The sequence below is a fragment of the Ovis aries genome, chromosome 3 (assembly GCF_016772045.2).
Source record: "Ovis aries strain OAR_USU_Benz2616 breed Rambouillet chromosome 3, ARS-UI_Ramb_v3.0, whole genome shotgun sequence".
NCBI classification, from domain to species: domain Eukaryota; kingdom Metazoa; phylum Chordata; class Mammalia; order Artiodactyla; family Bovidae; genus Ovis; species Ovis aries.
In genome coordinates this window covers 209,376,907-209,505,077 of record NC_056056.1, presented here as the reverse complement: position 1 = coordinate 209,505,077, position 128,171 = coordinate 209,376,907, and the positions used below count along the sequence as shown (strand labels likewise).

The following is a 128,171-nucleotide window of genomic DNA, read 5'->3' as shown; positions in this document are numbered from 1 at the left end:
TCACTCCTCTAGCCCGTTCCTCCGTCCTTCCACTCACATTGTGCTGGCTGCCCTGGTTTCCTTTATTTTTGCTGTTTTGGACCCCCTATGTGCGCCTGACCCGGAGCACTGTCCTTGGCCCTCTGGCTGCAACGCACACACACACACACACACTCTTGGAGCAGCCCTGCCAGTCGAGTCCTCTCCGAGAGGGGGTCTCTCAACCTTTCTGAGTGACATCCTCCACCCCACCCCCATGTTCCGCAGCCAGGGGCGACCTGTCTGTTCCCAGGCATAAGAACACACTGCCACCCAGCGGTCACTGTGTGTCACACACCACCGGAGGTCACAGAGCCGGGGCAGATTAGCGGTGCAGGGACCCTGGACCAGGGGGCTCAGCAGCTGGTGGGCTGGCTCTGTCTCTGTGGCTGCACTGTCCATGGTCTGCACATGAGCGTAACCTGGTAGTGGTCTCCTGCCTTGGGCACCCTCAGGGCACATCACTGGGGCCCCAGGGGAGTCCTGGGGACAAGTCCCCAAGTGGGGAAGAAAAGCAGACACTGGCTGCTGCTAAAGCTTCCGAGGTCAGGAGACCCGGTTTCTGATCCTGGATGAGCTGATGTGACCAGAGCTAGTCTCTGAGTCTCAGTTTCTTCACCTGTTAAATGGGATGATGACGCACCCAAAGGGGTTGTTGCAAACATCAGATGATAAAAGGGCCAAGCATCCATTTGTGAAGGAGAAGACCAGCAAGCCTGCCTGTCCCCCTCCCTCTGTCTTTCTGTTTGTCTGTCTAAGAGAGGAATGTTCCTCTGCGGCTTGAGAGACAGTGCTTTAGCAGAGCACATGCATACACACACGCACACACACACACAGCGGGACTCAGCCCAACCGTACCCAGAGGGACCCAACCCTCCGCCTACAGTGTGTGGGCACCCAGCCTGGACTCAGGCTGAAGGGTCTGTCACTCTGGCTGAAGGGGAAACACAGGTCAAGTGGGCAGGAGTGGTTGTGCAGCAGCGCACGGACGTGGGTTGTTGCAAAGGGACAGCCTGCTGCTGTCCCCTACCCCCACCTCCTGCACTTCCTGACCTGGTGTGCCCTGCTCAGTGACACAGACACAAACCACGCAGCTGAAGACCTGCCCTGTGGAGGCACAATGGTCAGAGACTTTGGGACAGAACTGGGAGAGGGGCCTCTTCATGGCTACAGAGCCCTGGTGGGGAGGGGCATCGGTTTGAGGGCACCTGAGGTCCCCAACCTTAGGATGGTGGTGACCCTTGTCTTGTCACAGGCAGAAGTGCACAAAAGAGGCTCTGGGCTGGCCAGGGATGGTGTCACTGTAAGGAGAGGCCTGAAGTCTCTTTGAGGATCCTGTCAAACACCATCCCCACCCCTTGCTGGGGGGCTGCCAGGAGACCCAAGACCCGCTCTCTGGGCAGGTTTTAAAGGAGCAGGGGTTTCCTGGAAAGTTCTGTGGGTGGCATTTTCCTCTCTGTGGGGTGACACCCTCTTGCCCTTTGGGCTTCTGAGAGGAGTCACTGAGGATTCATGGACTCCGTGCAGGGACTTCCCCGATTTCCTGCACAAAGGGGACAGGGAGGGGACAGAGGCCACCTGCTCCTCCACCCACTGAGGAAGAGAAGAGCAGAGGGAGGAAGGAAGAGCAGGCAGGGGGTGGGGCCAGGGAACAGCAGCTCTCCTTTGGTTAATTCTCCCCTCCCACTGTCTCTGAGGGGTCTCTCCTAGGGGGTCTCACATTCCTCCTCCTGCCCTTCTGGCCCCCAGCCCCACTCCCCAACCAGCAAGATAAGCTTGGACCCTTTTTGTGCCCTCTTAGGGCCTTCCAGGGAGCCAGGTAAATCCACCCTGTATTAGCAAGTTTATCTTCAAACCGATGTTCCAGGCTGGAGGGAGGGGAAGGGGCCACCAGGAGGCAGGGAGCCCATGGGGGCTGTGAGGGGAATCAGCTTAGGTCCTTGTTTAAAAGGAAGGGAGAGGAATTCCCTGGTGACCTAGTGGTTAGGATTCCAGGGTTTCACTGACGGGGCCGGGGTTCAAGCCCTGGTCTGGGAACTGAGATCCCACAAGCTGCGTGACACAGCCAAAAAAAAGAAGGAAGGGAGTGTATTGGTTGTCTACTTCCGTGTCACAAGGGTTTCAGAGGTAACGAATCCGCCTGCAATGCAGGAGTTGCAGGAGATGCAGTTTCCATTCCTCGGTCGGGAAGATCCCCTGGAGGAGGGCATGGCAACCCACTCCAGTACTCTTGCCTGGAGAATCCCATGGACAGAGGAGCCCAGCGGGATACAGTCCATAGCACTGCAAAGAGTTGGACACGACTGAAGCAACTTAGCATGCACGCCCTAGAGTCCATGCTCTGTGATAAGAGAAGCTACCGCTGTGAGAAGCCTGTGCGCTGTGGCTAGAGAGTAGCCCTGGCTCTCCGAAACTAGAGAAAAGCCAAGCAGCAATGAAGACCCAGCACAGCCATAAATAAATTAAAAAAGAATTTTTTTCAATGGTCTACATAAAAAAAAAAATCTTAAAAACAAAAAGGAGGCAGGAATTGTAGGGGCTTTCTTGCACCCTGCCATCCTGGTGAGGAACAATGCCTGAAGGAGAAATAGGCCAAGACAGGGAAGAGGCCTCTATGACTTCCCCATCCCCAGTCCTGCAGGGACCTGCCGGGCCCCCTCCAGGTCTGCCATCCAGAGTTCTGGAGGCCAAAGGAGGTCCAGGGCTTGGCCAAGTCAAGTGTGTCAGCCGAGAGGCCACCCGGTGCTCCTTCAGGTCTGCCAGAGTGTCCCCCACCCTGACCTGGTCTGCTCATCTCCTTCGGACAGGACAGTTCCAGAAAGTTCTCTGCCCCATCTATCTTACCAACCAGAGGTATTGGGGTTCAGGCGCACACAAAGGAGGTGATTTAGGTTTCCCTGGGAGGCCCCACCCCATGACAGGGCTCAGCCTTTGAAGGGAGGGAGGTTGGGGTGGGGGCTGGGCTTTGCCTGCTCCACTCTGCGGCTGACAGTTTCTTCAGGGCCTGCAGCTGCCAGCTGGCTGCGCCCGGGCTGGGCTCAGAAATGTGCCTGCTCACACTGCCTGTGGGGCGGGAGGCCTGGGAGCCACCCTCCCAGAGTTGCATAAAGTCAGGAGGAATGTGGCCAGGGCGGAGGTGGCTCAGCCTTGCCAGACTCTGACTCCCTAGGAACAGCTTCCGTGGTGACCCCTCCCCACCTCCCTCCAGCTCCCAGCCCCCAGCCCTGCCCCACCGCCTTGCAGAGGCTGTGAGTGCAGCTGCAGAGTAACTGGTGGGGAGGTCACCGCAGGACCGCACCTGGGGCTTCCGACCTCTGGGCTCTGAGAGCCGCCCTGTCCCAGCACTATGTCAGCAGCCTGGCCTCCATGTCTTGTTCCCCCACCCTGACTTGGCCTTCCCTACCACCTGGAGGGAGACAAAACACACGCAGTAAAAATAGCTTCGTATCAGGAACTCTATCAGGAGATTTCTGGAAATCCCCAAGCTCCATTCCTACAGTCAGGTGAGGGGGCAGAGAGCTTAACTGTGGCTGCTGCTTCTGTAGAGTGAGGATAGCCCCATTTGCTGAAAAGGTCTGGCGTGTGCTAACAAAGGTGAAAGAGCTGTGAAAGCGGAAGATCTCTCTCCAGGGGTGAGGGATCCTGGTGAGGCTGCCTCAGAAGCCCCAGATGACCTGATGGCCTCACACCCCCTCCACTCCCTTGGCCTCGTCCTGGCCTTTTTTCTTTCTTTCTTTTTTAACATTTATTTGTTTTTTTATTTGGCTGCACTGGGTCTTTTGTTGTGACACTTGGGATCTTCAATCATCATTGTGGCATCCAGAATCTTTAGTTTAGCATACGGGGTCTAGTTCCCTGACCAGGGATCGAACCTGAGCGCCCTGCACTGGGAACAAGGAGTCTTAGCCACTGGACCACCTTTTTTTTTTCATTTGAAGTATTGTTGATTTATAATATTATATTCATCTCAACAACATTGTGATGCAATATTTTTATAGATTATACTTCATTTAAAGTTATTACAACCTACTGTATAGCTCAGGGCACCCCACTCAGTACCCTGTGATGACCTAAATAGGAAGGAAATTCAAAAAGGAGGGAATATATGTATATGTATGGGTTTGATCCCTAATCAGGAAGATCCTCCAGAGGAGAGCATGGCAATCCACTCCAGCATTCTTTCCTGGAGAATCCCATGGCCAGAGGAGCCTGGTGGGCTACAATCCATGGGGTCGCATAGAGTCACACAGAGTCGGACACAACTAAAGTGCCTTAGCACGCGTGCACGCATGTACCGGTATAGCTGATTCACTTTGCTGTGCAGTAGAAACAACAACATTGTAAAGCAACTATATTCCAATAAAAAATGATTTTAAAAATAGTTATTACAAAATGTTGGCTGTATTTCCCTGTGCTGTATGATATGTTCTTGTTCCTTATTTATTTTATACATAGTAGTTTGTGTCTTTTAACCCCACATCCGTATCTTGGAGGCCTCTTTCTTACTGCAGAGGAGAGCTAGTAGGGTGTGGGGGGACCATCCAGGCAGGCAAGTTCAAATCCATCAGCTGTGATTACTAGCTTTGTGACTGCTAGTTCCCTGGTGGCTCAGCAGTAAAGAATCTACCTGCAGTGCAGGAGACACTGGAGACCTGGGTTTGATACTGGAATCAGGAAGATCCCTTGGAGGAGGAACTGGCAACCCATTCAAATATTCTTGCCAGGAAAATCCCAAGGACAGAGGAGCCTGGCAGGCTACAGTCCACGGGGTCGCAAAGAGTTGGACATGACTGAGCGACTGGGCATGAGCAAGTCTCTTAAAATTTCCAAGCCTCAGTTTCCTTATCTGTGTGGTCTGGAAAATAACACTTTTGCCCTATCACTGATATAACAGTTAAATAAAATACACAACTATGGAAATGTTCTAAATGTTCAATACATTGAGAACAAACTTGCTGTCTCTTCCCCTTTTCTTTTCTTGTTTGAAAACCCCAAGGACCAGTGCCTCAAAAGCCAGGTTCTTTGGGCATCGCTTCCTGGGAATGCATCTTCATAGGCAGTCCTGGGCCACAGACCAAGAGCTGGGTGGCATCACACAATCTGTCCAGTCCATCGGTTGCAAACTGGTGGTCCTTGAGCTCCATCCAGCCCTTAGAAGGCTTTGGGTGATTTATTCAGTGTTAGAACAAAACATAAAATTAGTTGCCAACATCAAAATGAAGAGATATTACATAAATGTCTGGTTTTCCACCTTCCCTTGAAATTTTGGCAGAGGCTGGAGACTCTGGGATCACATTCCGGCACAACCTCCACTGTCAGCTCAGCTGGAGCTGTGCGGTTAGTGGCTGCCCTCATTAGCTGAGGCAGGGCCTCCATTTACCTCGGTCCTCACCCCTCTGCTTACTACCAGCTTGCTTTTCTCAGCTATAATACCAGCAGGCTCCTACAGACCTTTAAGTCTGTGACCCTTATTTCAGCCCCTCCGCATTCATTTAGAAAGTATTCAACAGCCCGTGGCTTGGGGAGTGGGAAGCAGAGAGTTAGATTTAAGGGGGACAGAGTTTCAGTAGGGGGAGATAAAAAAGTTTTGGAGATGGATGCCAGTGATGGTTGTATAACAGCATGAAGGTACTTAGTGCCCACAGAAGTGAACATGTGAAAATGTTTAAAATGGTAAACTTAATGGGATGTGTATTTACCCTCATAAATTTAATATTGATCAATATCAATAAAATTTAATACCTAAGAAAGTATTCAAAGGGTGGTGTGGTTAGGACTCCATGCAGGGGATATGGGTTTGATTCCTGGTCGGGGAACTAAGATTCCACATGATGTGTGGAGTGGCAAAAAAAATTATATATATATATATATATATATATATATATATTTGACAAGAATTAACAGTCTACCAGGCCCAAGACACTCTGCTGGGTGCTAAGACAGACAAGGTCCTCCTGCAGCCCCTGAAGTGGACTGAAATGAGGTGAAGTGGAAGTCGCTCAGTCGTGTGTCTGACTCTTTGCAGCCCCATGGACTGTAGCCCACCAGGCTCCTCTGTCCATGGAATTCTACAGGCAAGAATACTGGAGTGGGTTGCCATGTCCTTCTCCAGGGGATCTTCCCCACCCAGGGATCAAACCTGGGTCTCCTGCATTGCAGGTGTCTTTACTGTCTGAGCTATCAGGGAGGAAGCCGGTGCAACAGATAACAAGATGAGAATTTCATAATGATTTCACTTGGGCAGTTGCTTCCATGGGAGAAGCTATATATACAGTGTTCTAGGAGATCTTACCATAAGGGAACCTTCATTCAACTGGGGCACCTTGGCATACTTCTCAGACTATGAGGACGGGTCACGTGGAGGATGAGGGTGTGGAGCAAGATACAAACAGCTGATTCTGCTGCTGGGGTCTATTTACTGCTCCCCACCCCTACCCCTCACCTCTGGATCACCCACCTCCAGGCTTCTTTCAGAGGAGAAATTAATTTCATTCTCATTTCGGCCTCTGTTGTATTGAATTTTCTTTCACTTTTACCAGGGCCCAGATGGTTACTGGGATATGCTTTCTGGAAGCCTTTCTCAACCCCCCAGTTGAAATAAAGCTCCCTGGGACTTCTCTGGTGGTCCAGTGGTTAGGAATCTGCCTTCCAATGCAGAAGTTCTGGGGAACTAGGACCCCACATACTGTAGGGCAACTCCTGAGCCTGCAGGCTCTGGAGCCCCCGTGCCGAAAGAGCTCGCACACTGCATCTAAGACTCGACACAGTCGAATAAATATTTTTTAAAAAAAGAAAGAAAGGTTCCCTATGATAAGCTGCCCTAGCACGCTGTGTGTCTCCCTTTGTAGCCCTTCTCCAGTTGTGATGGAATTATTAACTACGTAGGCTCCATGCCACAGGCTTGAGAGTAATCATGTTTGGTTTATGTAGCATCACATCCCCGGGTTCCTTGGGCTTCCCCTGTGGCTTAGTGGTGAAGAATCTGCCTGCAATGCAGGAGAGGGAGGAGACGTAGAAGACCGAGTTTGATCCCTGGGTGGAAAAGATCCCCTGGAGGAGGGCATGGCAACCCACTCCAGTATTCTTGCCTGGAGAATCCCATGGACGGAGGACCTGGTGGGCTGCAGTCCAAGGGGTCACAAAGAGTTTGACAGGACTGAAGCGACTAAGCACAACAGCATGCCCTGGGTTCCAGCAGATGCCTTGGGCTGGTAAACATGGCATGCTTGTTGAATACACAAATGAATGGAGAGAATTGGGCCGGGTCACGGGTCACAATCTTGAATGCCTACTGGAGCCTGCGAGGCCACATAAATGAGAAAAGCAGGCAGGTGGTGTGTAAGATGGATGTTTGCATTCTTGCCCAAAGGAGGACACCCACACTCCCTTGAGTGACGCACCCTAGAGCTTGCACCTAACCCCTGCACTTACAAACTTATATCCATTAACCAAAACGGAGTCATTCAGGGACTTCCCTGGTTGTCCAGTGGCTGACTCCTCGCTCTCAATGTAGGGGACCCAGATTCAATCCTTGGTCAGGGAACTAGATCCCACATGAAGCAACTAAGAGTTCGCAGGCCTCAACTGAAGACCCTGAGTGTTGCAACAAAGACCAGCCAAGGCAAAAAAAAAAAAAAAAAAAAAGCCTTGAGTCATTTAGCCATACCCAGCTGAAAAGGAGGCTGGGAAATATAACTTAAATGTAACGTAAATCTGGGCAACCGTGAGCTCAGCTAAAAATTGAGGCTTCTATTATCAGGAAGAAGGAGAAAATAGGTTTAGGGGACAACTAAAGGTCTGTGCAGAGAGAAAACTAAGACCTAAAGAGTGGAAACAAAATTTCCAGATTAGTGGGGTTCTCACTGTGTGATCCATGGGGGACCCTGAGACCCTTTCAGGGAGTCTGCCAGATCAAGCCATTTTCATAAAAATAATAGGACATTATTTGTCCTTGTCACTACGTTAACATTGCAGAGATGTTGCAAAAACAATCTAGGTTAGACTGCTGCCTTAGCACAAACCAAGGTGGTGATGCCAAACCATGCTAAGGTCATTGTACTTTCCATTGTCAGGCACTTGTAGCAAAAAAAAAAAAAAAAAAAGAAAAACAACTAATGCCAGTTTTGATTTAGAGTGTTCTTGATGAAGCAGTATATATACTAATGTTATTAACTCTCAATTTTTGGGTACACTGTGTTATGAAAAGAGAAGTAGCAGAAAGCGCTTTAGCTGCAACAAACCACAATGGTTGTCTCAACAGAAACACTTGTATTCGTTGTTGGAGTTGAAAACTGAACTAGCCACTTTTGTTGTCAGTAGGCGAATGCCAGGATGACAGGCGCGTACTGGAGTGATCACTCAGGCTGTTGAGCAGATGACGGTCTGCAGGAAGGCAGGAGAGAGACACCAGGAGACCAGGGGGAGGCAGGAGCTATTGACCAAGTGAAGGATGAAGATGGCACCTTGGACTCGAATGGTGGCGGTGGGGCAGAGTGACTCTGACAGACTTCAGAGCTACTTAGAAGGTGATGTCCCAGGGAACTGGGAAACAAATACTCAGGAGGTGCTGGCTGAGGAACGAGTCAGAGATTACACACAGGGACTTCCCTGGGGGCCCAGGGGTGAAGAATCTGCCTTGCAATGCAGGGGACATGGGTTCAATCCCTAGTTCGGGAATTTAGATTCCACATGTTGCCTGGAGAAGACCCTTGAGAGTCCCTTGGACAGCAAGATCAAACCAGTCAATCTAAAGGAAATCCACCCGAATAGTCATTGGAAGGACTGATGTTGAAGCTGAAGATCCAATCCTTTGGCCACCTGATGCAAAGAACTGACTCACTGAAAGAGACCCTGAGGCTGGGAAAGATGGAACACAAAAGGAAAAGAGGGCAGCAGAGGATGAGATGGTTGGATGGATCACTAACTCAATGGACACGAGTCTGAGCAAACTCTGGAGATGGTTAAGGACCAGGGAGCCTAGTGTACTTAATCCATGGGGTCACAGAGTTGGACATGACTTAGCGACTGAACACCAATGTCATGCGTATGGTAAAAAAAAAAACAAGAACAACAACACAAAAACGCAACCAAACAAACAAACAAACAAAAAAAAAGAGAGCGGGGGTTGGGGGGCTTTCCTGGTGGTCCAGTGGTTAAGAATCCACCTTGCCATGCAGGGGCAGCGGGTTTAATCCCTGGTTGGGGAACTAGGATCCCACAGGCCATGAGGAAACTAGGCCCTCATGCTACAACTACTGAGCTAGAGAACCATAATGAAAGATCCTGCTTACCCCAACTAAGACCTGACACAGTCAAATAAATAAATATTTAAAAAGAGATTACACCCAATTCCTTGGGTTTGAGCAGCTGAGTGGATGGTGGGCCCCTCACTGAGTGGGAAAGTTGAACAAGGAGTAGGTTTGGCGGGTAGTAACATGGAGGTGATGGGTTTGGTTTGGGAAGCTATTTGTTGGGTTTGAGTTTGCTATGTCTGCTGAACGTCCAAACAGAGAGACCCCCATCTGGTGCTCATGAGAGATCTGAAGCAGAGAGAAACATTTGTGGACTGGCCAGAAATGAAGACTCACAGAAAGAAGCCCAGTCTATGGTCACTCTGACTGTCTCAGCTGCCCCTTCTTAGCCCCGGCCCTTTCTGCCACACGGGCCCAACTATGATGCCTTTGGTGAGGGGGCCCTGGAAGCACCTGCTGAACAGATATCCTCTGGCCCTGGAGTTCGATGCTGTGTGTGGCTGACCACAGCCGTTATTTCAGATCCTCTGTCTGCCTCCCACTTAAATTGTTTCCCCGAAGCTCTGGCCAGACTGTAATATCACTGGTCCATCAGTGTTTTTCTTGCTAGCCACCCAAAGCACATTGACGCTTTTTCTTGCCATCCACCGAGAAGCGGGACCACATTCTGGGCTCTGGCCGGGTTCTGCTGAATTTTTTTCCCTTGACTTTGCCATTTTCATTCTGACGTCTTCCCCAAAAGGCAGGGGGTGGGGACCCCAGCCCTAGGTGGTGACGTTGGGGGCTGGCCCAGGCCTGGGGAGTGGAGGAGACTCGCTACCAGGCTTCCTGTCTCTCCCTCTAAGCGTATCTCTGTCTGCAGAAGTAACAGGCACCCTCCCCAGTGGGCTTCTGCTCCCAACCCTCACAGAGACACACCTGCGCTAGAAGCAGAAAGGAAGAGAGACCCAGGCTGGGAGGTAAGAGGCACAGACCAGGCTTCGTTCCTTTCTGAGGGTCAGGGAGGGCAGGGGAGCGAGGCAGGAGATGCGCTGGCGTCACAGGTCTTGCCCAGAGCTCTGGCCACCTTCTCTGGCATTTCCCGAGCCACACTCTCCCCCTGGAAATGTGAGCTTGCAGAAGCCAAGAGACTCTGCCATGCTTCTCTTCACAGCCCCGCTGCACACAGTTCAGTTCCCGGGGCGGAAGGGTGTTGACTCGGATTTGGAGATCAGAGAAGAAATGGGCGTTTGAGGGCCCTGGGCTGAAAAAGGCCACTGGTCATGGGGAGTAGAGGAGATAAAGACAAGGAGAGGGGAAAAGAGGGGAAAAAAAGAGGAAAGAAGAAATGGGAGGGACATAGAAAGAACCCACAAATATTACAGAGGGAGGAGGCCCAGGAAAAAGAAAGGAAAAGAGAAAACAATATAAAAGCAAGAGAAAAAGGAGTAGAACCTGGTCTAGAGACATTTCTCTCCTCAAATTAATTTTCCCAATGACTCGCTCACCAAAAACTCACACCAGAAATCATATTTGCAGCATTTCATAAGCCATATGACTGGTGTAGCCTCCTTCGACTCTCAGTTGATGTTTCTACACTTTTGTTTGCTTTCCGTGCCTTTCTAGTATTTTTGAACAGTGTATCTAAAGACACTTCTACTTTAGCTTTAAAATGATTAATGAGATGATTGAAAGCTAAAATTCTGAGAAAGGGGTGAAACCGAGCTCCTGGGTATGACATGTGGTAAAAGGGAGAGAGACGTATTTTTAGGCCACTATGTCATTAGAAAAATTGGTTCTAAGAAATCAGTGTTAGGTGTCTCAGCTGCTCTAGAAAAGGAGGCTGGTGGGGGGGTTAGAGAAGGACCTGCAGACCCTCCCTGAGCTGGGTGAGGGGTGTGTGGGGGACACACAGGAGGTGATGCCTCTTGAGCAGAATGCTCCGAAGGACCCCAGCCTCCCTCCTCCATGTCCTCAGACCTCTCCTCTCTCCTGAGGCCTCCTTGGCCTCCAGCCCTGTCCCCCAGGGTGTCCACTGTCCTCTCATTCTGGCCGGATTCTGTGTGTGTGTGTGTGGATGGGGGCCTCCTCTCTATAGTCAGATCCCTCAGAAGAGAAAGGCCCCATTGTCACTCACTCAAAAACATTGCGCTCTAGGTGGGACAGCTCTTCCTGAATGTCCTGCCCTTTCGGGGTGGGCTTTTTGGGGTGCAGGGCTAAGAGCAGAGCCTGATGCCGGGGAGGTCCGCGCACTGCGTTTTTGACAATTTCTTGCTGTGTAGAGTCTGGGCTGGAACAAAATGGCCGCCCTCCTCACCGCAGAAGAAGGGGTTCCCAGAGGACTGTGAGATGTCTCCCTCCTTCAGTGTGGGGGCCCTCAGGCAGAAGCCCACCTGAGATAAGACTCTCTCCCATCAACCAGTTCTGGGCAGAAGCCCCATAGCCCTTGGACCCTGATCCTAGCCCTGGCATGGCATCAAGGAGTTGGGTAGACAAGGGCCTGGCCGCTTTAGAGCTTCAGTGAGTCTTGGTTGAGTGACATGCCTTTGATGAGGGTGGGTGTGTGGAGGGGCCAGGCAAGGACTGGGGTTTGTGGGCTCCTTGGCTGAGGTCGGCTCTGCACCTCTCCGGGGATCGTGGAAGGAGAGGGGGCGCTCCGTTCCCCCCCCATGTGGGCGGCGGAGGCAAAGGAGAGGATGGTGGAGGTTTGCAGCCACCGAACCACAAGGGTCCCTTCGAGGGACCATGTCTCTAGGAAGTTACATTCGCACAAAGCTGGAGCTCAGCAGACGGGGCGCGTGCAATAGGGGGCACATCCGCGGCGGGCTGGAGGGGGCTGATGGGGGCTGTGCGGAGGAGATAAAAGTGCCTGCGGGACCACAGACTGTCACTGCGGTGGGGCTGTGCCCTCTTCCCCCCAGCCCCGAGCCTCGCTTCTCAGCCGTGCCCCGGGTAGGGGGCGGCTGGGCTCCGAGGGCAAGCAGCGCAGTTGCCTTCTTGGCTTCTCCTTGCCTCTCTTTCGGTGTCCTGCTCCAGGCCTGTGTCTTGTGTCTCAGAGTCTCCTTCTTTCCCTCCGCCCTACCTCGTTTGTGCTACGCCGGGCCTTGTGTGTGAGGCATTGTGTGTGATCGTGGATTGTGTGAATGTAGCTGCTGCTTTAATGAGCTAATCTGGGTCCCTCCCTGCCTTTCTCTTTCCCTCCCATCCTCCCATCATCCTCCCTTGGGACTTCTGTGTGTTCCTCCGAGGAATCTGTCCTTTTTCTTTGTCCACCCCGCAGCCATCTCCCTGGCATCTATCCTGGGCCCCAGGCTGTAGGGGCCCTTCACACAGGAGTTTGTGGAGACTGCGACCCTCCACCCGGAGGCCAGGATGCTGGTTTCCAGGCCAGGAGGGACGGGAGCTTAGTGGCTGCTGGAGAGAGAAGGGATTCTGAGGGAGAAGAAGCAAGGGGCCCCGCAGGCAAGCCAGGAGAGCTAGAACTGCCTCCTAGCAGAGGAGGAGAGACAGACACAGGGAGCTGAAGGTAGAGGTGAGGGGAAGCACAGACGCGAGCAGAGAAACGGAGAGAGAGAGGAGCCAAGGCCTCGGGGACCAGTGGGCCCTCCCGCCGGCCTCAGGAGCCTGCGGTGTACACTGTACAGGATGCTACTGTACCGGGGCAGAGTGCTTCTGGGGAGGCTGAGGATGTGGGGATCAAAGGCCAGCTCTCTGGGGCGGCAGCGGAAGCCCCAGGCATCAAAGCAAACAGCATCTGGAAACCCAGAACCTCCTCCACCGACCAAGTTGAGCCCTGGGCTGGTGGGTTGGGGCAACACAGGAATCTAGGAGTGGGAAGTGGGCCTTGCACTGAGGCCAGGATCACGGAGTGGGGAGGAAAAGTTGACCACACCTGGGGAGGGACAGGAATGTCCCTAGTCTTGCTCAGGCGTCTAAGCTGACTCTGAACCTCAGGGAAGGGCATCTCACATGGAGACTCCCTCATTCTCTGCTCACCCAGGACACGGTGAGTCTAGGATGGGCGGACAGTGGGACCTACTTTCAGATGTGAGAGTGCCCCGCTCTACTCTCTCACCCCAGCCTCCTGATGTGTGGTCCCAGGACAACTAGTAAACAACTTCACCCGTGACCTAGCCTCCTTCTTCCTTTCCTGGAAACCTCCTCCTTTTTTTTTTTTTTAAAGATTTATTTATTTTTTGGCTGTGGTGTGTCTTTGTTGCCACATGCAGGCTTTCTCGAGCTGCGGTGCGTAGGTTTCTTACTGTGGTGGCTTCTCGTTGCAGAGTTTGGGCTCTAGACGTGGGCTCAGAAGTTGTTGCGCACAGGCTTAGTTGCTCCGCGACACATGGACTCTTTCCGGACCAGGGACCAAACCGTGTCCTGTGCATTGCAAGGCAGATTTTTAACCACTGGACCACCAGGGAAGCCCCCAAAATGTCCTTCTTGACCACTTATCTTCCTATTTCCCTTGTTTTAAAAAAAAAATTCGAGCAAGATCCTACCAGGCATTAGCCCCTGAGTAGTTCCTCTTTCAGGCAGATGAAGCAACATCAGGTTGGCCCTTTCCTCTTCAGGACTCTGCCCGCTGCTTTGGCATCTGGTGCCTCAACACTTCTTGAAGAGGAGGCTTCCCCGGCCCGAACCTCACTAGGAGGGTCAAGCCCTTAGCATGCATTCAAGTGCTGCCTCCTCATCATGGGTCAGTGGCCAATAGGAAATGGAGTCCATTGCAGATGATTCAAGACCACCTGCAGAAAGAGGTGTTGAGGCACCAGATGCCAAAGCAGCGGGCAGAGTCCTGAAGGGAAAAGGGCCAACCTGGTGTTTCTGGAACCCAGTGAGGGCTTGAGTTGCTCTTAGGGGGCCACCTGGAAGGAGCTATGGTCATCATGGGAAGGAAAGGGCAAGGGAGGGAATACAGCTGATGCCAGAAAATATGCCCTGAGCCAGGAGAGAACAAGGATAAAACACCCCAACCTCTCTCCCCAGCCCTCTCATCTCTTGTGGGTGCTCCCCATCGGCCAACCCCAACCAGGAGCTGAAGGGCGAGGGAGCCTGGGTGACACAGTGTATAAGGTGTGCAGTGGGCAGCCTCCTTGTGGAGAGCAGGGCAGAGAGCATGGAGAATGCCTGGGGGTCGGGGGTGTGCGCTTCCCTGCTGGTCAAGTGATTAACACTCTGTGCTTCCAATGCAGGGGGCGCAGGTTTGATCCCTGATCGGGAACTAAGGTCCTACATGCTTCGTGGTGTGGTCAAAAAATTTTAAAAATGAAAGAAGGTGGAGGAAGTGGAAGGGAGGTTCAAGAGGGAGGGGACATATGTATACCTATGGCTGATTCATGTTGATGTATGGCAGAAACCAACACAACACTGTAAAGCTATTATCCTCCAATTAAAAATAAATTAATTTTAAAAGAAAAGAGAATACTTGAGAGGACCTGCACAAGAGTAGGCTGTGTGGATGGGGATGACTTGGCTTCATTCAGGCCAGGTTTGGGTGTGTACAGACACTTTTTAGTAACAGAATTACCATGTTGAGTCCAGAAAAAAGTAATCAGTGATTTCCCCTCTCTGTTCAATTAAATTTGGTTTAAATTAACCAAACACATCCCAAGTCCCTTCTCTGTGCTCCAGAATGGAGCCAGCGGTGGCCAGATGATGGCTGGACCATCATCTCTAGCCTAGAGATCAAGTTGGTGAAGGAAAGTTGTTATTCAGTTGCCCAGTTGTGTCCAACTCTTTGCAACCCCTTGGACTGCAGCATGCCAGGTTTCCCTGTCCCTCATCATCTCCTGGAGTTTGCCCAAGTTCATGTCCATTGGATTGGTGATACCATCCAGCTATCTCATCCTCTGACATCCTCTTCTCCTCCTGCCCTCAATCTTTCCCAGCATCAGGGTCTTTTCCAGTGAGTTGGCTGTTCGCATCAGGTGGCCAAAGTATTGGAGCTTCAGCTTCAACATCAGTCCTTCCGGTGAATATTCAGGTTGATCTCCCTTAAGATTGACGGTTGGTGGAGGAAAGGCAGGAACTGAAACTACAGTAGAAGGTGGGATGTGCCCATAAGGGGGTCAGAGTGGGAGTTCAGAGCAGACAGCTCACTGAAAGGTGGTCCCCAGCAGAGAGAAAGACCAGGCTGGGGTGGGGCTGGGGGGAGAAAAGTAGGTCTGGATACACAAGCTGCGTGCCAGGTGTGTGCTGACAGCCCCCAAGGCTGTCACTGCTCTGAGGCCTGCCCTCAATCTGGGGCCAAATTCAAAGATACTTAAAAAAAAAATTTGAAGTACAGTTGATTTACAGTGTTGTGTTAGTTCCTGGCGTACAGCAAAGTGATTCAGTTATATATACTATACTCTTTTTCATATTCTTTTACATTATGATTTATTACAGGATATTGAATATAGTTCCCTGTGCTATACAGTAGGACCTTGTTGTTTATCCATCCTGTATGTAATAGTTTGCCTCCGCTAGTCTCCCAGACTTCTAGTCCAAGCCTCCACCACCCCCTCAAAGACACTTGAGCCTGGTGCCGCCTGCCTGCGAGGCACTGTCTGGTGGCCTTCCTTTGGCTCTACTTCCTCCGTGTCATCTGGTCCCCTTACCATCTGACTGAGCTTCCTAAAGCTCTCAAAGACCTTGTCACATCTGCTCCAAAATGAGCAGCGGCTCCCAGCACCCTGCAGAGCCAAGCCCTAACTCTCTGGCCTGCCCAGCAAGTTTCAAGATCAGGCTCCACTCCCCAAGACTTCGCTCCACAGCCACATGCCCCCCCATTGCCCCCGACTCTGCAGACTGTGGTGGGGTGCCCTCCCCTTTCCTTTCCAGCTGTCTCGGGGTTGTCAGACTTGAGTGTGCAGCAGTCCCCCAGAGGGCTGTGAACACAGACGGCTGCACCCAACCCCAGCTCCCGATCCTGGAGGTCTAGGGTGGGCCCCAGAGGTTGCCTGTCTCACAAGTTCTCGGGTGATCACACATGGGGAATCACTGCTCCAACCCAGTGGCGCCCATTCCTCCAGGTCCATGCAGAGCCCTTCTGCGACCCTCTCCCCCACGGCCCTGTCTGTCTTCCAAGCCCACAGAAACTCCGGAGTATTGCCTTTTTGCTTGTCCCACTCAGAGGCCTTCTAGGGAATCACCCTCTGCCCTTTCCCTGACTGCATCCCTCATACTGAATCAGACCCCAGGTCCTGGGGGTTTTCTTTCAGAGCTCCTCCCTTAAGTCTGTCTCTCTGAGTTCAGGCCTCATCTTTTCCCACCAGGATTCTTGCAATCCTGCCTCCCATGCTTGACCTCCTCCAGGTCCTCTTCTGCTCAGCAGCTGGAGGGATCCATCCTGTAAGTCTACTCCTGTCCTCTAAGTAAAGCTCCCTCGAGCGCCCAGGGTCACAGCATTGCGGGACCTTCATGACCTGGCCTGACTCCCTAGTCTCAGTTCCTACTAATTTGCCACCTTCTCTGAGAATTCTTTTCTTCTTTTTTAAAAACTTTACTTCATACCAAAAGCTGTTCACTCATTTTATTTTGTAATTCATTGATTGATTAATTAAGTTTTGGTTGTGCTGGGTCTTCGTTGCTGGGCACAGACTTTCTCTAGTTGCAACGAGTGGGGGCTACTCTCTAGCTCCGGTGTGAGGGCTTCTCATTCTGGTGGCTTCTCTTGTTGTGGAGTGCAGGCTGTAGGACACGTGGTCTTCAGTAGCCATAGCATGTGGGCTCAGTGGTTGCAGCTCCCAGGCTCAATAACTGTGGCACAGGGCTTAGTTGCTCCCTGGCATGTGGAATCTTCCTAGACCAAGGATTGAACCCATGTTCCTTGCCTTGGCAGGCGGATTTTTAACCATTGGACCATGAGGGAAGTCTTTTGAGAATCCTTTTCTGATTCCCCCTGGCAAAGAACCCACCCCTGGCCCAGGCACAGCATGCGTGGCATGTAACCCATGGGTGTCTTCTTCAGAGGCCTGCACGTCTAGGTTCCCGCCTGGCTGTCTAGGTCATGAAGGGGACCCAGCCAGATGAACGCCTGCTAACTGCTGACTGGTGTCTCCCCCAGGCCGAAGGCTCAGGTCCTTGCCTGCCTCAGCAAAGCCACAATGGGCCCGGGGACCTCTCTTAGGCACCTGTTCTTGGTGCTGCAACTGGGTGAGTGCTCAGACTTGGGGTCTGGGTGCAGGTGGCTTGGGAGGAGGGGCTGGTTGGGGAATGCCAGGTAGGGGATGGGGCAACCACAGCCTCAAGGCCTGACTCCCCTGTTTTTCCACCTAGTGATGCTCCCGGCTGGCACTCAGGGAAAAGCAGTGGTGCTGGGTAAGGCAGGAGGCCAGGCAGAGCTGCCCTGCCAGGCTTCCCAGAAGAAGAACATAGTCTTCAGCTGGAAAGATTCTTCCCAGTCCAAGATTCTGGGGAGTCATAACTCCTTCTTGCACAAAGGTAGGTGGACCCTGCTCCCTGTTTAGAGAAGAGAGCCCTGGGGAATGAACACCCCGGTGGCAGGGCCCAGCTCCTAGTAAACTCTGGGGTTCTGGAGGGTTCTGCCATCAGCCAGAGTCTCAGGGACTCCCCAAGTCCGGAACCACCCTTTGCCAGCTACTGGCGGGCTGGGGAATGGCTTCTGGTGGTCTACTATAATTTCATTATTTTAATATTGATGACCTTATTTTAATGGATAGTAGAAAAATAGTTATCATACGAAACCCATGATTTCATGAATATTGTTGTTACAGACCAATGATGATACTTTGTTTACTTCCATTAAGAGCAACAGAATGTTTCTCCCTAGCTTTTTCAAAAATAATGTATTTATTTTTGAATGTCCTGGGCCTTCACTGCCACTTGGGCTTTTCTCTAGTTGTGGCGAGCGGGGGCTACTCTCTAGTTCATGCGTGTGGACTTCTCATCTCAGAGGCTTCTCTTGCTGCGAAGCGCAGTCTCTAGGCAAGGGCTTCGTGTGTGGCATGTGGGCTCCTGAGCTCAGGCTCAGCAGTTGTGGCACACGGGCTTAGCTGCTTCTCGGCATGTGGGATCTTTCCCCACCAGGAATTGAGCACATGTCCCTTGCGCTGGCAGGCAGATTCTTATCCACTGCGCCGTCAGGGAAGTCTTTTTCTAGCTTCCAAAGCGGAAAGAATTAAGATTTCAAAACTTCTTAGGAACATTAATTTGCAACCTTATTTTTTCACGTAAATTTTACCCTCATGCTCCTGTTTAAGTAACTCTTCTTTCTTCTGGGTATGGCTTCTAATATTCAATACATTATTGAATGGGAGAAAGTCATAGAGTCAAAAGTAGAAAAATGCCACCGGTGTGAAATGTATTTATTCTTTGTAAGTTTATTTGATTTATTATTGTTTTCATTTCACTGCTTATTTTTTTTAACATTTTCTCTTAATTCAAATGTATATAGAAGTTGAATAAATATATAATGAACCTCTGTGTATCTCTCTCAGGTTTAACAATGATCAATTCATGACCAATGTTGGTTCATATAACTGAATCACTTTGCTGTACACCTGAAACATTGTAAATCAACTATATTTTGATTTAAAAACACATCTATTATATCATCATCAATGCTTTAAAATTAATTCCTTTATGACAAAAATATCCAGTGTTCAAATTTTCCCAAATGCCTCATAATATTATTTTTCCATCTGGTCTATTTGAATCAGAATTCAAATAAAAATTCATGGATGGTATTTTCTTGATATGACCTTTGAATCTCTTTGAATTTATACATTTACTCTCCTTTTTCTGCCCCCTATTGCAACTGATATTTGAAGAAACCAGGCAATTGCCCTATAAGTTTTACATTGTGGTAGCATTCAACATGTTCCTCTGTCCCTTAAATCTCCTAGAAATGGTGATTAGATCTAGAGACATGATCAAGTTTATGTTCATTTTTTCTCTCAGTGACTTATTTAATAGCTGTACTCCATATTACAAGGCATTATAGCCCCATCTTTTTTTAAAATTGAACTATAGCCTCACTTGCGGTGTTGTGTTAGTTGCTGGTGTATAGCAAAGAGATTCAGTTATATCTATGCACTATTCCTCCCCCTTTGGCAACCATAAGTTTGTTTTCTTTGTCTGTGAATCTGTTTCTGTTTTGTAAATAGGTTTATTTGTATCGTATTTTAGATTTCACATATGTGTGATATATGATCGTTGTCTCTCTCTTTCTGACTTACTTTACTTAGTATGACAATCTCTAAGTCCATCCATGTTGCTGCAAATAGCATTATTTCATTCTTTCTTATGGTTGAGTAATATTCCATTATATATACCTTCTCTATCCATTCCTCTGTTGATGGACATTTAGGTTGCTTCCATGTGTTGGCCATTGCAAATAGTGCTGCTATGGACACTGAGGTGCACACGTTTGATCTTTTGACAAGATCGTTTTATAGATGGTGTTTTATATTACCAATTTCATCACATTAGGAGGCATGCAATATTTATTGCTTCTTTTGGACTATTAATACAAAACAATCAGCGGCTCAAGTTTAGTTTATTTATTTGTGCTTCCTAGGTGGCGTTAGTGGTAAAGAATCCACCTGCTAATGCAGGAGACTTGCAGGAGACTTGGGTTCGATTCTTGGGTTGGGAAGACCCCCGAAGTAAGAAAGGCCAACCCACTCCAGTATTCTTGCCTACAGAATCCCATGAACAGAGGAGCCTGGCGGGTTACAGTCTATGGGGTTACAAAGGATTGGACACAACTGAGCAACTAAGTCATTAAGAGATATTAATAAATTGAATTATTAAGAAGCGTTGGCAAGAATACACAGAAGAACTATACAAAAAAGATCTTAATGACCCAGGTCACCACGGTAGTGTAACCACTCACCTAGAGCCAGACATCCTGGAGTGTGAAGTTAAGTGTACCTTAGGAAGCATCACTATGAACAAAGCTAGTGAAGGTGTTGGAATTCCAGCTGAGCTATTTCAAATCCTAAAAGATGATGCTGTGAAAGTGCTGCACTCGATATGCCAGCAAATTTGGAAAACTCAGCAGCGGCCACAGGATTGGAAAAGGTCAGTGTTTATTCCAATCCCAAAGGAAGGCAATGCCAAAGAATGTTCAAACTACAGCATAATTGCATTCATCTCATACACCAGCAAAGTAATTCTCATAATTCTGCAAGTCAGGCTTCAACAGTACATGAACCATGAACTTCCAGATGTTCAAGCTGGATTTAGAAAAGGCAGAGGAACCAGAGATCAAATTGCCAACATCTGTTGGATCATCGAAAATTAAGAAAGTTCCAGAAAAACATCTACTATAGTGTGGTCAATAAAATCAACTTTATTGACTACACTAAAGCCTTTGACTGTGTGGATCACAACAAACTGGAAAATTCTTAAAGAGATAGGAGTATCAGACCACTTTACCTGCCTCCTGAGAAATCTGCATGCAGGTCAAGAAGCAACAATTAGAACTGGACATGGACTGGCTCCAAATTGGGAAAGGAATACACCAAGGCTGTATACTGTCACTCTGTTTATTTAACTTATATGCAGAGTACATCATGTGAAATGCCAGGCTGGATGAAGCACAAGCTGGAATCAAGACTGCCAGGGGAAATATCAATAACCTCAGATATGCAGATGACACCACCTTAAGAAAGTGAAGAAGAACTAAAGAACCTCTTGAGGAAAGTGGAAGAGGAGAGTGAAAAAGTTGGCTTAAACTCAACATTCAAAAAACTAAGATCATGGCATCTGGTCCCAATACTTCATGGCAAATAGAAGAGAAAAAATGGAAACAGTGACAAACATTATTTTCTTGGGCTCCAAAATCATTGCAGATGGTGACTGCAGCCAGGAAGTTAAAAAATGCTCCTTGGAAGAAAAGCTTTGACCAAACTACACAGCATAATAAAAAACAGAGACGTTACTTTGCTGACAAAGGTCCGTCTAATCAGAGTTATGGTTTTTCCAGCATCCATGTATGGATGTGAGAGTTGGACTATAAAGAAAGCTGAGCACGAAAGAATTGATGGTTTTGAACTGTGGTATTGGAGAATACTCCTAAGAGTCCCTTGGACTGCAAGGAGATCAAATCAGTCAATCCTAAGAGAAATCAGTCCTGAATATTCATTGGAAGGACTGATGTTGAAACTGAAACTCCAATACTTTGGCCACCTGATGCGAAGAGCTGACTCATTGGTAAAGATCCTGATTCTGGGAAAGATTGAAGGCAGAAGGAGATGGGGATGACAGAGGATGGGATGGTTGGATGGCATCACTGACTTGATGGACATGAGTTTGAGCAACCTCTGGGAGTTGGTGATGGACAGGGAAGCCTGCTGTGCTGCAGTCTATGGGGCAGCAAAGATTCAGACACAACTAAGAGAATGAACTGAACTGAGCTGAGCTGGATGACACACAGTGACGATAAATCTCCCTCTTACTCCTGATCCCCTGTTACTTGGTTCCCTTCCCCAGAGGCAACTGTTTTCATCAGTTTCTATGTTTCCTTCAGGAGATGAACTAGGATTTAGACTAAGCAGAGTTCTTAGACTAGATACCAATGCACAGTCCATAAAAAGAAAAATGGATATATTGATCTTTTTTTATTTTTATGTTTTGGCGTACTCCACTCGTCTTGCTGGGTCTTAGTTCTCCAACCAGGGATAGAACCAGTGCCCCCTGAGGTGGAAGTGCCAAGTCCTAACCACTGGACTTGCAGGGAATTCCTGACACGTTGGTCTTGACCAAAATAAAAAAAAAACTTTGCTCTGCAAAACACTCTATTGAGAAGAGGAAAATTGTCTTAATTTATAAAATATGAGAAAATATATTCAAACTACATATCCAACAGAGACTAGTATCTAGAAGATGAACACAACTCTCAAAATTCAATACCAAAAACACCCCAAACAATCCAATTAGAAAATAAGCAAAAGACATGAAGAGATATTTCACCAAAGAGGACATAGAGATGGCAAACAAACACATGAAGATGTGTTCATCGTCATTAGTCATCAGGGAAATGCCAATTAAAATCACAGTGAGATATCACCACACACATATCAGAATGGCCAAAATTTAAACAAAAAAAAAAAAAGGTAACATCCAGTGCTGGTGAGGGTGCAGACACTGGTTACTCTTACATTGCTGGTGGGAGTATAAAATGGTACAGCTGCTCTAGAGAACAGTTCAGCAATTTTTAAAAAATTTATTTACTTATTTTTGACTGTGCTGGGTCTTCATTCCTCCTCAGGATTTTCTTTAGTTTCAGGGAGTGAGGGCTACTCTCTAGCTGCAGTGTCTAAGCTTCTCATGGTGGTGGCCTCTCCTGTTGGGTAGCAAGGGCTCTAGGACCTGGGGACTTCAGTAGTTGTGGTTCCTGGTCTCTAGAGCACCGGCTCAGTAGTGGTAGCACACAAGCTTCGTTGCTCCATGGAATGTGGGATCTTCCTGGACCAGGGATCAGACCTGTGTCTCTTGCATTGGCAGGCAGATTCTTTACCACTGAGCTACCAGAGAAGCCCTGGAAATTTCTTTAGAAAGCTTAACCTCCAACAACCTAGCAGTTGTACTCCTAGACATTTACCCCTTAGAGAAAGAAAGACTTATGATCACACAGAAATCTGTGTAAAATTGTTGACAGCAGCTTTATTAGTAGTAGCCAACAACTAGAAATAACCTAGATGTCCTTTAATGGGTGAATGGTTGTATGCATGCTATGGATTGTTTTTCAGCAGTAAAAAGAAAGAATTATAGTTTTGGACCACAACCTAGATGACTCTCCAGAGGATTATGCTGTATGGGAAAAAAAAAAAAAGCCAATCCCACAAAGTAACATACTATATAATTTCATTTATATAACATTCTCAGAATGACAAATTATAGAACTGGAGAACATAGTGATTGCCAGGAGTCAGGGCGAAGGGGTCTGGGAGGGAAGAGGATTTGGCTAGAAAAGGATAACATCTTTATAGTGCTAGAAATGTTCTGCATCTTGAATTGTGTCAATGCCAATATCCTGGCAGCGATACTGTGCTATATAGTTTTGCAAGCTGTTACCTTTGGGGTGAGCTGGGTCAAGGATATTCCAGATATTTCTGCGCTATTTCTTATGGTTGCATGATTTTCTCAGAAGAAAATGTTTAAAGAATCATCAGAGTAAAATGATTAGCTTTCATAATGTCAAAACAAAACAAACAGAATGAAGACGCTCCACACACACACACACACACACACACACACACACTTAGAAGGATGTCAAGCACATTTTGTTAAGTGGAAAGTAAGCAATGTATGCATCAATAATAGAGTCCCATTTTAATTTAAAAATTCAATGTGGGGGCTTCCCTGATGGTCCAGTGGCTAAGACTCAGTGTTCCCAATGCAAGGGGCCTGGGTTTGATCTCTGGTCAGGGAACTAGATCCCCCATATGGCAACTAAGACCCAGTGTAGCCAAATTAATATTAAATAAAAATAGATACCAAAAAAAAGGAAAATTCAATGTGTGTAAATATGTATCCACACAAACAGAAAAAAAAGGCATGAAGAAATCCACACTAAGTTGTTTGCAGTAGTATTGAGGGTGGGCAAGGAAGGAGAGAAATGTTGAGTCCGTAAGTCTGTATAATTTTTGTAGTTCAAATAACTAACTGAAAAAGTAAAGATGATCTTAACACAACTTTAAAAAAGTATATTATGAATATTTTCCATTTCATTGAAAATTATTTATAAATGTCATTTGTAGTGCTTACCTAATAATCATCAAGTTAGTATGCTCTAGTATGCAGCCATTATCTTTTCATCTAATCTTGCACCTTATTAAGAACACTGTAATTATTGTTTTTGTACTTACATTTTGGCTTGAATTTTAAACTTATTAAGGATAAAGTTCTAGAAATGAAATTAAGGATATGAGCTTTAAAAAAAAAAAAAAGCTGGTGTATACAGCCAGACTGCTTCCAGAAAGGTTCTATCCGTTTACAGTAAGTCTAGATAATAGTGCCACTGTGTGTGTCTCTCACTGGAGCCCTTGCTGGCACTGAATACCAATATTTAAAACCTTCTCTCTTTTATTTTTTGCTAATTTTGAGAGTTGAAAAACATATCCTCGTTTTAATTTGCATTTCTATGATCGCCTGTGAGCCTGAAACACTGTGCTCCTTTCTAAAAATTCTCACCTCTTTTGTGTCGATGTCTTTGTTCTGTTCTTCAGATCTGAACTTCTTCCAGAATGGCCTTCCTTCCCAACTTCCTGATCTCTGACAACAGCAGGATCCCTCTCCTGACTGCTCCCAGTTTCTGAACCAGAGTTGATTTTTGGCCCCCTACTTCAATCCCTGATTTCCCCTCAGTCCCTGCCTAGGGCCATTCCTTCCTGTGGAAGTGTTCTTCCGTTTCACCTTCTGTGTTCTCATGGGAACGTCTCATTAGCCAAGGCCACCTACCCCGCCCCTGGGTTACAGTGGGCGCTTCCTGGCAATTCCCTTTGCTGCTGGTCTGCCCTACTTCGCTTCTCTTCCTCCTACTGCCGCGCTGATTCCCAATACAATGCCAGTCACACCCTATTCCACTAGGCTAAGCCTGGAAGAGCCTCTGCCAGAGGTTCATTCCCTCAGTATGGGTCCCCGCAGCTCCTCAGCCGGACACCTCACACCCAGGTATTGTCCTCACTGCTTTGAGGCGGCTGCCTGTGTGACTGTCCTGGAACTTTACCCCCTTCCTAGACATTCTTGCTGCAACACTTTCCTCTAGCTTACTTCTTTTTTTTTTTTAAAGAAAAATATTTATTTATTTGGCTGTACCAGGTCTTAGTTGCAGCATGCAGGATCTTTAGTCTTTGTCTGGCCTGTGGGATCTTGAGTTGAGGCAGGCAGAATCTTACTTTAGTTGAGGCAGGATCTTTAGCTGAGGCATGTGAACTCTTAGTTGTGTCCTGTGGGACCAATTCCCCGACTAGGGATCTAACCCAGGCCCCCAGCACTAGGAGTGTGGAGTCTTAGCCACCAAATCACCAGGGAAGTCCCCTGCCTACTCTTCTTCTAAGGCTTTGTTCTGTACTGGTCTCCTCCAAGAACTGATCCCAGACTCTCTCACAGTCTTAGAACTTTCACAAAGTAGAATCGCTTTTACAAAGTATAGAACAGTCTGGACAAGGGGGTCTTGATTGGACCCAGAAGAGCTTTTAACAGGGAAGCAAGGAGGACAAGTTATTTTAGTGAAAGGGTGTTAGATTGCATTTGTAACCAGCTGAGTTTTGGGGTGATGAACATCCAGATGAAGTCATTCCTTGGGCCATTGGAAACGTGGGCCCAGGAGGAAGGCGAGAGGTCGGGGCTGGGAGTTATCTTCTGAGCGGACAGGGGATGCAGCGGAAGTTTTTTTTTTTTAATATTCATTTTTATTTATTTGTCTGTGCCAGGTCTTAACTGTGGCATGTTGGATCTGGTTCCCTGACCAGGGATTGAACTTCCTGCGTTGGGAGCTCAGAGTCTTAGCCACTGGCCCACCAGAGAAGTTCCTCAACAGACTGAATTTTAATTCTGGCTCCACCACTTACTGGAGTCAAAATTCAATCTTAGAATTGAAAAAGGCATAAACTGAAAAGCTCTCCCACACCTGTCTCATGGGGTTCACGTCCTCTCCCCAGGGACAACAAAGGTGACCATTTCCTTGTGTTCACCTCTACAAATATTTGTTCGTTTATAAGATAGATAGATAGACAGATATTATAGGTAGATAGATGATAAATAACTTTCCCCCTCCTTTTCAAACAGTGGTAGCTTTGAAAATATCTTGCTTTATTCAGTTAACAGTGTTTCTTAGATATTATTCCATCTCAGAATATAAACAGCCTCCTCATTCTTCTCTTATAGCATTCCACTGAAAGGGTGAAGTCTAACTTATTCAACCTCTCCTTTCATGGTGGACATTTTGTTCTGTATGTGCATTTGTAATTCTGGGAGTATTATAAATTACCTTCCAGGGGGATGGATAAATTGGGAGATTGGGATTGACATATACACACTATTATATATAAAACAGATAACTAAGAAGGACCTACTGCATAGCACAGGGAACTCTACTCAACACCCTGTAATGACCTGTATGGAAAAAGAATTTTTAAAAAGAGTGGCTGTATGTATACATATAGCTGAATCACTTTGCTGTACAGCAGAAATTAACATAGCATTTTAAAATCAACTATACTTCAATAAAAACTTGAAAAAATAAGAACAAAACAAATAACTTTCCAAAGAAATTGCACTGGTTTGTGTTCCTGCCAATAATGGGTAAGCAAGAGTTTGGACAACTACTTAATTTCTCTGAACCTCTGTTTCCTTATCTGCAAGATAAGCAAAACGGTACCTATTTCTCAGACTTGTGACAATTACCTGAGATGATGTGTGTAAAGTGTTGGCCTGTAGGAGCTGGTGGAGCTTCCCAGGTGGCTCAGTGGTAAAGAATCCACCTGCCAATGCAGGAGACTCAGGAGACATGGGTTAGATCCCTGGGTAGGAAAGATCTCCTGGAGGACGGAATAGCAACCCACTCCAGTATTCTTGCCTGGAGAATCCCATGGACCTCTAGAGGAGCCTGGTGGGCTACAGTCCATGGAGTCGCAAAGAGTCAAACATGACTGAAGTGACTTAGCGTGCGCACATGTAGAGGCTGATACTCTCTAAGGGAGGTTACGATTTTATTTGGGGTTAGGGAGATGCTGTCCTGGCCAGGTAAAGGAATGTGTTTGGACCTCCTCACCAGTCTAGGGTTCTCAGATAGGACCAGGGCAGATTCTATCAGAGATCAGCAACTCAGATCAGAAGAGTCGTGGGCACCACCCTTGCCAGGGATGCATTGGCTCCAGGGTACCCCAACCTCCTCCATACGGGATCTGCTCCCAGGTAACACTGAACTGAGCCATCGAGTGGAATCCAAAAAAAACCTGTGGGACCAAGGATCCTTTCCTCTGATCATCAAGAACCTCCAAGTAACTGACTCGGGGACTTATACCTGTGAAGTGGATAGCAAGAAGCTCGAGGTGGAACTGAAGGTGTTCGGACGTGAGTGGGGTAGCCTGGGACCTCAGCCAATTTCCCTTCCTCCTTGATTCGCATCCCTGCACCCAAACCAGGGCCTGAGCTGCTGGCATTTCAACAGTCTGAAGACAGATCAGACAGGCCGCTGTGTCTTCTCAGTGCCTCCTCAGGCCTTGGGTCAGGCAAGCAGAGACAGAGACCTGGGGTTGAGCGGGAGGTGCAGGGGTGGCAAGGCAGGAGACAGAGGGAGGAGAGAGAGAGACAAGGAAGAGAGCAGAGTGGGAGGGGAGAGAAAACCCTGCCTTGGGCTGGAGGTGGACAGAAGGGAGATGTTGGAACAAGGGTAACTGCAGATTCTCAGATGGCTCAGTGGTAGAGAATCTGCCTATCAATGCAGGAGACGCAGGTTTGATCCCTGGATCAGAAAGATCCCCTGGAGAAGGAAATGGCAACCCACTCCAGTGTTCTTGCCTGGGAAATCCATGGACAGAGAAGCTTGGCGGGCTACAGTCCATGGGGTCCCAAAGAGTCAGACACAACTTAGCGACTGAAAGAACAAACGGACCACAGAGCAATACCCGAGGCTTCCTGGCTTCTTCTCTTCTCCTTGGGGAGATGGGGTGTGTGTGTGTGTGTGTGTGTGTGTGTGTGTGACACAGTTCGCCTGCTCTCCTCACAGTGACTGCCAGCTCGGACACCCGCGTGCTGCTGGGACAGAGCCTGACCTTGACTTTGGAGAGTCCCTCTGGGAGCAACCCTTCTGTGCAGTGGAAGGGTCCAGGGAATAATAGGAAGGAAGAACTCAAGAGCCTGTCACTGGCCCAGGTGGGGCTGCAGGACAGTGGTACCTGGACGTGCACTATCTCCCAGAGCCAGCAGACACTGGAGATCAAAATACCCATCGTGGTGCTGGGTAAGAGGGGCTCCTCCCTCCCCCGCAGGCACCCCCTGCCTGCCAGACCTTCCTCTGCCCTCACTGCTCTGCTCTGGGGGGTCTGGTTTAGGGGGAAGGGGAGGCTGAAGCCAGGATCCCCTGGAGCAGAAGTCTGCCCTAAGGGACACACTGGCCCTCTCTTCTTCACAAGCCATCCTTGAGGGAGTGGACACGGAAGAAAAAAGGGATGGGGGTGTAAGGATGTCAGGGACCCCAGAGACCCAAGAGGAAGCCCCAGAGGAGGGCTGTCAAGGGCGTCTGTCTTCTTGGTTGCCTCAGCTTCCCCCTCCCACCAAGTTACGAGTCTACTAACTCAGAGATGCTCACAGCAACAAGCCAGCCCTGATGAAACTCCATGTTGCAGGTTCAGAGTCCTGAGTAGGCACTGGGAAGGAAAAAAAAAAAAGCCCAGAGGGCAGGTGCTCCCCCAGACCCTGTGACACACAGGAGGGTAGCATGGTGATGAAGTTCATGGACTCTGTCTGAAATCCTGGCTCTGACTTGACTGTGTGGCCCTGAGCAGGTCACTGGAACTCTCTGTGCCTTGGTTTCTGCATCTGCAAAATGGGAATGAACTAACCTACCTTGTTGTGTCATGAGGACAAGTAACGTATGAAGTGCCCTTAGAACAGCGCCTGGCACGTAGTCAGCCAGTGTCTGCGCTTACCTGGAGAAGGGTGATGAATGTTGTACCCATGTGGTACGGGCCAGATGCCCTCTGTGCTCCGGGATCCTGAGGAAGGAGAGGACCCCTGTGGCTGGGCTGTTCTAGGAGGGCTTCTCCGGGGAGGGGGCGCTGCTGTGGCACCTCCCTGGGGTGCAGAGCAGAGAGAGGAGAGGAGATATAGAATGGAATTGAAGGGCTTGAGTGGCAGCCCAAGTGTTTGGACTCACCTGGCCCCCTTTCCTGCGCCTGCCTCGCCCTGTATGGACCCAGGTTCTCTCCCTCCCCCTCCAGCCTTCCAGAAGGCCCCCGAAACAGTCTATGTGAAGGAGGGGGAGCAGGCGGAGTTTTCCTTCCCACTCACCTTCGAGGATGAAAATCTGAGTGGGGAGCTGACTTGGCAGCAGGCAAACAAGGATTCTTCCTCCCAATCCTGGGTCACCTTCACCCTGAGGAACAGAGAGGTGAAGGTGAACAAGACTCACAAGGACGTCAAGCTCCATATGGGGGAGAGGCTACCGCTGCGTCTCACTCTGCAGCGGACTTTGCCTCAGTACGCGGGTTCTGGAACCCTGACCCTGGATCTCACCAAGGGGAAGCTGCATCAGAAAGTGAACCTCGTGGTGATGACAGGTGAGGAGCTAGGCTGAGACAGCAAGGGTGGGGTCAAGGGCCAAGGGACCTGGCTCAGGGCTCCTCTAAGTCACGACAGACCATTCAAGAGAGTGCCTAGGCCCTGGATGCCTGATGGAGCCCATCAAGGGCCCTCTGGTTTGGGGAAATTTTTTTTAAAAAATGTGGCTCTGCTGGGTTCATTGTGGCACGCAGGGTTTCTCTAATTGAGGCACAAGGACTTCTCTTGCGGAGCATGCGCTCTAGAGCATTGCACGTCAGTCATTGCAGCTCGAAGGGTTTAGTTGCGCTGCCGCATGTGGGATCTTAGTTCCCTGACCAGGGATCCAGCCTGAGTCCCCTGCACTGGGAGGCAGACTCTGAAGTCCCTGGGGGGAAGTCCCTGGGGGTATGCCCCTGGGGGTTGGTTTTGAGCTGAGGTTGGAATCCTCTGTCCCTCCCTGACATCCATGAGCAGGCCTAGGGTGAGCTCCACTAGAACTCCCCAGGGCCTCACTGAGAACCAGGCTGTAGTTCTGCCTGTGCTGGGACCCTCTCAGACCCCGACTAAGCCCCTCCCCTCTGTGGGTCATTTCTGTCCTAAGGAGGATAACAATATCACAGTGATGGTGACAATGTCAGGTGTCATACTGAGTGCTTCCCTCCTTATCTCCTTAATTACCATAATAACATCACCAATAATAATGGCTTAGATTGGGTGTTTCATACATGCCAGGCCCCCATTCAAGAGCTCTATGCGTATCTTTCCATTTAACAATTGTGTGGGGGTCTCTCTGGTGGCCCACGTGGTAAAGAATCTGCGTGCAATGCAGGAGACCTGGGTTTGATCTTGGGTGGGGAAGATCCCCTGGAGAAGGGAATGGCAACCCACTTCAGTATTCTTGCCTGGAGAATCCCATGGACAGAGGAGCCTAGTGGGCTACAGTCCATGGGGTCACAAAAAGTCAGTCACCACTGAGTGACTAACACTTCAGGTTGGTAAGTAGCTTGTTCAGGGACTCACAGATCCTAAGCAGCTGGGCTAGGTTTCAAATCTAAGACTGTTGGACCTCAGAAGCTGTGCTTCCTCCATTATAACTGAATGAGAATGCGCTCTGAGAGGCTAGCAGAGTGGTGCTGATGTAAAGCATCATCGTCATCATCGTCGAATTCCTGGAGGTCCAGGGTCCCAGTCTCAGGCTTTTGTCCCTCTACAGTGACTAAGTCCCCAAATAGTCTGACCTGTGAGGTGCTGGGGCCCAGCCCCCCAAGGCTGACCCTGAACTTGAAGCTGGGGAACCAGAGTATGAAGAGCTCAAATCAGCCAAAGGTGGTGACAGAGCTGGAACCCAAGGCTGGGATGTGGCAGTGTCTGCTGAGTGACCAGGGCAAAGTCCTGCTGGAATCCAAGATCGAGGGTGAGTCAGGGTCCATGTTCCATGGCCTAACCCCGAGCCCCTGCCTCCTCAGCTGGGGGAGCCTCCCAGGGCTGGTGGAGACCTACCCAGCCTCCCAGGTGTTCTGAGATGGGTAGGGTGGTAGGTGAGGTGCCTAGGACACAGGGATGATGAGGTGAAGTGGGGCGTGGCCCTGGGCTCTTGTAGTCCTATAAGTTCCCACTTCCCTGAGGTCTACCACCCAGGAGCGGGGCTCACCTGACCAAGAGCCCCCCTTCCTGGCTCCTCTTCAGACCCAGAGATACATGCACACCCAAACATACAGACATTTGTGAGCATAGCAAGGGTGGGGACTGTTGGTCTAGCTCCCCAGAAAGCAGTAGTATCTAACCTTAAAACCCCTTCCCCAAGGGAGCTTTGGGGTAGAAAGGATACATGTATATCTATAGCTGAGTTCCTTGCTCTTCACCTGAAACTGTCACAACAATGTCTTTTTTAAATTTTATTTTTAAACACTAAAAAATAAAATGTTAAAAAAAAATCCTTCCCCAGCCTTTCCCTTTCAGTCCTGGTGGCCCCTAAGAGGCCCATGTATCCTGCCTGGCTCTCTCATCGAAAGGACCAGACCTAAGTGTGGCTGGGCAGTGAGGCCCTCTCTCCTGGTCCCCCTGGTGTACCCTTGCCCTGACAGTGGGTAGGGAGCTGAGCACGCCTCTCTCTGTCTTGCAGTCTTGCCGTCAGAGTTCATCCAGGCCTGGCCGAAGCTCCTGCCCATGGTGTTGGGGGGAATCGCAGGCCTAGCGCTTCTCACTGGCTCCTGCATCTTCTGTGTTAAATGCTGGCACCGCAGGGTGAGTGAGCCCTCCCTGACGTCCTCGCGCCCCCACGGGGCACTCAAGACCCTGAGGCCTGTCCGCCACGAAGGTGTCCCATGTCTATGACCTGCTTCTCCTCTGGCTCCCTCTGCCCACCGCTCCCTCCCTCACTGCCGGCTGGGCCCCATCCCAGATCCCATGAGGAGGGAGAGAAGGGAAGGCGCAGAGTCAATTCTGGGACAGATGGCCTCCTCAGCCACAGCCCTGGCCTCTCCCCTCCCACCTTTCCCCTCCCCCCCCGCCCCCCCCCCGTGCCTCCCCTCCAAGGGGCAGCTCCCTTTCAGAGGCCCGGGGCCCTCACGACTAGCCTCCTTCTCCCTGGACAGCGCCAGGCAGAACGGATGTCTCAAATCAAGAGGCTCCTCAGTGAGAAGAAGACCTGCCAGTGCCCCCAGTAAGGAACTGGGAGGGTGGAGGAGCGGGAGGGGAGGAGACACAGGCTAGAGGGAGGCGGTGCAGAGGAGAGAAGCGGGTGGGGATGGCCCAGGAGGCAGGAAGCAGGCAGGGGGATGGAGGACCAGGTGAGGGGCAGGGGGCCCAGGGTGGGGCTGGAAGCCGGCCCTGCGCTGGAAGAGAAAAGCAGGCTCTGGGAACCACAGAGGGCCTGGAAAGCAAAGGGCTGGGAGGCACAGACTTGTTCCTCTTATTCTTCATCCCTCCAGCCGGCTCCAGAAGACCCACAGTCTCACCTGAGGCACTGACCAGGAGGAGTTTCTCACCTGCAACCTCCCCACCAGGCTCCGCCGCCCCCCAACCCTACCTCCGCTGCATCTCCTATTGGGCCCCTGGGCCTGGGGACCAGATGAATGTAGCTGGGGCCTGTGGCCACCTCCCGCCCTTCTGGTCGAGGGGGCCTGGGGTCTGCTCTTCCAGATGCTCTCCTCCTCTTCCTCGTTTTCTTTCTACTTCAGCCCTAACCCTTCTCTGACGACTTCTCTCTTGACTCTCTCCCTCACCACTGGCTCGGATCCCGGGCAGCACGAGGGACCAGCCCAGCCTGGCCTGGAGGGTGAGGCTGGGTGTCTGCGGCACGAAGCTCAAGACTGTCACTGTACGGGGAGAGGACCCTGGGACCAGAAAGGGCAGGGACTAGCCCAGGATCACACAGCTAGTCAAGGACAGATTCAGATCCAAAGGTTCCTCCTGACTGCCAGCCAGCAGCATTTTATTCTGCCTGCATCTCACTCTGCCTTGGCAGAACCACAGACTCACATCCTGACCTGGGCACAAACAGGCACCCTGGGCACACTTGTGCCCAGACATGATTCCTTATCACCTCAGCAGCACGGCTGTGTTTACAAACCAGTTCCTTTGTTTGTCTATAGGCTTCCCTGGTGGCTCAGACGCTAGAGAATCTGCTTGCCAGCGCAGGAGACCTCGGTTTGATCCCTGGGTTGGGAAGATCCCCGGAGAAGAAAATGGCAACCCACTCCAGTATTCTTGCCTGGAGAATCCCACAGACAGAGGAGCCTGGCGGGCTACTATCCATGGGGTTGCAAAGAGTCGGACACAACTGACTAATAATGTCTATTTCAGCCTCATGAAAATCCTGCAAGGCTGGGTAGTGACAGGACCGAGACTAGCATCTCCAGTTTATAGACCAGAAACAGAAGGCAGAGAGGGGCAAGATTGCTTAGCTTCATACAGCTAGTATGTGGACTAGCCCAGGTCTCTTGACTGCTAGCTCCACTGCTATCTCTTGAATAGAGGGACAGATACCATGCAGGTCTCTGCAGCTGGCTGGTCACAGATGTCCCTTGTCCCTCCATGGGAGCCTTTCCTGGCAGGGAGTTTGCCTCAGAGAATTCAGGATCAGGCAGGAGGGCCTCCCTGCCTAGAATCCCTCCTTGGTCTCCTGCTGGCTGCAGAATCCTGTTACCAGGGAACAAAACCTGTAGTTCTCCTAATCAGGGCACAGGCCCTGTGGGAGAGAGTGTCCAGTGACCGCAACTCACCTTCTCAGAACCTTCTGGAAAGTGAATTTTGCCCAGGGGGAGTGGTGGGGAGCTGGCTGGAAACTGAACCCTCTGAGGGCAACTCCTGTGAAGGGTGATACCCCTGGGCCTTAGTCTCCCCACCCTGCACCCCCTTCTTCCTTCTTCCAAATGACTCAGGATACAGAAAATCTCAGGGTTACAAGTTTTCTTCTTCTTCCTCTTCTTGATCCATTTCTCTCAGGATCCCCAGCCTTCTCTGCCCCACTCTCCTCCCTTCCCTTTCTCATCACCTCCCGCAATCCCTACCCTTTTCCCTTCTTTTCTTTCCAATTTGCCTCTTTCAGGAAGAACACCCAGCTGTCGCCAGGGGTCCCAAAGGCTTGCTTGTATTCCTGACCTGTCCCCACCCCTGCCTCCCTGAGCTGAGAGAAAAAATACAAGAGACTTAACTTTAAGGAAGATGCTCTTCATTTGTGTGTGTGTGTGTGTGTGTGTGTGTGAGAGAGAGAGAGACAGAGACAGAGAGAGGGGTTGGGGAGACACTGTGTGCCAAGTCTCTTCAGTCATGTCCGACTCTTTGCGACCCCATGGACTGTAGCCCACCAGGCTCCTCTGTCCATGGGATTCTCCAGGCAAGAATACTGGAGTGGGCTGCCATGCCCTCCTCCAGGGGATCTTCCCGACCCAAGGATGGAGGGGGAGGCGGAGTGGACTCTTTCCTGGGGATCTGGAATCTTCTGATCTGTGGGGTCAGACCCAGAGGACAGGTTGCCAAGTTTGCCCCCAAGAAGCAGATCAAGTTTCCCTGGGGAGGGAAATATCCCCTGGAGGTGGTTAGCCGCCTCCCTACTCCGAAGGGCCCTGAGTGTGCGCGTGTATGTGTTCTACTGAAGGGGAGAGACTGCAGGGACCATGTGTGCGTGTGCCACGTGAGAAACTGTGATGTGTGCGTGAGAACTGTGTGTGTCCCCCACACAAGTGTGAGTTTGTGTTCCAGGAGGGGGCAGCAGTGGATTGGGAAGAGGTGCATCCTTCTAGCCCCCTGTCTCACCCACCCCATGTATCCCACAAGCAGCCCCAGCGTAGCCACAGCCCCTCACTCCTGCAGCCTCCAGCACACGCCCGCGTGAGCCTTCATCCTGGGAGCAGCCCTTACAGATACACCGGGGGACACACGCTTCTTCCTCCCCTAGCCATACCAGCGGCCTCTTGGAGCCTGAGTTCTCGGGAAACCGGGTGGGGTGGGGGCAGGACTCGAGCCAGGTCACCAATGAAGCCGGTTCCCTCCCGGCACCTGCCTAGCCCCTCCCCCGCCAGGTCCCCACCGTCCGGTCCCCCGGCCCGCGCTCGCCCCGGCCCCCCCGGGCTGGCCTCCATCCCGACTCGGGGCTGCGGGCAGTGGCGGGACCCCGAGACAGAGGGGCCGGCGGGCATCTAGGGGGCCGAGCCGAGAGGCTGGGACGGGCGGGAGGAGGGAGGCCCCGGGGGGAGGAGGGAGGAGGGCTGAGGGCGGCGAGCTGGAGCCGGCAGGCGGCGGGAGCCCGGCCGAGCCGCGTCGCTCGGGTGTGCGATCTCCATGGCAGTGCTGGGCGCAGCCAGAGGTAAGGCGACCCCGGCCCGCTACCCCGTGGGCCTCTCCCCGCTCTCCCCGCAGCCTCCCCGCCCCCCGCCGCCCACCGGCTCCTTTCCCCTCCGGCCGGCCCCTCCTCCCGGGCCACCTGCTGTCTCTGCCCTGGAGACCGCGGTGGGTGGCAGGCAGGAGGGAGGAGCCGTCTGACCTTACCCCTTCACCCCGAAGGGCGAGGGACCCCTGTCCGCCCCGGAGTCCCTCCGCACGCCCTCCCACCTTCCTCTGATCTCTCTCCGTCCTTCACCTCCTGTCTCTGTCCTTCACATCCTTCCTGCCTGGCTCCCTCTCTGAGTCCCCGCTGTTTCTTCCCGAGCCCACCCTCTGGTCCTGGGTGGGGGTGGGTGGGAAGGGGTCCAAAGCTGTAGCGGAGGGCTGGGGGGGCTCTCCTGACCAATTCCCTCTATCTTCCTCTGGCTGGCCATTGCCATGGCAACTAGGGTGTACTGGGCTCCCAGGGAAGACAAAGGTGGGGGATGGACGAAGGACCTCTGGGGGAGGGGGCAAGAGTCTAAGGGTCTACAGGAAAGAGACCTTCCACTGCTGCACCCCATTTTTATTCCTTTACCCCAAAGCTGCTATGCCCATCTTTCCTGCCTCCACTCTTTCCAGGGTTCCCTCTTAGTCTCCTCGCCGGGGCTCAGTAAGCTCAGAGTCAACATATCCAGAACACCTTCCTTCCCATTAGAGTGAGACGGCTCGGGGAAGGGGAGATGAGTGGGGGTCCATGGGTTGCGGGGAGTGCGAACCTTGTTGAACACCAGGCTTTTCTTCTCAGCCTCCCTCCCCACTGCTCCCTCCCTCCACCCACTCCCGCCTCTCCAGGGGTCTCTCGTTTTCTTCTATTTTCAGATACTATCACTTTGCCCCCTCTTTTTCTCTCTTCTGCTTAAACTCTCCTCCTTCCCCATGGTTCCCCCCTTTCCATTTCTGGATGCTTCTGATGTCAGCGGTTTCCCTGTCTTTGGGTTCCCTAACCACCCCCCCCCCCAGTCCCTGCCTCCTTTCTCCCGTCTTCCCAGATTCCTGGTGAGTGGGAGGGTGATTGTGCAGGCTTGGGGAGATGGGGCTGAGCATCAGGACCCCTGGATCCAGGAGTCTGGAAAGCGGGGGAGGGGCCATACACCCTATCCCAGTTTCCCGTGAGCCCTCGGGAAGAAACAAGTCGTGCCTCGGCCGGCGTGGCTCTGGGGAGAGACTCGGGGATGTGAAGATAGCGGTTGAGTAGTATTGAGCAGAGGACAGAAAGAGGGACCTGGGAGGGAGGAAAAATGGCTGACGATGGATGGGAGATGGGAAGTCAGAATACCTTCTTTCCTGGAGGTCTGGAAGGCAGGGCTCTTATCCGTGTGGGGTGTTGGAGCTCTTATCTGAGTGGGGGTTTAGGGCAGGAGAGTGTTCTGAACGACCTGTGACCCAGAGTAACCAGTTGTTTCTATAATTTCAAGAGAAGGGGGGATTCAGAGCCACTTAGAGACCAGCCCAGGCTCTGCCCCTTCCACACCTCATCTCTCCCTTGCAGTGAGTCCAGGAGGCTGAGCACCACCCCCAGGATCCTTGGGGGCGTCCAGAAGACCCGGAGCGGTCAAGAACCAGAGAAAGAAGGGAGTTGGAAGTCCTGGCATGAGGACCGAGGCTCCCCAGCCAGTTTCCTAGTGGGGGAGCTATCAGCTTGTCTCCCCGTTACAAGGATACTTCTGGAAGGGCCCCACCCAACATGAAGGCTGAGGACCACCTCTACTGACCCTCAGTCTCCTTCCCCGCCATCCCCGCGGGACCTCAGCTGGGTCAGTCACGCAATGCTGAGCAAGAGGGGTGGCCTAGGGGCAGCCCACCTCACTCCGGGGCAAGGACTGTGGGCGTCATGGGGGTGCGTGTGAGCGGGGCTCCTGGGTGAGACCCAGCCCCCACCCCCAGGAGTTCAAGGGGGGTGGGGGGACCGAGGAAGGATGGCTCGGGGCGGGGCGGGGGCAGAGGAGGCCTCCCTCCGCTCGAACGCGCTGTCCTGGCTGGCCTGCGGGCTGCTGGCGCTGCTGGCCAACGCCTGGATCATCCTTAGCATCTCAGCCAAGCAGCAGAAGCACAAGCCACTGGAGCTGCTGCTCTGCTTCCTGGCAGGCACGCACATCCTCATGGCGGCCGTGCCCCTCACCACCTTCGCTGTGGTGCAGCTGCGGCGCCAGGCCTCCTCCGACTATGACTGGAATGAGAGCATCTGCAAGGTCTTTGTGTCCACCTACTACACGCTGGCCCTGGCCACCTGCTTTACTGTGGCCTCCCTCTCCTACCACCGCATGTGGATGGTGCGTTGGCCAGTCAACTACCGCCTCAGCAACGCCAAGAAGCAGGCACTGCACGCCGTCATGGGCATCTGGATGGTCAGCTTCATCCTCTCCACCCTGCCCTCCATCGGCTGGCACAACAATGGCGAGCGCTACTACGCCCGCGGCTGCCAGTTCATTGTCTCCAAGATCGGCCTGGGCTTTGGTGTCTGCTTCAGCCTCCTGCTGCTTGGGGGCATTGTCATGGGGCTGGTCTGTGTGGCCATCACCTTCTACCAGACGCTGTGGGCCCGGCCCCGGAGGGCTAGGCAGGCCCGGAGAGCGGGGGGTGGGGGTGGGGCCAGGGGGGGTGGGCCAGGGGGCTTGGGTACCCGTCCGGCCTTCGAGGTGCCAGCCATCGTGGTGGAGGATGCCCGGGGGAAGCGGCGGTCCTCGCTGGACGGCTCTGAGTCGGCCAAGACATCTCTGCAGGTTACCAACTTGGTCAGCGCCATCGTCTTTCTCTATGACTCCCTCACAGGGGTGCCCATCTTGGTGAGACTGGGGCTCCCCAAACCCACTCTCTCCGATATCCAGACCCCAGCATGATCATCTGACCCCTGACTCCATCAGCCACACAAGCAGCTCCATCATCCATCTTCTCATCTACTCAGCCCCGCTGTGAGCCCTGTCTCCTTGTCCATCTCATCTCCTAGTTCCCACTATCCCCAGCTCAGTAGCGTGTTCTCCAGTGACCAGTACTCAACTCCATCACCTGTGCTCTGTCCATCACCCTGTCCTCTGGCTTCATCGTCTGTCCTGCAGTGCCACTATTCAGCCCTCCACAACTATCAACCCAGCTGTTAGGCTCCTTGCTCCACCCCCGAATTCCCTCTGGATGCAATAGGGTCCTGAGCACTCCTGGTGGCAACCCCATAGAGCTCACCCCACCCAACTCTCAGCTTTCTGCACCCCTGGGTGTGTGTGCTCAGTTGCTCAGTTGTGTCTGACTCTTTGTGACCCCATGGACTGCAGCCCGCCAGGCTTCTCTGTCCATGGGATTCTCCAGGCAAAAATACTGGAGTGGGTTGCCATGCCCTCCTCCAGGGGATCTTCCCCACCCAGGGGTCGAACTCATGTCTTTTACATCTCCTGCATTGGCAGGCGGGTTCTTTACCACTAGTACCACCTGGGAAGCCCTGTGCATCCCCCATCTAGTCCTTATTCCTGAATTTCAACTTGTCTTCAAGTTTCCTATACACGTCTGCTCCTCCTGTCTAGACCCCTGGGCTTTCTCTCTAGAATACTCTCCGGATCTTCCTCCCACTCGGTTCATCCATCTTCACTCCAACTTTGCTATGTGCTCATCCTATGTGATCTGGGCCATCCCTTCCTGACTTCCTACCTCTCCCCTCCCCCAGCTGCACTAGGATGTGGGGTCTGGGGTCGAGGAGGAGCCACCTCGGCTCTGGGCCCTGACCTGGCGCCCTTCCCCCTCCTCCTGCCAGGTGGTGAGCTTCTTCTCCCTGAAGTCGGACTCGGCTCCCCCCTGGATGGTGCTCGCTGTGCTGTGGTGCTCCATGGCACAGACGCTGCTGCTGCCGTCCTTCATCTGGTCCTGTGAGCGCTACCGCGCCGACGTGCGCACGGTGTGGGAGCAGTGCGTGGCTATCATGTCCGAGGAGGACGGCGAGGACGGTCAGAGGAGGGGCTGGGCTTTCGCTTTGCCTAGGCATCGGCTCCCTTTCCTGCCCTTTTCTACCAGCTCATCTCGGGGGTGGGGACAGGCTGCTCTGGAGTGCCCCCTGCTGGACAGAACCTGCGGTTTCCCCTGGATGGACTGATTCCCTCTCCCCAGGCATCTCCCCATGTCCACCCACGGATTCCTCCACTCTACTCCCCCTGGAAGCCCACACTACCCAGCCCTGCCTCCGCCAGGCAAAGAGACTGAGAAACAGTCCAGAGTCCTAACACAGCCATAAAGGAAGGCTGTGGAACCAAGAAGAAGCTAAGCCTCCCTCCCAAGACTTCCCAACTACAGGGAGAGCGCCTGGGGGTGGGTGGGTAACTATTTCAAGTAAGTGTGTCTGTGTGTATGAATCACTAGAGATTCAGCACTGAACGCAACAGACACTAGCCACTCTTGCTTCTTCTTGGAGCTCACAGACTAATGGAAACAGGAGGATTCTCTGGGGAGCTTCTCAGGGAGTGGGAGGTCTTAAAGGGGGTGGGGAGGTGGGCATTCCCTGCCTCGAACCACTCTGCCCCTTTTCTCTTCTAGATGGGGGCTGTGATGACTACGCGGATGGCCGAGTGTGCAAAGTTCGCTTTGATGCCAACGGGGCCACGGGGCCAGGGGGCAGGGACCCCACCCAAGTTAAGTTGCTACCTGGACGGCACATGCTCTTTCCACCTCTCGAGAGGGTCCACTACTTACAGGTATGGGACCCAGCAGTACACGTCCCGTTCTGGGCATCCCCTCACTACTTTTTTCCAGTCTGTTATCCCTCATACCCCTCCCTCATCCCCTTGCCCTGGCCTGCAGGGCATGCACGAGGAGGTGGAAGGAAGGCCTGGTTAGGGCGATTCCCCATCAGTCAGACCACTCTGAACCAGGCTGCCCCTCAGAGGATGTTTTGCAAAGGTTTAGGGAGTAGAGCCACCTTGCAGGGTCCCCACTTTGGTCTCCCTTTTGTCCCTGCAGCGCCTCAGGGTCTATTTGCTCCCCTCCCCAGGTCCCTCTGTCTCGCCGTCTGTCCCATGATGAGACCAACATCTTCTCTACTCCTCGGGCACCAGGCTCCTTCCTGCACAAGTGGTCCTCCTCTGATGACATCCGGGTCCTCCCAGCCCAGAGCCGGGCCCTTGGGGGCCCCCCTGAACACTTGGGACCAAGGCAGAGGCTGGAGGACGAGGAGGATGAGGAGGAGGCTGGAGGCGGGGGGCTGGCCACCCTCCGCCAGTTCCTGGAGGGTGGGGTTCTGGGCTCAGGTGGGGGTCCGCCACGGGGTCCAGGCTTCTTCCGAGAGGAGATCACCACCTTCATTGACGAGACACCTCTGCCTTCTCCAGCCGCCTCGCCGGGGCCCTCTCCTCGCCGGCCCAGGCCTCTGGGGGTCTCACCCCGCCGACTCTCCCTGGGGTCCCCTGATACCCGAGCCATTGGACTTCCTTTGGGGCTCAGTGCAGGGCGACGCTGCTCCCTGACGGGAGGCGAAGGGAGCACAAAAGCTTGGGGAGGATCCTGGGGCCCAGGGAACCCCATCTTCCCCCAGCTGACTCTGTGAGCCCAAGTGGGCCTGCTGGACTCAGAGAAGGGGGCCTGGGTGGGGAACACCTCGTTCCATTCCTGAGCCTCCAGACTCTGGGGAGATGGGCAGGAACCGGGGCCCCGGAACCCCGGCTGGCTCCCATCCCAGTCACCAGACACCTGCCTCACCTGCCATCCTCCCTAACAAGTATTAAAGTCGAAGTGTTACCATGGAAACCTGTGTGTCCAGTGTGCGGTGGTGGCAGAGGGGATGGTCAGAGGCTTTGGTGGGTGGAGTGGCTCATAAAGGACAAAATAGAGCCGGGGCAGTGGATGGAACAGCAGCGGACGGAGGCCCAGAAATACACCCAGAGAGAGACAAGTATGCAGACAATCACAGAGATGGGCTTCTGGGAGCATCTTGGGCTGGGGTGGAGGAGCATGGAGATACACTTGAGTTTGCTGGTGTCAGGTGTAAAGGATCTTTGTTGAGATCTGTGAAGGTGGTTTTAGAGGTTGTCTCTGTCTTCCATGGGCTTTCCTTGTGGCTCAGAACATAAAGAATCTGCCTGCAATGCAGGAGACTCGAGTTTGATCCCTGGGTCGGGAAGATCCCCTGGAGAAGGGAATGGCAACCCACTCCAGTATTCTAGCCTGGAGAATCCCATGGACAGAGGAGCCTGGCGGCCACATTGCATGCCTCAGCTCTCCTCCTTTCCCAAACGTTTGAGCAGACTTGGTGTCAGGCCTGGAGTTTACCCTCCGCCCTGCAGCATTCTAAAGCTCTTTTTCTTCTACAAGTGCGGGTGGGTGTGCGGGAGGCTTCCACTCTCCTTTTCCTGGGCCCAGAGTGGAGGGGAGTCCAGTCCATCATAGCGATTCCCGCACGATGGGCCCCCCGAGGTTGGAGTCAGGGGTCCTAAGAGGCTCCTCAGGCCTGCTCCAGGGCCGGCTTCTGCCCTGTTCTCTCCACCGTCTGTTTCTCGCTGGACGCCACCCAGCTTGTCCTAAAGCCCACGTTCTCCACGTTCTGCCGCCGCCGCGGGCGTCCTCAGACTCCAGTCTCTCTCTCACCCCGGCCTCTCCGGGCTGGGGCTCGGGCGCATCAGCTCCCGGCGGCGCTCCTCCCTCCTCTCCATCCCTCCTTCCTTTCCCCTCCCTCTTCCTTCCCCCTTTTCCTCCCTCTCGCTCTCGGCTCCCTCAGTTCCCTCCTGCAGCCAGCCGGCGGCTCTGGCGCGATGCTCCGGCTCCTCCGGTGGCTGCTGCTCCTGTTGCTCCTGCCTCCCCCGGGATCCCCCGAGCCCCCCGGCCTGGCCCCGCCGTCCCCGGGGGCGCCTCCCCAGGCCCCCGACTTGCTCTACGCGGACGGGCTGCGCGCCTACGCGGCGGGGGCCTGGGCGCCCGCGGTGGCGCTGCTTCGGGAAGCGTTGCGGAGCCGGGCGGCGCTGGGCCGCGCGCGGCTGGACTGCGGAGCGCACTGCGCGGCCGAGCCGGGGGTCTCGCTCCCCGCCGCCCCGGGGCCCGACTCCGGGCCGGGGGCCTGGGAGCCGCTGCTCCTCCGCGCGGCGCTGCGGCGCGCCGAGTGCCTGACCCAGTGCTGGGCGCGGAGGCTGGGCCCCGGGGGCGCGGCGCGGCTCCGCGTGGGGAGCGCGATCCGGGACGCCTTCCGCCGGCGGGAGCCCTACAACTACCTGCAGAGGGCCTACTACCAGGTGCGGGGCCCGGGGGTCCTCCTGCAGCTCCCGGGAAGGGGCGGCGAGCAAACGCCGGGACTCGGGTGGGGCTGTGTGGTCAGGACCTCGCCTTTGGAGTAGGTCCTGGCAAACCGCGACCAGTACCTACAGAGTGGGGCACGGCCTCGGGAGGGTGGCAGCAAAGTTGGAAGGGGGTGGAAGCCGATCGAAGATGGAGGGCAGGGGCCTGGAGTTCTAGGAAGTCTTACTGAGACCTACGTGGAGTGATAGCGCCTCTTCCCAGGAATGAAGTGGGGCGGGGACAGGGGCGGGAGACGCAGCTGGAGAGAGGGAACTGGGGGGCGGGTAGGGGGTGAGCGTGAGCCTCCGCTTGGGGCAGGAGGGAGCTTCGGGAAAGAAAGAGGAGGTGGGCAGGGCTGAGGGCTCCGGTGTCCGGTCGTGGGATCCTGCCCAGCTACTGGTGCGGTAGCTGTTGCCTACTAACGCCTACGTGGCCCGGGAAGGGGGGCGCCGGTCACACACACCTCAGCTCAGGGTCCTAGAGACCTGCGGCTTTTGGTGGCGGCTAGGGTCACCCCTACATCCCCACCTCGCGCGGCCATCACTTCCACCTTGTCTCTCCAGTGAGGTCCCTCTGCCCACACCCCACCCACTCCAGTCTTTGAGACCCCCTTTCGGTGGCTACCAGACTCCTGAGAGTCCCCACTTACTGGGGGTCTGGAGGTTGGGTGGTGGGCAGCTTTCACCTACCAGTCTTCCAGAAGGCTAGGGTGGGGATGCTGGGGAGGGGCAGACTCTGACACCCCTGCCCTGGGGGCTGACTCCCCCATCCCTCCCGTGCCTCAGCTGAAGAAGCTGGACTTGGCAGCAGCCGCTGCGCACACCTTCTTTGTGGCAAACCCAGCACACCTGCAGATGCGGGAGGACATGGCTAAGTACAGACGGATGTCAGGGGTTCGGCCACAGAGCTTCCGGGACCTGGAGACGCCCCCATATTGGGTGAGACCCTCAGCTTGACCCCAGCCCACCCCCCAACCTTTGACTGATGGGATACACAGGCCTCGCCCGGCTGCGCACTGTCTACTGGGCATCAGGAAATCCTGGTGTGTCCTCTGTGCCCCTGACGGGAGGGTCCCTCTCTGGGACCTGGTTTTCCTCCTGAGACTCGAAGTCTCACGTGCTAACAGTCGGATTCTCAGGCTTGCCCTGTATTCCCCAAGGTGACCTGAGACCTGGAGTCCAGGCCCCAGGGAGGCCAACGCCCCTCCCCTTCTTTCTGTCTCCCAATCTATCTTGGCACCCTCCAGCCCCACCCCCAGGATGTCGGGTGACTGACCTTTCCCCTCCCCAACAGGCAGCCTTTGACACCGGCCTAGAGCATCTTGGGCGCCAGGAGGCAGGCCTGGCACTGCCCTGGCTGGAGGAGGCCCTGCAGGAGAGCCTGGCCCAGGTGGAGAGCTGCCGGGCTGGCTGTGAGGGCCCCGAGGAACAGGAGAGGGAGGCAGAGGAGGAGGAGGGGACTGGGAGCCAGGGCGGTCTGTATGAAGCCATCGCAGGTAAGGGGCTGGAGTGCGGGGGGTGGGGATCACGGTGCCGTGGGGTGGGGGGAGGCATATCACTAGCTGAGTGAGTCCCCCTTGTGTCCCCTACAGGGCACTGGACCCGTGTCCTGCAATGCCGGCAGCGCTGCGTGGGGGACGTGGCCACGCGTCCTGGTCGCAGCCTCCCTGTTCCCGACTTCTTTCCCACCCAACTGAGGCGGCTGCACGAGGCCCATGCTCAGGGTCAGTGAGGGGGAAGGGTGAGCCCCGGGTGGGTGGGCTGGGGCTGGAACCCGGAGAGTGAAGGTCTGTCTCTGATGGTACCCAGAGCTCCACCTCTCCATCCTTCCATCTATCTCTGCATCTGAGTAGGTCGAGGCTCCCTGGGGACCATCACCTCAGAGGACTCTGGCTCTCCATTGTGGGATGCTCGGGAGCTGGGTCACAGGGCTCTTTCTGTCCTCGCTGCTTCTCACTTTCCTTTCTTCTCTCCTCTCTTCCTCCCGTCTGAACTCTGCCCGCACAGCCCAGGTATGTTCCAGGAAGCTTTGGAAAGAAGCAATGAATGAGGCTGTCTGCTAGGTGGGATGGTCACTGGGAGACCACCTTCTCTGGCTCTGCCTCTGTCCCCCGGCTCTTGGCCCTGCCCAGGATGACTGGGGTGCTTGGTCTCTGGGCCGCACCCCCAAGCTGTTGCTCTGTCCCCAGTGGGGAATCTGTCTCAGGCTACGGAGAATGTTCTGAGCTTCCTGCTCTTCTACCCGGAGGATGAGGCTGCCAAGACGGCTCTGGACCGGTACCAGGCCCAGCTGGGGGAGCCGAGACCTGGCCTCGGGCCCAGAGAGGTACCCCCTACTCACTTACCCTGTGGATGTGTGTTAAGTTGCTCAGTCGTGTCCGACTCTTTGGGACCCCATGGACTGTAGGCCCACCAGGCTCTTCTGTCCATGGGATTTCCAGGGCAAGAACACTGGAGTAGGTGGCCATTCTCTTCTCCAGCTCACCCGGTGAGGTTGTCCTAAATCAGACAAATACAGTGGAGAAGTCACCTGGACCCGCCCCCCATTCTGGCCAAAGGTGACCCCATGTTCAGCATCTGGCCTTGTGTCCACTCCCTGCTCCCAGGCTGTCTTTCTGTTTTTTTCTAACTTATTTCGGCTGCACTGGGTTTTCATGTGGCCCACAGGCTCATCTCCTTGGCACGTGGGTTTTCTCTAGTTGGTGCACGCCTTCTCTTGTTACAGTGTGTGGGCTTAGTTGCCCTGCGGCTTGAGGGATCTTAGTCCCTGACCAGGGATTGAACCCATGTCCTCTGCATTGGAAGGTGGTTTCTTTTTTTAGCAGAAACATTATTTTACTGACAATGGTTCACATAGTCAAAGTGAAGGGAAAGTGAGTCACTTAGTCGTGTCCCACTCTTTGTGAATCCACTGACTGTACAGTCCATGGAATTCTCCAGGCCAGAATACTGGAGTGATAGCCTTTCCCTTCTCCAGGGGATCTTCCCAATCCAGTGATCGAAACTAGGTCTCCTGCATTGCAGGCGGATTCTTTACCAACTGAGCTATCAGGGAAGCCCTCCCATATAGTCAAAGCTGTGGTTTTTCCAGTAGTCATGTATGGTTTTGAGAGTTGGACCATGAACAAGGCTGAACACCGAAGAATTGATGCTTTCGAACTGTGGTGCTGGAGAAGACTTCTGAGAGTCTGCAAGGAGATCCAACCAGTCAATCCTAAAAGAAGTTAGTCCTGGATATTCATTGGAAGGACTGATGCTGAAGCTGAAGCTCCAATACCTTGGCCACCTGATTTGAAGAACTGACTCACTGGAAAAGACCCTGATGCTGGGAAAGATTGAAGGCAGGAGGAGAAGGGGACGATAGAGGATGAGATGGTTGGATGGCATCACTGACTCAATGGACATGAGCCTGAGCAAGCTCTGGGAGTTGGTGACAGACAAGGAAGCCTGGCGTGCTGCAGTCCACGGGATCACAAAGAGTTGGACATGACTGAGCAACTGAACTGAACTGGGTTGTTTATTTGTTTATTTATTTATTTTGGCTGTGCTGATTGCTGCATGGGCTTTGGATGGAACCTGTGTCTCCTCATTGGCAGGCAGATTTTCTTTGCTGTTGTTAAGATTTTTTTTAATGTGGACCATTTTTTTTTAAGCCTTTATTGAATTTGTTACAGTCTTGTTTCTATTTTATGTTTTTTTTTGCATTTTGGCTGCAAGGCATGTGAGATCTTAGTTTCCCAACTAGGAACTGAATCCTTACTGCTTGTGTCGGAAGGCAAAGTCTTAACTGCTGGACCACCAGGGAAGTCCCCTGGCTCTACTTCTGAGTCCAGGCCAGCTTTCTTCCTTTAAACTCACCCCTGCTTGCCCCAACCTGTGCACAAGTGGGCACGTGTGTATACACACACACATACACACACCCCAGTCTGAGCTCGGAGACCCTGACTGCTGAGGGAGGAGGGTTGACAGAGGGGCAGGACCAGGCTTAGGGAGCCTGTGGGCAGCCCTCCTCTTTTCCAGCCTTAACTCTCCCCCTCCCGCTGTCCGCTCCTACTGTCCCCAGGACATCCAGCACTTCGTCCTTCGATCCCTGGGGGAGAAGAGACAGCTGTACTATGCCGTGGAGCACCTGGGGGCCAGCTTCAAGGATCCCGTGAGTGACCCCGCTTCTCCCCCTGGCCGCCCCCAGGAGGGGGACAGCAGCAGTGCCCTACGGGGTATGCCACGTCCCTCCTCAACAGCACGTCTCATTTCTCCACAACCCCGTGAGGCTTGGAGAGGACTCTGTGCCCCAGGGTCACAAGACACAGGCAGGTGCCTGTGGTCACAGGCAGCTTTGGGATCACGCAGGCCTAGGTGTTGGTCTCTCTGCCACAGACAAGCTCTGGACCTTTGCTGGCTTGGCCTCAGCTTCCCTGTAAAATGGAAACACCATACTTATAGCTCTGTTGAAGTCATGTCACTTGCTACAAAGTACAGGAAAGTCTGATGCTTGTTTTCATACTCTTCTTTCTGTGGTAGTTTTGAGGGGAAACTAAAAGGCAGAGGTTATTTTCGTCAGTGCTCCAGCGTCAGGCAGGCTCCCCCAGCCTTCTCGGCTATCTTGCTGTTTGAAGCCAGTATTTCCTAACTGGGAGAAAAGGGGCTGTCCCTACTCTGCCCAGTAGGTGTCGCTAGCATCCCTGTGTCGTGGCCGTCAGAGATGTTTGCAGACATTGCCCTGTCCCCTAACGGACAAGTCTGTTGGGCACCGTCGCTTAAATCCCAACCCTGTCTTTAGGGGCTGTGTGACCTTGGGCATGTTACTTTATGTTTTTGTGTCTCAGAGCCCTCAGCTGCAAAATGGGCACATTAATACGACCTGTTTGATAAGACTATTGTAAACTTTAAATGATAAACTCCACATCTGTATAGAAAGCTCTTCCCTGGTGGCTCAGATGGTAAAGCATTTGCCTGCAACGCAGGAGACTCGGGTTCCATCTCTGGGTGGGGAGGATCCCCTGGAGAAGGGAGTGGCAACCCACTCCAGTATTCTTGCCTGGAGAATCCCATGGACAGAGGAATCTGGCGGGCTACAGTCCATGGGGTCGCAAAGTCGGACACGACTGAGCGACTAACACACATATAAAGCTCTTTAAAAAGCACCTGGCGAACAGTGCTTTGTAAGTTGTTGTTATTATGATTGCGGTGTTTGGCCCAGTACCCAGGGCTCCTGACAATGAGTCCAGGGCGTCCCCATTTCCACCTTCCCCTCTGGAAGCAGGAGGACTATAGTATGGTAGCCCATGGTCTACCGTCAAGGTCTCAGAGGTGGACTTGGCAGGTGATGGTTCTTTTCCTGACCATCCCAGGACCTATGGACCCCAGCTGCCTTCATCCCCGAGGGCCTTAGAGAAAAGCTCAGGTAGGAGGTGCCTTGTGGTGGGAGGGGCGTGGCCTGGGTGGGAGGGGCGTGGCCTGCGTGGAGGGTAAGGGGAGGAGTCCTGGGAGGCGGGGTTGGAGAGATGGGTCTGGACTGGCCTGTGTTCATTGAGCATGTTTCTCACCCCTGAGAGAGGATCAGGAGAAGAGGCCGTGGGATGATGAGCCTCCACAACCGAAGCCCCTGACTCACTGGAAGGGTGAGTTCCTGGGACAGCAGGAGGCAGGAGCCTGGAAGGGTCTGGCTCTGCCCTCGGGGGACCATCAACCCGCTGCCCTGTCCCTCCCCCGCAGATGTCCTCCTCATGGAGGGAGTAACCCTGACCCAAGACGCGAGGCAGCTGAATGGGTCGGAGCGAGCTGTGCTGGACGGGCTGCTCACCCCGGCGGAGTGTGGGGTGCTGCTGCAGCTGGCCAAGGTGAGAGGACCTGTAAGGAGGTGGCACAGTGCTACTGGGGGACCCTCAGGCACAGCTGCCTGCCCCCTTGCTGTTGGCCTGTCCTCCCCCCGCCCCCGCCACCCTCCCCACTCCTCTGCCCTCTCAGACCCTCCACTGGGGACTGCTGATGTTCTCTCCCTCCTGTGGACAAGTTCCTTTTCCTCTCAACTTAACTGACATGGGGCTTCCCCAGTGACAGCTCAGCGGGTAAAGAATCCATCTGCAATGCAGGAGACACAGGAGGTGCAGGGGCAATCCCTGGAAAAATCCCCTGGAGGAGGAAGTAGCACCCCACTCCAGTATTCTTGTGTGCAGAATCCCATGGACAGAGGAGCCCGGTGGATTACAGTCCAAAGGGTGGCAAAGAGTTGGACATGACTGAGCGACTAAGCTGACATGGCATAGCGGGCATGGGCTGGACATTTTACAGAAGTTTGCTAGAAACTGATGGGAGGAACAAAACAAAAAACGTAAATGCATCAAAAAGGGTGGGTGTGCAGGTGAAGATGCCTTGGTTGGCTGAGAGCTTAGTTATTGGCTCTGCAGGCACACAGGCTGCTTCTCCATCATCACGTCTCTCGGGCTGAATGATCTGTATTCACCAGGTTGAGTCTGCCAATATATGAAACTTCAGTCTCACTCTGGGTTTGTTCTTCTCTGAGTCCCTGGTAATACTGGAAATACCCAGGTTCCAGGGAGAAGCAGATAAACACAGACTGTGCATTTGGGAACTCAGTGTACAGAGAAGGCATCAGGCATGGAGACATAATCACAGCAGGTGGTGAGTTTGATAAAAGACGTACTCATCCAATTAGAAGCACCAAGATGAAAAGTACAGAATTCCTGGAAGGGGTGGCATTTGAGCTTCATCTTAAGCATGAGTTAACCAGACAGCATGAGTTGCCAACATCCATTGGATCATAGAAAAAGCAAGGGAATTCCAGAAAAACATCTACTTCTGCTTCATTGACTATGCTAAAGCCTTTGACCGTGGAGAAACAACAGCACACTGTGGCAAATAAAGAGATGAGAATGCCAGATCACCTTACTTGCCTTCTGAGAAACCTGTATGCAGGTCAAGAAGCAAAATTCAGAATCAGACATGGAATAATGGACTGGTTCAAAATTGGGAAAGGAGTACATCAAGGGTGTATATTGTCACCCTGCTTATTTAACTTCTATGCAGAGTACATCATGTGAAATGGCGGGATGGATGAAGCACAAGCCAGAATCAAGATTGTTGGGAGAAATATCAATAACCTCAGATATGCCAATGACACAACCCTTATGGCAAAAAGCAAAGAGTAACTAAAGAGCCTCTTATGGGGACTTCCGTGGTGGTCCAATGGCTAACACTCTGTGCTCCCGGTACAGGGGGGCCGGGTTCTGTCCCTGCTGCAAATAAAAGTTCACATGCTGCAATGAAAGATCCTGAGTGTCGCAACTAAGACCCGGCTCAGTAAAATAAATAAGTAAATAAAATATTAAAAAAAATAAAGAGCCCCTTATGAAGATGAAAGAGTAGAGTGAAAAAGCTGGCTTAAAACTCAGCATTCAGAAAATGAAGATCATGGCATCTGGTCCCATCACTTCATGGCAAATAGATGGGGAAACAATGGAAACAATGGCAGACTATTTTCTTGGGCTCCAAAATCACTGCAGATGGTAACTGCAGCCATGAAATTAAAAGATGCTCCTTGGAAGAAAAGCTATGGCAAACTTAGGCGGCATATTAAAAAGCTGAGACATTACTTTGCCAGCAAAGGTCGGTCTAGTCAAAACTATGGTTTTTCCAGTAGTCATGTATGGATGTGAGAATTGGACCATAAAGAAGGCTGAGTGAGGCTTGATCACGCTTTTGCATATGCCAAGCCTCCTTCCTGGGGGATATGCCAGGGGCCAGCGTGAGGAACTCTGCCCATGGCAACTGAGAACTGAAGTATTGATACTTTTGAACTGTGGTGCTGGATAAGACTCCTGAGAGTCCCTTGGACTGCAAGGTGAAAGAGTAGAGTGAAAGTGTAGAGTTGATCCAACCAGAAAATCCTAAAAGAAGTTAGTCCTGGGTATTCATTGGAAGGACTGATGCTGAAGCTAAAGCTCCAATACTTTGGCCACTTGATTCTAAGAACTGACTCACTGGAAAAGACCCTGATGCTGGGAAAGATTGAAGGCAGGAGGAGAAGGGGATGACAGAGGACAAGATGGTCAGATGGCATCACTGACTCAATGGACATGAGTTTGAGCAAACTCTGGGAGATAGTGAAGGACAGGGAAGCCTGGCGTGCTGCAGTCCATGGGGTAGCAAATAGTCAGACTGGACTGAACGACTGAACAACAGCAACAACAACCAGATAAAGAAGGGAGGAAAATCAGGCTGCCGGGAAGAAAAATGAGGGGGCGGGGTTTGGGAACTGGAGTGGAGCACAGGAGTTCGGAGCATGGGCGTGCCCAGCAGGAATTACCTGTGTGGCCTTGGGCCATGTATTTCAACATCTGTGAGCCTCGTTTCCTCCTCTACAAAACAGGGCTAAACACGGTGGTTGTGTTGTAAGGCTGTTTATGAGGATTAAATGAGTCAGTACATGGTAAAGCTCTTGGAAGAATGTGCAAATACTCGGTATGAGCTGTTGCTATTATCAGGCTGTGTATTATCCAGGGGCAGGAATGGGGAGGAGGCGCGGGTTGAGAGATGGATGAGGACCTCTGTACCCTGCCAAGGAGTTTGGGCTCTCTTTGTAGATGGTCGACAGTTTACAGAAGGATTTAAGGAGGAGTGGATTTTTGTCTTCTGCAGAACTCCGAAGTGCAGGGTCTGGAGTCTTCGTCCTCTAGGACCGGGAGCGCCCTCTAGTGGCAGCACAGAGAATGCAACGGGACAGGGAAGTAAGGAGGAGCTTAGGGGTGACAGCCCTAGGGTAGGTCTCATTTCAAGGCAATGAAGACGAGGACAGATGAGAAATATTTAGAAACTCAAAGAAAGAGAAGTTAAGAACTAAATCTGTGCATGTGTGTGTGTGGGTGCTCAGTCTTATCCAACCTTTTGGTACCCCATGGAGCCACCAGGCTCCTTTGTCTATGGGGTTGTCCAGGCAAGAATACTGGAGTGGGTTGCCATTTCCTCCTCCAGGGGATCTTCCTGACCCAGGAACTGAACCTACATCTCTTACGTCCCCTGCATTGGCAGGCAGGTTCTTTACCACTAGGGCCTCAGAGGAAATCTATGTGAGTGATGAAGAATGAACTCAAGGGTAACTCCCCAGTATCAGCTATCCCCTAGCCTCTGCCAGGGCGCTTGCAAGGTTGTAACTCTGCTTTAATTTTCCATGTAATACATCACTGTCTGAATTGACCTGGTTTGTTTTTCTCAGAATATAAAGCCTGTAGTAGCAGGGACTTTTCGTGTTCGCAGTTGAGTCCCCAGTGCCCAGAACAGTGCCTGGCACACAGTGCTCAATGCCTACTGAATGATGGATGAATGAATGAGAGCTTGAGTGACTAGGTGGCCTCTCAGAGATGAGGCTTATGTACGGGGTAACTAGATAGTGGTGCTTTGAGCTTCAAAAAGCAGACAATAGAAAAAAGAAAGAAAAAGCAGATTGAAGAGGTGTCAGTAAAGGGTGATGAGAGTTGTGGAGGCAGCTGGAGGATTTGGAGTCAGCATCAAGGGTTCCCACATTCTCCAAGAGTGTGTCAGGTGAGAAGGGATGGGAGAGAGATGTGTCGGCTGGTGCCACGTCCCCACCTCAGGTCTGCGGGGACCTGGCCTAACTGTTGAACCTCCTGCCAGGGTCTTGCTCCAGAGAGACTCCTCTGTTCTCAGCCCGTCAGAAAGAGTGATTGAGCGCGTCCTGCCCCTTTCCCTGCTGTCCTGATCTCCCGGAGCCCCTTCCCCACTGTAGGAAGCCCTCCAGAGTCCTATGCACAGTCCCCTCGGCCAGTGGGGTTCCAGATATTTACCAGGAGTGACCACACAGACGTGGAGTTGGTCATTCTCTGGAAAGGGCAGCAGCTCAGAGAACTGCAGGAGCTTCTAGCCTCTTCCAGGGACTGGCTGGTTGGAGGGAAGGCTGTGTAGTCCTGTGAGGTGGGTGGTAGCCCGGATCTGGGCAGGGTGACCCCATAGCCAACTCCCTCTCTGCTTAGGATGCAGCTGAGGCTGGAGCCAGGTCTGGCTATCGGGGTCGCCGTTCCCCACACACCCCCCACGAACGCTTTGAGGGGCTCACGGTACTCAAGGCCGCGCAGGTGAGGAGACACAGAGCTGGAGAAGAGGGCTGGTCTCTCTGCTTGTGGAGGGCTCTCCTGGGACTCAGGAGTTCTCAGCCCAGGACTGATGGAGGGGGTTCCCCACTGAGGGATCCAGGTTGTTGCCACAGAGATAATGAAAGGAGCGGTCTGGGCTGGGTTGATGGGCAGCTGCGAGCCCCAAACCATGGGTGGATGGCAGTGGAGGTGGGGTAGGGGCTGGGACCAGCCTTACCACATTTCCCCTTCCCCACCCTTTATTCTCTGCCGCAGCTGGCCCGGGCTGGGGCGGTGGGCAGTCAGGGTGCCCAGCTGCTCCTGGAGGTGAGCGAGCGGGTGCGGAGCCTAACCCAGGCCTACTTCTCCCCCGACCGGCCCCTGCACCTCTCCTTCACCCACCTGGTGTGCCGGAGCGCCATAGAAGGTAACCTCCAGGGCCCCCCCCATCGCAGGGCCCTGCACATCCTCAGCATCCCTGCTGTGTGGGTTTCCATCTTCACTGCAGGAGGACTGACGCCCCTGCCCAGTGGGGGCTTGGCTGTGACCCTGGATCTATAGGGTGGGTGTGGGTGGGCGCCCACCAGGCCCTTGGCTTCTCAGGGGAGCAGGCCCAGCGCATGGACCTGAGCCACCCGGTGCACGCCGACAACTGTGTCCTGGATCCTGACACCGGGGAATGTTGGCGGGAGCCCCCAGCCTACACCTACCGAGACTACAGGTCGGTGGCCCTCCAGGGGCTGGGCGGGACACCTGGCTGGGGTCTCACTGCCTGCCTCCTGTCTTCCTCTCTCCCCAGTGGACTCCTCTACCTCAACGATGACTTCCAGGGTGGGGACCTGTTCTTCACAGAGCCCAATGCCCTCACGGTCACGGTAACTGGGGGACCAGGGGGCAGGGAGGGGAGCAGGGAGCCCAGCCATAGGCTGGGGATTCAAAGCAGAGGGTGCCCAGAGGCAAATGCAGCGAGATGGCTGGGGCCGCCTTTGTTGCTGTTGTTTAATCGCCAAGTTGTGTCCGACTCTTTGTGACCCCGTGGACTGCAGCAGGCCAGGCTTCCCTGTCCTTCACTATCTCCCAGAGTTTGCTTAAACTTATGTTTATAGAGTCAACCCTCTCCTTTCCGGCTTCTGCAGCATCTCCCCACTCTTGTCTGTTCAGGGGCTCTCCTAGCTCCTCCCAGGAGACCTCCAAGGGGCCCCTCCAGGCCCTGCCTTCAGTGATCACCTCACTTCCTATAGGAGGGAAGGTGAGGGACTTCCCTGGTTGGTCCTGTGGCTGAGACTCTGTGCCCCAAAGACTCGAAGGCCCAGGTTCGATCCCTGGTTGGGAAACTAGATTCTGCATGCTGCAACTGAAAAATCTTGTGTGTTGTAACTAAAACCCTGTACAGCCAAATAAATAAATAATAAATAACTAAATAAATGATAAAAAACTCAAAAATAAATAAAGGTTGGGCGCTGAAGCACAGGACTCCAAGCCTCTACTCCAGGTAGAAGCTCAGGTCTAGGACCAGCAGAAGGACCGGAGCTGTGATTTTTTATTGTGCATTGCTCTGCCTTATCCATTTAGCTCCTTCTTTGCTCACCACCACCAGCTCCCTGTCATCCAATCCCTCTCTGGGGTGGAAAATGTCCCCAGGACCCTGATGCCCAGAACCCAGAGTCTGGTTGGGCAGAGGGTGGGCAGAAGAAGCAGGGCACAGGGGCGGACAGAGTCCCTTCTCCTTTTGGCTCCAACTCCTCCAGCCTCCAGTCTGGCATTCGGTGCTCCCAGTGGAGGCCTGGTTGCCACTTGCCCCAAGGTAGTCCCTGAACTAAGGAGGGGATGCGGTGGGCAAGAGAGCTCCTGCTGTCTGAGCCCCTACCCCGTCCTGCTCCAGGGAGTCAGGGTCAAGATCTCTGAAGACCTCTCCCTGGAGCTGAATCTGCCATCCACCCCCCCAACCCAGGCACAGGTTCGGCCTCGCTGCGGCCGCCTCGTGGCCTTCAGCTCGGGCGTGGAGAATCCCCACGGCGTATGGGCCGTGACACGGGGGCGGCGCTGTGCCCTGGCACTGTGGCACACCTGGGCCCCTGAGCACAGGGAGCAGGTGAGCAGGTGGTGGGGCTTGGCTGTGTGAGGGGTGGGCACGCTGGCGGGCAAGGGGTGGGGCTGAGGTGACCCAGGGAGAGTCCCGGGGCAGGGCGGATGCTGGTGAGGGGGAAATCAGCCTAGACCCTCCTCCTCACTCCCCAGGAGTGGACGGAAGCCAAAGCCCTGCTGCGGGGGCCGGAGAAGGATGAAGAAGACGTGGCCAGCAGGGACCCCGGCCCAGAACCCCCCAGCCGAAGGCTTCCACGGCTCCAGGACAAGGCTGGGAAGCCGCCTCGCATTCGAGAGGAGTTGTGAGGGGACCGGCCCAGCTTCTCGGGGATATGGCCTCTTGACTTGTGGAGGGTCTGCCTTGATGTCGGGGACCCCTGGGAAGCCCCTGTGTGACCGCTGCAGTACAGTGAGGCCTCCATCCCTGTACCCTGCCATCTTGGGGATCACCAGGGCCACGCAACCCTGGACTTGGAGGACCCTGTACAGACTTAGCCTGGGGACTGGCCTGGGCCCAGCCAGGATGGACCTCTAGGCCTAGGACAGACAGAAGATGGGCAAGGCCGAAGTGGAAAGAACTGGCAGGGGGCAGGGCCAGAGTGGGTGCTGTAAATGAGGAAGATGAGAGAGAGGGTCGCCCCCCCTGCCCTCCCCAGCCTGTCAATAAAGATCCTGACCATCCCTCTGCTGGGGCCAGTCAAGTGTATCGTGGTTTCCATGGTGGCTGGAGGTGGGAGAAGCTGTGGCTGGCCCGGGAGGAGACAGGTATCCTGGGCCTCCCGGAGATGGGCCCCTCCAGTCCGTGATTTGTCAGGGAAATCTCAACCACCTGCCTTCCTCATGCAAATAAACCCTGACCCCTGACAGCTGCTCCCTGGGCCTCTTATTCTAAGCCAGCGTCTTCCCTCTCTGAGCTTGGCCGAGACTTAGGGCAGCCTGATCCCTCTGCTTCTTGGCTTCACGGCCCCAGCAGAGTCCCGCGAGTCGTGAGGGCCCAACACCAGATGCGAGCAGCGGATGGGCTTGCTCTCCACTGCCATCCTCTGCACCCCAAGCTGGGCCAGGCCCGTCCATCCTCTTTGGGTCTCCTGGACCTCCTCCCAACCCCCCAGGATCAGCCCCCGGGGGCAGCTGGTTGGGGTTTGTCCTGAAGAAGGATTATCCAGATCAGTGCCTTCTAATCTCAGCTCCTGCCTGTGCCTCCCCATGGCCACCACAGCCCGCTCCCCCACCACCCTGAGCTCGGGAGCACAACTCGGGGTGTTGACAATGGGCCATCTCTCCTGCTTGCTCTCTGGCTCCTGGGCTATTTGCTAGGTAGGCCCTGATGGTGAAGATCATCACCACGGGATGGGGGGCCAGACCTGTGGGGGCACCCTGGAGCATGGTCGGGCTGCTCCTTTGCACCCTCCCAGACCCAACCCTTAATCCTCACAGCTTTGCTCTAATCCCTTGGGGCCTGATGCTCTGCTCTCTGCCTGGAGAGGGACTGGCCAGGGAAGCACCCCACCCTCCTCCCTCCAGGGCTTGTTGCGGGGTGCGGGGGGGAGGGGCACCCTGCCCTGCTGTAGCCCCACACTCCTGCTCCCACCCTCCCTGGGCTGGGCCTAGGCCCCTCTACAAGCTGCACACCTCCCTCCCCGTCCCCTGGCCCCCCCACCCCACCCCCGCCACCCGCCACCACCCTCCAGCTGATTTCATTTGCCTGACAGTCGTCATTGGCCCTACCCTTCCCTGTCTGCACCCCCCCGCACCCCCCCCAAGCGGGGCCAGGCCAGGCCAGCTCCTCTGGCAGCAGAGCCGGGGCAGGTGACGGGCGGGTGTCGCGGCTGAGGGAGCCAGGAGGCGCCTGGGGACCAGAGCTGGAAGCTTAAAGTCAGAGCCCAAGTAAGAGGGGCTGGCCTGGCTCTGCCCTCTGGGTCTGGGGGCTGTGGGGGGCGCGGGGGAGGCCCGGGACTCCAGATGGCAGGGGAGGCGGTGCAGACCACCCAATCCTAGCCCGATGTGGGGAGGGGGCTCCAGCCCTCCATGAGGAGTCTGGTGTGGGACACGAGGAACACAAACGTGGTCTGGTGGGGGTCCCCCTACACACACCCCGTGTCCCCGGCAGGAGACCAAGGAGCCACCCCTCAAGCCGTCCGCCATGGGGGAGATGGAACAGTTGCGGCAGGAAGCGGAGCAGCTCAAGAAGCAGATCGCAGTAACCCCAGAACCCTCCATCCCACCAGGGGACATGGGGAAACCAGGAACCGAGTGTGGCCCCCGGGGGAAGGGCTGGCTTCACCCTGATTGACATCTCAGAGACCCCTGACCTGGAAGTGCCCAGAGACTTCCTGAACTTGGAGCTCAGATTTGAGATGTGCCCCCTGCCCCTCAAAACCCTAGAGCCCCAAACCCACCCACCTAGACACCCGTGCACACACCCTGCCCCTACCCACGCCCATGTCTGCTTTCCCCCCAGGATGCCAGGAAAGCCTGTGCTGACACTACCCTGGCAGAGGTGAGCCCCCTCCACCCCCGACAGGGCCAGAGGGGAGGGGTGGAGGGGAGGGGATGGCGTGGGAGCCCCCTGACCAGCCACAGCCTGGCTCCCATGCTCCAGTACAGTGTGTCCTTGGAATGAGGAACGACATGAATTAATTCATTCAACATTTTGTGAGGTCTGCTATGGGCCAGGCACTGAGCCGAAGCCTAGGGAGGCAGATGCTGTCCTCATCCACAAAACAAGACGGCCAACCCCTCCTGGCTGGCTGGCCAGGAGGAAGAGGACTAGGGCTGTTAAACCAGAAGCCCTGGGAGACTAGCTGTTGCTGTTTAGTCGCAGTCTTGTCTGATTCTTTTGCGACCCCGTGGACTGTAGCCAGCCAGGCTCCTCTGTCCATGGAACTCTCCAGGCAAGAATACTGGAGTGGGTTGCCGTTCCCTTCTCCAGGGGATCTTCCCGACCCAGGGATCGAACCTGCATCTCCTGTGTGTGCAGGCGGATTCTTTACCACTGAGTCACCTGGAAAGCCCAGACAAGACTCTTAATTACGAGCTGACTGATAGTGCACTTTTTCAGTCCTGGATGCGTTTTTTTTCCCCCACATTTTGACATCCTGGAAATTGAGATGCATCCAACAATGATCCTTACAGTTATAATCGGTAGCACTTTTTCTTAGTGATCCATAAAAGAATGGTGCTTCTTGGAGCTGGTGCCATCTTAGATTGAATTAAATGTTAATAATAAGAGTAAACATTTACTGAACATGAGCCAGGCACTGGGCTAAGTTGCTTAAATACATAATTTCATTTAATTTTCCTGACAACTCCTCAAGTCTGGTGCTAAAAACTTCCTTCATTTTTACAGATGGAAAAGGGGGCTCAGAGAGGTTAAGTAACTTGCCTGAGATAACAAAGCAAATAAATGGCAGGTCAGGTCTTTTGACTCTGGAGCCCCAGTCTAATGTCTAGAAGGCCAAAGGAGCCTCAGGGGCATCGGACCCCAAGTTTCAGGAGAGTGCAGTTCAGTGCCATGGTGCTGCTCTGGATACCCACTTAGCGCTGGCTGAGCAGCAGCTGTGGGTGAGGGCAGGCTCCTAGCGGCTGGGTTCAACCAAACGTGTGCATATCATCCCAAGTCCATGTGTGGTGGACTCATTGGCAGCTTGAATCGGTCAAGGTGGGGGTGTTTACATGATGGAACCCCCCTTCCCCCTCACCTCCACCCAGGAGAGGTGGTGGTTAAACCCTTAACTACACACCCTGGCCTTGCCCATGTCTGTCTCTACACCCGTCTAAGCCACTCCTGGGCAGGGTTGACTTCTCAGCCCTCAGTCAGGCTAGAGGCCCGACTTCGAGCTGGGCATGGAACAGAAGCTCACGCACAATCCTGGCTCAGACGCTGACACATAGGCATGCACCCTGCTCACCCTGATTTCTTTATTTTTATCTGCGCTGTGTGGTGTGTAGGATCCTAGTTCCCCAACCAGGGATTGAACCCATGTGCCTGCATTTGGAGCACAGAGTACTAACCATACACAGGGAGGTCTGCTCCCCCTGACTTCTGACACCCCCTTTCAGAGCTTTCCTGGTGGCTCAGATGGTAAAGAATCCACCTGCAATGCAGGAGACGTGGATTCAGTTCCTGTGTGGGGAAGATCCCCTGGAGAAGGGAATGGCAACCCACTCCGGTATTCTTGCCTGGAGAATTCCATGGACAGGGGAGGGTGGCAGGCTACAGTCCATGGGGTCGCAAACAGTTGGACACAACCGAGCAACTGAGCTAACTAACTTCCTGCAGCTGGTGTCTGGCCTCGAAGTCGTGGGACGTGTGCAGATGCGGACACGGCGGACCTTAAGGGGACACCTGGCCAAGATCTATGCCATGCACTGGGCCACTGACTCTAAGTGAGGCTTAAGAGGCCTGGGCTGGGGGGCAGGAGGGCTAGGGGGAGACAGGCAGGAAAGGAGGGTTGGGAGCCACGTGTGTCTCTCCTCTGCCCAGGCTGTTGGTAAGCGCCTCGCAAGATGGGAAGCTGATCGTGTGGGACACATACACCACCAACAAGGTATCAGCCCAGCCTACGGCCCCGCTGTCAGCTGCCTTCCTGGGGCATCTCACGCCCTTTCTGTGCCCCGACCTGGGAGCTCAGCCCAGGCCCCTGCCATTCCACCCTTGCAGGTCCACGCCATCCCACTGCGCTCCTCCTGGGTCATGACCTGTGCCTACGCCCCGTCAGGGAACTTCGTGGCCTGTGGGGGGCTGGACAACATGTGTTCCATCTACAGCCTCAAATCCCGGGAGGGCAACGTCAAGGTCAGCCGGGAGCTGTCAGCTCACACGGGTGAGTGAGAGGCCGAGGGTACCTGCGGGTTGTGCCCAGCAGCCAGGGCCCTGTCCTAACCGCCTCCACCCCCCCGACCCAGGTTATCTCTCCTGCTGCCGTTTCCTGGATGACAACAACATCGTGACCAGCTCCGGGGACACCACATGGTGAGGCCCGGGCGCCCGTGGGTGCGATGGCTGGGGCGGCGCCTCTGTGCCGGCCTCGCTGGGTGACAGCGTGTCCCCCCGCCCCGCAGCGCCCTGTGGGACATCGAGACTGGGCAGCAGAAGACTGTGTTTGTGGGGCACACAGGGGACTGCATGAGCCTGGCCGTGTCCCCTGACTTCAGACTGTTCATCTCGGGGGCCTGCGACGCCAGCGCCAAGCTCTGGGACGTGCGGGAGGGGACCTGCCGGCAGACTTTCACGGGCCACGAGTCGGACATCAACGCCATCTGCGTAAGCCCCCCTTGCTTCAGTGTCCTCAGGGGACCACCTCCCCACCCCACCGCCCACTCAGCCTTCATCCCGTCCCACGGCCCCCCGCCCCTTTCCTTCTGACTTTTCACTTTGAAATAATTTCACCCACAGAAAAGTTGCAAGAATAACAGCAACAGTTCCTGTCTGCCCTTCACCTGTGGTCACTGTCCCCTTTCTGCCACATACGCTTTTTGGTTCCCTCTCTGCAGAGGGAGGGAGGAGGGATGGATAGACACACACACGCCCATCTAGATGTAGCTATAGATACTCTTGGTTATTAATTTTTTCCCTGGGTTCTTTGACAATACATTGCGGACCTCACGCCCCTCCAGCCCTTGAATACATCAGTGTGTTGGAGAAGGAAATGGCAACCCACTCCAGTATTCTTGCCTGGAGAATCTCATGAACAGAGGAACCTGATGGTTTTTGGTCCCTTGGGTTGCAAAGTGTTGGACACTACTTAAGTGACTTAGCACATACATACTTCAATATATACTTCCTAAAATCAAGGCCATTCTCTTCCATCGTAATAGTCTAATTCTTTTTTTTTAACATTTATAAATTTCTATTATTATGTTGTGATTTTTATTTTTATTTTATTGCCGCGTAACTTGCAGGATTTTAGTTCCCCCATGCCCCCTGCAGTGGAAGAACAGAGTCCTAACGCCCAGACCACTAGGGAATTCCTGGCAGTCTAATTCTTAAAATCAGGAAGTTTAAATTGATGCAATACTATAGTCTACATCTGTATTCCAATTTCACCAGTTATCTCCAAAATAGCAATGTTTTCTCTGTCCGCGAACACGCATCGCATTTCCTTGCCTTGTCTTTTCAGTTTCTTTTAAATTGGAAACCCTTTTTGCCCTTTTCCTGTCTTTGGTGACATTTGACACTTTGGACAAGTACAGGCCAGTTTTCTGTAGACTTTCCCTCCACTGGGTTATGAGACGTTTCCTGAGGATGAGATTCAGGATATGCTTGTATACTTGGCCCTGTGCTGACACGCTGATCCAGGGCCTGGAGATGCTGGCATCTGGGACAGCCTCCACCCTTCTGACCGTGTGACCGTGGGCACGCTGCCCACCCACCCTCAGCCCCATGCTGTCCCCTGCCGTGTGGCAGCACTGTGGACAGGGAGGGTGTAGGGAGCCTGGCTGCGGCTGGCAGGCCACAGAAGGGATGGAGCGGGAGCCAGAGAAGCTGAGGGAACTGGCCTAGAGCAGGGAGAGGGCAGGAGAGGTCGAGTGCTGCCCAGGTCTGAGTCCTGACCCTCATCTTCCCCACCCACCTGTATCTGCAGTTCTTCCCCAATGGAGAGGCCATCTGCACGGGCTCAGACGATGCCTCCTGCCGCCTGTTTGACTTGCGGGCCGACCAGGAGCTGACCACCTACGCCCACGAGAGCATCATCTGCGGCATCACGTCCGTGGCCTTCTCGCTCAGTGGCCGCCTGCTCTTTGCGGGCTACGATGACTTCAACTGCAACGTGTGGGACTCCATGAAGTGCGAGCGTGTGGGTAAGAGCCTGCCCGCCATGGCCACCTGGGCTCCCCTGTGGGTACCCTCTCACTGCTGCTCCCTCATTACTGGCTGACTGAGCTCTGCCCCTAGAGCCAGTCCCCTTGGTTCCCAGTCCAGAACCATCTCCTCTCAAAGCGAAGTTGCTCTAAGCGGCCCTTCACCACGGCCCACTGCTGCAGCTGCTCCCTGCCAGAGGAGCCCCTTCCTGTCACCCCCAGACCTGTGGACCTGGACTGTCCAGTCAGGGCTGGGTTTCAGGGGCCTCCATGGAAGGGAAGGGCCACCGTAGGGATTTTGCAGTGACAAGAGACCAGGGGATGGGATGTGACTTGAGGGCCCTGACCCCAACCCGGGTGCTTCTCTGGGACTGGCCTGGTCTGAAGTTGAATCAGATATTGTGGCTTCCTCTCTTGGGAGAGGCTGGGTTCCCAGGGAAGAGAACACTGGCCAGTCAGGATCCAGACCTTAATTCCACTGCTTACTGTCCGAGTGCCCTTGGCCGAATCACTTGTCTCGGGGCCTCATTTGGAAGCCCTCCTTCCCCGTTTTCCAGGTCAAGGTGCCCTTGCTTTTCTCTCAGCAGCTGACACAATGTCCAACCCTCCCGTCCCTCACCCACCCCAGATCCTGGAGGGGAGACTGGCTTCGAGGGAAACCCCGCCCCTTAGGACTAATCCGCTTTCCTCATTTAGTCCGATGCCCCGCCCCCTAACCTCTAACCCTGGCTCCCTAACACCTGCCAGGCTGACTCCTCTCCCTTTCTCTTAAGGTATCCTCTCTGGTCACGATAACAGGGTCAGCTGCCTGGGGGTCACAGCTGATGGGATGGCTGTGGCCACCGGTTCCTGGGACAGCTTCCTCAAAATCTGGAACTGAGGAGGCTGGACGAGGGGATGTAAAAGGCCACGAAGACACTCACTCAGCTGCCCCTCTCCTGCCCAGTTTAAGGTTTCTTTGAGCTTTTCTCTTCTACACCCCAGCTTTCCCCCTTTGAGGGCAGTGGGGAGTATGGGGAGCGTGCCTTTGGGAGGCAGCATCAGGGACTCATTAGGGGCGGGGGAACTGCCCCATCTCCTCCCAGGCCTCCCCTCTCCCTTCGTGAGTAAGGACAATGGACCCCCACCCATCCCTAACCCTAACCTTGGCAGGCCTAGCAGGCTCTGTGTCTGAGGCCGCAGGCCCTAGGATTCCTCCCCCAGAGCTACCACCTTTGTCTAGACCTGGTTGGCACAGGGTGCTCGGCCCCGTGACTGTGGCTCTGACACAACTAGGGTCCTGGCCCCTTCCCCTTCATGCTTTCTCCTTTGTCTACCTTCTTGCCTCTCCTCAAGCACCTGCAATAAAGAGTAGCGCCTTGTATGTGTGTGATGTTTATCTCTCATCCTCTCCTCTTCTGGAAAGACACAGGTCCCACTTAAGTAACGAAGTATTACAAGTGTGGTGATAGAGGTTGAGTACCAGATAGCTGCAGGCAGAAGGGAGAGTGGAGGTAGAAACTCAAGCCTCAGGACCAAGGCCTGAGATAGGTCAGGAGCAGAAGGTGGCTGAGGTGGGGTGGGATCTGCACGACAGTTCAACACTGCCTGCCTTTGGTGCGTACAAGTGTGTTTGCATGGAAAGGTTATGTTGAGAAGGAATCAGATTACAAAAGGCCTATAGAAAGCTATAGGCAATGGGGAACAACTGAAGAGTTTTGAGCAGAGTGGTAATAATCAGTGATGCTTCTTGGGAACATCGCCCTCATAGCAATGTAGGTGGATGAAATGGAAGAAGGGGGAGCCTGGAGGGAATGGAGGTAAACAAGGTAGGAGGCAGGTGGCAAGAAATGCAGGAGTGGCAGGACAGAGTGGAGAGGGAAGGGACGGGAAAGAGACTAAAGATACGGAATCACCAGGAGGAAGTGAACCAGGGCAACGATATGGGGTATTCAGAGGGGAAGACTTGAGATGGTGGCCAAGGTTAGGGTTTGGCAGCCAGGGGGAGAGTGCTGTCATTCACAGCGTGAGGGGAGGCAGAGTAACCTTAGGGGAAGAGGACACATTCAACTTCAGACAAGTTGACTCTGAAGTGCCTGTGGGGCAGCTGGATGAAGGTGAGGGTTAGGTACAGAGACCTGGGTGTTACCAGAAATCGGGTGAAGGGCAGTTGAAACCCCAGAAGTGGGGGGAAGGGGTGGTGGTGGGATGAATTGGGAGATTGGGATTGACATATATACACTACTGTGTATCGGATCAAACCAGTCAATCCTAAAGGAAATCAACCCTGAATATTCGTTGAAAGGACTGATGCTGAAGTTGAAGCTCCAATACTTTGGCCACCTGATGTGAAGAGCTGACTTACTTTCCCTGATGCTGGGAAAGATTGAAGGTAGGAGGAAAAGGGAACGACAGAGGATGAGATGGCAGAATGGCATCACCGACTCAACGGACATGAGTTTGAGCAAACTCCAGGAGACAGTAAAGGACAGGGAAGCCTGGAGTGCTGCGGTCCATGGGATCGCAAAGGGTCAGACTTGAGTCAGCAACTGAACAACAGCAATGCATAAAATAGATAGCTAATGAGAGCCTCCTGAATAGCACAGGGAACTCCACTCAGTGCTCTGTGGTGACCTAAACTGTAAGAAAATCCAAGGAAGAGGGGATATATGTATATGTATGGCTGATTCACTTTGTTTAAACCACTTGATTTAATATACAGAAATACGTCAGACACAAAGAAAACCAACGAAGCTCTGAGTCCCAGGGTTGGCAGTTTAGGGGGAGTTAAGAGAACGAACCTTTCCAGTCTCCCAGGGCAAGAAGGGGTGGGAGGACCCAGAACATGGCCAGGCCCTGTGATTCAGTTTGTCAGCAGAAACTGACACGGCAGTGTAAAGCAACTATACTCCAATTAAAAAAAAAAAAAAGGCCCCAGAAGTAAACATTCAGGGACAGCAAGAGGAAAGGGCCAAGGACAGCACCCTGGGGAACACTGGGATTTAGGGGAGGTGTGTAGGTGGAGGTGCCAGCATGGGGACAGTTAGGCCAGGGAATGCAAGCCCCCTCCAGGCTTTCTTCAGACAGGAGACCCAGTGCATGGTTTAGGTATAACACTTAAAAATATAACTTAAAATCACTTGCTTTAATATACAGAAATATGTCAGACACAAAGAAAACCAACGAAGCTCTGAGTCCCAAGGTTGGCAGTTTAGGGGGAGTTAAGAGAATGAACCTTTCCAGTCTCCCAGGGCAAGAAGGGGTGGGAGGACCCAGAACACGGCCAGGCCCTTGGGGAGTTTGGTGCTGGAGCCATGCATGTCTAGTTCTCCACCAAAGGGAAGTGCTGATTTTCCTTGTCGTGACCCTGGCCTTGCTCCCATGCTCGTCCTCCAGTTTTCAGAAGTCGTCCAGTTCCCAGAACAGCCCCTTCCTTTAGTTCCCTAAAGTTTTCACTCAGGGAAGGCTGCTTACCCTGCAAAAGGGATTGGGCAAGGTGAGGGAGGGGAGGAGGCTGTTCGGGGAGAGAAGACCGGGTGGGGAAAAGGCCCCCATCATTACTCTGGCTTTCCTAGTAACAGCTTTCACCCGCTTGCCCTTTACCTGTCGTGGGGTCAGAGCCCCGGGGGAGTTGTCATCCTGCAGGATGGTGAGAGGAGACCTCCCTGGCACCTTGCTGTTTGCTTTCCGCCTGCTGCGCTTAGAACCTGTGCAGGAGACACAAGACATGGGTTTGATCTCTGGGTCAGGACGATCCCTTGGAAGAGGTCATGGCAACCCACTCCAGTATCTTGCCTGGAGAATCCCATGGACAGAGGAGCCTAGCAGGCTACAGTCCACAGGGTCGAAAAGAGTCAGACATGACATAAGTGAGTTAACACGCACACACATACACGCACAGGCACACACATACACGCACAGGCACACACACTTAGAACCTCAAGTGAGTAAGGAATTAAAACAAGCAGCCAAAGTTAGGGGCTTTCAGGTTATTCCTCCTCTGTCCATCTGTGGACGTTATCCCAGAGTGTTCTCCCAATTGTTCTTCCCCATCCTGTGCCCTTAGATTCTGTACCTGAAGATCGAGGAGTCTCGGGGTCTCGCAAGGGCTTGTCTGAGCCCTGGCTGGACACAGGCGTTTCTGAGGCATGTCCTGTTTTCTCCTTGGCAAACACCTGCTCGGCAGAGAGCTCAGTCTGGCTCCCAGGAGGCACCTGATCTTCAAGGGAAACCTGGGTGCCCAGAGGCAAGTCCGGTCGAGGAGATGAAGGTGTCTCTAGGGGCAGAATAGCTTCGGGGGGAAGGCTTAATTTGGGGTCTTCGGTCTCAAATACATCACTCAGTTGTTTCACCAGTGGACTTGGGGGCTCTGGAGAGGGGAGAAGTGACATGAGATAGTGACCATCTGTCACAAATCATTCAGCAAGGAGGAAGGGATACATGGGCCTTAGAATTCGCGCCCTGGTCAGTGAGGGATTGGGAGAAGTCATTGGGAGACAGCAAAGTGTTGAAAAAAGAAAGACGTGGGTTCAAAGCAGGAGGATGACAGCATTGGGCCCAACACTTACCTCCGCTCGTCTTCATAGGTGTCCGTGCAATGCCAAGGGTAGGAGAGCGGGGATCTGAGTCCTGGACCAGCTTAGGTCCCTCCACCTGCTCCCCTGCTGGCAGGCTTGGCTGTGGGGAGCTCTCTACCTATCAGGACCAAAGGCTAGAATGAGTCTGGGCCCTCAACTCTCCCTTCCCAGGTTTGTAGCCTTAGATCCATAGTGCAGACAGGAATTGCAAAGGCCCTCAGATATTCAGCCTACTTCACCGGGATTGAGAGTATGGAAAATAAGGACTCAAAGGTGAGGGGTATTCGAGGAAGGGAGAGTTCTCTTAGATTAGGACTCTCTTGCTGCTGCTGCTGCTGCTGCTGCTGAGTCGCTTCAGTCATGTCCGACTCTCTGCGACCCCATAGACAGCAGCTCACCAGGCTACCCTGTCCCTGGGATTCTCCAGGCAAGAATACTGGAGTGGGTTGCCATTTCCTTCTCCAATGCATGAAAGTGAAAAGTGAAAGTGAAGTCGCTTAGTCGTGTCCGACTCTCAGCGACCCCATGGACTGCAGCCCACAGGCTCCTCCGTCCATGGGATTCTCCAGACAAGAGTACTGGAGTGGGACTCTCTTAGCGACTCCGAAACTGAGACAGATTCGCTGCCTCCTCCTTGCCACCCCTGTGTACCTGGATGGGAGTGCGCAGGATGCCGGCGCTGGGTGAACGGGGGTCCGCCACTCGAGCCAGAAGCTTGTTGTGCGGCGGAGGCCGCGCTGGAGTGACTGGGACGCTCTTAGCTGAGCCCATCGTAACCAGCAGAAATAGGATGGGGCAGGGCCCGGCCCGGGAGAGGAGGGGATGCCTGCGAGAAATGACTCAGGTCTCAGCCCTTACGGCGACCACGTTCGACCTTTGATTCCAGACCACCCGATCTCCCCCTCGTTCCCCGCTGAGAAACGGCCTGGCCGCCGGGCCAGAGGTATCTGCGGGGATGATGACTAATACAGTAGACAAGGCAACTCCTTCAGGGCCTGCTGGGCCCTCTAAATTATTCACTAATTTATTCAAATCCCTTACCGGGCCCCAATTCCACCTCTGGGTTCAAAGCGGCTCAATCCTTAACTCCCGAAGCTGAGTTTCAAACTTCCCGCCACGCCCCTGCCCCGACCCTATTGGCTGACTCGATGCCGGCTCCTATAGGCTGTCTCTGTCAGTCCCGCCTCCAATGCAGGAAGCCAATGGGCTGCCTGAACGTCTATCATGGGTCCGTGAGGCCAATAGGCAGCGGCTTGACTCTCCGGGCTGACGCGTCCCCGCTAAGGGGACTTTTGTTCCGTACCGGGCTGCCGGTTGTGAGATTTTGCGGGATGCTAATCTTCGCGTAAGAGACCTTCGGTTTCAAAGTGAAGTGATTTTATTTAAAAATAGAATCATGAGTTAGTACGCCATTATTATTTTCATATCCCGCTGGAGACGGAGTTACGAACATTTTTTTCCTAAGGCCAGAAAGACAGTAATCCTCATTGGTCAACGTAGTTAGCAATCACTCAACACTAGCCCTCTCGAACCCCGCCTCACTGGATAGCCCCTTTTCAAATACCTAGACTACAGCTGCCCTTTAATTTTCCCACTGGACAGGTCTCCCAGGAAAGTTTCTGGGGTTGACTGGTTTAAACAACCATCAGTTCCTGCTCTTCAATAGAAGATACGCGAATGCACTGTAGGGTCCCAGAGTCTCGGCAGCAAAACTCCTGGGCCCACCTCGCTGTTCTACGTGCGCTTTGCCCTGGAGGAGTGGGATTGGCTCTTTCGACCATCGATTGCATTAGAAGTGCTTTTCATTGGCGATGGTCAAGAGGCGGGCAGAGGGCGGAGCACTAGCGGGCAGGCTCGGTCCAACTGCCATTCTCGCGCGTCTTCCCTTCGGCGCATGCACCTAACGAGTGGTGCTCATTGGACGGAAGGGTAGGGGGGGACTAGAAGCGGTGAGAACCGCTGTGTGTGGAGGAGCTGGTGCCGGTGTCATGGCGGAGCTGAGTGAAGAGGCGCTGCTGTCAGTATTACCGACGATCCGGGTCCCCAAGGCTGGAGACCGGGTCCACAAAGACGAGTGCGCCTTCTCCTTCGACACACCGGTAAGCCCATTCCCCACGCCCGCAGCGAGCACGACTTCCATCTCCCTGGTCATTCTGCCGGGGCCTGCAAAGCTTGGGCCACCGCCTCCCTGCGGTGCACCATGGGACTTGTAGTCTTCCACGCTACTCCTGCCGTTGCTTTGAATTCGCGCGAGCTGTCGACTGACTACCACTCCCGAAAGCCATCGCGCCTGCCCCACCCGCTCCTCGTCTCGTGGAGTACTGTGGGGATTGTAGTCGCTCACTCCCCTCATTGACGTTCTAAGCTAGAGGCTCCACCTAGTTGCCGGACTACATCTCCCACGTGGACCCCTGCGAAAGCCTGGGAGTTGGCCTTGCCTGTCGCGCATGGCTCTCCGGGTTTTGTAGTCTCGTGTGGGAGGGATGGGGCGCCCCCCCCCCCCCACCCACCGCTGATCGGAGCCCGGGTTGGGGGTAGTAGGGTGGGGACTGCAGTTCCCAGGCGCCTAGTAGCCTGGAAGTGGCCTTGAAGAAGGCTGTTTCTGAGAAAGACTGAGTTATAGAGCCTCCACCCATGGTTAATATGGTCAGGGGGCGGGGAGGTGGGTCATGGGGAGGGGGTGGGGGGAAGAGGAGAGGAAAGCTGTAGTCGTTTCTCCTTTGAGGTGAATCATGGCCGCAGCCCCCTTTCTTTCTCCCGTCCATCAGAGAGAGCAGAGGGAAACCTTTGGAAAGTATTCCCAGAGAGATGGTTTCTTTCGTGGGGGACACTAAGGCTTCTTTCCCATCCCACTCCCACTCCTGACTAGTTAGACAAAGCCACCACCCACACCGTGCTTCACGTTTGGCAGGCTCCACCCGGTACCTCCCTTCCTGCAGTTCTGCCTTCCTGTGACACCGTCAGGCAGACACAAGCCTCCAGCCAGGCCAGAGCCTGAACTGAGGGCAGCAGCCTGGCTGGGATCCGCCCCCCTCACCACCCCTCCCTCAAACCGCTGTGGGCCCTGCCCAGGGTGTTCAGCCAGACCAGCTCATGGCTGGGAAAACTGCAAGTCAGAGTGGAAAGGCTTCATTAACGCATCGCCAGTGCTGAGTATAGCAGGGTGATCTAAGGCCCATTTCAGGGTCATCACTGTGATTTGTGGGTTGCTTGGTTTGCTAGGCTTTGATCTGGGCCTCAGACAACCATGCTGCTTCTCTGAAGTCTGGCTTTGGCAGAATGTAAAGAGGACAGCTGCTCAGAGTAGAACTCTGGGGTTCCCAGTCCTTGATGGAATCAGCATCTTTTATTGGCAACAGAGGAGTTTAATCACTGCAGAGCTCCCAGAGGCCTCCCAGTTTATCAAGTGTGTGGATGGTGAAGTGCTGTCTTTCTCAGGAAGAAAAGGGTTTTTTTCCTTAATTATCAACAGATGGTAGAAGTCTCCCTTTCTATACTCCTGTCTCTCTCCTTAGTAATGGTTTGAATAATCCAAAAGGGGGTTTGATCTCATTACACTTTTCTTCTCTCTTCCCTGTCAAGAGGTCTCCATTGGTTGACTTTGCTAACCAACTTCCGGCATATTTGATTATCTTTAAATTGGGTTCATGGTAGAAAGAGTTTATGTGACTTCCCTGATGAGAAACGCTCTATTCATAAATTTTGTAACCCGCACAGTTCTCAGGAGTGGTACAGAGCGATCTATGGGATGGAGAACTGCCCTATTTTTAATTCCCAGCAGAGAATTTTTCAAGGCCACTGAGGCTTTAATTCCAGAAAGAAGATGCCTTGTTGCTTGGATCTGAGAGAAGACTGTTGTCTCCAGTTTCCTCCTCCCGCTTCTCCAGCACCCTCTTCACAAGGGCACTAGTAGACTCGCTCATGTTGGGGAAAGCCCATGTCCCCTCCTCTGCTGTGATTTACAGTGGACACTTGTCTTTTCCCTGGTTTCTTCCTGGGCTATGTATTTTAGCTGTCTCAGAAAGTGTTGCTAGATTGTTCCAGAAGGGAAATGGCTTTGAAGTTGGAGGTTGATGGGATTTCTTGGAGATTTGGTTATTGGGGGCAGGAGGGGGGACAAGGTGGAGGAGGCATCCAGGTGGTGGCTGGAGAAGGCTGGGCTTCATGTCCTTGCCAGATGGGGTCCTGGTTCAGCTGTGAGCCCCAAGCAGCACATGAGTTCCTTGGAGCCAGGCTTTAGCAGGAAAAAGGAGATGAAACCAATGTGGGCCAGAGTTTGATCACCTGGTTAGAATGAGGTAAAGGAAAGGTCTGATCTTGCTGGCAAGCCCAGGGGTTAGATGTCATGTTCAGATGCTAGTATGTCTTCTCCTCCAGTCTGGAAGGTTTGCTGAATCTTGGTGCTCAGGTGGGGTTGGTCATGGTGTTGCTGGTTTAGGTTCGGTGTCTGACATGGAGTTCTTCCCAGGTCTGTAGTAGTTGATCCTGACTCACTCTGGATCTCAATCCAGGAAGGAGATCAGGGGAGTTCTTTGCATTGACTGGAGGGCTTCAAAGAAGGAAGAGGAGTGGTGACTGACAGGCACTGCTCAGCCCTGGTGTCCTTGTTGCCCGTTGCCAAAGTCACAGGAGGATGGGGAGACTCTCAGCCATGTACCAGGTCCTGAAAGGCTAATAGGTGACTTGCCAGAGGCCACACAGTGCTTGAGGACAGACCTTGTTTCCGGAAGCCACCCATTTCTAACCCCTGGCCAAGCTTCATCCTGCCTGTGTTTCTGCCCCTGCCTCTTGTCCTGCAGGAGTCTGAGGGTGGCCTCTACATCTGCATGAACACATTCCTGGGCTTTGGAAAACAATATGTGGAGAGACATTTTAACAAGACTGGCCAGCGCGTCTACCTCCACCTCCGGCGGACTCGGCGCCCGGTAGGCAAGACCTGCTGCGCTCAGGCTCATCCTGCTGGGCCACCAGGTTGAATCTGTCTGTCCTGTCCTGACCTCCCAGGGGCCTCATTTCCGCCCCCCACCTGCTTTTTCTGGGGCCATTAAAACTCAGCAGGTGTGATTTTTTTTTTTTTAGCTCCTTTCTCTTCTGAGATTAACCCACTCCATCCCCATCCATCCATTGTCCGTTTGTCCCTTCCCTGGTGCTGGGGCTGATTGTGCCCTTCCTGCCTCACTGTAGAAAGAGGAAGATGCGACCACAGGCACTGGAGATCCTCCCCGCAAGAAACCCACCCGACTGGCCATCGGTGAGCGTCACTGACATCCTGTTCTCTTCCCTGAGCTGGTCTTTCCTGCTCTCAGAGGTGCTAGGAAAACCCCCAAAGGAGGGGCCTGGTCAGTGGCCCTGGGACCCTGGGGGGCAAGGTGAAGCACTGTATCAGAGGAGGGGGGTCCACCTGCAGTGGTCATCCTACTCGCACTCCCTTCCCCATTACCCCACCCCCCCCACCCCAGCTCCTTTCTTGTCTCACCAGGTGTCGAAGGCGGGTTTGACCTCAACGAGGAGAAGTTTGAATACGATGAGGATGTAAAGATCGTCATTCTGCCGGATTACCTGGAAATAGCCCGGGATGGGCTGGGGGGACTGCCCGACATTGTCAGAGATCGGGTATAAACACCTTCCCGCCCTACCGAAGATTCTGGGGCAGGCGGGGTCAGAGCAGCAGTGTGGTGGGCAAGTTCCAGGAAAGCTGAAGACCAAGGGGCGGGTGGGGCTGGGAATTGGGTCCTGCCTCTGACCCTCTGCTTCCCCCAGGTGACCAGTGCGGTGGAGGCCCTCCTGTCGGCTGACTCGGCCTCCCGCAAGCAGGAGGTGCAGGCCTGGGATGGGGAAGTGCGGCAGGTGTCTAAGCATGCCTTCAGCCTCAAGCAGCTGGACAACCCTGCTCGGATCCCTCCCTGGTAAGGCCTGCCCTGCGCCCCCCTCCACTTTGGGGTGTGACCCGCAGAGCAGGAGCGAGCGGTCACCCTCCTGGGAGTCGAGGGAGAGAGGCTCAGGAACAGAATAAGGAGGGAGACTCATGGGGAGCTGGACTCGGCGAGGGGATGTCCCAAGGAGAGGAGATAAGAGAGGCCTCGGACCAGCGGGGAAGCTGCAGAGCCCCGTCTGTCCACCCACCGCTCCCATAAACTGCTGACCGGTACTCGGCTCGTTTTCTTCCCTGGGGTCAGTGGCTGGAAGTGCTCCAAGTGCGACATGCGGGAGAACCTGTGGCTCAACCTCACGGACGGCTCCATCCTGTGTGGCCGGCGCTACTTCGACGGCAGCGGGGGCAACAACCATGCGGTGGAGCACTTCCGGGAGACGGGCTACCCGCTGGCCGTCAAGCTGGGCACCATCACCCCTGACGGAGCTGGTACACCCCGCCCCCTCCACGTGGACATCACTGGGTCTGAACCACTACTCATTTCACATGACACAAACAAGACATGAGTCCAGTCTCCTGATAAACAATGAAAATATTGTAGATGAAACAGAACTTTCAGATAGCCCCCCAAACCCCAGTCCCCTTCCTAGTAGTGACCATCATTCTCTTGTAAGGAAGAGAGTAAGTCTTCTTCAAATTCACTTCACTCTCGAACCTCCTCCTGCTGGGTGGAGACACAACCAGTTCCAGCCCTCGCCCTGTTGACTGCATCTTCTCTGACAGCCAATCCAAGAAGGGCTCGAGGCCTCACTGATGCTTGAGGGAGCCAAGAGCGTTGCCCTCTGGGCTCGTCCAGCTGTCCCACCAAGGCTCTCGGGGCAGGGGGTGAGCTCGGTGGTCGGGTGGGGCCTGAACTGCCCTCCCCCGACTCTGCTCCTGCCTCCCACACTAGACGTGTACTCGTATGACGAGGATGACATGGTCCTGGATCCCAACCTGGCCGAGCACCTGTCCCACTTTGGTATTGACATGCTGAAGATGCAGAAGGTGAGACCGCCCTCCGCTCAGGTTCTCTCGTCCCTGCCCGTCAGGCCCTCCCTCCTTACCCAAGGCGGAGGCTGAGGCGGCAAGGTGGAGGGAGATGCCACGGTGACCCCAGTTCCCAGGGTTCGTGGGCTGCCTGTGAAAAGCCTTGTAGAATCATTTCATCGTCAGCAACTGTTACTGAGCGCCTACTGTGTTCTGGTCCCTCTGAATGAGGCAGAGGTGGTCCTTGGCTTGTCAGCTTCTACCAGATGAGACGCAGGCGTCCACTGTGTGGTTGTGCAGGTCAGGGAGTGACCACAGACTGTGCGCAGAGTGTCTAGCAGGGACCAAGGAAGTGATGCTGGGGTGGGGATCTGAGTGAGAAGGGGTGGCTTCAGGGTGGAGGAACCCTTCAGCTAGGGGATGTCATGTTCATTTCATCCCCTCTTGTGGGTGGAGGCCTGCTGCCTGATGGGCCCCTGGACGGTTGCCTGTGGCCTTCCGGAACTTGCACTGAAGGATGCCCAATGGGCCTCCCACGTCCAGGTTCATAATTCAGCACGTTCCAGGCTCTCTCCAGCTGGCTCTCATCCTAGACTATGTTTTAGAACATAAAAGACACGGGTCTGGGGCTTCCCTGGTGGTCCAGTGGCTAAAAGCCCGTGCTTCCAGTGCAGAGGGCCTGGGTTCAATCCCTGGTCAGGAAAGTAGCTTCCACATGCCTCAGGTAAGACCTGGCGCAGCCAAATTAAAATGAAAAAAAGACGCAGGTCTGAAGTGCCTCCTCCCATGCAGACGGACAAGACGATGACGGAGCTGGAGATAGACATGAACCAGCGTGTCGGCGAGTGGGAGCTGATCCAGGAGTCGGCGGTGCCGCTCAAGCCGCTGTCCGGGCCCGGCTACACCGGCATCCGCAACCTGGGCAACAGCTGCTACCTCAACTCGGTGGTCCAGGTGCTCTTCAGCATCCCCGACTTCCAGAGGAAGTGAGTCCTCCCTCACCCCACTGCCAGCCCCCGCCCCCAGGCCCTCTCTCCACAGCTGGCCCCCTGGCTCTGTGCCCTGACCCCCAGCTCTCTCCCAGTGGCCAGCCCCCGGGCGCCCACCTCTGGTGCCCTCAGGACCTCTGTTCTAGCTCAGTCTTGGTTCTTGGTACCTGATGAGGAGTAGGTTGTAAAGCTGCTTATACATGAGACCACTGGTGGGGCCAGATGCTCAGTCCCAGGGCTCTTCCAGGCCTCCTGATGTACTCAAGGGCCAACAGGTACTCTTTATTTTGGGCCAGTGACATCAGATGAGCACCTGATGGGGGAGAGGGGAGGGCTGGGACATGGAGACAGAAGAAAGGCAAGTTAGGGTTAGGGAAGTGAGCATCCTGTCTAAATAGGAAGGCCTGAGACACACGTGAAAATTTAGAACATATCGACACGTTCTATTCAAAGAACATGAACTGTATTTATCCTCCTGAGTGTCTTCTACCATCCTGTAGCTCCGTCTTGGGGCAGAGGCTTGTGTACCCTGCATGCTCACCTGTTTGGGAAGGGGAGGGAAGGTGAATTGCTGGAAAGACGTGGACCCCAAGTGTCAAACACATGTCTCCCCACTTTGGAGGGACCTGTTCCCTGAACTGGTAGATGAATGCTCCCTTCCCTTTTCCTCTGGGCCTGGCCGCAGCCCCTTCAGTGATCCTTCCCTTGGCTCAGGTACGTGGATAAGCTGGAAAAGATCTTCCAGAACGCCCCAACGGACCCCACCCAGGACTTCAGCACCCAGGTGTACGTAGCCGGGCCTGTGTGCCCTCTTTCTCTTCCATGACCCCCTGAAGTGAGCAACAGTGTAGCCTCTGGCCAGCTAGACACTTTCCAGTTGCTATCTTGCAAGCATGCTGTCTGCCTTGAGTTGGGTTCCCATGGAATCTAAGGTGGTTCACATTTAAGAGAGTTGTCTAAGGGGGTTTGAGCAGGGGTCAAGTTGGGGAGGTAAGGGCTAGATTGGTGGTGTCAGACGGAAGCTAAATGGTTCTCTTGGGTGATGACACAGGGCCAAGCTGGGCCACGGCCTGCTCTCGGGGGAGTATTCCAAGCCAGCACCAGAGTCGGGTGATGGGGAGCAGGTAATGGAGCAGAAGGTGGGTCTGGACCTCCATCCTTCTCAGGCTGTGGAATGGTGGGGAAACTGAGATCCATGTGGGAGGCGTCTAAAGAAGGCCACTTGGTGGCCTCTCGGGCCCCGGCTGAATGGCTGCCCCAACTCTGCCTAGGAAGTCCAAGATGGCATTGCCCCTCGGATGTTCAAGGCCCTCATTGGCAAGGGTCACCCCGAGTTCTCCACCAACCGGCAGCAGGATGCCCAAGAGTTCTTCCTGCACCTTATCAACATGGTGGAGGTGAGGACAGGGAAGGTGGGGGTATTCATTCTCCTCCTGTCTACCTGCACTTCAGTTCACTCCCTTCTTCCCGCTGCTCACCTGTTCCTCCTCCTCTGTCAGCCCCAGCCCAGCCCCACCCCAGTGACCCCAAGCACTGAGCCTTTCCTGAGAGTGGCGTTTGCACTTGAGGACACTTGTTATGCATACAGCCTGATGAAGGATGCTCCCAAAGAAAATGATAGGCGAGTGCTTAGTGCTTAGAAAGAAAGTACAGGGGACTTCCCTGGTGGTTCAGTGGTTGAGACTTCGCCTTCCAGCACAGGCGGGTGCAGTATCAATCCCTGGTTGGGAACCTAGGATCCTCCAGGCCAAGAAACCAGAAACAAGCAATACTGTAACAAATTCAATAAATACCTTTTTTCTTTTTTAATATTTATTGACTTGGCTGTGCTGGTCTTAGTTGCAGCACAGGGGATCTTTGATCTTTCATTGTGGCATGTGAACTCTTATTCGTTTCCACAAGTGGTATCCAGTTCCCCAGCCAGGGATCGAACCTGGGCCCCCTGCATTGGGAATGCTGAGTCTTAGCCACTGGACCACCAGGGAAGTCCCCAATAAAGACTTTTTTTCAAAAGGAGGTCCACATTCAAAAAAGAAAGTACAGGCACTTTCCCACGCAGTCCTGCAGTGCCAGGATGGGCCGGAACTGGCGGGTTGATGAGGGAAGGTTTCTGCTCTGGTCTCCCATCCCTGCACCTCTTTGTGCCCCTCTCCCTTCCACTCCCTTCTCTCCCTGACTCCCCAGTGACTCTTGTAGGCCCCCACCCCAGTGCTTGGCTGTCCAGACCTCCCCACCCTGCCTCTTCCCCATAGAGGAATTGCCGGAGCTCTGAAAATCCTAACGAAGTGTTCCGCTTCCTGGTGGAGGAAAAGATCAAGTGCCTGGCCACAGAGAAGGTGAAGTACACCCAGCGAGTGGACTACATTATGCAGCTGCCCGTGCCCATGGATGCGGCCATGAACAAAGGTGGGTGCTCTGCTACCCTCCCGGGGCCTGGGGTCTGAAGCCTGGCAGCGATGGGGCTTGGGTGCCTTTCAGGAGCAGAGCCCACAGTATCCCTGCTTACCAACCAGGCCAGGGTGTGGGATTAACCTTGCGCACAGCTGGTCAGCTGAGCCGTGCTGAGAAAGAGGCCAGGTTACAGGCAGACGTGTGTCTGGTGGGTTTGGGGAAGCAGAGGAGCTGAGATAGCCGTGGACTCAGAGGCAGTAGGCCAGGGATGAGCGGGGATGTGGCTCGGCCCCTCTGAAGGGTCCACCCACTTGCTTCTGTCACCAGAGGAGCTTCTAGAGTATGAGGAGAAGAAGCGGCAAGCTGAAGAGGAGAAGCTGCCTCTGCCTGAGCTGGTTCGGGCCCAGGTGCCCTTCAGCTCCTGCCTGGAGGCCTACAGCGCCCCCGAGCAGGTGGACGACTTCTGGAGCACAGCCCTGCAGGCCAAGTCAGTCGCTGTCAAGTAAGTCCTATGGGTCCCGGCCTCCGTCAGGGTCCTCCCCGAGATGCTGTCAGCCTCTTTTGCATCCTCTCATCCCTTTGTGGTCAGAACTCAGGCTTCCATCAGCTGAGGCAGGTAACCTGGGGCCTGAGGGGAACCGAGAGGGCCTGGCAGGAGTGGACTTGGATAACTGCTACATGTTACCTTGACCTGCCCCTGCCAGTCTTTTTCCTCTCTTGGGGTGGATGGGGTCACTTTTCAGGAAGCCTCTGTCTGCTCACTTCCCCAGGGCTGGCAGAGCATGGGCACTTAGGAACAGTGGTGGACAGAACTGAGATTTTTAGCACATAGTCTTACTTTTTGCTCACCCGTCACTGGCGTAAACTTGAGATCTGAGAAAGTGCTTTGGTCTCCGAGATTTCAGCCACCTGCCCCTTTGCTGCTCCTGCCCCTAAGAACCCCCATTCCCCTACTTCCTACCTTCTGCTACTGTTCGTCTGCAGACACTCTTGATGCCTGTCCAGGGCAGGAAAGGAATATGAAATTATCTTTAGTGTGGTTAGTTCTTCTACCTATGAGGCTGGACCCGGGTGGGGCTTTCAGGACAGCTTCTCTGGGTACCAGGCCATTCTCTCTTCTCTAGGACCACACGATTTGCCTCATTCCCTGACTACCTGGTCATCCAGATCAAGAAGTTCACCTTTGGCTTGGACTGGGTGCCCAAGAAACTGGGTATGGTTGCCGGGACGAGCAAGGGAGGTTACGCAGAAAATGCTAGAAAAAGAAGGGGCCTTGACATGTAAACTAGTGCTTCTTCAGCTTTCCTCTGAAAGGGGAAACATTATTAAGACTTTGATTTAAAAAAAAATTTTAACTACGTTTTTTAATTGAAGTATCATTGACTTACAACATGGTGTTAATTACTGCTATAGAGCAAAGCTATTCAGTTATATTAAATACATATATATTCCTTTTTAAATTTTTTGTTATGATTTATCATAGGATATTGAGTACAGTGTGCTGTGCTATACAGTAGGACATTGATGTTTAAGACTTCTTTGATTTTATAGTTATGACTTACACAAGCAAAAGTGGTTTTCATAGTTTTATACAGTTGGTAAGATGTTTTCATTCTGATAATCTTGAAATAGTTTGTTTTCACGGGTCTCACAGGCCCCTGACAACTTTGCCAACCCCAGAACTAGCTTCATTTCCTAGAGAAGTTGAGTCCCATGGAAGTATAGAATCGTTCGGTGGCATAGTCAGAGACCCCTCTCTGGCTCGTGGCTCATTAGTGGTAGATCTAAGACTGGAATCCTGTTCACTTGCCCACCCACCCCCCACCCAGCCTGTGGTTATTTTTATCACACTGTGATGGGTCCTGCTCTGCACATCATCTTATTACAGAGCAAGATGAGGGCAGGGGCCTGAGATTCCCAGAGTGCTCTTCCTAGGAGGGCCTCGGGGATCTGCCGAGGTGAACTTTGTCCTGCCGTACACTTTCTAGACGTGTCCATCGAGATGCCCGAGGAGCTAGATATCTCCCAGCTGAGGGGCACAGGGCTGCAGCCTGGAGAGGAGGAGCTGCCCGACATTGCCCCACCCCTGGTCACTCCGGATGAGCCCAAAGGTAGCCTTGGTTTCTATGGCAACGAAGACGAAGACTCCTTCTGCTCCCCTCACTTCTCCTCTCCAACATGTTAGTGACTCTTCTTCCTGCCTGTCTCTTTCCCTTGCTGATGGGGGTCTTCTCTGCCTGCCACCCCTTGACCCTGTCCTTTGTGCTCCTTCTGTCCTCCCTTTCAAATTGTCTCTGCCCTCTTGATGGACGTGAGGACTGAGAGAGCACCCCAGCCAACTGTTCTCTGTATGGGTGGAGCAGCGCTGGCTAATTGCCTCTGTGGGTGTAACCTCGTGGCCTAGGGGCGGGGGCGGGGGCTCATACTCTGGAAACAGCCTGTTGTGGGAGAAAGAACAGGGAAGGGGCTCCCTGGGGCGCCCCTGGCCTTGGTTCTATAGACCTTGAGGATAGTGCTGGCCCCACATGAGGCTGTGTTGCCATTTTAGTTCTGGAATAAGGTGCCAGGCTGTGGAGGAAAAAACGCATGGAACCTGTGGTTGGGAGAGAGCTGGGGAAGGCTCTGGGGGAGGGGCAGGGAGTGGCCCAAGGAGTCAGGCCCCTGTGCCCATGCTTCTCCCCCACAGCGCCCATGCTGGATGAGTCGGTCATCATCCAGCTAGTGGAGATGGGCTTTCCCATGGATGCCTGCCGCAAAGCTGTCTACTACACTGGCAACAGCGGGGCCGAGGCCGCCATGAACTGGGTCATGTCGCACATGGACGACCCGGGTAGGCAGGGCTGGGGAGCTGGAGCCGGGGAGTGGGGTGGTGGGCAGGGCCAGCATCTCCCCCAAACACTTGAACCCCTTCCATCCCCAGATTTTGCAAACCCCCTCATCCTGCCTGGCTCCAGCGGGCCCGGCTCCACGAGTGCAGCCGCTGACCCCCCACCGGAGGACTGTGTGACCACCATCGTCTCCATGGGCTTCTCCCGGGACCAGGCCCTGAAAGCCCTGCGGGCCACGGTATGGGCGCCCCCAGCTGAGGACGGGTCCTCTGGGAAGATGGGGGCGGGAGTGAGGTTCCACCCCTCAGGAGCAAGTGAGGACTCCCCCTGTGGTTTGGCCAGTCGGGCTCCACCCTTGAGTGGCTGTGATGAAGGAGCAGAGGCCTTCGCTGGGGTTTCTCAACCCTGACCTTGCTTTTTAAAAAAGTAACACTTCCCTCCTCCCCAAGAACAACAGTTTGGAACGGGCTGTGGACTGGATCTTCAGTCACATTGACGACCTGGACGCAGAAGCTGCCATGGACATCTCGGAGGGCCGCTCGGCTGCCGACTCCATCTCCGAGTCCATACCAGTGGGACCTAAAGTCCGGGATGGTCCTGGAAGTGAGTGTCGCGGGGAGAATCTAGCCAGTCTGCTCCACTAGGTCTTCACTGCCAGGCGGCTCTGCTTCTCTCAGGAGGGTACAGAGTCAGAAGTTTCTTTCCATGGACGTGACTCCTGAAGCCGGGGTCCTGGGAGGCTGAGATAGACTTGGGCCCTGCCTGTCTGCCATCCCTGAAATCCCACCCTGGTCATGAGCTGCTGGACACATCCCGCTCCCTCACTGTCTGCTCTGCCCTCTCTCCCCTTCCCTAGAGTATCAGCTCTTTGCCTTCATTAGTCACATGGGCACCTCGACCATGTGTGGTCACTACGTCTGCCACATCAAGAAGGAAGGCAGGTGAGGGGCCAGCACGTGCCTTCTGAATGGGGGAGGGAGTGGGGGGAATGGGTAGGGGCATCCTCGAAGACCCTAGAATATTCCTGGGGTGTGGGAGGGAACATAAGGGACTGCCTGGTGCAGGCCACAATTCCCCAGAAATTTATGGAAAGCCTGAGGGGCAGAGATGGGCAAATTAGGGCTCCAGGGCTGAATTGGGCCACTCACTTTTATAAATAGTTTTAACGACCATGGCCACATTCATTTATGTATCATCTGTGGCTATTTTCATGCTGCTGCAGGCAAATTGCATAGCTGCATAGTTGCATAGACCAGGTGGCCTGCAAACCTGAAATAGTTCCTGTCTGGCCTTGACAAAGCTTGCTGACCTCTGCCTTAAAGGAGTAGGTGGGGGTGGGCTGTAAAGATAGCACAGGGGTCCGAAGACACAGAGTAGAAACAACCCTGTGAGATGGGACACTCCCTTCAGATAGGAGGCAGCTGGGCTGAGTTTGGGGGCCCAGGCAGAGAAGGTTGCGAGCCTTTGCCCCCGAACCACCAGGGTCGAGTCCAGGGACCACATCAGAGAGACACACTAGAGGATGCCTGGGTCGTTCACCCTTTTCCCCACCCCCTTCCCCAGGTGGGTGATCTACAACGACCAGAAAGTGTGTGCCTCTGAGAAACCGCCCAAGGACCTAGGCTACATCTACTTCTATCAGAGAGTGGCCAGCTAAGAGCCTGCCCTGAGGGCGCCCCGGGGACAGACTGCCCAGCATGAGGAACGGGGCTGAGGGATGGACGCCTCCCTGCTCGGTACCCCTTTTCTTTTCGTCCCCAGCAGCAGGGAAGAAGCTAGAGGCCAGGAGAGAATGGCTAGGCAAAGCGTGGGGTGGGGGGGCTCCGGGGAGACCTTGGGAATGGAGTCGGAGGGGGCTGGAGGGGCCGGCCGCCTGTCTGTGAGGAGACTGTTGCTTCCCTGCCCTTGACCCCACAGTGCTCTGCTTCTCTGTGATCCCGCCTGCCCGGTGTGGAGCGGGCTTGTTCGTGTGTGTGCGTGGGTGTGGGTGGGCGTGTGTGTGTGTGTGTGTGTGGCGTGGGTGTAGCTTTGTGCCGCCTCCTCCACCAAGGGGGTTTCTGTGCCTCCCCTGCCCCTTTGTGTGTGCTCCCCGTGTGGCGGGGCCAGGAGGGATGTGAGGGAAATGGGAGCCAGCCCCCCTCGCCCTCCCGCCTCAGTCTTTGCCCCACCCTGTCTCTCCCTGTCCTACTCTGGAAAATGCCAAAATACAGGATGTGAATAAAAGTACAGTGGCTCAAGCGTGTCCTGTTTGATATCTCGGGGGAGACTGTCTTTCCTGGGTTAGCAGGAGGGTCAGGTTTTGAGAACTGCGGGCCCTGCTCCTCCATGCCACTCTGCGCCCCCTGCCTGCCCCCCTGGTAGGCAGTTCTATACTTTTTACTGCTCTTGGGAAATTGGGGGCTGAGTGAGGTGCTCACAGGGGCAGGAGGGGGAGCCTGAGGGGTGGGGGCTGTCAGATGCAGGGACATGGAGGAGGGCCACGTGAGAGGGGGCCCAAGTGGGTTCTTCTCGAGTGTCCCCAGGTGCCCAGTGGGGAGCCCTGGGCACCAGGCCTTGCAGTCCCTTGTCTGGCCCTGGCCGCTGGAGCAAAAAGTGAGGTACTCCTAGGGGCAAGGCAGACCTCTGAACTGCCTCTTTAGTCGCTGCGCGGTGTCCAGCCCACGTGGGTCGTCCCTCCGCCTGTGAACCCTGTTACTTGCCCAGTTAACTGTGGGGCTGGGCCGGCCCTGGGTAGGTCAAAGGTGCCTGCTCAGCAGTCAGGGATGTGGCCGCTCCGATGGGGGCAGGGGGGGGTTCCTTCTCCCGGAGTTGGAAAGATGCCCCTCACGGCTCTGAGGCCAAGCCTTGGAGTGGAGTGGAGTGTCCAGGCCTTCAGCCAGCCAGCGAGCGCCCCTGGGGATCCTTCTAGCCCTCTGCGGGGTGGGGGGCTGAAACCGTGAAGCGGGGGTTCTGAGCGCGGGGCGCACAGTTCGCGCCTTCTCCCCAAAGTAAGGCAATTCAAGCTGAAAGCGACCCAAGCGAGCCCGCGACGGCCGTGGAACGTTGCTACAAGAAAGGGGGTAACGTCAGAACCTCGCAACGCCGGCGGCGGGCGGGATCCGGGGCAGGGCTGCGGCGGGCGGCGGGCGGGGCCGGGGGCAGGGCTCCCGCGGACCGGGCCAGCCATGGACGAGGACGCAGAGGGGGCGGGTTTCTGCATCTCCGCGCTCTATATAAGCGGCCAGTGGAAGCGGGGGCGCGCTGCTCCTGACCTTCAGCGTGCCTGCTCCTTAGCCATGGCGCCCTCCAGGAAGTTCTTCGTTGGGGGGAACTGGAAGATGAACGGGAGGAAGAACAATCTGGGGGAACTCATCAACACTCTGAACGCGGCCAAGGTGCCGGCCGACACCGGTGAGCCCTGGCCGGGGAGGACTGGGGTGGGCAGTCGGGCGTGGTCGCCCTCTCCGGAACTCTCTTAGCCCGGGTCCGCGTGGCCCTGCGTGCAGGGCTGGGGTCCAGGACTGTCGGGATCTGGGCCTGAGCTCCGCGGCCGCTGAAGCGGGGGTGTTTCGGCGGGGAAAGGCGGGGCCGCATCTCACGGTGCCCTCTGGCTGTGGGTCCTGGGGAGGAGGGTGGCCCCGGGGCGCAGACGGGGCCTGCACCGGCTGGGACTGAAAGGTGAGCCCAGCCCCTGCGGGCGATCGGGAGAGGCCAGCGGCTGCCCGGTGCGTGGGGGTGGAGGCTGCCTGACGGCTCCGGCTGCCCCCTGGGCGCGGGCTCCGTGCGCCGCCGCACGTAGCCCGCCGGAGACTCCTCCCCGCGCCTTGCCGGGTCGGCAGAGTTCCCCTACCGAGCCGCGTCAGCCTCCTGAGCTATCGCTCCGATTCAGCCCGCTCGGCGGCCTGTAGGACTCCGGCCTTCCGTGGAAAGGGGTAGAGCCATTTGGGAATGAGGCGCGCTCCTACCGTTATCTCCAGCCTAAAAACGGGAAAGCGCAAGGCCTCTAGGAGCTGGTCGACTCGCTGCTACCCACGGCCTGCGTCCTTGTCCCCTCACCCACCTAAGTCACAGAACCTCGGGGCTGATCAAGAGGCATCCCCTTGTGGTTTATTCTCCCAAAGACCTTAGTAAAAACCCCAGGAGTTGGCTCCTTCTGCTTTTGCTGAAAATCCTGGCCTGGCCTGGGGGAGGTGGGGATGGGCTATTTTAGAAGGGAGGCGGGGTTGGCCCCCAGAGAATGCTGAGTCTAAGAGGTGCCCAGGCCCAGAATAGCCTGGGGAAATCAGAGCCACAGCTGCTAAAGAGCAGAGGGCAGGGCAAGGGCCATGGCCTCTCAGGGCTACCTGGGAGGCTCAAAGACTTGGGTACAGGCCCAGCCTGGGCTGCAAAGTGGACAGAGATGATCGTGCTGGGGTGAAAAAGCGCAAAAGCAGAACTAAGAAAGTGGTGAAGGCGAAGGGACTCTGGAGCACGGGATGGGGTCTGGTGAATGAAGATTTCCTTGTGATCTCATCCTGTCTGTCACCATCTCATCCTCAGAGGTAGTTTGCGCACCCCCCACCGCCTACATTGACTTCGCTCGGCAGAAGCTAGATCCCAAGATTGCCGTGGCTGCGCAGAACTGTTACAAAGTGGCCAATGGGGCCTTTACAGGGGAGATCAGGTAAGATGCTAGTGGCAGAGGGGTGGGAGGGGGACCCCCAGCCCTCACTGTCCTTATGGAGGGGACAGCGACAGGGTGGGCTCCTTGCTGAACCACGGCTTTTCTCTTCCTTTAGCCCTGGCATGATCAAAGATCTTGGAGCCACGTGGGTAGTCCTGGGGCACTCTGAGAGAAGGCATGTCTTTGGGGAGTCAGATGAGGTTAGTAACGGGGGAGGGGGGAGGAGATGAGGGCTGGCTTGTTCCTAGACGGGTGCTCACCAAGTCTGTTCCTCAACAGCTGATTGGGCAGAAAGTGGCCCATGCCCTGGCAGAGGGACTTGGAGTGATCGCCTGCATTGGGGAGAAGTTAGATGAGAGGGAAGCTGGCATCACTGAGAAGGTCGTTTTCGAGCAAACCAAGGTCATCGCAGGTATCTCTGGAGAAAGGGGCCTTTGAGCCCAGGGCTATGAGACGCAGAGGGTGGGGTCGGATGCCCTGCAGCCTGAGCCTGTCTGGTGCTGATGCAGGAAAGGGGAGGGTGGGAATCCTGTATCCTTCCTATTACTTCTACTCCTGCCTCTAATGTCACTTTCCCATAGTAGCCACCAGGGGGCAGTAGGCCACCAGCACTCTTATTCTCTAGGAAACAACTGGTTATGTTCTTCCTTGTTTTCACCCTGCCACCTGTGATCTCTGTCCCACAGATAACGTGAAGGATTGGAGCAAGGTTGTCTTGGCCTATGAGCCTGTGTGGGCCATTGGTACTGGCAAGACGGCGACACCCCAACAGGTAACCAAGCCCAGGAGCCCTGTCCTCATCCTCCCCTGTCTTGATAGAACTGGATGGCCACAGCGACCACCTGGGCCAACCCATTTAAAAGACAGGAGAGGGACTTCCCTGGAGGTTAAGCCTCCGCTGCAGGGGGCACTGGTTTGACCCTAGTCAGGGAACTAAGATCTCGAATGCTACATGTCAATCCTGCATGCTACACGTGAAGACTAAATAAATAATAAAAGGAGAAAAGAGAGTTACTTGTCCCAGGATACTCATTCCAGGGCCTGGGTGGGATCGAAGCCCCAGGGTTCTTGCCTGCAAACCACATTGCCTGTCTCCACTGGAGCCCAGTGTTTTTTCCCCAGTGAATGGAGGTCTTAGTCTGACTTCTTGTTCTAGGCCCAGGAAGTACACGAAAAGCTCCGGGGATGGCTTAAGTCCAACGTCTCTGATGCAGTGGCTCAGAGCGCCCGCATCATTTATGGGGGTAAGTGGGTTTGGCTCCAGCCTGAGGTGGGGTGGGCTGAGAACCAGACCGAGCCCTCCTTCAACCTGGAGGCCGGCGTGGAGTACCCCCATCTCATCGCTGACCAGTCCTGCTCTTGTCTCCCTTCCCAGGTTCTGTGACGGGGGCAACCTGCAAGGAGCTGGCAAGCCAGCCTGATGTGGATGGCTTCCTTGTGGGCGGTGCTTCCCTCAAGCCTGAGTTCGTCGACATCATCAATGCCAAACAATAAGCCCTGTCCATCTCCGTTACCCTTCCTGCCGAGCCAGGGACTAGGTAGCTCAGAAGCCCAGTAACTGTACTGCCCCCCGACCTCCACACACGCTTCTTGTGGTGTCGCCTGACCCCTCTCGTGGCCGAATCCAGTGCACCTCTTCGTTTACCGTTCACACCCTACCTTGTTGTGGTTGGGACCAGAACCATCCCGCCTCCACTTACTGTACCCGTTGGAACTAAACCTGTCACCAAGGTGGCTTCTTCTTGGCTGAAAGGTGGGAGGGTGGTTTGCTCGTGGGTCCCCTCAGTCCCCAGTGAAGACAGGAGAGAACTGGTCCTGTCCCGTCTCCCGCCATGAGGCCAAGGGCTGAGAGAAAGCCCTGTCCTCAGCTGAGGCCAGGGCGCTGCTCCCTCCCGCGGTGCCAACGCCTGTGTGTGTTGTGTCTGAGCAGTCCCGCGTGTGGGGGATTAAACACCTGGCACTGAGCCCTGTGGTGTGTTCTTCTTCACTGAACTTGCCCCCATCATCTCTTTGCCTTTCTTGAGGCAGCCGGGGGATCCTTGTGCCCCAAAATACCACAGACCAGTTTCTACAGCAGCACATCTCTTATAATTTTTACTTGCAAAAATGTCTTGCGTACCACGCTGCCACAGCCTTGACTAACAGCTCCGTCCCTTCCACCCTCTGGGTGGTAGCTCTGGAGCGGTGGCACTCAGTCCTGAGGTGGGGGGTGGGGGTGGGACCCAGCCTTGCCTGCCCGCAGCCTCCCTGGTGGTAGGTAGCCATTCTCCGCCAGCAGTGCCTCCTGCCCCCGAGGGGTGAGTCAAGGCATCAGGGCCACATGTGGTTCCCCCGGGTCACTGGTAGAGCAGGTAGCGCTTCAGGGCAGGGGGCAGGGGCAGGACCGAAACGTGGCCTAGCCGTGTGTCCCCCAGGGCGTGGCGCACACTCAGGCGGCTCAGGTGCAGAAGGGAGTGTGGTTCCGCTGGGGAAGAGAAGGAGGGAAGGTGAGTAGGGGTGCGACTCCAGCCAGAAGTCCTCAAAACACAGGGTCCTGCCCAGGTTCCCTGTTCTCCGGCTGCAAGTCCACTCCCACCATGGTTGAGTGGGAGGCCTAAGGTGCCCTTAAGTTCTGCATCTGCTCTGGGGGAGGCATCCCAGATCTCATACGTCCCCAGTCAGAGTTGGGGTGAAGCCCTAAGGCCCTCTAAGCAAGGGGCCAAGGCGGCTCTGACAGGGGGCTGGCCCAGGCTTTGAATCCAGAGAGGCCTTGGCACTGGGGCTGTGCAAAAGGCAGCCCTCTTCACTCTAGAATAGTTCCCATGGGCTATAGTGGGGAGAGGCAGCCACCCTCCGCTGAAGACTCTGTAACTGTAGAAAGACCTGGCTCCCTGGTTCCCCAAGGAGGCCCCTGCCCGCAGCCCCACCTCGAGGCCTGCCTCCTTCACTGCTCTCCTTCCAGATACCCAGCCTCAATGGCTCCTTCCTGGGGTTTGGCTGAAGAAGGAAGTAGGTGTATGTCACAGAGTCAGAGCCCACAGAGCCAAGTACACGCCCTGGGCGCCTGGCACCGCAGGTCCTCTTCCTCCTGGAGTTGGACTCCTAGCCCAGGGCAGATTTAACCCTTTGCACTTCTTGTTCCAGGGGCTGAGCTCTCCTGGGAAGCCCTAATCCCTGGGGTGTGTCCCTCCATTATGAGGACTTACCACCTCCTAACAAGTTGCTTTCCCATCTTGTACTTACTTTTACCTCTAGGACTGTTAGGAAGATGAACTTAGGTAACAGCTGTGAAGTCCCTTAGCCAATCCCGGCACTGAACTGGGTAGGAAACCAGTCAGATGATGGCCCATTCCCTCTGTGGTTGTAAAGCGCTGAGCATCCATCCCAAACCACAGCCACCAGGGGCCGAACACTCGCCCCACACCCGTCCCAGGCCTCACCTCTCCTTTCGCCCAGGTAGTTGATGCGGACCTGGCACTGGCCCCAGACCGCGCTTACTGCTGGATAGAGGGTCCTGCCCTTCAGTCCGCGGAAGGCCGGCCCCAGGTAGGTGCCCCCGACAGCGTAGCCCAGAGTTCCCTCCTCCATGTCCAGTACCACCAGCAGCCTCTCTGGCACCTCCAGCGGCTCACCCTGAGGTCCAGGTGGATACTGGGGGGCCCCAGTCCCCTTGCTCTGATGGTACAGTTTCCCCCGCCCAATGTCCCAGCCCCACGACTCGCTGTTGCTGCCCAGCAGCGCCGCGTAGTGGTCAGCCTGCAGCGGGGCGCGGGCTGTGGCCACGCCCACCACGGCGTGGGTGCCCCTCTGTTCCCGGGGCCAGCTGATCTCCCAGGCGTGCAGGCCCCTCGAGTAGCCCCTCTTCCCCCGGGCCCCATCAGTGCTCTGGGCCACGGGCCGCCGCTCAAAGCACAAGCCCCCTTCCTTGACCTCGATGTTCTCCGAGCAGTCCTTGGGGTTCCAGCCGTGGCGCCTCTGGGCCCCCAGGTCAGGAGGGGGAGCAGACAGCAGCTCCTCCAAGCCCTCGGGACGAGACCGGTCAAGGTACAGGGCCTGTGGGGTGGAGGGGCCGCTGCTGCCCCCTGCCAAGGCCGTCTGGCCCATGGAGGTGAGGAGCTGGACGATTCCCCGAGAGAGGTTTGCTGCGGCGTCTCTCTTCTGAAAGTTGAGCTCCGGGTCGGGATCGACCTAGAGAGGATTTGGGAGAGAAGAGGGTGTGAACCGAGGGATCCTGGAGGGGACTCGTCACTCAGGTTTGCACCCATCCTTGTCCCCAGGTTTGCTCACCGCTCCTCTCTCTTCGTTCCCGTCAAAGCTCCTAGGCCCATCATTACCCTGTCCTCACCCACCTGTCCGGGCCTCTCGAGACTCGTGAGGTCGCCGCCTTTGGGCCTGCCAGGGACAGTCTCCTTCACCCGCTCCGTGCCCCTGTCACCGCCCCCGAACCTCGCCCGGCTTCGCGTGCCGGGAGGTCGCCGGCCCTCCGGAGGAGGCGAGCCGAAAGTTACCGAAGCGCGCAGGGGGCAGGACCCCGGCCGCTTCCGCCTCCGGCCCCGCCCCCAGGCCCCGCCCCGCCCCAAGCCCCGCCCACAAAGCCTTCCAGGGCGGTTAACCCTCTCGCTGCCGCGCCAGGTCGAGTCGCGCCTCAAGGCCACGACCCCGGGGCGGCGGGGGGGCCCTAGAGGGTAGTTAACACTTGGCTGGGGCAGGGGCTTTCGGGGCCCCGTGGTGCGTAGAGGCCACTCACGGGCAGTTAACCTCTGGGTAGCGTGCAGGCCGCCCCCGAGGCGATCTGCCCGGCGCTTAACCCATTCTTGGCCACTAGGGAGTCCACCCCCCGGCAGCCCAAGTTCAGAATTAACCCTTTCGTGGTACCGTCGCTTTGAGGTCCCTGGAGGTCTGTTCTTCAAAAACTTTGAGTCTCCCGGGTAACTAGCTCCTGAGCCCCTCGGGATACAGGACACGAGGTCAAGGAAGGACCTCCATTGTGGTGCCATCTAGTTCCGAGTGCTGCTGATTCTGTCATGTTACTGGGCTGATCTTTTTCTGACCTGGGGTGTGAGTCAGCCGGCTGTAAGCCTGGGGTTCTGAAACCTGAGTTTCTGGCTCTGAGCGGCAGGTGTCAGAGGTCTGCATGCATCACCCTTCACATGAATCCATTGCTGAGCTAGTGGCCTCATCTGGTAGTGCAGTGGTTAAGACCTTGCTTGTGCGTGAAGCTACCGCACTACTTAGCTCTGTGACCTTGGAGAGGTTGCCAAACTTCTCCTGAGCTGTTTTCTCTTATGTGATATGGAAATAATGATGATGCTTACTTCACAGGGTTGCGATAATCCAGGCAAAGTCTGCTAGTAGTACGCACTCAACTAAGCATAGCTATTTCTGTTTCCATAACATTTACTAAGGGCCCATTTTATCTTTTAAAAAATATTTATTTGACTACATCAGGCCTTAGATGCATTATGAGAAAACTTTCATTGCAGTGCACAGATTCTCTAGTTGCATCGCATGGGCTTAGTTGCTCTGAGACATGTGGGATATTAGTTCCCTAACTAGGGATCGGACCTGCGTCCCTTGCATTGCAACGCAGATTCTTAACCACTGGGCAACCAGGGAAATCCCAAGTGCCCATTTTATAGAGATCCAATATCCGTGGCTCAGCAGTAAATAATTTCTCAGTGAGGGAAACTCCGATCTGATCCCTGAATTGGGAAGATTCCCTGCAGGAGGAAACGACAACCCACTCCAGTATTCTTGCCAGGGAAATCCCCATGGACAGAGGCACCTGTGGGGCTACCATCCATGGGATCGAAAAGAGTTGGACACAGCTGAGCGACTCAGCACAATATAAGATAGTGGCAATACCTGCTGTGGAGCCAGGCTGCCTGGATGTGAATGCCTGAAGTCTGGTAGGAAGGGGACCTTGAGCCAATACTAACTTCCTCATGCCTGTTTCTCTCTCTGTAAAATGGAGATACTATTGGTTTATCTACTGCATAGGCTCTAGCGAGGATTCAGTGAGATTATTCAGTAAAGTACTTAGAACAATTTCTGGTTCAAATTTAATCATGTGTGCTGAGCACTAAGGACTAAGCAGTGAATCCTCAAGGAAGTTACAAGAACATTTATAAAACAGTTTATCATGTGTTAGATAAAATTTTGGGTATCTAGAAGGTACTAGGGGAGTAAAAAGGATAGGACTGCTAACCAGGAATCAAGCAGTTCAGAAAGGAAAGTGTCCTGGAGGAGATGACAGTGGATTGAATCTTTAAGAATGACAGGAAGAGACTTCCCTGGCTGTCCAGTGGTTAAGACTTCATGCTTCCACTGCAGGGGGCATAGATTCGATCCCCAGTTAGGGAACTAAGATCCCTCATGGCACACAGTGTGGCCAAAAAAGAAAAAAAAGACAAGAAATTTATCTGACAAGTGGTTCTGCAGGACAGAGATTGGATTAGAGTCACTGCATGAAGCAGACATTCAGTTTATGTGGTCAACATAAAAACAACAACAACAACAAAAATACAGGACTTACCTGGTGGTACAGTACATAAGACTCTCCCTGCCAGTGCAGGGGATATGGCTTCCATCCCAGGTCCTGGAAGATTTCACATGCCATGGAGCAACTTAGCCCGTGTGTCACAACCACGGAGGCCCACGTGCCTAGAGCCTGTGCTCCACAACAAGAGCAGTCACTGCAATGAGGAGCCCGAGCACTGTAATGAAGACCCAGTGCAACGAAAGAAACCAACAGAAGCAGTAGCGCTTGGAAGATTTCAGGGTTTCTGTAGCAAGAACGGAAGCTTGAGACACAAGCCTAGGGAAGTGGGTGTGAGATCAGGAGGCCTAAGAATGAAAACGTTACCTGGTAGGACAGATGGGTAATGGGGAGCCACATAAGAAACTAGGGAGGAACATGGTGGAAAACTCCTTTTAGAAAGATCACCCTGGCAGCAATGGAAAGCAGGCTTCAAGGGAAATAGATGGGAGCAAGAAGATTGGTTCCAGTGACCCAGGTGACAAAGTGTTGAGAGCCTGGAATAGGGCAGTTGAAATAAGGAAGAAAAGAATTCAAGAAACACTGATGAAAAGGCAAGATCTGGTGACTGATTAGATGCTAAGGCCAAGAGGAGGAAAGAGAGAAAGGGAGGTTTCCTTTTTTCATTTTGACCTCACGGGTGGGGCGTCTCTTGTGGAACATCAGCTCTAGAGCTTGTGGGCTCAGTGTTAGGGTCCACAAGGGGCTCATAATAGGGTATAGTTTAAAAATGGCCCATTGTGGTGACCTGACAAACAAGGGATGAAGTCACAGTGGCCACATTGCCCTGGTGGCATCCTATTTTTCCCTTAAAGCGATATCCTGTTTTTCCCTGCTGGTGCCAGGTTCTCAAGACTACATGACCAGCCAGCTGTGAGACCCCTCAGACTACATGATCACAAGACCCCAGCTGTAGGCTAAAGATAAACTAAGGCCCCCTCCCTTCAGGGTACAATTTCCCACCGACGGGGTTTAAGAAGGTTTGGCTGTAAAGGGAGGGCACTGGTTTTTCTCTAAAGCCAGTCATTTTCTCTCTTCTATAATAAATCTTTCCCTGCCTGAATGCCCTGGTCGCTCTCTTTCTCTCCATGCTCTCCTTACACTCAGTAGTTGTTGCGCAAGAATTTTGTTGCCCCGAGGCATGTGGGGTCTTAGTTCCCAGACTAGGGGAACCTGTTTCCCCTTCATTGCAAGATGGATACTTAACCACTACACCACCAGGAAAATCCAAAAGGGGGGTTTCTAGCCGGGAAGACTTTGTTAGAAGGTGGTGCCACAAGTGAAGGTGGAGATGACAGAAAGAGGAACCATCGGGGACTGGGCAGGAGGGTGGGAGAAAGAGATGGTGGGTTCACTTTAGGACGGGTTTTTGAGGTGCCGGAACAACTCAGTGGGACCATCCAGAACATGCTTGACAATGGCAAGTCTGGAAAAGAAAAAGAAAATGGCAGGCCTGGGGATGGGGGGTGGGGTAGTGAGAAGCCTGGACTAGAGATATAAATCTGGGAAGTGTATCAGCCAGGAGTTGAACTCCGAGAATCAAGAGGGGCCCTGGAGAGAGTGTGCAGAGTAAGAAGACAAGGAGGACACAGCACAGCAGACAATTCAAGTCTGATTACATACACAATGTTTTTGGTCATTGGCAGCTTTAGTGAGAGAGCACATGTGTGCTGTAGGAGGTGGGGGTCCAGGCTGAAGGTCCTTCCTGGATGCCAGACACTGTGCTACACGCTTCACATTTTTAGGGGGTAGAGAAAGAAAGGGCCATAGTTAAAATTGCCCTTGAAAATCCCTTACTTACCCCATCTATTAGGTACAGCAGATGTTCAGTCGCTAAGTTGCTAAGTTGTGTCAGACTCTTTGCAGCATATGTTAGCTTCATGTAAAATACAATACAGGACAGTACATATACAATGATGTACAGAATATAATTTTCTTTTCTCTTCTCTTTCTGTCATGCCCCATGTGGGCTCTTAGTTCTCTGACAAGGGATCAAACCCACACCCCCTGCACTGGAAGCATAGAGTCGTCACCACTGCACCGTCAGGAAAGTCCTTTATATTATTATAATTAAAGAGAAAGAACACATATTAAACAGAAAGATCCCACATGATGCCATAGAGATCCAGTATGCTTCAATTAAGATGACGCTGCCAAATATATATTAAAAAAAGAAGAAAAAGAAAAAATTATAAACAGAAAGAAAAAGAAAGATGTGAACCTGAACACTTGTCATCCACTCAACCTGGATATTCTTGCCACTGTGACAACAAAAATAAAGATATGTCTTGGTAGATGGATACCAAGCCTAATCCAAGGCCAAATCTAGCTCAGTTTGAGAAGCTGCACCTGCTCAGCTGTTGGTGGTTTCAATGCTTCTTCACCAATTGTTCCTGCTGACTCTTGAACTGCTCAATTTGCTGGTAATAGGTCAAATATCCCACAATGCTGCGAGTAATTTTAACTTTTTTTTTAAACTGAAATGTAACATATACAAAGTATACTACCCTGAAACTGCTCAGGGAATGTTACATATTTATATATAGCAAAAAGATGAAGAAAATGTCCAGCATTCCAGACAGCTCCTTCTTGCCCTGACACAACACCCCTAAAGGTACCTCCTGCTTGAGCTCTATAGATAGCTTTACCTCTTCCTCGATACTTTGGCCCCCTGATGGGAAGAGCTGACTCATTGGAAAAGACCCTGATGCTGGGAAAGATTGAAGGCAGGAGGAGAAGAGGACGACAGAGGATGAGATGGTTGGATGGCATCACCAACTCAATGGACATGAGTTTGAGTAAGCTCTGGGAGTTGGTGATGGACAGGGAGGCCTGGTGTGCTGCAGTACATGGGGTGACAGAGTCAGACATGACTGAGCAACTGAACTGACTAACTGACTTCATCGATTTCTTGCAAATGAAACAATACAGTATGTATTCTTTGTATTCTTTTGTGTCTGACCTGTTTTTTCCTCAACATTAGGTCTGTGAGAGTCATCCATGTTGTTGCATGAAATGATAGTTGTTTGAATATTCCATTGTAAGCGTGGGCTTCCCTGATGGCTCAGCAAGTAAAGAGTCCATCTGAAATGCAGGAGACACAGGAGACTTGGCCCGGGAAGATCCCCTGGAGGAGGAAACGGCAACCTACTCCAGTAATCTTGCCTGGAAAATGCCATGGACAGAGGAGCCTGGTGGCCTACAGTCCATGGCGTCAGAAAGAGTCAGACAAAACTGAGCCCAGGGCATACGCATGTTGTATGGATATACCACAACTGTTTCCATCTTTAGCTACTGTGTATAGTTATCAGGAGTCTTTTAATGGACCTAGGCAGCTCATTTTTGTTGGGGGCATACTTACGTGCAGAATTGTTGGGTTACAAGGAATTACAATGTATAGATTTAACCACATGTAATTTTCAGGTTTCTCGCCACAGAGGGATTTTGTTCAGAAATGAAATCGTTCAGTTATTTACAGCATGGAACGCTTTAACAAGTTTATGAAAATTTGAGCTGTTCCGTTCTTTCTCTTTATCAGTTCCTCAGCTTTTTATTACTGGTTTTCTGTTCTTCGTGTATTTCAGTTTCTCCCACAGAGCCACCACGATCCACTTGCTAGGCCACTCAGTGAGTTTCACTTGTCAACAGAAAACCCTTAAAGTTCTAAACACATTCTTCCCAACATGCAAGGACTGTCTGAGGTTTGTTTCCATGCCTGCTGAATATAAAAGATGCAACTGGAAATATTGGAGCATCTTCAAATTGTTCAACTCATGACCACATTAAGCCCAGCATCAGCTCTCCCTGGCTCTCAAGGAGGAATCTCAGCCTCATGCATGTGACTTTGAAACAGAACTTCACGCTTACAGCAGAACGAAGGATGGGGTGATGTTAGGGGGAAGAAAACTTCAATGCCTTTATGAGCGCATTCATAAAGCGTGTGGGACTGCAGAGTGGTATTGCTGCCTGTGAGCGGCAATGACAAAGCCAAGGCCTTTCTCTCTGATGTCCAACTTAGCTTCTAGGATGTAGACTGTAAAAGCAAATCAAGAAAAATACTGCAGCTACCCAGGACTTTGCATTTGAAATGCTGGAGTACAGAAGAAAAAAAAAAAATTTTTTTTTTAAGGACACTGGGATTTGTATCTTTGTAGAACTCTCTGGCTTTATTAAACACACTGCTTCACTGCCTCCAGGAAAGGAGGTGGAAGAGGTGGTCACGAGCTCATTTTGTTGTTGTTCAGTCGTGTCTGACTCTTTGAGACCCCGTAGATGATAGCCTTCTTTATCCATGGGATTCCCCAGGCAAGAATACTGGAGCAGGTTGCCATTTCTGTCTCCCGGGAATCTTCCTGACCCAGGGATTGAACCCGACTCTCCTGTGTTGCAGGTGAATTCTTTACTGCTGAGGCACCAGGAAGCCCCCACAAAGTCTTTCCTTACTTTTAAACCAGGGTCTTGAGCTACTAGTTTGGAAACATAAAAGCAGTCGGGCAAGTCCCCCTCAGAAGATACCAACCTTGCTATATTCTGGGGGACAGCGCTTTGGCCAATATTTCTTAGTAGTCCTGGGTAGGTTCCCCCACAGATACAGCCTCATAAACGGTTGGAACATATCTGGTTTCTAAACCTGTTATGCCATCCTTGGCTAGTTGTGAAATTCTTCCATCCCAACGCCCTCTTGTCTGGCCGAAGCGTGAACTATGACAAGGCTAAGTTTTTCTTTTTCCTTTTCTGCCATGTATGGCCATTGTGAGGCACCTATTTCTGCTTCATTTCTTCCAGGAATAAGTTTAGTGTGTTCTCATTCCTGATTTAAGATTCACACGTACCTTGCTGTCCCTGTAACAGCAGAAGAACCTGATGACCTGTCTTCACACATCTATTGAATCTCAATTGCACGTGTGATTTCTTGAGGTCATACTCCTGTGCCACGTTGGAGATGGCCCTCGCTAAGTAAGCCCATTTTCCTCCCAGCGCGGGAAGGAACTGCTGCTTCTTTGGGTGGGCGCCAGATGAAACTGTTAGATTGCCTTCAGGTGGGTCGTGTTATACGGAAAAGAGGCAGCTTAAAAACACTAGTTTGAAAAGCAAAACACTAGAACCGCAGTCAGGCTCAGGCCCAGGGCCAAGGGCAGAGTCCAGTCCCACCGTCGGTGGGGAGCAGTACCTGGAGACCTGCCACCCTATTTAATCTGAGAATTGGTGTGTTTGTGTGCAGACTCCCGTGCTCAGTCGTGTTCAAGTCTTTGCGACCCCTTGGACTGTTGCCCACCAGGCTCCTCGGTCCATGGAATTCTGTGGAGACACGCAAGAGTACTGCGGTGAGTTGCCATTTCCTCCTCCAGGGGAAGCTTCCCCACCCAAGGATAGAACCTGTCTCCTACACTGGCAGGAGGATTCTTTACCGCTGCGCCCCCAGGGAAGCCCTGAGAATTGTTGAGCTCACTTTAAGTGTGCCTGATGCAACCCCATCACCTCTCATTTAATCCACACAACTAAGATGGCCCAGTGTTGACAGGTTTATACACTGGGTCTCGGAAAGGCTAACCGACTTGTCTGTGACTAGAGCTGGTAAATGGCAGCGTCGGGACTCAAAAAATGAAAAGCCACTGCGCCAAACCCAAGGGTGGTGACCAAATGGCGATTGCTGGTAACGCTCCCAGCTCTCCGAGCCAGACGCGCCACCCCCGCCGCCGCCAGGGAACCGGTTATGTAACACGCGGGGGCGCGGACTCCCGGGGGCGGCGGTCACGTACGTGGCTATCTGCGCAGGCGCGGGGGCCGGGCGGCTGCAGGGGCTCGCGCGCCCCCTAGCGGCCGCAGCGGTGACGCGGTCTCCGCTCCGCCCGCTCCCAGTGTGCTGCTTTGCAGCTTCCGCCCCCGCCCACATCCCTCAGGCGTTTGATTCTGGAACATTAAGCGCCGGAACAAAGGCCCCAGGGCGGAACCGAGGGCCTTTAAGCCACGGCTGCACCTTTGGACTTCAGAGGGGAGTAAAAGAGCTGGTGCTTCCGCAGATCCGCTTATCGAGGCTAACACCCGGAGTTTTCGTACCTATAAAGGGCTCCCTTCCTCTCTCCCTCAAGAAACTGTCCTTACCTCGCCATCTCTCTCTTCTTCCTGTGGACAATATCGCTCTATCTAGGGATCCTCACCACGGGAGAGTCTGTGACCTCCACCTGGGAGGTGCGAGGCCACAAGTCGCAGACAGCCAGGTTATGCTAAAGACTGCAGCCTAAAGGAGCTCGCCTGTTATAAAAACCACCCTCTCAAACTCTGCAAGCCTACATCAGCCTGTCATTAAAAGTCCTGCTTGCCAAGTCAATGCCCGTTTGTTTATCATTGGTAGTTTTTAAAAGACTGGCTCAAGATTGTCTAACTTCACCTTTATGTCCCTTAAGGCCTCCACTTTCCAGTGACTCATAAGTGAGGATATCCGCTGGCTGGTCCTTCCTTTATGCCTTTATGCCTTCCTTTATGTCAGGGATTCTTAAAGTGGAGGGAGGAACAGAGAGGGGTGTCCTTAATTACTTTTGAAAAGCACATTTACCATTAGTTCTGGGGACATCCCTGGCGGTCCAGTGGTTGGGGCTCTGTGGTTCCAAGCAGGGTGCACAGGTTCAGTTTCCTGGTCAGGGAATTAGGATCCTGCATACTGTGCACGAGCCTGGCTTAAGACAGCAAATAAAGAAAAATTTAAAAGTTTCTTCAAAAAAGTTACTTAGGAACATGAAATTGTGGACTTCTCTGCTGGTCCAGTGGTTGGGGCTCTGAGATTCCACTGCAAGGAGCCAGGGTTTGACTCCCAGTCCAAGAACCAACAACCCTCACACCGTGCTGTGTGGTCACATATTTAAAAAAAAAAAAAGTGCAAGCATAATTTAAAGAAAATTTTTAAAAAGTATTGAAAACTCATCACAATCTAATTATTGTACCACCTTTTGTAGTTTGCTAGGACTGCCATAACAAAAGGCTTAAGTAGTTTAAGCGACAGAAATTTATTTTCTCACAGTTCAGGGGCAATGCAAGAGCAAGGTGTCAACAGGTTTGGTTTCCCGGGAGGCCTCTGTGCTTAGCTTGTAGGAGGCTGCCTGTCTCTACGTTCTCACACTGTCCTTTTCTCTGTGTGCCTGCCTCCCGTGTTCAAATATCTTCTTCTTAGGCTGATACCAGTCAGATTGGATTTGGGCCCACTCCAGTGGTCTCAACTTAATCATCTCTTTTAAGGCCTGATCCCCAATAGAGTCACATGCTGAGGTACTGGGGGCAAGGTTTCAACCTATGAATTTGGTGATACACAATTCATCCCTTAACTGTTTTACTATTATTTATACTCTGAAATTATTTATCTCGATTGTATCTGTATGGAGGAAACACCACATTGGGAGTTGCTAGCTTAAAATCAGTATTTATAGGAGAAAAATCAGTACCTGCTAAAAAGTAGGGCATTTTGTTCTCGCTGGAGAGCCTGTTGTTAAAGATTTACCTAAACATCACAGCTGTAGATGCTATTTTGTTTTTAGAATATAATTTGAATGTGAAAAATGGGAAACACATATGCAAAAGATAGACTTTTTAGTTATTAGAACTAATAAGATAGGATCAATTATATACAGAGAAAAATAACTAGTTATGGCAGTGTAGCAGTAGAGCAGAAATAGCTATATATTGAATATATTACATATGGATCAATGGAAAATAATCATCCAGGATTTTATATATATATATATATATATATATATATATATATATATAATGGCATTTCAAATCAGTAGGTAAGGGTAGGATTAATTATTTCTTTAAGGTGACATGCTGTATAAACAAAGTGAAAAGGAAAACATTTTCACTATTTATAAAGAACAAAAAGTTGATGTATCTGTGTGTTGGTTTTAATACACCCCCACCAATTCTTTGATATTCTTCGCTTCATGGAGTGGAGCCTATTTCCTCTCTACTTGAGTGTGGCCTAGACTTAGTGACTAGATGCTGAAAATAGAATAAAGTGGGAGCGGTGTGTGTTATGGTATAGGGGCTTCCATCTTAGTCTCTTTCTCTCTTGAGGGAAGCCAGTTGCCTAAGTGTGAGGACATCCTATGGAGAAGTCCATGTGGTAAGGAACAGTCCCTCCAACAGCCATGTCATTGAACCATCTCCAGCCTCAGTCCATCCACTGGATAACTGTAGCCTCAGCTAAGATAGTTTTAGATTCCTGATTCACAGAAACTGATATAATAAATTCCCTAGTATGAAAAATAAATGACCCAATCAAAAAACGGGGCCAAAGAACTAAACAGACATTTCTACAAAGAAGACATACAAATGGCTAACAAACACATGAAAAGATGCTCAACATCACTCATTATCAAAGAAATGCAAATCAAAACCACAATGAGGTACCATCTCACGCGAGTCAAAATGGTTGCTATCAAAAAGTCTACAAACAACACATGCTGGAGAGGGTGTGGAGAAAAGGAACCCTCTTATACTGTTGGTGGGAATGCAAACTAGTACAGCCACTATGGAGAACAGTGTGGAGCTTCCTTAAAAAACTGGAAATAGAACTGCCATATGACCCAGCAATCCCACTGCTGGGCATACACACCGAGGAAACCAGAATTGAAAGAGACAGTGTGTACCCCAATGTTGACCGCAGCACTGTTTACAATAGCCAGGACATGGAAGCAACCTAGATGTCCATCAGCAGATGAATGGATAAGAAAGCTGTGGTACATATACATGATGGGGTATTAGCCATTAAAAATGCATTTGAATCAATTCTAATGAGGTGGATGAAAAAAACTGGAGCCTATTATACAGAATGAAGTAAGTCAGAAAGAAAAATACCAATACAGTATACTAGCGCATATATATGGAATTTAGAAAGATGGTAACGATGACCCTATATGCGAGACAGCAAAAGAGACACAGATGTAAAGAACAGTCTTTTGGACTCTGTGGAAGAAGGCGAGGGTGGGATGACTTGAGAGAATAGCACTGAAACATGTATATTATCATATGTGAAACAGATAGCCAGTCCAGGTTCGATGCATGAGACAAGGTGCTTAGGGCTGGTGCACTGGGATGACCCTGAGGGATGGGATAGGGAGGGAGGTGGGAGGGGTGTTCAGGATGGGGAACACATGTACACCCATGGCTGATTCATATCAGTGTATGGCAAAAACCACTACAATATTGTAAAGTGTCCAAGGTAAGGAGCAACGGCTGCACTGCTGGAGCAGCTGTGAAGCGATACCCCACGTCCAGGGTAAGCGAAACCCAAGTAAGACAGTAGGTGATGCGAGAGGGCATCAGAGGGCAGACAGACTGAAACCACAATCACAGACAACTAGCCAATCTGCTCACACGGATGACAGCTTGTCTAACTTAATGAAACTAAGCCATGCTGTGTGTAGCCACCCAAGAAGGGTGGGTCATGGGGGAAAGGTCTGACAGAATGTGGTCCACTGCAGAAGGGAATGGCAAACCACTTCAGTATTCTTGCTTTGAGAACCCCATGAACAGGATGAAAAGGCAAAAGATAGGACACTGAAAGATGAACTCCCCAGGTCGGTAGGTGCCCAATATGCTACTGGAAATCAGTGGAGAAATAACTCCAGAAAGAATGAAGGGATGGAGCCAAAGCAAAAACAACCAGTTGTGGATGGAACTGGTGATAGAAGCAAGGTCTGATGCTATAAAGAGCAATATTGCATAGGAACCTGGAATGTTAGGTCAATGAATCAGGGCAAATTGGAAGTGGTCAAACAGGAGATGGCAAGAGTGAACGTCCTCATTCTAGGAATTAGCAAACTAAGATGGACTAGAATGGGTGAATTTAACTTAGATGACCATTATATCTACTACTTTGGGCAGGAATCTCTTAGAAGAAATGGAGTAGCCATTATAGTCAACAAGAGTCCAAAATGCAGTACTTGGATGCAATCTCAAAAACGACAGAATGATCTGTTCATTTCCAAGCCAACCATTCAATATCATGGTAATCCAAGTCTATGCCCCAACCAGAAACTCTGAAGATGCTGAAGTTGAACGGTTCTATGAAGACCTACAAGACCTTTTAGAAGTAACACCCCAAAAAGATGTCCTTTTCATTATAGGGGACTGGAATGCAAAACTAGGAAGTCAAGAAACACCTGGGGTAACAGGCAAATTTGGCCTTGGAGTACAGAATGAAGCAGGGCAAAGGCTAATAGAGTTTTGCCAAGAGAACACACTGGTCATAGCAAACAGCTTCTTTCAACAACACAAGAGAAGACTCTACACATGGAGATCACCAGATGGTCAACACCGAAATCAGATTGATTATATTCTTTGTAGCCAAAGATGGAGCTCTATGCAGTCAGAAAAAGAAAAAAGACCAGGAGCTGACTGTGCCTCAGATCATGAACTCCTTATTGCCAAATTCATACTTAAATTGAAGAAAGTGGGAAAACCACTAGACCATTCAGGTATGACCTAAATCACATCCCTTATGATTATACAGTGGAAGTGAGAAATAGATTTAAGGGTCTAGATCTGATAGACAGAGTGCCTGATGAACTATGGATGGAGGTTCATGACATTGTACAGGAGACAGGGATCAAGACCATCCTCAAGAAAAAGAAATGCAAAAAAGCAAAATGGCTGTCTAAGGAGGCCTTACAAATAGCTGTGAAAAGAAGAGAGGCAAAAAGCAAAGGAGAAAAGGAAAGATGTAAGCATCTGAATGCAGAGTTTCAAAGAATAGCAAGGAGAGATAAGAAAGCTTTCCTCAGTGACCAGTTCAAAAAAATAGAGGAAAACAACAGAATGGGAAAGACTCGAGATCTCTTCAAGAAAATTAGAGATACCAAGGGAATATTTCATGTAAAGATGGGCTCAATAAAGGACAGAAATGGTATGGACTTAACAGAAACAGAAGATATTAGAAGAGGTGGCAAGAATACACAGAATAACTATATTAAAAAGATCTTCACAACCCAGATATTCACGATCGTGTGATCACTCACCTAGAGCCAGACATCCTGGAATGTGAAGTCAAGTTGGCCTTAGGAAGCATCACTATGAACAAAGCTAGTAGAGGTAATGGAATTCCAGTTGAGCTGTTTCAAATTCTAAAAGATGATGCTGTGAAAGTGCTGCACTCAATGTGTCAGCAAATCTGGAAAATTCAGCAGTGGCCACAGGACTGGAAAAGTTCATTCCAATCCCAAAGAAAGGCAATGCCAAAGAATGCTCAAATTACCACACAATTGCACTCATCTCACACGCTAGTAAAGTAATACTCAAAATTCTCCAAGCCAGGCTTTAGCAATATGTGAATCGTGAACTTCCTGATTGTTCAAGCTGGTTTTAGAAAAGGCAGAGGAACCAGAGATCAAATTGCCAACATCTGCTGGATCATGGAAAAAGCAAGAGAGTTCCAGAAAAACATCTATTTCTGCTTTATTGACTATGCCAAAGCCTTTGACTGGGTGGGTCACAATAAACTGTGGAAAATTCTGAAAGATATGGGAATACCAGACCACCTGACCTGCCTCTTGAGAAACCTATATGTAGGTCAGGAAGCAAGAGTTAGAACTGGACATGGAACAACAGACTGGTTCCAAATCGGGAAAGGAGTACATCAAGGCTGTATATTGTCACCCTGCTTATTTAACTTATATGCAGAGTACATCATGAGAAACTCTGGGCTGGAAGAAGCACAAGCTGGAATCAAGATTGCCGGGAGAAATATCAATAACCTCAGATATGCAGATGACACCACCCTTATGGAAGAAAGTGAAGAAGAACTAAAGAGCCTCTTGATGAAAGTGAAAGAGGAGAGTGAAAAAGTTGGCTTAAAGCTCAACATTCATAAAACGAAGATCATGGCATCTGGTCCCATCACTTCATGGCAAATAGATGGGGAAACAGTGGAAACAGTGGCTGACTTTATTTTGAGGGGCTCAAAAATCAATGCAGATTGTGATTGCAGCCATGAAATTAAAAGATGCTTACTCCTTGGAAGGAAAGTTATGACCAACCTAGACAGCATATTAAAAAGCAGAGACATTACTTTGTCCACAAAGGTCCGTCTAGTCAAGGCCATGGTTTTTCCAGTAGTCAAGTATGGATGTGAGAGGTGGACTATAAAGAAAGCTGAGCGCCAAAGAGTTGATACTTTTGAACTGTGATGTTGGAGAAGACTCTTGAGAGTCCCTTGGACTGCAAGGAGATCCAACCAGTCCATCCTAAAGGAGATTAGTCCTGGGTGTTCATTGGAAGGACTGATGTTGAAGCTGAAACTCCAATACTTTGGCCATCTGATGCGAAGAACTGACTCATTTCAAAAGACCCTGATGCTGGGAAAGATTGAGGGTGGTAGGAGAAGGGGATGGCAGAGGATGAGATGGTTGGATAGCATCACAAACTCAATGGACGTGAGTTTGGGTGGACTCTGGGAGTTGGTGATGGACAGGGAGGTCTGGCATGCTGTGGTTCATGGGGTTGCAAAGATTCAGACATGACTGAGCGACTGAACTGAACTGATTATGAAGTAATTAGCCTCCAATTAAAATAAATAAATTGATTTTAGAAAATAAAATAAATTCCCTGGTAGCTCAGATGGTAAAGAATCCACCTGCAATGTAGGAGACCTGGGTTTGATCTCTGGGTTGGGAAGATTCCCTGGAGAAGAAAATGGGAACCCACTCCAGTATTCTTGCCTGGAGAATCCCAGACAGAGGAGCCTTTATGGGCCACAGTTCATTGGGTTGCAGAGTCAGACACAACTGAGTGTCTAAGCACAAGCTGCTAAAGTCCTGCAAGCCATGTGGCTCAGCCAAAGGGGGGGGCGGGGGGAAGAATTGCAACATAGATCCTCCAAATCCAGTGGCTTACCAATTTTTCTCTCGTATAAAAAATAAGTCTGGGGACTTCCATGGTGATCTTATTACTAAAACTCTGTGCTCCTCATGCAGGGGGCCCAAATTCAATTCCTGGCCAGGAAACCAGATTCCACATGCTATAACTAAGAGTTTGCATGCCACAGCCAAAGAGGTTGCATCCCACAACGAAGATGGAAGATCCTGCCTACCACCACCAAGACCTGGCTCATCCAAATAAATAAATATAAATAAATATTTAAAAAATAAGTCTGGAGATACACAGTTCAGAGCTGGTATGATAGCTTCATAATATTTTCAGTATTATCGTCTGCTTCCCACTTTTGCGGAAGATGCTTAACATCTTTAGTCATCAGGGAAATGCAAATCAAAACCACAATGAAATACCACTTCACATCCACTAGGATAGCTACAATCAAAAACAAATAATAACAAATGTTGGCCCGGATATGGAGAAATTAGAACCCTCAAAAACTGCTGGTGGAAGTGTAATGTAGAGCAGCTACTTTGGAAAAAGCTTGGCAAGTTCCTCAAAAGGTTAAATATAGAGTTAACGTATGATCCACTTACAATTCCACTTATAGCGAAAAAGCTGCCAACAAACTAAGCTAAAATATCTGAGGTCCAGTTCTGTTTGTAATAGATTTTTCAAACGAAAATAGTTTCTTCCTGGGGATTTTCATGTAACATTTTATTTCAGGCTTCTAGCAAAATGCCTAATACATAGTAAGCATTCAATATAGATATTTGAATAAATGAATGAATATATTGAAACTATAAATATTTTTTAAATGTTTAAATTATTTATTATTGGCCTCACTAGGTCCTTCTTGTTGCACTCAGGCTTTCTCTAGTTGTGGCAAGTGGGGTTGCTCTCTTGCCGTGGCTCTCCAGTTCTAGAGCACAGGCTCAGTAGTTGTGGGGCATGGGCTTAGTTGCCCAGCAGCATGTGGAATCTTCCTGGACCAGGGATTGAACCCATGTCCCTTGCATTGGCAGGCAGATTCTTAACCAGTGGACCACCAGGGAAGTCCAAAACTGTAAATATTTAATGAATGAATATTTAATGTGGCAAAGAATCATGTCCTCCTTTTGAATCCATTAATTTCAGCATCAGTTCAGTTCAGTTGCTCAGTCGTGTCCAACTCTTTGTGACTCCATGGACTGCAGCACACCAGGCCTCCCTGTCTATCACCAACTCCTGGAATTTACTCAAACTCATGTCCATTGTGTCGGTGATGCCCATCCAACTATCTTATCCTCTGTCATCCCCTTCTCCTCCCACCTTCAATCTTTCCCAGCATCAGGGTCTTTTCAAATGGGTCAGTTCTTTGAATCAGGTGGCCAAAGTATTGGAGTTTCAGCTTCAGCATCAGTCCTTCCAAAGAATATTCAGGACTGATCTCCTTTAGGATAGACTGGTTGCATTTCCTTGCAGTCCAAGGGACTCTCAAGAGTCTTCTCCAACACCACACTTCAAAAGCATCAATTCTTTGATCCTCAGCTTTCTTTATAGTCCAGTTCTCACATCCATAGAGTTCAATATTTTGATACTCAGTATTATTTTTGCATTGATATTATTTAGGTATATAACTAAGAAAAATGAAAATATACAGCTATACAAAAATTTCTACATGAATGTTCATAGTAGCATTATTCATAATAGCCAAAAAATTGAAAGGACATGTCTACTAACTGGTGAATGAAGCAATACAACAAAATCTGGTATAAACCAGATATACGATAGAATACTGTTTAGCAATTAAGCGGGCTGAAGTACTGATATGAGCTATAATACAGATGAACCTTGAAAACATGAATGAAAGAAGCCAAACACAAAGAACTACATGTTGTAAAACTTCATTTATATAAATTATTTAAGAACAGTTCTTTTTTTTTTAATATTGCTATGATGTTTTATTAGTGGCAGTAAATTGTAACTTATTTCAGCAAGATTTATCATTAATGACAACCATATTACCTAAATATTCTGGACTGGAACAATATTTAAATAATTAAGTTATTTGCTTTATATCTGCACACATTAAAAAGCATTTTATATGATTAAATACAAAAAGACTAAAACAATTTTTCCAATCAATTTTAAGTAAAGCAGACATCACAGAGCTGAAGAATTACATATGTTGACACAGGTAAGGCTATTTTTCAATGACCAAGTATTGTTTATAAGTTAGGTGTGCGTGCTTAGTCACTAAGTTGTATCTGACTCTTTGCGACCCCATGGATGGTAGTGGGTTGCCCTTTCCTTCTCCATAAGAACAGTTCTGTTAGTAAGAAAGAAGAGAAGAATGCATATCAGGTAAGCAACTGGCAGTTTCCACCACAATTAAAATTCAAATCATAAAGAGCTCCTACAAAGCAACTTTAAAAATTAGTGAATGACTCAGGAGCATGAGAAAGGACATGAAAAAGAATTTTGTAAAATAAATACAGACAAATACATAGACATATATTAATAAAAAGAAACAACCTCACTGACAATCAAAAATACAAATTAAAATAATAATTTTGTGGCTATTTGATAATGGCTATTATCAGAAAGGGTCTTCCCTGGTGACTCAGCAGTAAAGAATCTACCTGCCAATGCAGGAGACAGGGGTTTCATCCCTGGGTCCGGAAGATCACCTGAAGAAGAAAATGGCAACCCACTCCAGTATTCTTCCCTGGAAAATCCCATGGACAGAGTAACCTGGAGGGCTACGGTCCATGGGATCGCAGAGTCTGACATGACTGAGCAACTAAACAGCAGCACTCCTTGGGGGTGGCCATGTTTATCCTTATTTCATAAATGTGAAAATGAAATCTCAGTAAAATGATACAATGTGCTGAGGCACCCAGCTATTGAGTGGTAGAGTAAGTTTGGAACCTGGTGACTCTGACTTTAAAACCTTGCTGGTATCATGATCATGACAAACTGTGGAAAGCTCTTAGCGAAGTGGGAATACCAGACCATCTTACCTGTCTCCTGAGAAACCTGTATGCAGGTCAAGACGCAACAGTTAGAACCCTGTATGGAGCAACTGATTAGTTCACGATGGAGAAAGGATTACTACAGGGCTGTCTGCTGTCACCGTTTGTTTAACCTATATGCTGAGCACATCCTGAGAAATGCCAGGCTGGATGAGTTACAAGCTGGAATCAAGATAGGTGGGAGAAATATCAGATATGCAGATGATACAACTCTAATGCTAGAAAGCGAAGAGGGACTAAAGAGCCTCTTGATGAGGGCAAAGGAGGAGAGTGAGAGCCGGCTTAAGACTAAAGATTAAAAAAAAACTAAGATAATGGCATCCGGCCCCATTACTTCATGGCAAACAGAAGGGGAAAAGGTAGAAGTAGTGACAGATTTCCTCTTCTTGGGCTCCAAAATCACTGTGGTCAGTGACTGCAGCCATGAAATCAGAAGATGATTGCTTTTTGGCAGGAAAGTGATGACAAACCTAGACAGTATGTTGAAAAGCAGACACATTATTCTGCCAACAAAGGTCCAAATAGTCAAGGCTGTGGTCTGCCCAGTGGCTACGTACAGTTTTGAGAACTAGACCGTAAAGAAGGAAGAATGCCAAAGAATTGATGCCTTCAAACTGTGGTGCTGGAGAAGACTCTTGAAACTCCCTTGGACAGCAGGGAGATCAAACCAGTCAATCTTAAGGGAGATCAACCCTGAATGCTCACTGGGAGGACTGATGCTGAAGCTGAAGCTCCAGTATTTTGGTCATAGGATGTGCATAGATGACTCATTGGAAAAGTCCCTGATGCTGGGAACAATGGAGGGCAGGAGAAGAGGGCATCAGAGGATGCAATGACTGGATGGCATCACTGATGCCATGAACATGAACATGGGCAAACTCTGGGAGATGGTGAGGGACAAGGAAGCCTGGTGTGCTGCAGTACACGGGGTTGCAAAGAGTTGTACAACAACAACAAGGAGTACCATGATACTAAGTGAACAGGACAGGGCAGGAGGTGACATTTTCCGATTTTCAACTCACCACAATCTCCATCAGACTGCTTTTCCTGTTATATAGTCTGTAAGTTAACAATCACATGGTATCTTACCTTGTGACCTTGCCGTATCTACATCAGATTCTACAGGATTGATAACATGCCCCCTCCCCCTAGGTAGGAATTGTGTCATAAATATTAATCTCCCTGAGCCTTAGTTTCCTCTTCTCCCAAGTAGCTATCTCACAGGACTGGGGTGGAGATTCAGTAGCACTTGCAAAGGCATCTCACGTGCTGTCTGGCACAAGCGCTCCAGAAATATTTGTTGCATCTCAAGCTCTCTTTGCAATCTCCTTCAACAAGTCACACAGACTGAGTGCCTGGGTGTGGCTGTATTGGTTCTTGTCGATGACGATGTTAATGATCTTAGTTTCCGAACCAGGGATCAAACCTGTGCCCCTTGCAGTGGAAGTGCAGAGTCTTAACCACTGAACCACCAGGGAAATCTCTCGATTATTATTTATATGACTGTGTTGGATGAGGATTATTATCCTAGGCTCCTGTTGGATTTTCTCCCTTCATATCACACAAAAGGTTTGCATCAAATGATGAGGATAGAATGGTCCCACGCTGGATTCAGCAATCCATAGAGTGCTTCAGCATAAGTCATACTCTTCTTACTCCATCTCTATCAGTTGGTACCCATAAACCTATTTTACAGATGGGAAAAGTGGAGTCTTAGGTAACTTGCTGGTAAATTGCTAGTAAATTGCAGATCTGTCAAGACTCCAACACAGAGCTTAAGATAACACTGGGCCTGGGCTCCTTCCATTCCATGAAGCCACCTGCCAAAAGTCTACTTGAAAATAATCAATGGGTGGGACCTATGAGAAGGTGAGGGAACCAGATCTTGGTATTTCTAGCTCTCGGTATTCGTCCACCTTTTGCTTCAGGGAATGAGTTACTTTTGAATTCACAGTATTCCTGCATTGAGGTAGTCTAGTTCCTTAAGGTCTCAGGTGACTTACTGGCTAGCCCCGCCCTCTGCCCCCTCCCCTCAGTGTACTAAGTAAGTCACGCCCACTGGCTTTTTAGCCCTGGGCCAATTACCGCGCCCCATCCGGGTTCCGAGGACTGGGAACCGGGGCTCGTCACCGGGCAACTACTGGTCCACAGGCTTCGCGGCGGATTTTCAGTTTGGTTATTCGCAGCTCCTCTCAACGGCTACCAGCTGCGGGAGCCTAGTGCCCGGTCCCCCGTTGCCATAACAGCAGTATACAACGCCTCCTTCTCTCTTGCCCTCTACCAGACAGCCCTTCTCTCTCGGGGCCAGACCTCTCCGCGACAGCTTCTGGTTGAGCAGAACCAGGGTCTGTGTCCCTTCTGCCAAAGAGGATTGAGTGGGAGGGTTGGAGCCTGCATGACCTGCTGGTGTCCAGGAGGGGACAGGGAAACGTGGGATGGGAGAGTTAGAAGAAACGACTCGGGCAGGGGTCAGGGATGGAAAGGGAGGGGAAGTGAGGTCGGTAGGGGATTCTGGAGAAGAAGGTGGCTTCAGGCAGAAGTGGAAAGAACTGGCGAAAGGGGAGTCCAGGAAGCTGGACAACTAGCTGGTGGAGGAGTTGGAGCCACTGAGAGGGGCAGAAAATGTCGTGGGGGCCTCGGAGAGCATCCAAGGGGAAGGCATCCTTGGTGGGAAGTATGAAATGGAGGTTGGGAGTCAAAATGCGATGTTCACAGGGATGAGGAAAGAAGCATGGCTGGCAGGAGATCTGGGAGGGTGGTGATAGGGTGATGGAAGGGGTACCCATTAATGGAGGTGAGGGAGGAAGCATTGGCTAACACTGAGATCATCTCTCTCAGGGCGAGGACCCAGCCTGATCTGACTCCAGAGCCTTCAGCAGGGAAGACAAATGTCAGATGAAGATGACCTGGAAGACTTTGAGCCAGACCAGGATGATCTGGAAAGGGAAGATGATGACAAGGAGACAGAGGAGTGGGAGGACTACAGGAAGGAGGGAGAGGAGTCCGAGGATGTGAGAACTTGGAAACGGAGGGGTCTGGGCTTAAGGGCTGGGGTTGGGCTGGAAAGGCAAGCCTGAGTCCGCTTCCTCCTGCAGTGGATATCCACACCCCTCACAGAGGACATGATGAAGGAAGGGCTTTCTCTGCTCTGCAAGACGGGTAATGGACTGGCTCATGCTTACGTCAAGCTGGAGATTAAAGACAGGTGTGTTTATGGGGGGCCAGAAGCGGGCCGAGGTTGTGGGGCCTAGTCTCCTTTCTCACCCTCCATCATGGGTGTTTTGGCTGAGTTTGGATCTCTGTCATCCTGGGCCAGCTAAGAGGGAAGGATAGAGTCTACTTCTCAGGACGCTGTGACCCCCTGCATCAGAGCTGGCCTGCGGCATTGGAGGCCGTAAGGGGATAGGGTGGGGTGGAGATTCCAGCTGGACTCTCGCATGTCCTTCAGAGTTGAGAGCCCACCCACCTTCTGCTTCCCCTCCCCGACTCGCCCATCTGTTAGTCGCTCTTCTCTCCACTCTAAGCCATCTTCACGCTGCCCTCTGCTTTAGCACCTCCGACAGCCCTTGCTGGATTCTTAACCCTGACCTGGCCTCTACCACCTCCTAGGGATCTGACAGACATCCACCTCTTGCGTTCCTACATCCATCTGCGATACGTGGATGTTTCTGAAAACCACTTGACAGATTTGTCCCCACTCAATTACCTCACCCACCTGCTCTGGCTCAAGGCCGATGGCAACCAGCTTCGGAGTGCCGCCCTGAACGAACTGCCCTACCTGCAGATCGCCAGCTTTGCCTACAACCAGATCACCGACATGGAGGGCATCTCTCATCCTCGTCTGGCCAGTCTGGATCTCAAAGGTGGGGCCTTAGGATGGGCCTCGCACAATTCCTTTCTCGCCTGGGGCCAATAGCAGTGGGCAGCATGGCCCTTGGCTGTGCGACATAGCAACCTACATTATTCACTCCCTCGTTCAGACACCCGTGGTGGTTCACGATGACAGTTCTATGTGCTGGAGATGTAGGAGTGAACAAAACAAAGAAATTCCCTATTCTTGCATAGCTTACGTTCTAGTCGGGGAAGGCAGGCAATCATCGATGATCACAATAGTTAATTTTATTTATTTTTTGGCCGGTGCCATGCAGCATTCAGGATCATAGTTCCCCAAGTAGGGATCGAACCAGTGCCCCTGAGTGGAAGTGTGGCGTCTTAACCACTGAACCACCAGGGAAGTCCCAACGATCACAATAAAGAAGTAAATTTTTATAAAGTATGTTAAAAGGAGATAAGTGCTAAAAAAGAACAAAAAAATAAAAGGAGAAAAGTACAATGGAAAAAATAGATCAGGGTAAAGGAAATGGGTGGGGGGAGGTGGCGATTTCAAACAGGTTGGCTAGGACAAATGTCATTGGGAAGTTGACACCTAAGCGAAGACTTGAAGGAGGAGAGGGAGTTAGCTGTATGGATTGTGGGGCACGCCTCATTCATGCCTCAAAGACTTAGGTGGGCACATCCCTTGGGCCCTTGGATCCCATCGCCCCAAGGCCCTGTGGGTGTTACATCTGGAGGTGGCCCTCCTCGTATCCACCTGGCATTAGAGAAGGTGATGCAGAGGCTCTATTGCTGAACACTCAGGGTGGCCCTCTGAACCCTTCACACCCTCCTTCTCCTCAGGGAACCGCATCCACATGGTGACAGGTTTGGATCCCCAAAAACTGATCAGCCTGCACACGCTGGAGCTTCGGGGGAACCAACTGAATAGCACCCAGGGAATCAACCTCCCTAAGCTGAAGAACCTCTTCCTGGTAGCGCCCTGGGTCACAGGGTGGTGGGTTCTGGAAAAGGGGCACTGTCCTGGGGGGCCAGGATACCAGCTTTTTGTAGGTGGTTTAGTTGCCAAGTCGTGTCTGACTCTTGCAATGCTACGGACAGAGGAGTTGGCCAGGCTCCTCTGTCCATGAGATTTTCCAGGTAAGAATACTGGAGTGGGTTGCCATATCCTCCTCTAGGGGATATATCCTCCTTCCCGACCCAGGGATCAAATCCTCTTCTGCACTGCAGGTGGAGTCTTTACCACTGAGTCACCAGGGAAGCCTGGCTTCTAGTGGACTCACCTACTAACTTCATCCTTATGATAACTGACATTATTTCCAAACACCAAGCGTTTGCTGTGAGGATGCAAAATCCAAATAGACAAGGTGTTCACCAATTAACAGGGCTAACAATACACAGCGTGTGGATGACATAGAGACAGTTTGCTTTGATATAGGTTGGGACACCATGTGCATAACTGAGGTGCAGACATCAGGCTAAGGCGGCCACTTAGGTGTCTAGTCTTTTAATTTTTTTTTTTTTTGGCTGGGCCACACGGCATGTGGCTCTTAGTTCCCCAAACTGGGCTCAAACCTGTGTTTCCTGCGTTGGGAGTCTTAACCACTGGACCACCAGGGAAGGTCCTGTGTCTAGTCTTTTAAGCCCTTGAGCTTCTTCATTCCAAAATGCTGCTGAAGCCATGTCTCCTTGGTGGAGCAGTGAGGCTCTTGGGCTGGGGGGTAGTGGGGGTGGGTTGAAGCATCTCCTTCATCAGAGGTGGCTGTGGTGGGCTGGATAGTAGGATTTACTGCTAACCTTTCTCTTGGTTGAAAGCTTCTCCTGGATTCTTTGCTATCTACATGGATCTCTACTCACCTCCACTCCCCTTTCTCACCCTCTCTACCTCTTAGATTTGCTGTTTTGCAAATCTAAGTAAAGAATCTGCCTGCAATGTGGGAAGCCTGGGTTTGATCCCTGGATGGGGAAGATCCCCTGGAGAAGGGCATGGCAACCCACTCTAGTATTCTTGCCTGGAGAATCCTCATGGACAGAAGAGCCAGGTGGGCTACAGTCCAGGGGGTCTCAAAGAATTAGACACAACTGAGTGACTGGCATGCACACGCGTGCACACACACACACACACAATTCATTATTGGCTGTGCTGGGTCTTCATTGCTTTACTCCAGTTGCCACGAGCAGGGGCTACTCTCTAGTTGTGGTGCAAGGGCTTCTCACTGTGGTGGCTTCTCTTGTGGAGCACAGGCTCTAGGGTGCCTGGGCTCAGTAGTTGTTGTTCCCAGGCTCTAGAGCACAGACTCAGTAGCTGTGGCAGGTGGGCTTAGTTGCTCTGCAGCATGTGGGGTCTTCTCTGATCTATGTCTCCTGCACTGGCAGGCAGATTCTTTACCACTGAGCTACCAGGGAAGCCCTGCCACATCTCTTTCTGATTTCTCTTCCTCTTCCCCCCTGCCCCCCTTTCCCAATCTATCTACTGTATCCTGGGTCTAGGCCCAGAACATGTTGAAGAAGGTGGAAGGCTTGGAGAACCTAAGCAATCTCACTACCTTGCATCTTCGAGACAACCAGATTGAGACTCTGAGTGGTTTCTCCAAGGAAATGAAGTCATTGCAGTACCTCAACCTAAGGTATGCATCCCTCCAGGCCCACCTCGCCCCTACCCCTGGAGCTACTTTGGACCTTGCGTTCTTCTCCGGTCCGAGTCCCCCAGTTCCAGCCCACTCACAGATTCTCCCCTCATCCTCTGTCCTCATCCCTCCTTTCCTGACTGTCTTCTGCATCAGTCTTAAATGCATGCAGCACTGGAACCTTTATAGCCCGAGACTCCTGAATCCTATTCATTCCACTCACATACTGAGAATGTGCTATGGGCCAGGCCTTGTGCTGTGCTGGGAACCATCTGAAGGAATCAGAGATGGTTCCTGTTCTAAAGGTACTCACAGTCTAGCTCCATCCCATATAAGTTTCCACTGCTCTTCTCCATCTCCTGAGCCCCAATTCCCCTTCTGATTTCCAGCCTCTCTTCTCCTGAGTCTCCCCTGTAAGGGATGGCCCCATCTGATTTCAAACCCAAGGTGTGCTCAGATTTGAGGCAAGGGGAGTCATTAGAAGAAAATCTCTAGATGGAAAGGCACTGAGGATCAGGTGAGACTTTACTGCAGCAGCTCCTGCAAAGATGTAAGGAAATTGCCTGTTTAGTCACCAAGGCCAAATCTTCTTTGAGGACAGCAGTGGAAAGAGAGTCTCCGAGTAAGGAGTGGTGGTTGTACCTTGAAGCCCAGAGTTCTGCCCTGACTCCTAGAATTAGCTCTGCCACCCTGGTCTGTGCCACCTGTGCCATCTTGGTACAGTGGAGGGTGTATTGTTTGCCTGTCAATGGTATGCATGCTAAGTTGGTTTAGCTGAGACCCCGTGGACTGTAGTTTGCCAGGCTCCTCTGTCCATGGGATTTCCCAGGCAAGAATACTGAAGTGGGTTGCCATTTCCTTCTGCAGTTAATGGTATAGATAGGGATAATGGACCGTCCTCAGTGGCTATTAACCAGGGGTGTTTGGAAGTAAGTGTAGGAGGGAGGGTTTGTCTCAGTGACTGGGAGGAGCCTCTGGGGCCAGAGACCTGAAAACAAGGACAGTCCAGCACACACTGCATGTTATACTCCCCACAAGAAACACTGTGCGTGGTTCAGCCCCTCCCTTGAGATAGGGCTGAAACATTTAAGCCTGATTTCACAAAGCTGTGAGCCAAGAGCATGAACATAAACACAGAGTACCATACAATGGGGGCTTCCCCAGTGGCTCAATGGTAAAGAATCTGCACAGGTTCAATACGTGGGTCAGGAAGATCCCCTGGAGAAGGGCACAGCAATCCACTCCAGTATTCTTGCCTGGGAAATCCCATGGATAGAGGAGACGGGTGGGCTACAGTTCATGGGGTCACCAAGAGTTGGACACGACTGAGTGACTAACACACACTTGAGTTTCCTATAAAATGAAGCTGAGGTTAGGACCTGCCCCTCAGGGTGATCGTGAAAATGTCTGTAGCTGAAACAGAGATGGTGGACCACTGAGGGGGGACTAGCTGAAGCAACTGAGCATGCATGCATGCACAGTACAATGAGGTGCTTTGGGGGGAAGCTTATTTTTTGGGCTCCTTCCTGTGGGAGCACCCAGACAGCACCGTCTCCATGAGCTTAGAGCCCAGTTTCTTCTTCGCTGGCTCTGGTCCCACCGTCTAACCTCTCTGGTTAGATGGAAGCCTGTCCTTCCGTCTAACAAGGGAAGATTCGTCTAACGAGGGAGATTCCTCCCTCGTCTTCAGCTACAAGACAGGGTTGAGACCTAGGTTTGCTGTTCCAGAAGGAGACACACGACACATTACAGAACAGACTGTGGCACTGAGGGTTCCCCAGGGTGGAACAGACTGGAGCAGGGTTGCCCAGCACCTCTGTCTGCAGCAAATCCGGCCAGTCCATGGAGGCCATGTTTCTAGAGGAACTGTAGGAGATTCCGCCACGTGAGGCCCCAGGCCTGGCAGCTGGCCTCTGACACCCACGTTCCCTGGTGAACCCCTCCTGCCTATACCGGCAGGGGCAACATGGTGGCCGACCTGGGGGAGCTTGCCAAGCTGCGGGACCTACCCAGGCTGCGAGCCTTGGTGCTGCTGGACAATCCATGCACCGATGAGAACGACTACCGCCAGGAGGCCCTGGTGCAGATTCCTCATCTGGAGCGCCTGGACAAGGAATTCTATGAGGAGGAGGAGCGGGCTGAGGCCGAGGAGATCCGGCAGAGGATGAAAGAGGAGCAGGAGCAAGAGGCCGAGGTCGAACCTGAGTCGGAACTGGACCAGTCATCCACCTAGCCAGTTCCCTTGGCCTCCAAAGACAGTAAGGAAGGGGGCGGGAAGGCAGGAAGACCGGCTGAGGAGCTGCTGTAGGGAGGAGGTGGCTGGGGAAGGCAGAGGCAAGGAGAAGACTTGGGGAGACCTGGGTTAGGAGTCTTGGGTGTCTCACGGAGAGGAGAAAGAACCAGAAGGGCCTGGGAGGAGCTGAGAGAGGCAGAGGTGATATATCAGAAAGCCTGAGAAGTAAGCCCCGAGAATGGGGTGGCAGGCAGAGATGAGTGTGTGGCTGGGCAACCACACCTGATGGAAAGGCTGGGTCAGGGGCTTTGGTGGGGTGGGTTGGAGGCAGCGTCTGAGGACTGGGCCTAGGGAAGAAGGCAGGAGAAGAAAATCCTGTACTAAAGAGCCGAGGCTAAAAATGACAGGACAGGGGCAGAAGGAGGAAAGGAGGGCAGAAGGAGGTGGAAAGAGACAGAGGCTGTGAGCCCAGGGAAGGGTGGCAGCTGGCACTTCAGTGGGGCAGAGGCGGGGTGCGTGGTGGGGGGAGTGGAGGGGTGCAGGTGCCCAGAGGCTTGGCTTCTACCTTCTTCCTCCAGGTGATCAGGGGAACGCTGGCCCCCCAAACTGAGAAGACCCCAGTCAGGGGGCGCCCCACACTTACACCCCCCCTCATCTGGAGACAGGAAGATGCCCACTCTTGTCCCAGACCTGGGAATTCATCACAGCGTGCCGCCAAGTCTCCTCACAGGCATCTGGGCAGCGGTGACTAGGCGGCAAGCAGCCCCGGGGGCAGGTCTGGAGGGAGCCAGGCCTGGATAGGCCCCGGGTGCTGCGTGAAGCATCTGCGGAGGAGCCTGGGTGTGAGGAACAGTTCGCTTTTCCAATAAAGAGACATTGGGATACTTTGGTGTCTGATTCGGTTTGTGAGACACTTGAGTCCTCCTTGGGTTTTCCTGGCTGATCACTGGCGTGAGGCTGTTACTTTACAGGGGGGTCTGGGTGTGTGGGGCTGAGCCCGCGTGGGCGGTGGGGGGCCAGGTCCTGGGTGGTCCCCAGCCCCTCCCACGTCGCTCTCCTCTAGCCCTCCCCACCCCATCCCATCGGCGCCCCATCCCATCGGCGCCCCATCGGTGCTCCCGCGTGCGCCTCCGCCGGCGGCTCCTGACTCATCGGGGGCTCCGGGTCACATGCGCCCGCCCGGCCCTATCGGCGCCTCCCCTCGCCCGCCCGCCCGCCCGCCGCCCGCCGCCCGCCGCCCGGGAGCCGCAGCCGTCGCCGCCACTCCCGCTCTCTCTGCGCCGCCGCCGCCGCCACTGCCAGCCCCGCCGCCATCGCCACCGGCTGGGTCCGCAGCCCCGAGGTGAAGCCCCTCCGGCCCCCTCCCCTCGCCGCCGCGCCCCCACCTCTCTCCCCGGGCCTCGCGCATCCCTCGCCCTGCCGCTCTGCGCACCTGCTCCGCCACCCGCGCCTCCCCGGCTCCTCCTTTCCCGGCCTCTCCCCTCAGTTTCAGGCCGTCGCCCCTCGCCACTCGGGCGCCTGGCCTCTCCGCACCTGCGTGCGTCTGACTGCGCCTTTCTCCACCCTTGCAGCCCCCTTCCCTGTGTCCCTCTGCCCCTCCGGTTCCGTGGAAGATAAGCGTTCGGGGTCTCCCGGGACTGTGCGTTTCTACCCTGGCACGTCCCTAGACGTGCGCGGGGAGATGTCTTCCCTCACCCTTTCTCAGCATCCCCAGACTTCCTCGAGACCCCCACGGCCCCTCCTCCCCTGCATCGCCCTCTCATCGCCGGTTACAGCGCCGCTCTCCGCCGCACGGGGAAGGGGGGTTGGAGCAGAGAGTCTGTCCAGGGCCCGAGGGAGGACCAGCCCAGCTTTGCCCCTCCCCACGGTCTCCCCTCCTTCTCCCTGCCCCCGGCAACCCGGGAGACGGAGGACCCTCGCCCCGGACTCGTCTACATCTCTTGGGGAGAGGCGGGACACACGTTTGGAGGGAGATTGGGACCTCGGAGCGGGGGCTGGGGTGTTAGTTTGGGTGGGATGAGGGCTCTGGAGGATAGCCCGCCCCCACACCGCTGCCCAGACGACCCGTGCCCTTCTTGACGCTAAAGAAGTGCAAGCCTGGCGGCCGTATCGCCCCGAGGAGAGCTGGGGGCACCCCTCCGGCCAGCAGCCGAACTGCTGAGGGGGCGAGGGAGCCACTGCCGCGCCTCTCCCCTCCTCCCTGCGTGTCCTCCCATCTCGTCCTTTGATCGTACCCCGCCCTCCACTGCAGTGACCTCCCCTTCCTCACTGCATTGACCTTCTCCTCTCCCTACGGGCGGGGGGATCCCCTCTACCGCCGGCGACTGCACCCAGCTCCTCCCCACCCCCCACCCACTGCAGTAACCTCTTTCCTGTCGCTCCCAGCCTCCCAGCCTCTGGCCCCTCCCACTGATCTCAGGCTCCACCCCTCTAAGCCTCTTATCTTTCTCCTTCCTTCCCTGCCACCCAAGGAGATCCTAGCCATCATGTCCATAGAGAAGATTTGGGCCCGGGAAATCCTGGACTCCCGTGGGAATCCCACGGTGGAGGTGGATCTCCACACTGCCAAAGGTAATGGGCACCTTCCCACAGCCCTGGGGCTAGGTGTACCAGCCTGGGATGGGAGGATTCCCAGTGGGGTGCCCTGCTGGGCCAGGCTCAGGAGCCTAGAGTCTGGGAGCAGACCTTCCTTGTCCAGGGGAGCCGAGATAAGCCAGTCTCTGTGTGCTGGTTTATTGTGTGTGCTCTGTGTGTGTGTACCGTGTGTGCGTGCTCTTTGTGTGTACACCATGCGTGCTGCCTGCAAAGCTGCATTTCTCTGGTATCCTCCTTGTGTGTGTGGGACCTCAACTGGGTGGATGAGGAGGCCACCGCTTGTGTATCTGCCTCTGTGTGTGTGTGTGTGTGTGTGTGTGTGTGTGTGAAGGAGCAGTGTGGGGAGCAAGCTGGATGTACCACAGGCGTGCAGAGCTGCAAGGCTGAAGGAATCCCGGGTCCCTGTGCTGTCCTCTCTCTCCATTCTCTTTCCGCGGCTTTCCCCTCCCAGGTCTTTTCCGGGCTGCGGTGCCCAGTGGAGCCTCCACCGGTATTTACGAGGCCCTGGAACTAAGGGATGGGGACAAACAGCGTTACTTGGGCAAAGGTGAGTCCCTTTGTCTTTTCCGGGCTCCCTGTCTCTCTGCTGGGGGCCTCATGCCCATCCCCAGCCCTCTTCCTGCATGCCTTCCTCTACCTGGTCACTCCTGGCCTGACCTCTCCGCCTCTCCCCAGGTGTCCTGAAGGCCGTGGACCACATCAACACCACCATTGCCCCGGTCCTCATCAGCTCAGTGAGGCCCGCTCTTTGCTGGGGGTGGGGAATGGATCCTTGAAGGAGCCCTGGATTAGGGGAGGGAGATGTAGAGGGAGAAAGGGCCACCTCTGGGGAGTTATGGTTACTGAGGGAAGGGGGCCCACTCCCACGGGGGCTTGAGTCCCCTAATCTAGACAGGCCGCTATCACAGGAACCTGGGGGAACCCTGGTGGATGTGAGCCTGTGTGTGGATGGGGAGGGGTGCCTGTCTTAGGTGTCAGGGTCCAGCCTCCATCCTGGCTCCTGGTGATGGGGCCTCTGCTCACAGGGTCTGTCTGTGGTAGAACAAGAGAAGCTGGACAACCTGATGTTGGACTTGGATGGGACTGAGAACAAGTGTAAGCAGGGGCTGGGAGAGAGTGGGTGTGTGGGGGGCAGGGGGGCGGCGCGTGGAACAGACTGAGAAGTGAAGGAAGGAAGGAGAGCCCGAGGACTAGCCCTTTTCATAGCCTCCTCCAGTGGGAGGGAGTGACATGAGACAGAAGGGAGAACTCTGCAGCATAAGGAGGGGAGAGCTGGTGGCAGAGTCTGTGGTCTCAGGGATGTTTACAAGAAGTGCAGCTCGCTGCCCTTTCTGATCACACTCCGCCCCCTGCTATTTACAGAATAGGATGGATGAGGTGTTGCTGGATTGTGGCGGGGGGGGGGGGGTGTCTCCTTTATGGCTCCTTTGGGGGAGTATATGAGATCACACGTGTAAAGTGCTTAGGTGACATAGTTAGCCTTCAATAAATGCTAGCTATTAAAAAAGAAAAATTGAGGGCTGGAAGGGGAAGGGGACATGTTTGATCAGTGCCTTCCTCTATAATCTCCCAGCCAAGTTTGGGGCCAATGCCATCCTGGGTGTGTCCCTGGCCGTGTGTAAGGCAGGGGCTGCCGAGCGGGAATTGCCCCTCTACCGACACATTGCCCAGCTGGCTGGGAACTCAGACCTCATCCTGCCTGTGCCGGTGAGCACCGTGCCTCTTCCAGGGGTGGGTGGGGAGGAAGCATGAAGCCTTGGGAGGACTGATGGGAGGAGAGTGGTTGGGGCAGCTATAGGGAGAGGACAGGGACCACGGGATGGAGGGTTCTGAGTCCGGAAGCAGGGGGAAGTTTGGGCTCTTGGGTTGACACTCTTGGGGGTGGAGAGGGAAGAGTTCTGTGATGTTTTCTGTCCTCCTGTGGCTCCCAGGCCTTCAACGTGATCAATGGTGGCTCTCACGCTGGGAACAAGCTGGCCATGCAGGAGTTCATGATCCTCCCGGTGGGGGCTGAGAGCTTCCGGGATGCCATGCGACTTGGTGCGGAGGTCTACCACACACTCAAGGGCGTCATCAAGGACAAGTATGGCAAGGACGCCACCAACGTGGGGGATGAAGGTGGCTTTGCCCCCAACATCCTGGAGAACAGTGAGGGTGAGACCAAGACCCTACTCCCAGCTCCATCTCACTCCATTCCAGGACATCAGGAAGGGCCACATGCTTCACTGGGTCCCCAGAAGGCTGCATGAGGGTCCTTGAGCTACAAGTTCCCAGTCCTCAGAGTGGGTACCAGAGGGCCTAACAAATTCATGTGCAGGCCTAAGAGGACCACCTTTACCTGCCCAGCCAGATGTGTCAGTATCTGCAAGTTCCTGTGGGAGCCCTAGAGGATTTGGGGAGGTGGTCCAGGTGACCCGTGGGATCCATTCTCACCATGGATTCTAGTTTGATGAGATACCCCAAACTCCAAATCTATCCCATCTCCACCCCAACCTCTTAGGCCTCTAGGATCCCTAATTTTTTCCTGCCCTGGCAGAAACCTTAGAGTGAAGAGAAACTATACAGGCAGGTAGTGGCTGAGAGTTAACTTTTGGGGGCCAAATTGCCTGGATGTGAACCTTGACTTGAAGAGTTACTTCCTGGTGATCTTGCTCTCTGAACAGTCTCTGTGCTTGTCTTTCTTATCTGTAAAACAAAAATAACAACAGCATCTACCTCTTAGCATCATTAGATCATAGGTGTAAAGCGCTAAGGTGACAAAGTTAGCCCTCAATAAATGATAGCTATTAAAAAAGAAAACAAACTGTTATTAAGAGAATTCCATTCCCCTGCCTTCCTAGAAGGTGGCCTGCTCATCGCAATCCTGGGAATAACCCCCAAACAACCATAAGCAGAACTCTCCCCAGCAACAGCCCTCCACCTCTGCTCTGAATTTCTTTCTTCCTCTCATTCCTCCTTGGCCACCCTTCCTGCGGATGACCTTGTTGTATTCCATCCCCAGCCTTGGAACTGGTGAAGGAAGCCATTGACAAGGCTGGCTACACAGAGAAGATCGTCATTGGCATGGATGTTGCCGCCTCGGAGTTTTACCGTGATGGCAAATATGACTTGGATTTCAAGTCTCCTGCTGATCCTTCCCGATACATCACCGGGGACCAGCTGGGGGCCCTCTACCAGGACTTTGTCAGGGACTATCCTGGTGAGAGCAAGGGCTGTGGCCAGGGGAGGGCAGGGGGCAGGCAGGGGTGTGTGTGTTGGGGGCAATTCTGGACCTGATGAGTGCTGACCCAGGTGCTTGGTAGAGATGTCCAAGAGCCTGAGAACCAGGGATGGGGTGAAGGGGTCTCCTGAAGGGGCGGGGCTTTGGGTGTCCTGTGAATGGGCAGGAACCCATGATGAATCGGTTCCATCTGCTTTGGATCCTGATTAAAGTCACGCTCTCTGAAGCTGCTGGGGTCACGGGGCGCGTTTGGAAGGACCTGGGCACAGTAAGACTTCCCTGGTGGCTCAGTTGGGAAAGAATCTGCCTGCAATGTGGGAGACCTGGGTCCAATCCCTGGGTTGGGAAGATCCCCTGGAGGAGAACATGGCAACCCACCCTAGTATTCTTGCGTGGAGAATTCCAGGGACAGAGGAGCCTGGGGGCTGCAGCCCATGGGGTCACAAAGAGTTGGATACTACTCAGCAACTAAGCACAGCACAGCACAGGTGTGGTAAGAGGGTGATGGGAACGAGAGCAGTTCAGGATGTTCAGTTGATAAAACCGGATGCTGGGGAATTCCCTGGTGGTCCAGTGGTTAGGGCCTCTGTGCTTTCACTACCGAGGGCACAGGTTCAACCCTTGGTTCAGGACCTAAGATCCTGCAAGTCACCAGCTCAGCAAAGAAAAGAAAACAAAAATGATGCTGAACGGGGCTGGACTGTTGTATGGGTGAGGAGGAGCTGAAGCACCCACCCTCTCCAGGTCTCCCAGTGACTCATCCCTGGAATGGAAGCAGTTGGTTTCCATTTCCTGAGACACAGCAAGAGAAAATAGGCATAAACTGCAGAATGAAAGGTTTCGAATAGCCATGAGGAGGGGCTCCTGGTAGAAAATAGGAAAATGCAAAGAAAGGTTGTGAGAAAGTTTCTGAACCCTTGTTTTTTTTGAAAGGTTTTGTGAAAAAATCAAGATAAGAATGAGTCAGGGGAACTTCCCTAGTGATCCAGTGGCTAAGACGAGGTGCTCCCAATGCAGGGGGCCCAACCAAGACCCGGCACAGCCAAATAAATAAAAAATAAATATAAATAAAATACTAAGGGGTGGGATGGGGAGGAAGGTGGGAGGGAGGTTCAAGAGGGAGGGGACATAGGTATACCTATGGCTGATTCATGTTGATGTTTGGCAGAAACCAGCACAGTATTGTAGAGCAGTGTGTATTAGTCCTTCAGTTGTGTCGAACTCTTTGTGACCCCATGAACTGCAGCCCACCAGGCTCCTCTGTCCATGGAATTCTCCAGGCAAGAACACTGGAGTGGGTGCCATTTCCTTCTCCAGGGGATCTTCCCGACCCAGGGATGGAGCCTGGATCTCCTGCATTGCAGGCAGATTCTTCACTGTTTGAGCTATCCTTCAATTAAAAGTAAATAAATTTAATTATGAAAATATTAAATAAAAAGAATGGGTCAGGGGAGGCTTATTTCAGAGGAGAGGAGGCTGAGTTGGCCAGGGCATCTGATCTGTCCATGCAGGGACTCTAAGCAGGGCATTCCCACCTGACGCAGAGCCCCCTCACCGTTCTCCCAACAGTGGTCTCCATTGAGGACCCCTTTGACCAGGACGATTGGGCGGCCTGGTCCAAGTTCACAGCCAATGTGGGGATCCAGATTGTGGGTGATGACCTGACAGTGACCAACCCCAAGCGAATCGAGCGGGCGGTGGAGGAGAAGGCCTGCAACTGTCTGCTGCTGAAGGTCAACCAGATCGGTTCAGTCACTGAAGCCATCCAAGCGTGAGTGCCTCTGGGCCCTCCCCCACTCAACCCGTTTCTGCAGGATGTGTCCTGCCAGCGCCCCAGCCCAGCCTTGCCCACAAGTGCAGAAGGTGGCAGGGAGCCCCAAGTCACCTTCACGGCTCTCCTGGTTCTCCTCCCTCCATGTCCCCCGATTCTCTCTACCCCCCACCCCGGACAGCTTCCCTCCAGATGTTTCTTGACCAGTGTCAGGGCTGGGGAGAGGTGTGGGCTGGGCTTCACTGCTGCTGCACCAAATGCAGGTGCAAGCTGGCCCAGGAGAATGGCTGGGGGGTCATGGTGAGTCACCGCTCCGGAGAGACTGAGGACACATTCATCGCTGACCTGGTGGTGGGGCTGTGCACAGGCCAGGTGAGCATCAGGGAGCCCTTTGTGCAATTGAGGGGTTCTAGGCTCAGGTCGCTGTCCTTCCAGGTGTTTGCGGGCATCATGGCAATTTCGAGGGAGTGTTAGCTCTCCTTCATGGGGTGAAGGGGTGGCCGCTGAGCTGTATGTCTTTTGGGATATTTCAGATCAAGACTGGCGCCCCGTGCCGTTCTGAGCGTCTGGCTAAGTACAACCAGCTCATGAGGTAAGGGCGCCCAGGGAATGGAAACCCGGGGCTCAGAGAGTCACAAGCTATGTTTGTCCACCGTTTTGTCTCCAGTGCCCAGGGCCTGGAGGACAGTAGACATCCAGAAAGGATTTGGTTTTGAATGATGGGTTTACAGATGGCCTGACTGACGGCCCATGGAAAGCCAGGGAATGCCCTTGCTCAGGCCAGGCCCCAGGAGCAGGTAGTGCGAGGGCCTTGGAGGATATGGCGGGGGAACTCCTGGGAAAAGAAGCAGGGTCCTTCTGCCTCGCTGACTGTTTCCTTTCTGACTCGCCTCTCTCAGAATCGAAGAAGAACTAGGGGATGAAGCTCGCTTTGCGGGCCATAACTTCCGCAACCCCAGTGTGCTGTGAGCCCCCTCTCTGCCTGGAGACCTGGAACCCCCTCACTCCGTCCTCTTCCTGGATCCTCTTCTTTCCAGTCCTGCTCGGCTGACCCTCTGTGCTGCGCCTTGGCTGGTCTAGCCTTGCTGTCTCCGCGCTCCCACCCTCTGGGTTCCGCGCTCTCCGACTCTCCCTCCTTCCTCTTCTCTCTCCTTGAAAACCGGCCATGGACTGAGGATCATAAGGGGATTCACAGAAGACCCATTGGGGTCTGTGTGGAGTGTCTAGGTTGGTTGTCGAGGTGTGTAGAGGGGCCGTGTGTTGTGTGTGCTTTGTGCTGAGTCCACGTGTTTCCAGGCTGCTTATGAAGCAGGAACTGGGCAGTGCTGAGTGTGAGTGCCGCGGAGGGCTGGCTGCCTGCTCAGGCCTGGTCTAAGGTTCCACTGTGCTATTTATTCATTTATTTATTTTTCATTCATCTTGTTAATGAATCACTTCGCCATAACTCCGGTGCCAGAAAGCTGACCTGACTGGAGGGGGAGCCATGAGTCTGTATTTCACGCGACTGTAGGTTCTGAGATAGCCTGGAGTGGGGGTCCTGCTGGAACTGGAAGGGTAGCAGAAAGGGGCCTCAGTGATGGCTCCTGGGCCAGAGGTGGGGCTGTGCACCTGGGGACTTGTCTCCTGTCCCTCTCCCCCCAGCCCTAGCTTCCCCATTCTTCCTCCAGCTGCCCCCGTGCCATGTTTCACAGCTGCCAGCACCTCTGTGGCGCTGAAATGAACACTTCCATTAAAGTCTGAGTCACCGTGCATTCCTGTGTCTGAGGAGTCTTACTCTAGTCCACACGCAGGGAGAGAAGATGGAGCTCCTAGAAGTGGGTAAAACTGGATAGCAAAGCTGAGAGGTGGGCTTCCCTGGTGGCTCAGTGGTAAAGAACCCACCTGCCAATGAAGGAGACACGGGTTCGATCCTTGATCCAGGAAGATGCCATGTGCCACAGAGCAACTAAGCCCAGTGCACCACAACTACTGAGCCTGTGCTCTAGAGCCCGGGAACTGCAACTCCTGAAGCTCACACGCCTACCTAGAGCCTGTGCTCTGAAACAAGGGAAGCCCACACACCGCAAGTAGAGAGTAGCCCCCCCAAAAGCCCGAGCAGCAATGAAGACTCAGCACAGCCAAAAAAGAAAGCTGGGAGGGCACAGAAAGAGGAAGCAATCCAACAAATAAGGTCAGGAGGATGGCACTGCCTATATTCCCTGGCCAGGTGGGGAGCTCGGCCTTCCTTCCCTCTCTCCCCCTCCCCAGGGGGAATTAGGATTTTTAGCCTGGGATCCAAGAATTCCTAAAAATATCAAACATTGTGTGTGCGCGCGCATTTTTGGAGAATGGGATCCAAAGTGTCTGAAGATTCACCAAGGCCCTTGACCAGAGACGTGATGGAGCTGGGAACGGGAGCTCCTCCGGTGTACAGGGCCTCTCCTAGATCGAATCCTGGAGCTCCTGGGATGGGCCAGCACTGTCTGGGCAGCACCCCCTGCAAGCTGCAGAGGCCTGAGGACAGGCAACTTCCAGTAAACTGGAAATTCAGGAGCTGGGGTGATCAACAGGCCCCTAGCTGGGTGAGCCTGCGAGCAGGGGGCCAGTGTGTGACTGGAGACCCACTATCACACTTTGGCTCCAGCAGAGCCCCAGCTCTGAGACAGGGACACAGGAACTACCTGGGGGCAGGGGGAGGATGAGCCCCATCTTTGTTGTTATTTGGTGCCTAAGTGGTGTCTGATTCAGTAACCCCATGGACTGTAGCCTGCCACGCTCCTCTGTCCATGGGATTTTGCAGGCAAGAATACTGGAATGAGTTGCTATGCCCTCCTGCAGGGGATCTTCCCAACCCAGGGATCGAACCCACATCTCCTGCATTAGGCGGATTTTTTTTTTTTTTTTTTTTTTTTAACCACTGAGCCACGGTCTAAGGCTTGGCTACCTGGCCCGAGTGGTGGGGAGCTGCGGCCACTAGAGGGAGCCAAGGCTCTGCAGGAGGCCGACAGCACCAGCGCCAGAGCGAGGGTGGGAGGAACTGCAAGGCTGCTCCCTCTGTGGGCCTCCCACTCCGTTTCTACTCTTGAGTTCTGGTCCTGGGCCCCCTCTGCCATTCTGCCCAGCTCCGGGACTGGAAGAGGATCCCAGCTCTGTATGGTCAAGATCCGTTTCTCTGTTTTCTTTCCCGTATAGCTGACAACTCAGCCCTTTTCAGCCAAAGGGTTTCTTGCCCCAACCTCTGTGCCTCTTCGTTCCAACGGGGGCATCTCAGCTTTTCCTGCTCCCGTGTCCCCTGGCGCCCCTTTTTGTTTCCCTTGGGGCACCCCAGGCTTTACTCTGGGGCCCATTATATTCACCTTTCTTCAGTAACTCCTAGGCTGACTCCTGGCTGGAGCCATGTTTCCCAACCTCTGCCCTCTTTCCTTGATGGGTCACCTTCTCATGCACCCCCCCCCCCCCCCCCCCCCCCCGCAAAACCCTGAGGTACTGGGGTGGATTGGGTTACATCTCCCCCTCCCTGGGCCTCCCAGGCCCCTCTTTCCACTTTCCTTATGTGCCGTTGCCTGGAAACGGTGGGTTGTGGGGAGCTGGGGCCAGAGAGGGGGAGCTGGGGTGACCAATGATGGTGGGGTGTGTGTGATGCTCCCTGAAGCTGAACTGAATCCGGTCCTCAGGTTGGGGAGGATCTGGAGGGGAGAGGCCCTGGCTTCTCTTTTCACTCTCCTTTTCTTTTAGGCTCAGATATATCACCATCCAGGTCAGTGGTAAAGAATCTGCCTGCAATGCAGGAGACACGGGTTCCATCCCTGGGATGGGAATATCCCCTGGAGAAGGAACTGGCAACCCACTCCAGTATTCTTGCCTGGAGAATCCCACAGACGAGGAACCTGGAGGGCTACAGTCCAAGGTGTAGCAGAGTCAGACACGACTTAGGGAAGCAACAACATGTCACCATCCTAGCCGATCCCTTAGTGGTTAAAAAAGGAGGCAGATGGGTTTAGCCTGGAAGGGAGTTGGGAAGAGCCTGGGCCAGGGCCCAGTGGGGGACTGAGCTGGGCAGTGCAGAGAGAGAGGAAATGCACTGGGGAGGGGGGACCTCGGGGAGAGGAGGAGTCTTGGAGCAAAGTTGGGGGTGGGGAGAAGGAGCTGGGGTCCTCCTAGGGTGCAGTGGGCAGCAGATGGGCGGGGTGGAGTTGTCTGGAAAACCCTGAGGGATAAGTTGGGCCTGGGGTAATAGAGTGAGTGCCAGCTGATTCAAGAGTCTGAAGAGTGGGAATTCATTCCTAGGCCAAGGAAGGCTTCCTGCTCAGGCTCCCGGTGCACGGAATCCATTTAGCACTTCTGGGTATTCCTAGAGCTTGGCTGAGCTGGGCCTGGGAAATAGGAGGCAAAATCTACCAGTTGCTCCATAACCAATCTCCTTCCTTCTCTGGAGGCTGGGTGGTGGTGGGGATCCCACCTTTAGGGCCCAGCCTCAGCCTCAAGCCAGCCCGCTGGCACAACTACCCCATCCCCGCCCCAAATTTGGAGTGCCAGCGAGGGCTCCCAATCCCGAATCCAGCTCCAGCTCCAGCTCTTCCCGGTTCCCAGCCTGCCTCCCTCCCATTCTCTGGCCTTCCCAATCTCTGCTGCCAAAAATCACCCAGCGTCTTGGTGTCCTTTGTCCTGAGAAATGTTGTTGCTTGGCCTGGGGCAGGGAGAGAGCCCAGGAGACCCTGGGGCGGGGAGTGGACTGGGGGTGCTAGCCTCCTGGCTGAAGACTGGGAGTGGCTGGGGACTGTCAGGGAGGGGCAGAGGCTCCCTGGAGAGAGTCTGTGGTGGAATGGTCTCCACATTAGAATAATCAGGGCACTTGAGGTTGTCTCCACATGGAGCCTAGTCCCCACCCGACCCCCCCCAACCCCTGCAAGTACCATGAGTGATGACTTCGGACAGATTTGAGATGGAAAATGGAGCTACCGCCAGCCAGAGGGCCTGAGGACGGTGTCCCACTTCCATAAATGAACGTCTTCCCTCTGCCGGCTTGTCCTGCTCATTCCTACCATTGCCTTCTCCTGCTTTCCCTTCCCATGTCCACCAGCTTGTCCTCCTCACGGACTTTCCCTCTTAGGGCCACCAAAGGCCTAGACTGCTCTCTTAAATTTCCTCCTAATCGTCTTTACTTCCTCCCTCCCTTCTATCGCCCTTGTCTTGCCCAAGAAACTCTCCCCAGCTCTTTCAGAACCCGCTCCCCACTCCTGAATCCGGCCATCCCAGTTTCCCACCTTCCTCTCCCACCCAGAACCCAGTCCCCTTTGGAATCTGCATCTAGCCCCACCTCCTTCATCCTTTCTAAAGGCTCTAGTTTTCCTTCTTTCTCCACAGGACATCTCTAGACTTGTCACTCCCCCAAATTCTTGTGTTCTCTGTTCTTTCCCCAACACCCATCACCCCCAGACTCTTCACTCTTTCAGAAACCCACCCTCTCCTATATGTCTCCATCTTGTCGATTTCTTCCCCTCCTTAGGACCCCTAACTTCATCCCATTCTCTCACAACTGCCCCCCCAACAAACCTCTTCCGCTGTGTCTGCCACAGACGCTGTCACCCCAAGCTTCTTTCCCCTGGTCACATCTCATTGCCCCCAAGAAGCTCCATCCCTCCAACCTCAC

General features: G+C 53.0%; 10 protein-coding genes and 1 non-coding gene across 22 annotated transcripts; 8 read left to right on the top strand and 3 right to left on the bottom strand.

The window, feature by feature from the left end:
• The first annotated feature begins 10,111 nt into the window (after window positions 1–10,111).
• On the top strand, window positions 10,112–34,128 carry CD4 (CD4 molecule). Of its 3 annotated transcripts, XM_027965769.2 has the most exons (10): window positions 10,112–10,228; window positions 17,299–17,387; window positions 17,511–17,675; window positions 27,120–27,278; window positions 27,934–28,167; window positions 29,147–29,485; window positions 30,682–30,882; window positions 31,591–31,712; window positions 32,063–32,130; window positions 32,399–34,128. In XM_027965769.2, the coding sequence occupies exons 2-10, from the start codon at window positions 17,339–17,341 to the stop codon at window positions 32,427–32,429; spliced, it is 1,368 nt and encodes a 455-aa protein (XP_027821570.1). In that variant the 5' UTR covers window positions 10,112–10,228; window positions 17,299–17,338; the 3' UTR covers window positions 32,430–34,128. The 3 variants fall into 3 exon arrangements, with proteins under 3 accessions (XP_027821570.1, XP_042101168.1, NP_001123374.1); XM_042245234.1 differs by lacking the exon at window positions 27,120–27,278; NM_001129902.1 differs by lacking the exon at window positions 10,112–10,228 and having other exon boundaries at window positions 17,339–17,387; window positions 32,399–32,429.
• Window positions 34,129–35,216: 1,088 nt separating this feature from the next.
• On the top strand, window positions 35,217–41,048 carry GPR162 (G protein-coupled receptor 162). The gene is made up of 5 exons (XM_027967939.2): window positions 35,217–35,274; window positions 36,823–38,116; window positions 39,070–39,259; window positions 39,843–40,000; window positions 40,297–41,048. The coding sequence occupies exons 2-5, from the start codon at window positions 37,250–37,252 to the stop codon at window positions 40,846–40,848; spliced, it is 1,767 nt and encodes a 588-aa protein (XP_027823740.1). The 5' UTR covers window positions 35,217–35,274; window positions 36,823–37,249; the 3' UTR covers window positions 40,849–41,048.
• A 965-nt stretch (window positions 41,049–42,013) lies between these two features.
• P3H3 (prolyl 3-hydroxylase 3) lies at window positions 42,014–55,620 on the top strand. The gene is made up of 15 exons (XM_027967938.2): window positions 42,014–42,523; window positions 43,352–43,504; window positions 43,860–44,061; window positions 44,158–44,289; window positions 44,755–44,891; window positions 46,629–46,718; window positions 47,917–47,969; window positions 48,119–48,186; window positions 48,281–48,405; window positions 52,573–52,674; window positions 52,948–53,098; window positions 53,275–53,392; window positions 53,471–53,546; window positions 54,623–54,763; window positions 54,910–55,620. Exons 1-15 carry the CDS (start codon window positions 42,050–42,052, stop codon window positions 55,060–55,062), a joined length of 2,175 nt encoding a protein of 724 aa, XP_027823739.1. The 5' UTR covers window positions 42,014–42,049; the 3' UTR covers window positions 55,063–55,620.
• A 943-nt stretch (window positions 55,621–56,563) lies between these two features.
• Window positions 56,564–62,923, top strand: GNB3 (G protein subunit beta 3). Its single transcript, XM_012175504.5, has 10 exons — window positions 56,564–56,643; window positions 56,867–56,956; window positions 57,218–57,256; window positions 59,039–59,145; window positions 59,243–59,306; window positions 59,420–59,582; window positions 59,665–59,731; window positions 59,821–60,022; window positions 61,344–61,560; window positions 62,334–62,923. The coding sequence occupies exons 2-10, from the start codon at window positions 56,900–56,902 to the stop codon at window positions 62,438–62,440; spliced, it is 1,023 nt and encodes a 340-aa protein (XP_012030894.2). The 5' UTR covers window positions 56,564–56,643; window positions 56,867–56,899; the 3' UTR covers window positions 62,441–62,923.
• Window positions 62,924–64,665: 1,742 nt separating this feature from the next.
• CDCA3 (cell division cycle associated 3) lies at window positions 64,666–67,830 on the bottom strand. Of its 2 annotated transcripts, none has more exons than XM_042248211.2 (6): window positions 67,681–67,830; window positions 66,768–66,942; window positions 66,108–66,234; window positions 65,615–65,908; window positions 65,143–65,246; window positions 64,666–65,014 (listed from the first exon to the last, which is right to left on the bottom strand). In XM_042248211.2, exons 2-6 carry the CDS (start codon window positions 66,885–66,887, stop codon window positions 64,862–64,864), a joined length of 798 nt encoding a protein of 265 aa, XP_042104145.1. In that variant the 5' UTR covers window positions 66,888–66,942; window positions 67,681–67,830; the 3' UTR covers window positions 64,666–64,861. The 2 variants fall into 2 exon arrangements, with proteins under 2 accessions (XP_042104145.1, XP_027823741.1); XM_027967940.3 differs by lacking the exon at window positions 67,681–67,830 and adding an exon at window positions 67,158–67,204.
• A 198-nt stretch (window positions 67,831–68,028) lies between these two features.
• Window positions 68,029–81,462, top strand: USP5 (ubiquitin specific peptidase 5). Of its 4 annotated transcripts, none has more exons than XM_060414230.1 (20): window positions 68,029–68,215; window positions 70,916–71,041; window positions 71,301–71,367; window positions 71,596–71,729; window positions 71,877–72,022; window positions 72,293–72,477; window positions 72,941–73,035; window positions 73,810–74,003; window positions 74,721–74,792; window positions 75,058–75,130; window positions 75,278–75,403; window positions 76,259–76,412; window positions 76,725–76,899; window positions 77,522–77,610; window positions 78,386–78,508; window positions 79,084–79,227; window positions 79,318–79,463; window positions 79,675–79,828; window positions 80,082–80,166; window positions 80,789–81,462. In XM_060414230.1, the coding sequence occupies exons 1-20, from the start codon at window positions 68,105–68,107 to the stop codon at window positions 80,880–80,882; spliced, it is 2,493 nt and encodes an 830-aa protein (XP_060270213.1). In that variant the 5' UTR covers window positions 68,029–68,104; the 3' UTR covers window positions 80,883–81,462. The 4 variants fall into 4 exon arrangements, with proteins under 4 accessions (XP_060270213.1, XP_027823738.2, XP_004006973.3 ...); XM_027967937.3 differs by having other exon boundaries at window positions 78,386–78,577; XM_004006924.5 differs by having other exon boundaries at window positions 75,058–75,145.
• TRNAG-CCC (transfer RNA glycine (anticodon CCC)) lies at window positions 75,919–75,991 on the bottom strand. Its single transcript has one exon. It is a non-coding gene; the product is annotated as a tRNA-Gly (tRNA).
• Window positions 81,463–82,385: 923 nt separating the features above from the next.
• On the top strand, window positions 82,386–85,831 carry TPI1 (triosephosphate isomerase 1). Its single transcript, XM_027967935.2, has 7 exons — window positions 82,386–82,615; window positions 83,744–83,867; window positions 83,983–84,067; window positions 84,147–84,279; window positions 84,554–84,639; window positions 85,024–85,111; window positions 85,243–85,831. Exons 1-7 carry the CDS (start codon window positions 82,390–82,392, stop codon window positions 85,359–85,361), a joined length of 861 nt encoding a protein of 286 aa, XP_027823736.1. The 5' UTR covers window positions 82,386–82,389; the 3' UTR covers window positions 85,362–85,831.
• A 117-nt stretch (window positions 85,832–85,948) lies between these two features.
• On the bottom strand, window positions 85,949–96,090 carry SPSB2 (splA/ryanodine receptor domain and SOCS box containing 2). 5 transcript variants are annotated; one of them, XM_060414233.1, is made up of 3 exons: window positions 90,382–96,090; window positions 87,287–88,034; window positions 85,949–86,331 (listed from the first exon to the last, which is right to left on the bottom strand). In XM_060414233.1, exons 1-3 carry the CDS (start codon window positions 90,463–90,465, stop codon window positions 86,204–86,206), a joined length of 960 nt encoding a protein of 319 aa, XP_060270216.1. In that variant the 5' UTR covers window positions 90,466–96,090; the 3' UTR covers window positions 85,949–86,203. The 5 variants fall into 5 exon arrangements, with proteins under 5 accessions (XP_060270216.1, XP_042104144.1, XP_060270215.1 ...); XM_042248210.2 differs by lacking the exon at window positions 90,382–96,090 and adding an exon at window positions 88,196–88,355; XM_060414232.1 differs by having other exon boundaries at window positions 86,214–88,034.
• On the top strand, window positions 95,485–115,840 carry LRRC23 (leucine rich repeat containing 23). Of its 2 annotated transcripts, none has more exons than XM_012175501.5 (8): window positions 95,485–95,708; window positions 109,101–109,273; window positions 109,358–109,467; window positions 109,872–110,125; window positions 110,940–111,070; window positions 112,587–112,723; window positions 114,683–114,981; window positions 115,535–115,840. In XM_012175501.5, exons 2-7 carry the CDS (start codon window positions 109,151–109,153, stop codon window positions 114,954–114,956), a joined length of 1,029 nt encoding a protein of 342 aa, XP_012030891.1. In that variant the 5' UTR covers window positions 95,485–95,708; window positions 109,101–109,150; the 3' UTR covers window positions 114,957–114,981; window positions 115,535–115,840. The 2 variants fall into 2 exon arrangements, with proteins under 2 accessions (XP_012030891.1, XP_004006972.1); XM_004006923.6 differs by lacking the exon at window positions 95,485–95,708 and adding an exon at window positions 108,542–108,607.
• A 349-nt stretch (window positions 115,841–116,189) lies between these two features.
• On the top strand, window positions 116,190–124,293 carry ENO2 (enolase 2). Its single transcript, XM_012175500.5, has 12 exons — window positions 116,190–116,298; window positions 117,428–117,527; window positions 118,003–118,098; window positions 118,227–118,285; window positions 118,577–118,646; window positions 119,125–119,258; window positions 119,483–119,705; window positions 120,553–120,750; window positions 122,341–122,542; window positions 122,806–122,914; window positions 123,076–123,134; window positions 123,442–124,293. Exons 2-12 carry the CDS (start codon window positions 117,443–117,445, stop codon window positions 123,509–123,511), a joined length of 1,305 nt encoding a protein of 434 aa, XP_012030890.1. The 5' UTR covers window positions 116,190–116,298; window positions 117,428–117,442; the 3' UTR covers window positions 123,512–124,293.
• Window positions 124,294–128,171: the final 3,878 nt, after the last annotated feature.

Bases quoted from the DNA above. Each gene is read 5' to 3' on its own strand.
- ENO2 (XM_012175500.5), top strand. From the start codon at position 117,443: ATGTCCATAGAGAAGATTTGGGCCCGGGAAATCCTGGACTCCCGTGGG. The intron at 118,099-118,226 runs GTGAGTCCCTTT...GCCTCTCCCCAG, and splicing joins ACAGCGTTACTTGGGCAAAG to GTGTCCTGAAGGCCGTGGAC. The intron at 122,915-123,075 runs GTGAGCATCAGG...GGGATATTTCAG, and splicing joins TGGGGCTGTGCACAGGCCAG to ATCAAGACTGGCGCCCCGTG.
- SPSB2 (XM_060414232.1), bottom strand. From the start codon at position 90,465: ATGGCATGTGAAATCTTCCAGGACCTGGGATGGAAGCCATATCCCCTG. The intron at 88,035-90,381 runs GTAAGTCCTGTA...AATCCTCTCTAG, and splicing joins CTTATGTACTGTACCACCAG to GTCGATCCCGACCCGGAGCT.
- TPI1 (XM_027967935.2), top strand. From the start codon at position 82,390: ATGGACGAGGACGCAGAGGGGGCGGGTTTCTGCATCTCCGCGCTCTAT. The intron at 84,640-85,023 runs GTAACCAAGCCC...TTCTTGTTCTAG, and splicing joins AGACGGCGACACCCCAACAG to GCCCAGGAAGTACACGAAAA. The intron at 85,112-85,242 runs GTAAGTGGGTTT...CTCCCTTCCCAG, and splicing joins CGCCCGCATCATTTATGGGG to GTTCTGTGACGGGGGCAACC.
- P3H3 (XM_027967938.2), top strand. From the start codon at position 42,050: ATGCTCCGGCTCCTCCGGTGGCTGCTGCTCCTGTTGCTCCTGCCTCCC. The intron at 46,719-47,916 runs GTGAGTGACCCC...TGACCATCCCAG, and splicing joins GGGCCAGCTTCAAGGATCCC to GACCTATGGACCCCAGCTGC. The intron at 53,393-53,470 runs GTCGGTGGCCCT...CTCTCTCCCCAG, and splicing joins TACACCTACCGAGACTACAG to TGGACTCCTCTACCTCAACG.
- CDCA3 (XM_042248211.2), bottom strand. From the start codon at position 66,887: ATGGGCTCAGCTAAGAGCGTCCCAGTCACTCCAGCGCGGCCTCCGCCG. The intron at 66,235-66,767 runs GTACACAGGGGT...TGGTCCTGATAG, and splicing joins TCCTGCGCACTCCCATCCAG to GTAGAGAGCTCCCCACAGCC. The intron at 65,247-65,614 runs GTACAGAATCTA...TCTCCTGCACAG, and splicing joins CGAGACTCCTCGATCTTCAG to GTTCTAAGCGCAGCAGGCGG.
- GNB3 (XM_012175504.5), top strand. From the start codon at position 56,900: ATGGGGGAGATGGAACAGTTGCGGCAGGAAGCGGAGCAGCTCAAGAAG. The intron at 59,732-59,820 runs GTGAGGCCCGGG...CCCGCCCCGCAG, and splicing joins AGCTCCGGGGACACCACATG to CGCCCTGTGGGACATCGAGA. The intron at 61,561-62,333 runs GTAAGAGCCTGC...CTTTCTCTTAAG, and splicing joins CATGAAGTGCGAGCGTGTGG to GTATCCTCTCTGGTCACGAT.
- GPR162 (XM_027967939.2), top strand. From the start codon at position 37,250: ATGGCTCGGGGCGGGGCGGGGGCAGAGGAGGCCTCCCTCCGCTCGAAC. The intron at 38,117-39,069 runs GTGAGACTGGGG...TCCTCCTGCCAG, and splicing joins TCACAGGGGTGCCCATCTTG to GTGGTGAGCTTCTTCTCCCT. The intron at 40,001-40,296 runs GTATGGGACCCA...TCCCCTCCCCAG, and splicing joins AGAGGGTCCACTACTTACAG to GTCCCTCTGTCTCGCCGTCT.
- USP5 (XM_027967936.3), top strand. From the start codon at position 68,105: ATGGCGGAGCTGAGTGAAGAGGCGCTGCTGTCAGTATTACCGACGATC. The intron at 71,730-71,876 runs GTATAAACACCT...TGCTTCCCCCAG, and splicing joins CCGACATTGTCAGAGATCGG to GTGACCAGTGCGGTGGAGGC. The intron at 73,036-73,809 runs GTGAGACCGCCC...CCTCCCATGCAG, and splicing joins ACATGCTGAAGATGCAGAAG to ACGGACAAGACGATGACGGA.
- CD4 (XM_027965769.2), top strand. From the start codon at position 17,339: ATGGGCCCGGGGACCTCTCTTAGGCACCTGTTCTTGGTGCTGCAACTG. The intron at 29,486-30,681 runs GTGAGGAGCTAG...GTCCCTCTACAG, and splicing joins GAACCTCGTGGTGATGACAG to TGACTAAGTCCCCAAATAGT. The intron at 30,883-31,590 runs GTGAGTCAGGGT...TCTGTCTTGCAG, and splicing joins GCTGGAATCCAAGATCGAGG to TCTTGCCGTCAGAGTTCATC.
- LRRC23 (XM_012175501.5), top strand. From the start codon at position 109,151: ATGTCAGATGAAGATGACCTGGAAGACTTTGAGCCAGACCAGGATGAT. The intron at 110,126-110,939 runs GTGGGGCCTTAG...CCTTCTCCTCAG, and splicing joins GGCCAGTCTGGATCTCAAAG to GGAACCGCATCCACATGGTG. The intron at 111,071-112,586 runs GTAGCGCCCTGG...TCCTGGGTCTAG, and splicing joins AGCTGAAGAACCTCTTCCTG to GCCCAGAACATGTTGAAGAA.